Source organism: Mobula birostris, chromosome X (assembly GCF_030028105.1).
Source record: "Mobula birostris isolate sMobBir1 chromosome X, sMobBir1.hap1, whole genome shotgun sequence".
Taxonomy (NCBI): Eukaryota; Metazoa; Chordata; class Chondrichthyes; order Myliobatiformes; family Myliobatidae; genus Mobula; species Mobula birostris.
Window position 1 is genome coordinate 39,063,212 of NC_092402.1, and position 144,179 is coordinate 39,207,390.

General features: G+C 40.8%; 1 protein-coding gene across 4 annotated transcripts; it reads right to left on the bottom strand.

Annotated features, from left to right (window-relative positions):
• Positions 1 to 3,180: 3,180 nt before the first annotated feature.
• Positions 3,181 to 69,931, bottom strand: dhx8 (DEAH (Asp-Glu-Ala-His) box polypeptide 8). 4 transcript variants are annotated; one of them, XM_072249694.1, is made up of 24 exons: positions 69,713 to 69,931; positions 67,764 to 67,849; positions 65,996 to 66,071; positions 65,704 to 65,789; positions 56,216 to 56,263; positions 51,229 to 51,332; positions 47,793 to 48,122; positions 46,563 to 46,707; positions 46,177 to 46,380; positions 45,255 to 45,342; positions 44,391 to 44,488; positions 43,626 to 43,773; positions 40,799 to 40,980; positions 40,014 to 40,208; positions 34,698 to 34,883; positions 33,278 to 33,488; positions 30,177 to 30,358; positions 26,185 to 26,325; positions 25,388 to 25,543; positions 23,789 to 23,926; positions 22,831 to 22,959; positions 22,047 to 22,243; positions 11,893 to 12,072; positions 3,181 to 4,084 (listed from the first exon to the last, which is right to left on the bottom strand). In XM_072249694.1, exons 1-24 carry the CDS (start codon positions 69,819 to 69,821, stop codon positions 3,865 to 3,867), a joined length of 3,639 nt encoding a protein of 1,212 aa, XP_072105795.1. In that variant the 5' UTR covers positions 69,822 to 69,931; the 3' UTR covers positions 3,181 to 3,864. The 4 variants fall into 4 exon arrangements, 3 of the variants coding, with proteins under 3 accessions (XP_072105795.1, XP_072105797.1, XP_072105798.1); XR_011883949.1 differs by lacking the exon at positions 3,181 to 4,084 and adding an exon at positions 20,982 to 21,107 and having other exon boundaries at positions 11,989 to 12,072; XM_072249696.1 differs by lacking the exon at positions 56,216 to 56,263.
• Positions 69,932 to 144,179: the final 74,248 nt, after the last annotated feature.

Sequence of the window (144,179 nt, forward strand, 5' to 3'; positions counted from 1 at the left end):
ATTCTTAACAATTCTATCTAAATAGCCAAAATTCAAACGGAAACAGAAAAACAGTTATCTAATTTATTAATTCTGGTTTCCTGCTCAATCTTGAATTCAAATTGCCCATCCACACAGTTGTGTCCCTTCTTAACTGCACATTTCCCATCTCAGACTCATCCGCCAATCTTGATATTTTGATTCTTTCCTCAAACTTTTAATCACACTTCCCATCCTCCATACCTCTCCCCAAGCTTGCTGACTGGGACTTTGGCATCCCAAACATTTTCTTCTGGATTTGCTTCCTTGCACCTTCTTCCTCCCATTCACTTAGAACTTACTTAAAACTTTTCCTCTTCCACTCTCATCCACCCCTAAAATCCACTGGCAAAGGAACTGAATTTTCTCGAGGATTCAACATTAATGTTTGACTGTTGCAGAATTCCTGTGCATTTTGTTTTTACATAAACATTGTGGTCTCACACTCCCCACAGCAAAAGAGGCAGAAAATATGAAGTTAAAAAAAAAACAGAAAATGCTGGAAAAAGGTAACAAGTCTAACTGCATGTACAGCAAGAAATTGAGATTCGCAGAACAAATATATGTTAAGTTGCAGAGAAGGCGAAAGAATGGAAACAATAAAGAGAATGTCCGTGGTAGGCCAGAGACCAAAGGAGAATGCAGATGCTAGACATCTGAAATAAAACAGACCTTTTTGCAGAATATCTAAACCTTGATGCTCAACTTTTCAAATGGAAATCTGTCCTTATTGTTACTCTCAATTGCTGCTATAATGGATGTGGATGTCTCCAGCAATTTAAGAACTAAAAATGATATTCCAGAACTAATTAGCAACAAGGAATTCACTTCAGTCAAGAAGTGTGAAATAGCTGAAATAACTGTTAAAAATTCATTGCAGTAATTTCATTCTGTAACTCGGGAAGTTTAAGGAATGCAACAAAACCGATTGCTTCAATTACTTGGTCTTTTAGATACTAGAACCAGGTCAGGATGCCACCTCATAAAAAGTGTCTGGTTCCCTGAATTACCCATGTAGTATATTGATCCAGTCACAAAGAACAATTTCCAATCTGAGTTTTGCACAACAGCCAGGGGCTACATTTTGCATGAAAAAAATTAAAGCAAGAGGGAAGAAAAGGTGGCCCACAATTTGCTGACTGTGGCTATGACTCAGGTCTTGCATTTCCCAGGGCTAACTCATTCCTAATCTTTGACAGCAGGTGGCTTTCAGATATTCAAAAATATTTGAAAGCTACTGAAAATAAACAAACGGTTAAAGCTTGTAATATAAAAATAATCCAAGAATAAAAACAAAGTATTTAAATGAAATTAAAATAACTTAAATCTAAAAATACTGACATCACAATCCCTCACTGCCATTTCTCCCTAATAAAATCAATGGTGGTATGCCTCTGCACCAGGCTTATCCATATGCAGAATCTTCAACTTGATTCTCCACCCTAACACCGAGGGAATCCTTGCAGCTACTTGATCCCAGAGTAAACTCTTAAAGTAATTCTGTAAAACGGAGACACAAGAGACTGCAGACATGGGAACCTGGAGCAACAAACTAAACGCTGAAGGAACTCAGTGGGTCAGGCAGCATCTACGGAAGCAAATGGAACATCAATGTTTTGGGTCGAGACCCTTCATTAAAACACATGATCAGATCCAATCCTGATGAAGGGTCTTGATGCAAAACTGGACCTCCAGCATGAAAGAGAGACAAATTTTCTTGATTACATGCAAAGTCAATTCAGATTCAGCAACAAATCCACATTGACTTTACTTCTAAAACTGACTCCAAAAGAAAGAATTTTAGAAACGTAACATGCAATTTATCACGCATTTTAACACATGCGCCACCCAATTATCTCTTGCAAGTGGAAATAGTCAAAAACTGTCGATACTGAAAATCTTCTTCAGAAAGTAAAAGCAAACAGAACCATACGACAAAAGGTGAGTAGCTAGATGGGATATTTCATGGATAGCTCCGAGCACAAGTTATTTTCCCAGTACTCAAGTTAACACCACTGTGAAGCTTCATTATATAAGGTTAATGGTGCCATGTGCAAAGGGATTGGACAGGCTAGATGCAGGAAGATTGTTCCCGATGTTGGGGAAGTCCAGAACGAGGGGCCACAGTTTGAGGATAAAGGGGAAGCCTTTTAGGCCCGAGATTAGGAAAAACTTCTTCACACAGAGAGTGGTGAATCTGTGGAATTCTCTGCCACAGGAAACAGTTGAGGCCAGTTCATTGGCTATATTTAAGAGGGAGTTAGATATGGCCCTTGTGGCTATGGGGATCAGGGGGTACGGAGGGAAGGCTGGGGCGGTGTTCTGAGTTGGATGATCAACCATGATCATAATAAATGGCGGTGCAGGCTCGAAGGGCCGAATGGCCTACTCCTGCACCTATTTTCTATGTTTCTATTTACTTTGACATTCTGACAGTCAATATTCATTACCTGAAACCAAAACTATAACAGTAATTACCATGCAAAAAGAAATGTGCAGATGCATTTCCAGGTAGTAACCACATGTTAGCACACACAGCAATGATGAAGTGGCCCTGTGGTTCCTGCCTGGATGGATGAAGTTATAACATTGTAATTATAATTTTGTAGTTACGTCCGAAAGAACTGTAATAGCATGAAAAATACTGAGGAATGTAAAATATACAGCTGTTCTTATTTCTAACATACACAAATAAAAAATGAACTTTTTTTACATACATGAAATATCAATTTAAATACACCTGATTTGTGAATAAAGCTGGCATGTCTTATAATGTAAAAAATTCCATTGTTTCTCATTCTAGCTGCTGCAATACCTGCACTACAAATCTCCTATCAGGATTAAACGCTACACATAAAATAGAAAATGTCAAATACTGAACCCCAAAATGTTACATTTCTTTCTGAAATTAAATGGAAACAAAAGAAATATCCATATCACTCTAAAACAACAGGAATTCTGCAGATGCTGGAAATTCAAGCAACACACATCAAAGTTGCTGGTGAACACAGCAGGCCAAGCAGCATCTCTAGGAAGAGGTGCAGTCGACGTTTCAGGCCGAGACCCTTCGTCAGGACTAACTGTTAGTCCTGACGAAGGGTCTCGGCCTGAAACGTCGACTGCACCTCTTCCTAGAGATGCTGTTTGGCCTGCTGTGTTCATCAGCAACTTTGATGTGTGTTGCATCCATATCACTCTGTTCACTGGGCAACTCATTAATATCCGGCATTCCACTGATACAATGTCTTTTAAGAAAGTAATGAGAAAAGCAGTGTTTTACAAATAAACACTTATCTATTTCAATCATGTTTAAAACTCTCGAGTCAAACTTGAGTGATTAAAAAAAGTACTGGACCTTCTGTGCAAAGCAAAACTAAAGGAAAAAAGTGGGTTGAGGTTAAAGATAGCTCTGAACTTTGACGAGTCTTAAAACATTAGGTTTTTGAAAAATGTTAAAACATATTCTCTATTCTGTTTTGTGCAAGTGTCCACAGAAGTAACTCTGCTTTTGTAGAAGATAAAGGGGATGCCAAATTGAAAAAAAACATTTATAATTGTATATTATGCAGGCACACATGGTTGCAGCTTTAAACCAAGCTTACATGTGACAGATTGCATCGCTATGACACATGAAGAATAAATCAAGAGATGGAGTATTTCCTTGTATAAAAAGCTTCTATGCGGTTCTTTTTTAAACTTTTAAAAACAAATTATACAGCAAACATTAATTGCTTTAAATACTCCAGGCACCAATTTTCAGTTCCGAGGGTGAAGTACACAGACTCCTTTTCACCCACCCAGTATCAATGCTACCTCTCCATCACCTTCCTCAAGATGACCAGTAGCCTAACGTCGTCTGAATGCTCGAGAAATTCTCCAGGCATTGGGCTCTTCATAGCGGTTGTACAAGGGCTCCAGCCTCTGTTGTTTCTTTTGTTTGCTGAGTTTAGTTGGATCAGATACTTTGAAGAAAGCAGGTGCAAACTCCACCAACCAGCGGGGGTCAATTGTGGTCACTTCCCGCATGTACTCTTTGGTAGTTAACACAAGTTCATGATATACAACCCTGAAAGAAAAAAATATTTTATGTTTTTTACCATTTTCTTTATTTCACCTTCTCACATTCAGGAAAATATTTCAATTTTATCATAGGAGATTATGAACAATGCAAGGAAAGAATCTATATCAACAATGGACTCTGACCAATGAACTTTAACAATGAGTCATTAAGTGTAGGGACAGGAGGGAGAAAGAGATACTGACGTGGTGCTATTGTCTTTGGAATCAGGAGGTCAGCTTAGACTGTTGTGCTCAAAGCTTCTTCCCTCTGTTAACAACAGAGCATTCATGCAAACTATGGCTGATGAACCCTTTCTTGCAACTTAATACAAAGTGGCAATTTTATTAAGAAATGCCACAAAGAACACTGCTATTAAAAAAGGAAATACACAACGGTGCAGTACAAGGGAATTATATTACCACTTTGGCTCAGTGTTTTCACTTAAGACAATGCCAGAAATCCAAGGTTTCCAGTCTCTTCTTTTTGAATCCAATTTAGGCTGCCATATCACTGAAGCATTAAGTGAGTATTGCACTGTTGAGACCTAGTCTTTAAAATGAGTGAATAGGATAAAGCCCAGACAGCTTTCTCATGCCAATATCTAGAGATCTCTTGTTCAAAGAGCAGCAAGGAAGTTCTCACAGTGGTTTACCCCTAACTGATATAATTAAAAAAGACCACCTAGTCAATTACCTTATACTGACAGACATTCTATGCACAACAAGGCCATATTTTGCACTTTAAAAATATTGTAACTGGTTATGCCACATTTTCAGAAGTCCTGGGGTAATGAAATGTGCAATAAAACTGTTTTGTTTTGTACGTACGACATGTCTATGCCTGATCTGAGTTCCAAAACAGGAAAACGACCTGTCATTTTCTGGACAGATCAACTTACTTATTTCTTTCTCCTTCCGATACCTTTTAATTGTTTCATGTAACAAATGTTGAGAGTATGGAATGACTGCCTGACCAGATAGTGGAAAGTGATTCAATTACAGCTTTCAGGTGGGATTGAGATGAATACTTGAAAGAATAAAGTGCAGAGGACCAATTGGATTGATCCTCAAAAAGGCGCAGAGCAAACAAGAACCTCTCTTGTTGCTACATTCCTCCATTTGCTGGGCCAAATACTGTACTGTCAAGGACATAGTGCCATGCTTTTTCAAGTACAATGCTTTCCTACACTAACTTTAATTGACATTGATAAATATTATGAAAACAATTTGATTTGAAGATTATACCAAAATGAACTGTGCAGCTTCGCGCACAATGATTTATTAGTTAGGATCTACCATCACTGGAAAAAGTGGTGGTAGATCCACGGGCGGCAGGGGGGGATCTAAAAAAAAGGACATTATTTTCAGTTCCTAGCTTCACTCCAGACACCAGAACAAGCCCACTAGGAAAGTCTTGAACAAGAACTAACTTATGGAGTAGTACTTGTTCAGGACACTACCTTAAGGCTTGTTCTGGTGCCCAGAGTGAAGCTGGAAACAGGAAATAGATCATTCACATTTTTGAGGTGTTCTTTTGTAAACTGAGGTTTCTTCCTGTGAGGATGCCCACCCAGAATAAGATCTGGGATTAGCAGGATTCTGCCCATACAAGGGACCTCAAACCGATCAGGTGAAAGTTAATTTAAGGATGTGACAAGGAGAAAAAACACTTTTGAAAATGGAACATTGGAAAGTAAACTACAACTTATGTACACAGAAAAAAAACTATACATTATATTGAGTTTGTATCTAGTTTTCAGAAGTCATAAGGCATAAAATGTTTGAGGTTACAGAATAAAGGATTACTTCTTCTTCAAATGAAACAAAGATTTGCAAATAGCCATCTGCACAAGAATATTCATGCTGTGTAGACCAGGCTGCCAAATGCAGCAAATCGATTAAAAAAATGGGGAATGACTCACTTAGCCCAAAGGGCTTACCATACCATAATCCACTATGGAATATGGGCTGACATTATCTGCATGCCAATTAAAAGAAACTTCAGCATTAAAAAATAAATTTTCATGGAATTAGAATTGCATAGAACTACCAGAATATTATAGGTGGATTCTTGCTAATTAGTTCTATTACTATATCCACTTTCCAATTTCTCACAGCATTCTAAAACAAAGCCAATTACATCATTTTTTAGATTAAGTTTTGGATTTACTCTTCTAATTACCTTTCCTGGTAGAGTTCCACCATGAAGAGAGAAAAAAACAGCCAAGAAATTTGAAACTTCCATGATCTCCAACATGTGAGGGGTGCAGTGGAGTGGACTTTGGGGAAGGCTTTTTCGTAAAAAGTATAATCATGGTTTCCAATCAACAATCTCTCCTTCAGTTAGCCATACATCTCATTGTACCTAATGCAGTGTGTGATAGTCACTATCTACTTTAGACAACTAGCCCAACATTTCTAGTGCAGATTTTCTGGTCAACTGAACAACTTCAATACAACTGAAACTTTTTTTTTAAAGACAACTATATTTGGCCTTTTGGTACTTCTACACCACATTTCCATCTATCTCACCTTATAGAGGCATTTAAATCTACCTCTGATCAAGCTTTCAGATTTTCTTGTCCTAATATTTCATGTGGTAAATTTGATTTTTACATAATGCACCTGTGGAGTTCCTTGGAATGAATTAGGAAACAGTGCTGAATTTATGCAAGTAATTGTGACGAAGTAGTTTTAGATGCTGTTACACGATTTTTTTCCCTAGGTTTCTAGTTTATTTTGAGATAGAATTCTCAAAGGCACAATTTCACACTCAGGGTGCATCAGTTTGATTGGTGGGGACTCGCATGTATTACATGCAAACATCATTTTTTTAATTCAAAGAGGTGGGTACAAGTGATGAGTTTACTGCATGCACTTCAATGTTTAGAAACCGTTCTTAAAATCAGAATTGTTAATAAGATGAATATTGCTCTGTGATTCAGCAAACTGGAATTTGGCCAATTGTAGCACAATTCTCAATAAGTTTGAAAGATGACACGAAACTCACAACTAAGCAGTTATTTACATTTTCATCACCTGATTTCATTTCCATTTTAAATTTCCCTTTGGCACCTATTAAAAAAAGTTACCGTAAACTTTCAATTACTGGTGATACTAACACAAACCATGAAATGACCTTGTGGAACAGCTCTCTATCTACCATTTTAAATGAAGTCTTAAGAAGTTTATTTCTGCTCACTATAATGTCACCGATAATATTTCCTTTATTTTACAATGCATCTCCAGTACTTTAACCACAAACAAGAGAAAATCTGCAGATGCTGGAAAACCGAGCAACACACACGCACAAAATGCTGGAGGAACTCAGCAGGCCAGGCAGCATCTAGGAAAAGAGTACAGTCAACGTTTTGACCTGAATCACCAACTGTACTCTTTTCCTAGATGCTGCCTGGCCTGCTGAGTTCCTCCAGCATTTTGTGTGTGTTGTTCCAATACTTTAATATTCTCTGTCTACCTCCACACAAATGATGTAAACTCTAGCTGGTATACAATCCTACTGCAGGCAAAGCTTTCCAATATCTTTTCTTACTAAGCTTTTGGTGAGTTTAGTGAATGTCAGCACATCATTCACAATTAATGGGATGATGGCCAAGCAGATGTTGTTCACAAATGGCACATCTGGCATCTAAACACTACATTCTGCATGTGGACAGCAATCAATTACAGGAATTCATGCCAGTTTTTCCTCTTGTTGGCCCTTGGGCATGGAATTCCACGGCAGTTGAAGTCCCATGTCACTAATACTGCTCAACACCATGAACTTCATGTCATGTATAGCTCTGTATGTTAGATAATACTTTTATTCAGCAAGCTTTCAAGTGACCTTAGGTGTATTTATAAACACCAAAAATATGTAAGCAGTAGGGTAATGTAATCTGTTTACAAACACATACCCTCAATGAACTTTTTACTATAGAACCGCTATAGAAAAACATGTCCAGAATGCTAGCTTAGGAAAGGTTATACCATAAGAGAAATCACACTACTCAATCAGGAATATTCAGAAACACTACAGTAATAACATGACAGCAAACACAAAGATTAAAGTGGATGAAAGGATGTATGAGAAAATTTATCAAGAAACAAAATAGCAAACTAATTTATGAGTAAGTGAAGAGTATTAAAAAAAACAAGATTGGTATGGAAATACTTACAAAAGAAACCTTTGTGCAATAGAAAGCAAAGGTTTGGTGGTAACATGTAAATAAACATTTTGCCTCAGTTACTACTAATTCAGTACAGATTTGGACATACCTAGCAAGGATTGATACTGAAATTTGCTGATGATACAAACCTCAAAAAAAAAATCTGGAAAACAGTTAAGAAGAATGCTAGAAGACTATTTAGTGAAGTATGAAGACTGGAGGCAGATTCAGTTCAATCCAGAAAGGCTGCAGTATATTACAGGGCCAATGATGTGAAACAAATATGAGAAATAAATTTTGCAAAAATACTGATGAGAATATATTTGCTGTGCCAAGTACTGTTCTGAACATATTACTGAAATGGTATTGCAGCCTTCAAAAGATTTATTATGAAAGGCAAAAATTCAAAACCATAACATGCGTGACAGGCTACAGATTTAGATTATGGTTCAAAATGGAGTTCTTCAAGTTAAAGTATGATCTGACACTTTCATGAAAGACATGAATGTGCAAATAGTGAAAATATCTTTGTATATTGATGACATTTCGCAAAGTTTTCAGATGGTATGATACAGGGTAAACTTAGAATTATTCCCATGCTGACCAAGACAGACAGACACACAGACACTTTACCACAAACAGCTGTTCAGCAGTGACCACAACAGGAGTTAAAACGTGCAGAGGTTTTTGCTGGACAAAGTAACACCATACAGACATTACCAAGGTGAGGATGATTGAACAATGACAATGCCATGTTCTTCCTCTACTCAATCTTCCACCCAGAGGAAAACAAGTCAGGCAACAATTTAGTCTCATCTTTCAGTCAATAGCAAATTGTATTTTGCAAAGAGTCAGTGCTTCAGGTGATGCATCAGTTAAGTTTGTTGTTTCATAGTCTCAGTAGTGCAGGTATAATACTGATCCCCAAGTGAGAAATGTGGGAAGTTTACACTTTCCCCTTGTAATTGCAAGGTTTCCCCAATTTCCTCTAACATCCTAAAATAGTGCTGATAGGTTAGTTGGCTAGTAAACTATCATTAGTGTAGGTACAAGTACTGTGCAAAAGGAAGAAAAACTCTCCCTGCCATGCCAACCACTGTCCGAATCTGAGTCATCCGAAAACTTCGAGCCTCTGGTCAGCTCTCCGACACCGAGTACTGAGCGCCATCTTTGCCCGAACAATTCGACCTCAATCTCGGTCGCCAACAGCAGGCAAAGCCGGGGATTTTGAGGCCTACCCTCCGGAAGATTCCCGACCGCGCAGTAACAACAGCAGCCAACTGGCATTTCAGAAATTACTCCAGATGTTCCTCTGTGCTTTCACGTCTGTCTCCATCAAATCAGAATTGTCCACGGCCCCTATTTAACGGATACGATATCATTTTTCACCGGAGGGCTGCGCACTCATGACATGCTGCTCTCTCTCCTTCCGCCTCAAATGACCTCGCCTGGTCGTCTCAGGGCTGGGTGTGTCCGGACCCACACCACACCCCCAACTCCAGGCATTCCTTCTCTGTCACCTTTCTCACGCTCCTCCCACAGCACCTCCCCTTGAATTGAACCTTATATCCTTCACTTACATGAGTAAATATCTTTACATTATGTCTCCGTCTAAATGTGCAATCATAGTAATTTATAATAAATAGAACAGTCAATGTAACATAGAAGTACTCTCAAATCAGCATGATTTAATCAGTCTGATGGCCTGGTGGAAGAAGCTGTTCCGGAGCCTGTTGGTCCTGGCTTTTTTGCTGTGGTACCATTTCCCAAATGGTAGCAGCTGGACTAGATCATGGTTGGGGTGATTCGGGTCCCCAATGATCCTTCGGGCCCTTTACTCACACCTGTCTTTGTAAGTGTCGCAAATCATGCGAAGTTCACATCTACAGATGCGCTGGGCTGTCCACATCACTCTCTGCAGAATCCTGCGATTAAGGGAGGTACAGTTCCCATACCAGGCAGTGATGCAGCCAGTCAGGATGTTCTCACTTGTGCCCCTGTAGAAAGTTCTATGGATTTGGGGGCCCATACCAAACTTCCTCAACTGTCTGAAGTGAAAGAGGCGCTGCTGTACCTTTTTCACCACACAGCTGGTACGCACAGACCACGTGAGGTCCTCGGTGATGTTTATGCTGAGGAACTTAAAGCTGTTCACCCTCTCAATCCCAGATCCATTGATGTCAGTAGGGGTGAGCCCATCTCCATTCCTCCTGTAATCCACAACCAGCTCCTTCGTTTTTGCGACAGGGGAGAGGTTGTTTTCTTGACACCACTGTGTCAGAGAGATGACTTCTTCCCTGTAGGCCACTTCGTTACTGTTGGAGATTAGGCCAATCAACATAGTGTCGTCGGCAAATTTAATTAGCAGATTAGAGCTATGGGTGGCAACACAGTCATGGGTATACAGGGACTAAAGGAGGAGACTTAGTACACAGCCTTGAGGGGATCCTGTGTTGAGAGTCAGAGGGGTGGAGGTGAGATCAGGTCTCTGAGCCTGGACAGAATTATGTTTTTTTTTATAACAATTAGATTATGAAGACACGTAGTCCTCTTTTATTGTCATTTAGTAATGCATGCATTAAGAAATGATACATTATTTCCTCCGGTGTGATATCACAAAAACACAGGACAAACCAAGACTAAAAAAAACTGACAAAACCACATAATTATAACATATAGTTACAACAGTGCACAATACCATAACTTGATGAAGAAGTCTGTGAGCACAGTAAAGTTCAAAGTTTCTCAAATGTCCCACATCTCACGCAGATGGGAGAAAGAAGAACTCGCCCTGCCATGCCGACCACAATCCGACTCTGAGTCATCCGAAAACTTCGAGCTCTGATCAGCTCTCCGACACCGAGTACTGAGCGCCATCTCTGTCTGAGCGATTCGACCTCTTTCTCGGTCACCAAAAGCAGGCAAGGCCGGGGATTTTGAGGCCTACCCTCCGAAAGATTCCCGACCTCGCAGTAACAACAGCAGCGAACGAGCGTTTCAGAAATTTCTCCAGATGTTCCTTTGTGCTTTCACGTCCATTCTCCATCAAATCAGAATTGCCCACGGCCCCTATTTAACAGATACGGCATCATTTTTCACCGGAGAGCTGTGCACGCGTGGCGCACTGCCATCTTCTCCTCCCGCCTAATACAGCACGGAAACAGGCCATCTTGTTGAATGCTGAACTGTAGTCCAAGAACAGCTTTCTCACATAAGCTTCCTTCTTCTCCAGATGCGCAAGGATGGTACGTAGAGCAGTTCCCAACATCCTTCACCATTCCCAGCATCTTTTTCTCCCTTCAGATTTACAAATTTGCTTTCTGCTCCCTATTGACAAATATGGCACTGTGCAAAAGACCATTGAGCATGTAAGGAAGAAGAGGTTAAAAGGAAATAAATGGGGAAAATCAGACTGAAAGGACTACGCTGCAAAGAGGTCACATGAACACAATGGTATGAATGGCCTCCTATGCAGTATTAAGTTTCTGCTAATGAACAAAATTAAGATTTTTCAGAAAATAGATCTCAGGGATTATATTTTTGTTCGCAGTAAACATACTTCAGCAGTAAAATATGAACCAGACTAACCACCCTGGTCACTCCATACAGTGGTTTGTATTGTGATTACCTCATCAACATTACATACCATTCAGGCTGCCTGTTGAAGAGAGCACTGGAAGGGTGAATGTACACCACCTGCTGGTCAATCAACGTACGGTATCCCTCTTGTGGGTCCTTCTTAGCTGCATTGCGGAAGAAGCCACTGCAGATTGCTTTCTGAACTCGTACTGTAGCTTTTCCACACGAAACAACATCCAGTTTATGTCTGTGCAAAAATGCAAGGAAAATTTATAAATTTACAAAATAAGACAATATGTGAAAGAATTTAACAGAAAGTGTGAATTTACTTCAAATATCCTGCCCAGACTTTCACTTATCCCATCATTTTTACAGTACATCTGGGCTGGGGAGGTGGTAGAGAGCATACTTAAACACATGTAAAATAGAGGTGCAAAAGGAGAGAAACATGACAAAGTACTTCACATATTTGGATCCCTTGAAAGTTGGATGCAAAGATAGCTGTTTGGCACAAGTCCTCAACATTTCAACAATCAGCAAGTATCATCGGCTAATATAGGAAATTAGGTGACAGCATCACCAGCCATAATCGAGCATGCACTGAGAGATTATGGCTTCGTACAGGCTAAAGAGGGGAAGGCTGGAAACTCAGAAAGAAACTAAAAATATTCCTCTTCACTTTTAGAATTAGAGGTACATCAACAGAGCAGGCATTGGTGCTAATCTGCCTTGACAAGTAATGCTTCACAAACAATGGGATGATGGAGAAGCCAGAGGATCTAAACTCTGTGGAAGTCAACAAGAGCTTGTAATGCTATGAACAAAGAAATAAACCAGTGCACTGATCACTAGTAGCAGTAATCACTGCATCCTAACATTGGGTGATGACTAACTTTAATTCTACACTCATAACTGAGTATGTTTACACAAGGCCTTTTGATAGCAGGGATTTCATTAGAAGACAGTAATCAAAACTATTATACTGGTAAAAATGATCACAAGATTATTAACTTTTCTGAGCACCTACTATATTAAATTACATTTGTAAAAACACAAAGTAAAGATCCTGGGAATGGAAAGCAGGATAAAACAAATTAATGTTCTTTGAAGAAGCAAAGTGGAAGAGTTGTCATGCTCCAAAAATCTGCAGGATCACTTAGAGTTCAATTATTTGGAGGTGGGGGAGGGGGAAGAAGAGAAGGACAAATAAAATAACCTGTTGACACCACTAAACTAAGTGATGGGGAAATGTAACATAGCCGCAGAAAGAATAATAGTACATTAGAAAGCACATGGTGTAGAGTCACCGTAATGACTAAAAGAACACAAGGCTGCAAGTAAAAAAGTTTTGAAAACCTGACAGTTTGTTGGGAGGAAAGCCACTTATTTAATGTTTTCTAAATAACAAAAGGCTTTGAAATGTTAAAAATTGAAACAATGCAACATAAATATAGAATCATTTCAAAAGGAAGAAAAATCTTTTACACCTATTATCAGAAATGTGCAGAATTAGGTCGAACATCACCGGTATATGCTGTGAAATTTGTTAACTTAATGGCTGCAGTACAATGAAATACATGATAAATAAATCTAGAGAAAAAAAAAGCAGAATTACATTTTATATATATATATATGTCCATTAAATGGTTCAGTTAAAATAAGCAGCACAAAAACACAGAAATAAAAAAGTAGTGAGGTAATTCAATGCCGGTTTAGAATTCAGATGGCAGAGGGGAACAAGCTGTTTCTGAATTGCTGAGTGTGCACTTTCAGACTTCTGTACCTCCTTCCTGACAGCACAGAAATGGGCACTTTCAGCCCACTCCATCCATGTTGTGACGTCCATCTACACTAATCCCATCTGCCTGCATCCCATAGGCCCGTACCCCTTTCCCACCCAAGTAGGTGTCCAAACACCTTTTAAATGTTGTAATTATATCTGCCTCCACCACCTCCTCCGTGAAAAACTTACCCCATAGATCTCCGTTAAGATTCCCCCTGCCCCAATCTTAAAACTTTTTAGTTCTAGATTTCTGTCTTAGAAACAAAAAAATCTCACCATCTATCCCATCTATGCTCTCATTTTATAAACCTCTATATGGTCACTCCTCTGTCTTCTACATTCCAGTAAGAATAAATGGCCATCTCTTCCAGGTAACATCCTAGTGAATCTCTTCTGCACTCTCTCTATTACTACTACAGGTGCACTTTCACTAATCCGACTATCTGTAATCCAGTTCCTTCGATAATCTGCACTGATTTCAAATTTTCCGTGCAACTGTAATTTCAAATTTTCCAGGCCACCGTACCAATCTGCTGTGCATTGTTTTGGTTGCACTAGATCTGTTCATAGGTTGGCGCGCTCTTGTACGCACAGGCAGGCGATTCCTGCTTGTTTTCCTGCATTTATTAATACCATTTGCCTCCTGATAAATTAGATAATCATTTAAGATCATGTTTAGGGACAGAACACATCATCGCCTATCTATATGATGCCATACAAAACAAGTGTCATACAACAATCGATAATACAGATTTCCCCCCGCCATCTGAAGGTAGAGCGTTCCTATGAAATGGTTCGTAAGCTGAAATGTCGTAAAGCGAAGAAGCAATTACCATTTATCTATAAAGGAAAATTTTGTGAGCGTTTGCAGACCCAAAAATAACCTACTAAATCATGCCAAATAACACATAAAACCTAAAATAACAGTAACATATAGTAAAAGCAGGAATAATATGATAAATACACAGCCTATATAAAGTAGAAATACTTTTTCACAAACATTGCCGGCACTGTTCGCCGAAGCGAAAATCTCACGTAAGTGCTCTCGGCAGAAAATCTCACGCAAGCGCTGTTGGCAAAAACACGGCGCAAACACTCTCCAGTAACCTTTAAGCTATGAAGCTGCCAAATCATACCAAATAACACGTAAAAATACACAGCCTATATAAAGTAGAAATAATGTACGTACAGTGTAGTATCACTTACCGGAATTGGTTCAGCGCCGAGCACACTGATGATGGTATGTTAGTCATAGTCATACTTTATTGATCCCGGGGGAAACTGATATTCGTTACAGTTGCACCATAAATAATAAGTAGTAATAAAACCATAAATAGTTAAATAGCAATATGTAAATTATGAAATAAGTCCAGGACCAGCTTATTGGCTCAGGGTGTCTGACCCTCCAAGGGAAGAGTTGTAAAGTTTGATGGCCACAGGCAGAAATGACTTCCTATGACGCTCTGTGTTGCATCTCGGTGGAATGAGTCTCTAGCTGAATGTACTCCTGTGCCCACCCAGTACATTATGTAGTGGATGGGAGACATTGTCCAAAATGGCATGCAACTTAGGCAGCATCCTCTTTGCAGGTTCCGCCCCACACTTAACTGTCGGCCCAGATCAGTGCCGATTGCATCGCCTCTGATCTGGGCCAACATTTATGTGTGGGGCGGCACCTAATTAATTAGCATGTTTATTTCGGCTTTTTTCTTAAAGATGTGCTGGGTGCCTCCCGGCTACCGCTGCATTCTCCACGAATCGGTATCTCTCCGTGGCCCGGGGGTTGGGGTGGTGGGACACTGGGGTGTCATCTCGTCATCTGTTTCCATTAGAGCAGGTGGCTCATCTTCTTCTATGACTACCCGCCTCGATGTCAAAGGTTGAGGTTCGTCGTCTGCTGTGACTGATGTGGAAGGCTTGCTTGACTGCTGAGCCTCGCGCATTTTTCTATCATACAGTTCTTTGTAATCACTCAAACCATCTTGCAAATATCCCCTAAACCTACATACCCTTTCAAAATTAAAGTCGTACTTTATCATTGCAGTGAAAATCTCACGCAGTTGCTTCACGTTCATTTCACTACTGCATTCGGTTTCAATTGTTATCCTTTCCTCTTCCAATTACATCAGCTCTTCATCTATCAGTTCTTGCTCATGGGATGCCAAAACCTCTTCAACATCAACTTTGTCAGCTTCCACAAGCTAAACTCACGTTGTTCTTACTTCGTTCACCACAATCAAAATGCTTAATTATGCCTAGTTTTACGCTAAGTGTAACACCCTTACGAGCTCTTTCAGGCTTTTCCAATACCTCAGAACTCATCTTGCAAACGGCTGCAAGATCATCTTGCACGTGTTAAAGCAATGCCATTCCGAATCCGGGGGAGAGCGGCTGCTCGGGGCGCACGCTGCCTTTTATCGCGCACTGATTTTTTTCGTAACAGTGAAAACACCTTCTGTTAGCGAAAACAGGGTACTAATGTAGGTCTTTCATAACAGTGAGGTTTCATAAAGTGAACGTTCGAAAAGTGGGGGACACCTGTATTAAAAAAGAGTGAGAAAAGGAGTTGGGTACAGAGATAGAGGAGATTATATGGAATGAGGCTTTGGAGTATGTTAACTCCTGTTCCATCAATGCCAGACATTGTTTAATACAGTTTAAAATCCTACATAGACTACATTACTCAAAAGTGAGGATTCATAAAATATTCCCAGAGGTGTCCCCAATGTGTGAGAAATGCAAGTCCTTGGAGGCAAATTTGTTACATAGTTATGCTTTATGTCTCAAGGATACAAGAGTATTGGAGGCAAATATTTGAGGTCCTATCGAAGGTACTAAAGGTTCAGATAATACCAGACCCCATTTTAATAATTTTTGGAACTTCTGGGTGGTCAAATAAATTCCAGGCTACCCAGCAACAACTCCTGACCTATAGCATACTTAATGGAAAGAAACTCATACTGATATTCTGGAAACAGGAGGAAACTCCATCACTCAAACAATGGCTGGCTGCATTAATGGATACTCTGCATCTCGAAAGGATGATACATTATCAAGGACAGTCTCAAGGAATTTGAAAAAATCTGGCAACCATGACTGTTGTATTTAGAAGAGACGGACAGCTGAACTAAGTGTGGGGGGGGGTAGGACCTAAACAGCACGTACGGGAGGGGCGAGGGGAGGGTAGGGCTGGGAAGGGGAAAGGAGACGGGGTGGTAGGGTTTCCTTTGTTTTTTGCTTTTTTACTATACATACATTCATTTGACTTTCATTGTGTTGTTATAAGAAAGAAAAGAAAAAAGAAGCATTATACTTTAGGACATTGTAGGTTATGGTTAAACTGATGTTGCTTCACAATAAAAACATCTGAAAACAAAAAAAATCACTTGTGAGAGGTGCGGCCGTCCGGCACCCGCCAGCGGTGGGGGAGCTGGTGCGCACTGGGTTGGTCCACCTTCTCACCTGCCTGCCGGCAGTCGCGCACTGCCCTCCGGCATCGCCTGGCCAGCTCTCCGTTCTCTTCTGCCTGTGACCTCAGATCAGACATGGTGACCTGCTGCATTTAAGGATATTACTAAGCGGAGGAAAAGAAACTAACGAGGATTCCCTCAGTAACTGCGAGTGCAATGTAGTCTTTCGGGTAACTGCAAGTCTGTGTCTTTGCTATTGCTAAGCTCGCTTGAGTGCTGGTAGTGGGTACGCTTTATTTTTTACCAGTGGGGAGGGGGGATTGTTGCTCGCTGCTGCTTACGTGCGGGAGGGAGGGGAGCGGGGGGGGGGAGGAACTTAGGGGTTCTAACATTTAACTGTCATTCATTCTTTGGGGCACTCCTCTGTTTTCGTAGATGGTTGCAAAGAAAAAACATTTCAAGATGTATATTGTATACATTTCTCTGACATTAAATGAACCTTTGAATCCTTTGATATTTTAAAGGTATGATGAGGCAGTTAGCTATTGCTTAATGTGATCCTTCTGTAATTCGGCATTTTCACTAATCCGGCACTCCTCAGGTCCCAATGGTGCCAGATTAGTGAAGGTCGACCTGTACAACTTTCCTTTCGTGTGACAAGCAGAACTGTACACAATAGTGCAATCTAACTAATGCTTTGTACAAACCCCATTTCCAGAAAAGTTGGGGTATTTTCCAAAATGCAATAAAAACAAAAATATGTTAATTCACATGTACCTTTATTTAACTGACAAAAGTACAAAGAAAAGATTTCCAATAGTTTTACTGACCAACTTAATTGTATTTTGTAAATATACACAAATTTAGAATTTGATGGCTGCAACACACTCAACAAAAGTTGGGACAGAGTTAAAATAAGATTGAAAAGTGCACAGAATATTCAAGTAACACCGGTTTGGAAGACTCCACATTAAGCAGGCTAATTGGTAGCAGATGAGGTATCATGACTGGGTATAAAAGTAGCATCCATCAGAGGCTCAGTCTTTGCAAGCAAGGATGGGTCGTGGCTCACCCCTTTGTGCCAAAATTTGTGAGAGAATTGTTAGTCAGTTCAAAAGGAACATTTCTCAATGCAAGATTGCAGGGAATTTAGGTCTTTCAACATCTACATTACATAATATTGTGAAAAGATTCAGAGAATTCAGAGACATCTCAGTGCATAAAGGGCAAGGTCGGAAACCACTGCTGAATGCTCGTGATCTTCGAGCCCTCAGGCAGCACTGCCTAAGAAACCATCATGCTACTGTGACAATTATAGCCACCTGGGCTCGGGAGTACTTCAGAAAACCATTGTCACTCAACGAAGTCCGTCGCTGCATCCAGAAATGGAACTTGAAACTGTATTTCGCAAGGAGGAAGCCATACATCAACTCTATGCAGAAATGCCGGCGAGTTCTCTGGGCCTGAGCTCATCTCAGATGGACTGAAAGACTGTGGAACCATGTGCTGTGGTCAGATGAGTCTACATTTCAGCTAGTTTTCGGAAAAAACGGGCGTCAAGTTCTCCGTGCCAAAGATGAAAATGACCATCCAGATTGTTATCAGCGAAAGGTGCAAAAGCCAGCATCTGTGATGGTATGGGGGTACATCAGTGCCCACGGCATGGGTGAGTTGCATGTATGTGAAGGTACCATTGACTCTGAGGTGTATATTAGGATTTTAGAGAGACATATGTTGCCATCAAGGCGACGTCTCTTCCCGGGATATTCATGCTTATTTCAGCAGAACAATGCCAGACCACATTCTGCACGGGCTACAACAGCATGGCTTTGTAGACACAGAGTGCATGTGCTTGACTGGCCTGCTGCCAGTCCAGATCTATCTCCTATTGAAAATGTATGGCACATCATGAAGAGGAGAATCAGACAACGGAGACCACGGACTGTTGAGCAGCTGAAGTCTTATACAGGTTTCCCCCGCCATCCGAAGGTAGAGCATTCCTATGAAACAGTTCGCAAGCCGAAATGTCGGTGAAGCGAAGAAGCAGTTACCATTTATTTATATGGGAAAATTTTGTGAGCGTTCGCAGTCCCCAGTCCCCAAAAATAACCGACCAAGTCATGCCAAATAACACATAAAACCTAAAATAACAGTAACATATAGTAAAAGCAGGAATGATATGATAAATACACAGCCTATATAAAGTAGAAATACTTTTCCACAATCATTACTGAACTGTACTCTGTAGCGAAAATCTCACGCAAGCACCGTCGGCAGAAAATCTCACACAAGTGCTGCTGGCAAGAACACTCTCTCCAGTAACCGTTAAGCTATGAAGCTGCCAAATCAGACCAAATAACACGTAAAATTACACAGCCGACATAAAGTAAAAATAATGTATGTACAGTGTAGTATCACTTACCGGAATCAGGACAGCGCCAAGCACACTGATGATGGTGTGTTAGACTGAGTCGGAGTTTGGGTGGTGCAGTGGCCCCACCCTCCAGGCCGCCGAGCGATACATTGCCCTGAAGAACGCAGGAATGCAGCAGTAGCCGGGAGGCACACAACACATATTTAAGAAAAAAGCCGAAATAAACATGCTAATTAATTAGGTGCCGCCCGACACATAATTGTCAGCCCAGATCAGTGCCAATTTCCGATTGCGTCGTCTCTGATCTGGGCCGACAATTACGTGTCGGCGGCACCTAATTAATTAGCATGTTTATTTCAGTTTTTTTCTTAAAGATGTGCTGTGTGCCTCCCGGCCACCGTTGCATTCTCCACGAATCGGTATCTGTCCGTGGCCTGGGTGTTGGGGTGGTGGGACACTGGGGTGTCATCTCGTCGTCTGTTTCCATTAGAGCAGGCAGCTCATCTTCTCCTATGACAGCCCGCCTCGATGTCGAAGGTCGAGGTTCATCGTCTGATGTGGAAGGCTTGCTTGACTGCTGAGCCTCGCGCATTTTTCTATCACACAGTTCTTTGTAAGGACTCAAACCATCCTGCAAGTATCTCCTAAACCGACGTACCCTTTCAAAATTAAAGTCGTACTTTATCATTAGTCATTCGGTTTCGATTGTTATCCTTTTTTCTTCCAATTGCATCAGCTCTTCATCTATCAGTTCTTGGTCATGGGATGCCAAAACCTTTTCAACATCATCTTCGTCAGTTTCCACAAGCCAAACTCACTTAGTTCACCATGATCAAAACGCTTAATTATGTCTAGTTTTACGCTAAGTGTAACACCCTTACAAGCTCTTTTAGGCTTTTCCGATACCATAGAACTCATCTTGCAAACGACTACTCACAGGCATGTGTTTAAGCAATGCCGGCGAGAATACCGTTCCGAATCCAGGGAGAGCGGCTGCTCGGGGCGCGCGCTGCCTTTTATCGCACACTGGTTTTTTTCGCGCGCTGATTTTTTTTTTCGTAACAGTGAAAATACCTTCTGAAAGCGAAAACAGGGTACTAATGTAGGTCTTTCGTAACAGTGAGCTTTCATAATGCGAACGTTCGAAAAGCGGGGGACACCTGTATCAAGCAAGAATGGACAAAATTTCCAATTGCAAATCTACTACAATTAGTATCCTCAGTTCCAAAACGATTAACAAGTGTTATTAAAAGGAAAGGTGATGTAACGCAATGGTAAACATGCCTCTGTTCCAACTTTTGTTGAGCGTGTTGCAGACATCAAATTCTAAATTTGTGTATGTTTACAAAATACAATTAAGTTGGTCAGTAAGACTATTGAAAATCTTTTCTTTGTACTTTTGTCAGTTAAATAAAGGTTCACGTGAATTAACATATCACAGATTTTTGTTTTTATTGCATTTTGGAAAATATCCCAACTTTTCTGGAAATGGGGTTTGTACAACTGCAACATTGTGCCCCAACTCCTATACACAATGCCTTGGCTCATGAAGCATAGCATCCCAAATGCATTTTCACTATCCTACTTACCGGTGTAGCCACTTTTAGGGAACCATGTACTTGCACCCTAAGGTCTCTCAGTACATCAATGCTCCTAATGTCACTGCCTTTTATTCTATATGTTTATCACAACATGGAATGCTTTACTCTTGCACACTGAAAAAGATCATGTTATTTAGATTCAGAGGAGAAATAGATAAAAAGGACTACAGAAATTAAGTTGTTGACAGCACAATTTGATAAATCGTACACTATTATTTTTCATTATTCTATGCTAATTAAAATTGTAATTAAAACATTCAAATAAGACTCTGAAGTTTTACTTGGGTCTATTCTTCATTAAGAGTAACTTATGCAGTTCACGGAACTGTCCCAAGCAGCATTTACTGAACAAGAAATGTTTGCAAGAGACTATCTTAAATCTCTCATAGAACATGCTTATATAGTGCTAGAACATAATAATAAGTTTTTCTCATTTTCTTCTCTTGATAGAACAGAGCATGCTTGCAACCATTAGTTTCTGGCAGAAGCCATCAAGCTGTACTTCAGAAGAATTAAGGCAAATGGTGTACCTTTTTCATAATGAATGCCAGTAAATAAAACCTTTTACAATTTCCATATGTTCCAGATTATTCCCCTGCCTGCTCTTCCTATGTCCACGATTATTCTAATTATTTTTGTGAATTATTGTTATTAGTATACTACGCATGGACTGCATAAATAGCATGAAGTTGTAGGACATAGATTCAAAGAATAAAGTACCTTTAATGCCATGTGTACATAGGAAAGTGCTGCTTGGAAAGCAAACCATTTCCTCCACATAATAGAAAAAACAACAGAACTCTAAGAGAGGCATGTCAAATTGTTTTTGACAGATTTCCTGTAGTTAATGGTAAAATGCCAGAGAGCAATGTTACCTGTTTAGTGCCTATTCTACCAAAGGAAAAACAAAGATTTATCCAGTAAAACTTCATATGATTTGAACTGCCATGTAGTGAAATGTTTATACACACTTTCCAATGACCTTGTATATATTGAGTACTTTGTTTCAATTCACTTTTAAGAAATATGCTGTAAGTACGACATTTCTTTTACCTGTCCATGATGCCCAGCATTTGTTTGCGGATATCTTGGGCTCTGCGAAGGGAACGTGCTTGGATGAAATTTTCATAACACCAGGGATTGGAGAATTTGTTGTTCTTCCAAGAATTATAAACAGCGAGCAAGGTGAGGTGATCTCCTTCTGCCTGGTGGAACTTAGCCTTCTTCTGGTCTGCAAGTGCTTGCTTATCCTAAGTGAGGGAAGACACATGACCAATAATTGAATAAAGGCAAATTGGACTGACAACTACAACTGCTTAAATATTAACACAGAAAAGAAACCCATAAAAAAAAACTGGAAATTTGGAATAAACACAAAGAAACTTTAAATGTACAGGTTGGTTAATGCATACAAAGAGAAAATGATTAATAACTCATTTGTTAATCTTCTTTTGACACAACCCTATTGATCTTGCTATAGCTCAAATATTTTCTCGTAACATTTGACAATGGATATGCAGTGCACATCTATTTTATTTTGACAAGCAGTAAACATTTTCAATTGTAATAGAAGCACTGAGTTTACAAGACCAACAGTCACTTGAGCTACCGTGTTCTTACATTTGCTTTAAGAATTAATAAAACTAAATGCACGCAAACGATGGCAGTCCAGATCCTTTATCTCTAAAATATTTTTTTCCCAGAAATTCACAGCTTGAACGGAAAACAATAGCACCTATAAATTCAAATTTTCACATCTATGTCCAAAAGGACACTTTTGTAATTGACAGCAATTCCACTAGTCCTTTCAATGATCAGTCCAAGTAGATTTGCTTACCTTTGGTCGGTAGAATACATTCTGCACTGACAGCATAGACACAATTGTCAACATCTCTTCACTGCAGCCAAGGTGCACAGACATGATCAGCATTTTACACAGCATGGGCTCCAAAGGAAATTCTGCCATCTAAAAAGAACGACATGGAAAAACTGAACAACTTAATACAGGAATGAAACAGAATTCAACTTCCCTCACAATTTATTACATTGAAAGGTGACTAGGATGCAATACAGCCTGTTACATTTTTTAAAGCAAATTCTTTGTTCGCCAATCATACATTCCATAAAATCTCAAAAGGTGTACGGCATCAAACTCAGTAAATGCCGAGTGCATGCCCCATACATCTAAAAGATGATTTCAGGCTCTGCAAGACAATACCAGTTATTTACAGCATATTTTATGTTATAGATCCTTTTCCTGAAAGACTTCAGCATTCGATCAGGATGAGCTCATAGCTCAGCTCTGTCAATCAATCAAAATAAAATCAATACAAAAACTTAAATCAACAGAAAATTTAATAAGACTGATCACCTTGTCCACCCAGCCAATTTGGCCATTGAAAAATTGTGCAGACACATCTCATCCTGTCCTATGGAAGACAGTTTTATTATCGCAACGACATCAGCAAACACTGCAAGGTTAATAGCTGCATGACTGACCTACATATTGAGTAATAAATGGACCTAAATGAGAAGTGATGAGCTTCACTTCAATCACTTCCTGCTTAGTACTTACATACTGATATTAAAATGAACACACTTCAATCATTAATGTTCACTTTACCTAATAACTTGATATATTTTCCATTACAAAATAAAGTGAAATTTGCAGAATGATTTAAACTCATCCTTATAACAGCAATTGTAATTAAAGGCAAACGCATGTTTTCAGGTCAAATTTTAAAGGGAAAAGCATTTTGTGTTTAGAAAATCAGGAATGTATAAGATCTTCTTACTCTACGCCCAAGCCTTGTCAGCAAGCCTTCATCATCAAGAGCTCCTAATGTATACAGCTGTTCCATGGCTGTGATGAGGGTCTCCATAGGAGGGGCATCCATGAAATCAAACGAAAGGAGGTCATTGATTCCCATAGCCTGAGAAGGAGAGAGGTCTCATTGTGAAAGAGCACAGACCACATGAATAAAACAAATTAAGTCAGTGCGATAAAAGCTTTTATTTATGCCTACATGTTTCAACTTCCACAAATTTTGATTCAAATTATGAAAAGTACTACAAATTTCACTATACACAATTTACCCTTCAAATCATCTGCGTTAGTCCTAATGTTATAAAATGTTACCAGCCACACAAATTTCCTGGAACAATTATTTTTAAATATCAAAACTGAAATCTAACGGTGGTCTTTAACTATTCACAATCCCATCAAACAGCTGTGCATATTTCAAGCTCAGTGTACTGGATACATTAGATATTCATGAAGAACCGAATCTCAACAGGGCAATCAAATTTTATATCCTGATTCCTGACCAGGGCAATGCGTCCCAAGCATGCATGACCAATTGGAATTTGTACACCTGGTGTAGATATTAGACCACAGAACTCTCCTCACTTCCACCATGCTTTTAAATTAAACTGCTGTGCTCAGCAGATTGAAGTCAATACAGAATTAGTAAATAAGGGTAGCACAGTTAATAGAGACATTGCTTCGCAACACTAAAGATGGGGGTTTAATCCTGACTATGGATACTGTCTGTGCCGAGTTTGCATGCCCACCACCCTGCCATCCACGACACTGAGGGTTTAGCTGGGTGCTCCAGTTTCTTCCCACATTCCAAAGACATGCAAATTGGTAGATTAGATTACTGCAAATTTATTATTTTAGCACTTAGTAACAAGGAGGGGTTTAGAGGGCTGTAGGCTCAAACACTGGAAGAAGGACAACACAATTGGCACAGATGAGTTAAGCCAAAGGGCCTGTTTTCTTCATGCTGTAGAATCTTATGACTTGATATCCCCTCGTGCATAGACAGGTGCTAGGAGATGAGAATGTTGGGAGAACAAAAATAATTGGGATTAATGTAAGACAGTGAAAATGGGTAGTTGATGTGGACTTGGTGGGCCAAGAGTCCCGTTTCCATCCTGTCTCTGTTTCTAAGAAGATCAACATGATCAGATATTTTTACACATCTTCAAATGTTTGAAATGCTCCAAGACTCTTCAGATGGAAAGATCTTGTACAGGATTTTAAAATAATGAAATGTTTTGACACTGTGATGAAGTGATAAGGCAAAAACAATTAAAAATGACCTCATCATTGAATGTTTGTTACCAAGGTTAATAGAGGTAAATATCATTGCATCCAGTGAACAATCACTTTCATCAAGAGAAGTCACTGTTTTCGATTTCTGCCATAAAGAGTCACTAGAGACAAGGGCTCCTTTTGTACTGTAACTGTCTTTACTTTTATGACACAAATGCAGTTTTGCTCAGAATTCATTGTCACTAAGAGGTGGAGAAAGAATTCTAATTACTCCTCAATGCATAGAGAACTTAAAAGTGCTTTATGATACAACTGCAATTTATATTTAACTTACCTTAAGTGAAAGTACAGTACTTGCAAGATTAGTTCTTTGAATTTCAGGAACATTTGTGGTCAACATTTCATCCCTATAAGCACGCTCTGTGTACAATCTATAACATTTCCCAGGTCCTGTCCTTCCTGCACGGCCAGCACGCTGCTTAGCTTGAGCCTAAGGACAATGGATAATATTAGAACCTTGGAAATGGAGACAATATATAATCACACAATATTTAAGAATAAGTGAGAAAGTTTAATTTTAAAAATATTTAAATTTTTTTTAATGTTTAAATTAAATTTTTTTTTCTCTGTTCACTATATTTTGCATAATTTTAAAGAGCGTTTATCCAACTGAAAATAAAATCTTTTGAATTTCCCCATTACCTCTCGCTGGTCTGTCACATTATTTTAAAATACTGCAATTTACAGGAGCTACTCGAGCTGAGCTTCAGCCTCCTGGCTCCTACCTGGCTTCTTGAATGTCTTTATGTTCCTAAATCAAAAAAGTATCAAGCTTGGGTATGACACTATCCACTGGGGAAGATAGCAGACAGCGTCTGATAGTATTCAAACTATAACCAGTAAATAAAATTCATCAGGAGAAAGGCTCATTCTAAATTTCAGTAGAGCATAACATTGAATACTAAGCCAGATCTTTGTTTTAAGAAATAATGATCATATGGTCTGCAGGGAACCCTGAAAGGCATTTGATGCATATCAATTTAATGCACAATGTCAGCCTTGCTTCTAACAAAAATTACTAAGTAAATAATATTACCAATAAGTTAAATTTAAAATAGTTGTTTAAATAACCTGTGAAATTGGAGTCACCACTAGCTGGTCAATACCAGTCTTGGAGTTATAAACTTTTTGCTTAACAAAACCAGGGTCCACAACATAGTAGATGCCATCAATGGTCAATGATGTTTCAGCGATGTTAGTGGCAATTACAACCTGTAATTTAAACAAGAAGTTAGTTATGATGGAAAAGATTAAGGAAAGGAAAAAATATATCTGGATGACTAAATTTTTTAAAAAATGGAGCAATAACACGGCTATTTTCATCTCATCTTAATTCACCAGGAGAAAGTAATCACAGGCCCATGAGCCGGTAACCATCAGAGGATCAGAGGTGGAGAGGGTCAGTAACTTTAAATTCCTGTGTGCCACTATCTCAGAGAACCTGTCCTGGACCCATATAAATACTATTGCGAAGAAAGCACGACAGCACCTCTACTTCCTCAGGAATATGCAGAGGTTCAGCATGTCATCGAACACCTTGTCAAACTTCTATAGATGTGTGGTGGAAAGTATGTGAACTGGCTGTATTAAGGTCTGGTATGGAAACACCAATGATTTTGAGCATAAAATCCTACAAAATGTAATGGATTTGGCTCAGTACATCACGGGTAAAACCCTCCAAACCATTGAGTATATCTATATAAAATGTGGCTGTAAAAAAGCAGCATCCATCTTCAAAGATCCTCACCCCCCCAGGCCATCCTCTTTGCTGTTGCCATCAGGTACAAGGTGCAGGTGCCTCAGGACTCGCACCACCAGGTTCAAGAACAGTTGCAACCCCTTAACCATCAGGCTCTTGACCAAAAGGGGATAGCTACACTCATTTAAGGATTGTTATATTGTTATTTCATGCTCATGATTTATTGCTATTTATTTATATTTGCATTTGCACAGTTCATTTACAGTTAACAGTTCCTGATATTTAGTTTTACAGTTACTGTTCTATAGATTTGCTAAGTATGCCCACAGAAAAAGAATCTCAGGGTTGTATGTGATGACATGTATGTACTCTAATAATAAATTTTACTTTGAACTCTGAACCACGGATCTCAATACAGCTGTCAACAATTGCTATTGTTTAAGGTATCTAAAAGCACCTTGTGTATAAAAGTCTAAAATCTGCAGGTGCTGTAGCAGGTCACAATAACAAGAGTAGTTGCTTGAAGTGAGTGTTGATGGTATGATGGAAGGAGAGGAGGTTTGGAAGACTAAAAGTTGAAAGGTTGACTCAGTTACACCAGTTCTGTCTGGAGGAATGGAACAAAATTCCAGCAATTTACTGTGAGAATCTTGTGGAAGGCTCCCAAAACGTTTGGCCCAAGTTAAACAATTTAAATGCAATGCTACCAAATACTAACAAAGTGTATGTAAACTTCTAATCCACTGGGAAGTGATGAAAGAAATAAAAGCTGAAATAAATCATTCTCTCTACTATTATTCTGACATTTCACATTCTTAAAATAAAGTAGTGATCCTAACTGACCTAAGTAAATGTCAGGAATTGTGAAAAACTGAGTTTAAATGTATTTGGCTAAGGTGTATGTAAACTTCTGACTTCAACTGTAACAAACAGAAAACAAGAGTTGGGTCACTTTCAGACTGGCAAGCTGTAACAGCAAATACTGAAGCATTAACTGTTTACAATGACTATTAATAAGATGGATGAAGAGAATTAAATATATTGTCGCTAAATTTGTTAATGATACAAAGATAGGTGCGAAGAAAGCTCTGAGGATACAAAGCAATACAGGTAGTTCGAATGAATGGGTAAAAATGTGTCAGATCAAATATATTGAGAAATCAGAGGTTATCCACTTCTGTTGGAATAATAAAAAAGAGAATGTTGTTCAAGGGTACAGGCATAGCAAATGCTGCTGTACAGAAAGATCTGAATGTCTTTGAACACGAAGCACAGTTACTATAGAGGCTCTGAAGGTAAATGCGGTCATGGAAATTTTGCCATTTATTTCAAGATGGATGGAGCATCAAACTAGGCAGCTATAGTTAAAATCATATAGGGAGTAAGATCTTACCTATAACACTACTACACTAATGATCTCCTTATTTAATGATGGAAGTACTTCCAATGGAAGCAGTTGAGAGAAAACTGCTTTATGTTGAAGAGACTGTCCTACGAGGAATGTCTGAGCATACAAAGCCTATCGCCACAATAGGTCAATGGCAGATGCAATCTCAATGGCTCTCCACACAGCTTTAAACCACCTGGACAACACAAATGCCTATGTCAGGATGCTGTTCATCGATTATAGCTCAAAATTTAATACAATCATTCCCACAATCCTCATTGAGACGTTGCAGAACCTAGGCCCCCTGTACCTCCCTCTGCAATTGGATCCTCGACTTCCTAATCAGAAGACCACAGTCTGTGCGGACTGGTGATAACATATCCTTCTTGCTGACAATCAAAACTGGAGCACCTCAGGAGTGTGTGCTTAGCCCACTGCTCTACTCTCTGTATAGACATGACTGTGTGGCTAGGCATAGCTCAAATACCATCTATAAATTTGCTGACGATACAACCATTGTCGGTAGAATCTCAGCTAGTGACGAGAGGGTGTACAGGAGTGAGGCATGCCAACTTAGTGGAGTGGTGCCGCAGAAACAACCTGGCACTCAACGTCATCAAGATGAAAGAGCTGATTGTGGACTTTAGTAAGGGCAAGACGAAGGAGCACATACCAATCCTCAGAGGGACAGAAGTGGAGAGAGTGAACAGCTCCAAGTTCCAGGGTATCTCTAACCTGGTCCCAACATATCGATGTAGTTATAAAGGCGGCAAGACAGCGGCTATACTTTATTCGGAGTTTGAAGAGAATTGGTATGTCAACAAATACACTCAAAAACTTTTACAGATGTACCACGGAGAGCATTCTGACAGGCTACATCACTGTATAGTATAGAGGGGCTACTGCACAGGACTGAAAGAAGCTACAGAGGGTTGTAAATCTCGTCAGCTCCATCTTGGGTACTAGCCTACAAAGTACCCAGGGCATGCCCCTTTTCTCACTGTTACCATCAGGTAGGAGGTACAGAAGCCTGAAGGCACACACTCAGCAATTCAGGAACAGCTTTTTCCCTTCTGCCATCCGATTCCTAAATGAACATTGAACCTTTGGACACTAACTCACTTTTAAAAAAATATACAGTATTTCTGTTTTTTGCATTTTTTTAAATCTATTCTATATACGTATATTGTAATTTATTTATTTATTATTAATTTTTTTTTTCTCTTCTATATTATATTGCACTGAACTGCTGCTTAAGTTAACAAATATCATATGCTGGTAATAATAAACCTGATTCGGAATCCATATTCAAAAGAATTTAGAAGATTTGGTAAGTGGTCTTATTGAAACATCCAAGATTCGTGTGGACCTGGACAGTATAGATGCTGAGACGACGTCTTATCTCTTGTGGAATTAAAAAACTAGGACCATAGTTTGAGAATGAAGGCTTATTCATTTTAGACAGGCAGGTATTTCCTGTTTCTAAAGGCCATGATTCTTTGGAATTCTCTACTCAGAAAACAATAGAGGCTGAATCACTGAATGTGATCAAGGCTGATTCTTGGAAAATCAGAGAATTAAAGATTGCGAGAAACAGGTGGGAAGGCGAAGTAGTTAAAACCAAGACCATATCAACTTACTGAAAAGCCAGGCTTAATGGCCCATAAGACCATCTCCTACTCGGATTAAGTTTTCTCAAGGGACATTAATTGCTAGTTATTTAGGCAACAAGATAATCAATGAAATTTTACAGATCCAAGTCTCCTTTCAATGACGCATGCTATTCCAAGAAAAGCTATATGTTCAATGTTCAAAGAATTAGCCCTCATTTTTCTGAAGTATGAATGGCCAAATATTCAAGGAGCTCTCATTTAAAATTTTACTCAAAATACATTCCCAACTCAATACAAGATAATCTTAATTTCAATAAAATATAATTATATATTTAGCAATGGAATTGATAGATTGAATTTTTACCTTTCTGCTGCCTGGTGGGGCTGGATCAAAAATTCGAGTTTGCATTTCACTTGGCAAAGCAGAATAGACAGGCAGGATAATCAACTCTGGCACATCAGGACCCATTGATTTCATTCGCTCATACAGAATTTCACATGCAGTGTCAATTTCTTCCTGACCGGTTAGAAAAACCAGGATATCGCCTAACAACAACAACAGCAACAACAACATTTAGAGTACAGACTTTGGAAGTGGATTAAGTGGTACACATTAAGCTTGAATGAAAAAAAAATTAATAGCCTAATTTAATGAGGCTTTTCATTCCAGGACGAGGGAGATGTCCTCCTTTTTTAAAGAACGGGGCTTCCCTTCCTCCACCATCAACTCTGCTCTCAAATGCATCTCCCCCATTTCACGCACATCTGCTCTCACTCCATCCTCCCGCCACCCCACTAGGAATAGGGTTCCCTTTGTCCTCACCTACCACCCCACCAGCCTCCGGGTCCAACATATAATTCTCCGTAATTTCTGCCACCTCCAACGGGATCCCACCACTAAGCACATCTTTCCCTCCCCCTCTCTCTCTGCAAGGATCGCTCCCTACGTGACTCCCTTGTCCATTCGTCCCCCCCAACCCTCCCCACTGATCTCCCTCCTGGCACTTATCCTTGTAAGTGGAACAAGTGCTACACATGCCCTTACACTTCCTCCCTTACCACCATTCAGGGCCCCAGACAGTTCTTCCAGGTGAGGCGACACTTCACCTGTGAGTCGGCTGGGGTGATATACTGCATCCGGTGCTCCCGATCTGGCCTTCTGTATATTGGCGAGACCCGACGCAGACTGGGAGACCGCTTTGCTGAACACCTACGCTCTGTCCGCCAGAGAAAGCATGATCTCCCAGTGGCCACACATTTTAATTCTGCATCCCATTCCCATTCTGAAATGTCTATCCACGGCCTCCTCTACTGTAAAGATGAAGCCACACTCAGGTTGGAGGAACAACATCTTATATTCCGTCTGGGTAGCCTCCAACCTGATGGCATGAACATTGACTTCTCTAACTTCTGCTAATGCCCCACCTCCCCCTCATACCCCATCCGTTATTTATTTTTATACACACATTCTTTCTCTCTCTCTCCTTTTTCTCCCTCTGTCCCTCTGACTATACCCCTTGCCCATCCTCTGGGCTTCCCCCCTCCCCCTTTTCCTTCTCCCTGGACCTCCTGTCCCATGATCCTCTCGTATCCCCTTTGCCAATCACCTGTCCAGCTCTTGGCTCCATCCCTCCCCCTCCTGTCTTCTCCTATCATTTTGGATCTCCCCCCCCTCCCCCTCCCACTTTCAAATCTCTTACTAGCTCTTCCTTCAGTTAGTCCTGACGAAGGGTCTCGGCCTGAAACGTCGACTGTACCTCTTCTTAGAGATGCCGCCTGGCCTGCTGTGTTCACCAGCAACTTTGATGTGTGTTGCTAATAGCCTACAGTTTCATTTATGAAGTCAATACATGTACTTAAGAGAACTGGAGAGAGTGGTCTTAAGAGGCCTGAGGTCACTTTGGTCAGTGGGTTGGAAAGTTGATGGTTTATCAGGTTTTATGTAGAAAAATACTGAAGAAAAAGGTTTGTTTTTTCCAGCCAGCAGAAAGCAAATGAGACTTATTGCTTGTTCAAGGACTCTGCATGCTCATTTACACAGGAACTTGGAGTAATCAGCAATCCAAACCATGTTCCTCTACAAGGGGTTTGGAGCAGCACAGTGGCACAGCAGTTACAGTTTTAACTTGCAGCTCCTGTATCCTGGTCTGAGTTCTGATCTCTGTGGAGTTTACAACCTTTCCCTACGATCATGTGGATTTCACCTGAGTGTTCCAGTTACCATTCACATCCAAAGGATGCACTTGTTAAATAGGTTAATTGGTTAAAGTAAATGAACCATTGTGTAGGTGGCAGTTGAAGGTTGGGTGTTGGAGCCAAGACTGTTGATGAGCATGCAACAGAGAATAAGTCACAAGGAAATAAATGGACATTAGGAAATGACTGGATTACTCCAAGACCAGGCATAGCCTTGATGCTCTCCCTTTTATGCTAAAAGATGTGACCAGGGAAAACATTTCTATCATCCTTAGTAAATCTGACTAAATAATTCTTACTGAAGCATACAAAGCTTAAACCAGAATTGTAAAATGCAACCATTTAATTCACATGTTATGCATGTGTACAAATAACCTGTAGCCAAAAGTCACTTACTTGTGAATAGACAAGTCATAACTTTGCCATTAGCATTTATTACACTACAAAGCAACTTGCATTCACTTGAATGATAACTATCACTATCAGTGGAGATAACAGCATATTGACACTTCTGGGGTAGCAGAAGTTGTAAGCAAACTCCTGATTTCTGCATGTCGCTGTTCAGGTATATTTAAATGAAGTGTACATGCAATTAAATCGTTAGTAACATTGATTGGTCTTCACTGCACACTTTATTTTACTGCTAAATCCAAGCCAACTTCAATTAATTTAGCATGAGATTATAATGGATAAATTGAACTTTTATGCTATTTAAACTTTAAAGATTGTTTAGACTTTAGAAGAACGGACAACACAGATTAGAATCTCCAATGTTAACTGCATAAAACAATGTACACACCAACATCTAAGAGACATTTAGATAGATATATGAACAGGAAAAGAACAGAGGGATGCAAATCTTGCAGTGCCACAGTAGTGTAGCAGTTAGCTCAAAGCTATTATAGCTCAGGGTGTCAGAGTTCAATTCCAATGTCACTTGCAAGGAGTCTGTACATCCTCCCCATGCAATGCTCCGGTTTCCTCCCACAGTCCAAAAGACATACCAGTTAGGAAGTTAATTGACTCATGATTAGGCTAAGGTTAACTCAGGGATTGCTAGGTGGTGCGGCTCGAAGGGATGGAAGGACCTATTCCATGCTGTATCCCAATAAATAAATAATGTGGTGTCACATTGCATTAGTCAGACTGGCAACATGATCCGTGCACACATAGTAGGTCAAAGAGCTACTCCGATGCAGTACCGCTCTCCTTTCAGAAGAACAGCAGGTCAGAATCATAAAAAAAAGTTTAGTAACCAGATCTTAATACCTGGTGGTTCAGTTAGATGAATCTGCATCACTGTAATCAGACTAGCATCAAGATAATCAGTCTCAGGTTCCTTAGTATACAGCACTTCCACTGGGTACGTTCGACCAGGAATAGTGAAGATAGGTGCTTCATAGAAATACTGGGAGAATTTAACAGCATCCAGCGTAGCTGATGTTACAATCAATTTCATATCAGGACGCTTTTTAACAGTCTACAGAAAAGTAAATTCATATAACTTCTGTTAAAATAGAAAAAACAAGTTTTAATTAAACAAACATAACAGATTATTTATTTCTTTATATTACAAAAACATCTGCAGGGCTGGGGAACCTGTGACATGTGCCCATGATGACATTGTTTAAACGCTACCCATAATAGAAGGATACATAACGATCATCTTTACCACCAAATGAAGCAGCCAATGATTTTTTTTAAACTGGAGAGCAGCAAGATGTTTCACAGTAAACATCTCACACCAGCTTAGTGCCAGCTAGAGAGTTGTGAGAACACATGACATTGGATGATATCTTTTGAAATCCTCGCAGATCTGGTGTACTTGCATTTGGATAGTTAATGGCTCGGCCAGTTGGCAATGGCTTGGCTCAGCTTACTTTTTTCTACTGTCGTTTGTGAGTGAACGCTGGATGTTCAGTGATAATAATGGTAAATACCGTATGCAGTTTAGCATCTCCATGAATTCCTATTTTTCAATTTTTTAAAAAAAAAAGATTACTTTTAGGAAAGGTTTTCTAAAATGTTTCATTTCAATTTGCAGCTGTTAAACTGTTACTAATAGTAAAACAATGAATACACATAAATAAGCAACAGGACTCATCCTTTTTCCTTAAAAAGTCTATAATTATTGTTACTAATTCATTAATGAATGATAATTTCTGTTCAAAATTACCATGGTATGGCACACAAGAGAACTTTTTTTTCAAGAAAATTATTGCAAATTTGGACACACTATCAAAAAGGTTCACTACCCTGATCTACAGTACAGAGAGCAACAGGATAAACTGGAAAAGAAATCATTTAATATACAATCTGCAACTCCATCTCAATTTATGTAACTTTGCAATACAAAGTTGACTTATATGGACATTAGATAAGCATAGGTAACTGACTCATTTCAAGGATGCAATTAAATTGAGCTTTAAAGGAGGGTTGTAAAATCAAACATTTTCAGAATTTAAGACATCATCCAAATCTCTCAAGTTAGATTGATTCAGTCCGACCCGTGAGCCAGTCACATCTTAAGTTTTGACTTCTGTGTCAAGTAAGTAAAAATAGTACTAAGGAAGAATATCTTTCACTGACAAGCCAGTTGATGCACTTATGTGTCTGACTTATTTCAGGAGTTTAATATGTAATGTTCACCATTTAAAGGGTTTTCAACCAAGGAAAAAAGACAGTTTACCTTCTTCAGCAGCCCAAACAGAACATCGGTATGTATGGTCCTCTCATGAGCCTCATCCAACATGATGATAGCGTATGGAGACAGGTCAGGATCTATTAGACACTCTCTCAGCAACATACCATCGGTCATGTACTTTATTACCGTTTCTGGACTGGTACAATCTTCAAATCGAATGGTGTAACCAACCTACAACAGTCAATAGAAAGAGTGAAAATGAATGCTCTCTCCCATTTCTACACCACAAGCTATTGTTACTACCTAAAACTTGTAAAGTTTAAAATTACTTAGTGCTGTATGTGAGATATACTTCAATTAAATACTACTACTGCAAACTTAAATTATACAAGGTTTCACTCATGACACAACAGATTGAGAAAACAAACTAAAACCTGGGTGAAGAATGGAAGGAACTGCCACAGTGAGCAAGGTCAAAGCAACTTGAATTGCACCACTTAATGGAGCACACCGGCACACTCAAAACCATTATAATTTTATAGACTGACACTGCATGATCCACTGAAATTGGTTTTCTGTAACTTTGCAATATGGAAGATGCAGGGCACACAAGAACAAGAATTAGTCATCATATTAATCTACTGCATCCAATTTTCCTCTGCTTTAATTAAGGCATGAACTGTACTGCCTCAGTATGTTGGAGCTACACTCATTTCTGATACCCATCTCTTTGACCTGCTCCAGAACCCATAGTGGTTTAGTTAAGTTCTGGTCAATAGTGATTCCCAGGATGCTGACTGTGGGATACTTGGAAATGCTAATGCCATTGACTGTCAGACAAATATGGTTGGACTCTTGGCTGTGGTTATGTTATGCCACTTATTAACAATGCTGATTGTTGTCTAGATCTTGACAAATGAAGGCGCCAACTGCATTTTCAAGGCTGCAGCAAATGCATTTCAACATTGTGCATTCATCACGGACATCCTCATTTCTGACTTCATAAACGTTGGAATGAAGGTCACTGCTGGGGCAGCTGGAAGTGGCTGGGCCAGGACACTGCTTTGAGGAACTTCTGTTGAAAGGCCTCTGGACTGGCACATCTGGCCTTCAACAACCATAACAGTTTTTCTTGATGCTCATGGACCTTTTTACCAGAGCAGCTTGATGCCATACTAAGTCAAGTGATGCCTTGATGCCAAGAGTAAGTTACTCACATCTAACCAATGGGATTCACCTCTTTGGACCAAGGTGATGTTGAGGTCTGGAGCTGAGTGATCCTGATGAAACTCAAACAAAAGATGCACTAAGAGATTATTGGTGAGTAAGTGCCACTATTGTAGAGACTTCTCGTTACCTTAATTGAGAGATGACTGGGAAGTAAATAGCAAGAGTGGATTTCTCCTATTTGTTGAGCACAGAGCATAAATGGCCAATTTTTCATATTGTAAGATGGTACTGCTGTAGCTGTGCTGGAAAGGTTTGGAGGAAGGCACAGCTAATTCTGAAATGTGAGTTATCAGTATTACAACCTGGACATTTTCTGGCCCAAATGCACTCACTGTTATCTAGTATTCTTGGTTGTTTCTTCATATCACATGGTGAGAAGGTTAATTCTGTAATGGTAATGATCTCAGTTGTTAGCCAAAACCCACACAACATTTCAAGGTGAAAATGATGACTAAAATGGTTCAGCCTAGACTGTTATCATTTTATTCTTAGTTTGGAGACACAACAGACTACAGATGCTAGAATTTGGACCAAAAACTATTGAAGGAATTCAGTGAGTCAGCCCTGACACAGGGTCTTGACCTGAACCGTTGCCCATCCCTTTGCCTCCACGGATGCTGCTTGACTCGCTAAATCCCTCCAGCCCTCCTGCTATTGTTAATTCTAAACTCCATATGTGCAAATCAGCTACCACCTCAGCACAACAATCAACCATTTCTCATTGCATGTACAGCAGTCTCAATTGCTATTGAGCTTTTTGCAAAATACGAGACACAGCAGTCACTAGAAAACAAAAATAAATTGAAAGCATTGGGTCAAGCAAAACACAATCAAATGCCCCAAGCTGACAGCAATCAGAGATTACTGCAACTCTGTTGATACACCAATCAGCAGATACTCAAACATATAAAAGTGGTTGGTACTGTTGTTGCTTTATTTGAACATGGAAAACAAAATCAGAGGATATCCACAAGCCCAACAGGGAAGAGATCAGACACATGCTGAAAGAGCCGATGGGAGAGGACTGCAAAGAACAGAGGTCTTTCATGACATAGAAACAACCATTGTTGACCATGTCCTACACCATAGCCTGTCCATGCGTGAGGCTGGTCTAAGGGTGCAGCCTAATGTGCCACATCAATTATCTGGACATTCAGGAATGAGAATCGCTGAGACACAACATTGCAGATTTACACCAGTATGTTACGTAACTAAGTTTTGATATGAATGTAAAAACAGTAGTTTTCCCTCTATAGTGTGCTACGGTAAGTGTCATCAGTGGAAGTATACTTATCTTTTCATAGAACTGAAAGAAGACCTCAGGCTGGTGGATGAGCCAAAGTGTTCAATGCTGGACAAGAGCAATTGTTCAGACGGTGCTAGTGAACGTTACCATATGCTTGCATGAAATACAGACAACTGTAATTGCAGATCACACCATCTTCCCAAATATTCACACCACCAGTATATGACAAATTGATAGGGTGTTGAAAAACCACCACATCAAAATGAAACAGATCTGGAGTGCCCTTTGCTAGAAACAGTGATAGGTTTAAGGAGCCGAGGTATCTGTATGTACAGGTAAGTTGTCAACATCGTACAAGTTTTACAAAGTAGTATAGTGTATTCTGGTTAATTGGGACACATTGGGACCAGTGCATTTTGGCCTAATTAAGCAGCTGGCCAAATTAGCCAAAGTTTCATTGAAAAGGTAAAAAGGTACTAAAAAAGTCAAACTACTGTTGAGTAACAAATTATATATTGAAATGAAATAACAAACAAATTAGAAAACTAGGAATATTACTACAGTACTATAAAACTCTGTATTAGTTCCTCAGTTATCAAAGGAGGAAATCATCCAGTGTACACGGCTGTGTTCTTTTGATTGACTGTAATGAACAAAATCAGCATAGACCTAGTGCAGGTAATAGACTGCCTTCATACAACGCTTTCCACGATTGCATCCTACAAATCTTTATTTTCCATTGTAACATTCAAGATGATTGTCAATACCTTCAAAATTCTTCATAGTTCCTAACTTGGAGTAGTGAAATCGTTTCATTTTTACTCCCAGCTGTTTCTGGCATTCCCAAGCCTGAATGCTTGAAATTGCAGTCAGCAAAACAGTTTGGAATTGTCTTACTGCATATTTCTTGCCAACTATCAGACCAAAATCACTGTTTTCTGAACACAAACTGACGCAACTCACACCATTTAAAAACTACTTGCTCTGAGCACTGTGTCATGTCTAACTGCTACACAACTGCATGTGACTGACACTAGCTAGAAACCGTTTGGCAACAGTCTCCTGTCACAAGTAAATGACATAGTGTCCCAAGTAAACAAAGCGAATCCTGGCTATTTTCTCGATTAGTTTTTGTTCTTAAAGAGTTGTCCCAAAAAAGCAGTTGCCCCCAATTAACCAGAATCCACCATACTGTATTCCTTTTCATACACTCTTCCATGTGTTTCACTTTGTCTTCTCTACTGTATTTACAGAGGATAATAGAGCTGGAGTTCAATGCGATACCACATAAATTCATCTAGGTTGATGAATATGTCTAAGACAAGGAGGTAAGGGAGGAATGTTGTAGGGCAAAGGGCGACAGGCCAGGTACCATGCTAGAGAGGTTCAAACATTATTATGTGTGCAGCCATACCAGACACTAACTTTCTGGCATACATCCTAATGATTGGGTCATATAACAACCCCACATCTTAACACATTCCTTGATGGGCTTTACAGACAAGTCTTAGCATCCAAGGAGGAACAGGACACCAGGGTCAATGGCCCACACTATGTCATCATATGAGATAATGTATCTTTCCACCACTCATCTGCAATGACAGACTGGTTTCAGGCTCACACATGCATGTCCATGGATATCCTTCCACCATACTCCCGATCTTCAACCCTATTGAAGAGTTTTTTCCCTCCTGGAGATTGAAGGTCTATAACAAGCATCCTTATGACCAAATGTTGACGTCATGACTGAGGCTTGTCAGATGATCACCCTGTCAGATTGCCAGGGCTAGATTAGGCATTTCCCCTACTGCATCACTGGGGAGCACATTCTGTGATGTTGATGAAAGCACGTGGTCCAACATTAGGGAAAGAATAGATCAATGGTGACCATTATCTTACTGCATTTCTGTTATCCAGAGATGTATGATCTTTTCCCCCCAAGATGTGAGCAATTTTGTCTTCGACTTTCATGTAATGACAGATAGTAAATGACTAAGATTACAGTGAAAAGTGTATGTACGTTTTCATTCTTGCATCTTATTTTGATGGCCCTTCAATGCTTACCCATGATTGGAGTTCAAGTCATATTTACACTAATGGACTAAATGTCCTATCTCTGGCATCATACACAGTATGCAACAAGAATCACACCGTACGACTGACTACACTGTTCATGTTATGCCTTAATGAGAAGGATGGTCAGTGTTTTGCCAGTAATTATTTGGTGATTGCTTATGTGTTAGTGATGCAATGTTGTGTGCAACTGTTTTATTTGAATTATTCATTTTTACTACAAGTATTTTTTTGTCTTGATTGGCTGAGTGTGTTTTGCAGTGAGAATGAGGAGTTTTGCGGGCTGTGTCGACTGTTTTGATCAGCGTGGTTAAGCAACTGAGAAAAACTTCGATTGTGGATTGCTTCCCTCTGCTGTTCAGCATGCAGACTTGCAGACTCACCTGACTTGCATAATTTTTTTTTGGGTATACCTGGTGCCGTTCCAAACATGCTCTTCAACATTTTCACTGAACCAGGAAAGATCCACAGGTGTGATTGTAATAGTATAGTGATAGATATGCCAAGCCAGATTGTGGAGGATTTTGGTGAAGTTAACTTTTGGTAATTTTTATAGAAATGATAATGTATTATCTTTAAGAAAAACTGTTTTAAGATTTCCAGCGTCTGCAGAATCGTGTGTTTAAAATATATTATTGTTTATACTTTAAAAAATTGTCGATAATGTGAAAAAGGAGACACTATTAGAGCATTAAGTCTGAAAGCAATTTATCTTAGTAACCACAAATGACAACAACTGGCTAACCATTAAAAATGGTAACATCTAGTAACTTATGAAAGTTCAGATTTTAACATAGATGATTTCAGCTTACCTCTTGACCCAAGCAGCAACCATACTCTTCCGACACTCTTTTGGCAACTGACATTGCAGCCACACGTCTTGGTTGTGTGCACCCAATCTTGCCTCGGGTCGTATATCCTGCCTCTGCCAAGTACTGGGTTATCTGCGTGGTCTTACCAGAACCAGTCTCCCCGATCACAATCAGGACTTGATTGTCATGCACAGCCTACAAAAGAGAAAAACATTTCATTACCAAAAACATTGTTTTCCAAAAGGATTTTTATCAGAAAAGGTGCCCCATATAGAAACATCCTGTTGTGTGCCAGGCTTCAAGAGGATAAATCAAGCAATATATTTTGTTTACCAAATAGTATTACAGACAGATAACTAACCAGTTGTACATTGAAAATGTTAAAATTAATATTGTTCTGGCTTTAATCAGACCAAACAATCAGTCTTTCAATTAATAATATGCTCCTAAGTATAACAAGCCCTGGAAAAAAATGTTATTAATTTATTTTTTAATGGATTTAATGGGTCTGCTACTCATATAGGGAGAAGAGCAACATCATCCAGGGATGTAAAGCTGTAGCACCGCCTGGTGGCCTGCAATTACAGCAATTAAAGGCAGTAGAGACAAAAAGGACTGTAGATGCTGGAATCTAGAGCAACAGATTCTTTGGTGCTACAGCAATTACTAAACCTGTTGACAAGGAATTTCTTTTTTAATCAAACATTTCATTGCAATATTTTCACACAATGTAAGATGACATTTGAAAATACATAGATTTATGTGATAGATTGCAAATGTTATACCTGAACCAACTGCTCCTTAAGTCTGTAGATTGGTAGGCTCTCTCTCTGCTCAAGAATTGACAATTGGGTTTTACGTCCGTAAGATGCTTTGTTCCCTCCAAAGGCATGCTTTTTCCACTCAGGTATGTCTTGCGGCATCATTCCTATGCCTCTCATGTTTGCTGCAATCTGTCGGCCATCAACTAGAAATAAAGACCATCATTTTATACCTAGTGCAACTGTGATAATTTACTTCACTCACACATTAAAATGAAATTTTATTTAGAGAAAGGGAAAAGCAAAAGTTTTAGCGAGCAAGGTACTTCTTTTTGCAATAGCAATCAAGAGTTCAAATCCAATCAAATTTCTAAGCATAGATATTCCTCCACAACGGCAGGTGCCATCTCTCTGGCCCTACATTCCTCCTTAGAACACCTGGAGAATGAAGACGCATATGTAAGGCTCCTTTTCATTGACTACAGCTCTGCCTTTAAAACCACCATTCCAAATAAACTGATCCCTAAGCTCCGGAACCTGGGCCTTAGCACTCAGATCTGCAGCTGGATCTTCAACTTCCTCACAGACAGGACCCAGGCTATAAAAATAGGGGACAAGCTCTCCTCTACAATCACTCTGAGCACCGGTGCCCCACAAGGCTATGTACTCAGCTCCCTGCTGTACTCACTGTACACCCATGATCGTGTAGCCAAGTTTCCAGCAAACTCAATATATAAGTTTGCTGATGACACCACAATTGTAGATCGTATTTCGGGTAATGATGAATTTGAGTACAGGGAGGAAATTAAGAACCTGGTGGCATGGTGCAAAGACAATAACCTATCCCTCAATGTCAGCAAGATGAAGGAATTGGTCGTTGACTTCAGAAGGAGTAGCGGACCGCACGACCCCATTTACATTGTTGGTGCGCAAGTGAAACAGGTCAAAAGCTTTAAGTTCCTCGGGGTCAATATCACAAATGACCTGACTTGGCCCAACCAAGCAGAGTCCACTGCCAAGAAGGCTCACCAGCACCTTTACTTCCTGAGAAAGCTACAGAAATTTGGCCTGACCCCTAAAACCCTCACTAATTTTTATAGATACACCGTAGAAAGCATTCTTCTAGGGTGCATCACAACCTGGTATGGAAGTTGTCCTGTCCAAGACCGGAAGAAGCCGCAGAAGATCGTGAACACAGCCCAGCACATCACACAAACCAACCTTCCGTCCTTGGACTCACTTTACACCGCACGCTGTCAGAGCAGTGCTGCCAGGATAATCAAGGACACGACCCACCCAGCCAACACACTTTTCGTCCCTCTTCCCTCCGGGAGAAGGCTCAGGAGCTTGAAGACTCGTACAGACAGATTTGGGAACAGCTTCTTTCCGACGGTGATAAGACTGCTGACCGGATCCTGACCCGGATCTGGGCCGTACCCTCCAAATATCCGGACCTGCTTCTTGGTTTTTTTTGCACCTTACTTTCCCTTTTTTATTTTCTATTTATGATTTATAATTTAAATTTTTAATATTTACTATCGATTTGTACTCCAGGGAGCGCGAAGCGCAGAATCAAATATTGCTGTGATGGTTGTATGCTCTAGTATCATTTGTTTGGCGACAATAAAGTATAAATCGAAAAGTGTACAGCTGGTTTCTAGTCAGGTCACAAAATTGCCATAATATTTGCAATAACTAACCACTTCAGGAAAAGCATAAACAATTTTTGCAAAAGATTTAGGACTGAGGCAATGGAGAGAGGTAGATTATTAATACCAAGTACCAGTGCTTTGTCCTGTGACTTCACCTTTGATAATTTGATAAGTGGCATAAAAGATTCTAATCCCTGCATCAAAAAGCTGACGAGGTGTACAGGAGCGAGTTACATCAGCTGGTTGTCACAACAACAACCTTTCACTCAATATCAGTGAGACCAAGGAATTAATTGTGGACTTCAGGAAGGGGCAGTTGAGGGAATGCACACCAGATCTCATCGAGGGATTAGCAGTGGAAAGGGTGATCATTTCAAATTCTTGGGTGTCAACATCTCTGAAGATTTATTCTGGGCCTAACATATTGATGCAATTATAAAAAAGGCAGGATAGCCACTATACTTCATTAGGAGTTTGAGGAGACTTGGTATGCCACCAATGACTTTTGCAAAGTTCCACAGAAACACCGTGGAGGGCATTCCAACTGGTTGCATTACTGTCTGGTATGGAGGGACCACTGCAAAAGATTGGAAACAGCTGCACAAAGTTGCAAATTCAGCCACTTCCACCATGGGCACTTGCATCAAACATACGTTCAATAGGCGATGACTCAAGAACGTGGCATCCATCATTAAGGACGCCCTTCACCCAAGACATGCCCTCTTTTCATTGTTACCATCAAGGTGGTGGTACAGGAGCCTGAAGTTTCAGGAACAGTTTCTTCCCCTCCATTATCAGGCTCCTGAATGGACATTGAACCCATGAACACTACCTCACTATTTTTTGGGGGGGTTTTTTGCTCTCTTTTTGCACTATTTAATTAAATTACAATAAGTATATATAAAAAATATTTTACGTGTACTGCTACTACAAAACAACAAAGTTCATGGCATACAGTATGCCAGTGATATTAAACCCTATTTTTATTTTGATTCCCACTTTGAGCAGATAAAAGCACAAAAAGAATAAAATCTACAATATTTTAATAATTCTCCCAATAGTAACTTAAGGCCAGAAAACCATTTAAACACTACGTTATTAATTACTGAAATACAGGATCAGCAGAAGTCACAACTTATAATCAATATTTTTCTATCCCCATCCTCAGCGCAAGGAAAATATTTTAGCCATCAGCATACCATCAGGTAGTGGATCAACCCAATGTTTATTGAGTCCCATTGGGATCGAATCCATTTCTGCCTCTCGCTGTGCTTGTTTCATTTCCCGCCTTTCCTTAGCCAAAGCACTCTGCATCATGGCAGCCTGAGACAGAGAGCCATCAGGGTTCTAAATCAAATATAAACCAGCAGGTTAGCAATTAAAGAAAACATTCATAGTACCAAACAAATGTGAATTTCAAAAAACTGAAGAGAATAGAAACCTAAAATAAAAACAAGAAAATGCATGTCAGGTAATATCTTTGGAATGGGAAACAGAGGTAATGTTTCAGGTCAAAGGCCCTTCATCAACAGAACAAACAACTGAGGTTTGAAACTTTTCATACAAATTGTGCCAGAAAATGCATTTCAGGAAATAATCTCACTTTGTCATCATTACCTACACCTCTGAAAAAATTAATTTTACAATCAGGAATACTCGTGAAACTTTGACTCAATTGTTTTTAAATACAGCACTTGTAGTTTCCAAATTCAAATGAGTTCAGAATTTCTTTGCAAATAATGCATTACCTCACAAACAAAATAGCACTTACAGAATTGTCACAATTAAAAGCATAGGAACATTCATGCCTCAATGATAAAAGTGTGGATTAATTTCTAATTTATTACATTAAAAATAAGCAGCAAAATGCTTCAAAAGGAGTGGAAGTTTAAAAACATTTTGCAAATTCTATTTAAAGCATATATGTATAAATGTGAGTTTCTGGATTTAATTGCTCTGCATACCTTTACTATCTTAACAGGACTCATGTCCATGCTCTGCTTGGTATGCCCTCTGAGGAATGGCGGCTCTTCTTCTACAAGCTCTATTTCCAAGTCTTCATCTGAAAAATAGTACAGACAATCACGCAATGTTTCAGAGCTCCCCAAAATAAAAGGCAAGTAGATTTTTAAGATTTGATTTTGAATGTAAATGTTGACATCCTATTGATTAAGTTGCTTCTTCTACACTGATCTATTCAGAAGGATCTTATCGTTACTTGGGAAATCCAGTGTCTAATTCCCATGTTCTTCCTTGTATGTGTCATGATCTACCATAGCACAAAATTGATTGAAACTCAGTTTGTACAAAATGCCTCTTGTACAATGAAGAGCCAAAAGCTTGCTTATAAGTTAAAAGGCAACTTTTAAAAATAAAATCATGAATAAAAAGTTAGAAATGAAACAATGAATTTTACAGGAGTGAGAACACACCAACATAACCATCAGCAACTTTGATTGAGAAAAGGTGCTTTAAATACAGTAAGTCAAAGCACTTAACAGAAACATTTACAAACACAATTGAACATCATGGCATATGAATGTTATTATACACAGATAAATCTTACACAGTATCTTAAAAGGAGGCACAGCACCCCCTTTAAAGCTATTGGAGGTTACGTTGGCTTAAGATTGAGGAGACACAACAGAGACTGTGGGTCAGACAGATCTGATTTAGGGAGAGAATTCCAGAATATAAGACCCAAGCAGCTGAAGGCATAGCTGTAAATTCATTGTGATGAAACCCAAGCACGAAGTAAGCAAAGACGAAAAAGTGATTTAACAATTAATATACATTTTTCATGCTGTAAAGTGAAAAATGGTGCATACCTTCTTCATCATCAACTTTAGGCAGGATACCCGTTTCTTCATCAAAGTCTGGATACTCTTCCTTGGAGATTACATTTGCTGCAATCATCTGAAATATAAGGAGAAAAATATTATAGAAGCAATCTAACCTTCAAATGTAATTGGTCCTTAAAAACACAATGGTTAAACTTTGCTGCTTGCAGCCTATTTCCGAAGAAAACAATGGCATTCTGTCACTCCCAAACTTTAACAGACTCACTCAAATAGATGTGCTTAGTAATAGATCCCAGTGCATCCTTCACTGCTCCACTGCTGGAGTCAAACAATGGAGCCCTATCTTGTTAGCAGTATCCACCACCAATGAGAAATCTACCTCCCAGTTCCTCTCCCAGCCCAACCTGGCACAGAAATGGAGATCCCACTTATAGTGCCTCCTGGCCTGAAAATTCAGTGAAAATAGAAAGTAATTAATTAATTTTTTTTTTTGCATTTAAAAAATTACAGTAATTTTATCTTTTCATAGGTTTCTGAACTTATGATATATTTGAACTTTACAGCTTTCACAGGAGGCAAGAACTTGAGGCCAGCTTTTCTTTTATTGAAGGCTGTGCAGTGTCCCAGAGACAAGGCCTCAGCACTATGCCATTAATGGTTTATTTTCTGCCATGACCTTGCTACATCTCAAGAGTCAGCCACACTCAGCCTCTGCATCCATGTACAACATGTAGAGGTTTCAAGTGGCAATGAGGGTCCTATCCAATTCAGCCCTATGGATCTAATAGGTTAGCATAGTGCTTCCCAATGATAGGAATATACAAATATAGGAACTTTACTGACACTTTATTCAGGTTAATCAATCACCTCGGAAACACCAGCTCAAACTGAGCTTAAAAAAAATGTTATGTCTGCCACTTGATAGGTTAATCTCTGAACAGGGTCCTACCTGCTTAATTTCCCATTTCTCTGGATCGGAGATTTTTGTGAGACGTTTGCGCTCCAATACATCATCCTCTACCTCAGGAGTGTTCACCAATGACAAGTTACTAGGTCTGTCAGGGTTCCTCATGGCAGCTTCCTCATTGCTTTCACCTCCAACATTACGCCGTCGGTTTGGATTTAGATCCTCTCCAGTCTCCTGATCCACATCCTAATGAGCCAGATTAAACCAGAAAATTTAAAAATCAAGGCAGAAATTATATCGTCTTGGACTTCAAACTGAAAGTTAGTCTTTTCAATCCCCTGCCCAACTCTGGCATGGGTCAAACTTAAACCAGTTTTGAACTTTGTTTAAATATTCAAAAATCTTAATTGAAAATTGCAAATAACTACCTTCATACTTAAGCTTGTTTTGGACCCAGTGAATGATAACACTTTAATCTTTACTCTTTGACCTTTGCTAACAACATCAGCAACATTGGCTACACGCCCCTCTCGTCGGAGCTCGGATATGTGCACCAAGCCTTCCCATCGTTTCCTGAAAAGAAAAGTGCAATGAAAAAAAAATTACTGGTAAATTGACCAGAATAACTATACATAATTCTACTTACATGGTGAATGATGTATTTTGAAATAATAATGTAAGCTCTACATTTCTTAAAACAGTTAATACATTGAAACACACCTGAGGAATGGTTGGTATCTGAAACATCCAAGAAAAACACAGATAAAAAAATATAATCAATAGACAGGTTTGCAATTTTCATTTAAGAATTTCCATAAAATCAGTAATAGTATTAAAATTTTAGAGACAAAATCTACACGGAATTATATTACAATATCATATGAATTCAAATCATGCTCCAAGGTACATAGAATCTAGGGCACCATTTCCCAGTAATAATCTTAACAAATGTTTTAATACATGGTAGAAAAATAGGCTTCAATCATTTCCTGTTGCACTTGAGTCAAAGTATGACATACTTTGTTTCCTTCTACCTACAGAATGCAAAGCAATGGTTTCCCCAAGAAACTATCATAAATAAAAATTAATATTGTGCAGACTTGAGCCTTGTAAACTTACAAAATTGGAAGAACACAAAGCTCAGCTCTAAAGACTTAGTTACAAATTTCAATTTCAAAATACTTAAATAATTGTCTATTATTATCCCAAAAATATTTTTCTTCTATAACTTAAATAATCCTTTTGAACAAATGAGGAGACAGCTTGGTTATTATTTTTCAAGGGAAGAACAAGCCTTTTGTTCTAAGCACATCTGGATATCTCCTTTCACCATCCAGAACTTGGAAGCATTGGCTGAGCAGTATACATGGAAGGGAAAACACTCCTCCTTGCAGCAATAACTGTAAGAAACTATTTGACAGAAATTAAAACACTGAAGGAGATTTGGGAATTTTTATTCGCATGCAGGAAGCTGATGCAAAAGGAAATTTATGACACGTGCCTTGAAATGTCATTTACCTAATATCAATATAGTCAAACAGTTCACAGCATATCTGAAGTTCTTAATTTGAACAATTACACTCATATCACTCAAACCCAATTTCTAAAGTGTTCACACTATTGCAATGACTTCTTACACTACCTGCCGCTTACTATACCTTAAACCTTCCAGCTGTACAAAACATCCAAACTGCATGATACTGGTGACTTTGCCGTTGTATATTTCACCAACAGATGGTTCTTCAGGTGGAGGCCTGTCGACGTATCTTTCTTTCCTTTTCTCACAGCTCTTTTCTCTAGTTCTGAAACGTTCCTTATGATCTCGGCTTGGGCTCCGACTCCTGCTTCTGGATCTCCTGCTGAATTTACCTTTGCTTCGGTCTCTTGAGTGTGATCTGGACCTCGACCTGCGATGGCGCTTCCGGTCCCGGTCTCTGTCTCTACTATGACTGCGACTCCTTTTCTTTTTCTTTACTTTTTCATTAGAGCTACAAATGAGAAACAATTCTACTTTTACAAACTTGAAATAAATCATGACAATATTTCACCGGACAAAGAGAACTATTTGAAGAGAATCATGAGAAAGGCAGAAATATATTTGTTCTTTCATATTGCTGACCTGAATATCAACTACAAATCCAGTTTAAGGGTAGCTTATCAGTCTAATTAATGTCCTCTTGGAGTAGGTCTGAGATTACCATCTAATATTTATGATGGTAAACTGTCATTACATTAGCTAGTTTAACCAGTGTTACTGGTCGCATTCTGCTTAATATATCAATTGACAAAGCTGGTGCTGGCAAGACATGGCGACATTTTGCAGGCAGCAAAAAATCTTTAACTATTCTACTAAGTATACTTTCTCTGGACTACGATCACTGCGATCCACAGCCTATGATTTCCCTTTGGGAGTTGTGCTTTTTAAGCCATCTGCACGAGCTGCTGTTTTTGCGTTTTTCCTGAAGGATTCGGCGAACTGAACTCTTCAGATTGCAGGTATGGCCGCAGCAGCCATTGCTGGGTGGACTTTGAGCCAGATTGAAGCAGTGAGGCCCAGGCCTGAGAGCAAAAAACAAACTGATGTTGAGCAGAACTATGCGCCGAGCCAGACAAAGGTGAAGGACGAACTGATGTTCAGATCTCTACTCTGTGAGCCTTTACTCATCTCAGCACTTAAATTGCCCCTTGCAGCAATCGGGCTCCTGCATTGCCTGCAGTGCTGAACTGACTCCATGGTCGTGAAGTCAATTTCAGGGATTCTGCAATTTATGTTGTGTATTATTTGTTTACTTTACATTTTTTTAAATTGTTTACATGATTTTCTCTTTTTTTCGCACACTGGATGCTTGACAGTTTTTGTTGTGTGGGGTATTTCCTGGATTCTACTGTGTTTCTTCATTTTACGGCAGCCTACAAGAAGACATGTCTCAAGGTTGTATACAGCATATATACTTAGATAATAAATGTTCTTTGAACTTTCTGCAGCAAGGGCCCATGGTCCACACATCTAAATAGTTCCAATTTAGAGTTGCCCATACTTACATGGAAATTTATGACACAGGGCTGACATTTGACCCATTGGTTCTGTGCTAGAATGCACTTACGTTTTAAAGTCACCCCAGTAATACCAGAAGATTCCAGATTGATTGCATCAACTGCTCACCAAGAAATTCTATTCCACAATACCAATATTATTCCTTTGCTTGAGAGGAGAAACGTGGATAATCCAGGAAATTTTAGGCCTCATACCAGTGGTTGTAAAGCTATTAAAGATTCTTAGAGATAGGAGTTATTCCCATGTGGAGGAACATGGCCTGTTTAGAGACAGTTAGCATGGCTTCGTGTGGGGCAGGTCACGCCTTATAAACATCACTGAGGCTTTTCTTTGAGATGGTAATGAAGATAATTGATGAGGATAGGGCTGTGGATGTTTATGTGGATCTTAGTAGGGTATTTGACAAGGTCCCACATGATAGGTTGATAAAGAAAATTAAGATTCATGGGATCTAACTGTGACCAGGCAATTTGGATTCAGAATTGACTTGCCCAGAGAAGACAAGAGTATTGTGCTGCAGGGGTGTTATTCTGGGTGAAGGTCTATGACCAGTGGTGTTTTGCAGGGATCCATACTGGGTCCTCTGTAAATGAGATATACAAACATCTTGAACAAAAATGTAGATGGGCCAGAAAGTAAGACAAGAAAATTGGTGGACTTGCAGACATTGAATGTCAAAGGATACAGGATATCGATTAGTTACAGTTAAGGGCAAAGAAACAGCAGATGAAAGATACCCACCATCCTGCCATGCCATCTCTTTGCAGCTTTGAATTTGGGAAGCGTGAGACATTGCACTTTTGAAAATCAAATGCAAGGGGAAAGTACATAGTAAATGGCAGGATACAGCATTGATGTATATTGCTCCCTGAAAATGGTAACACAAAAAGATAGGGTGGTAAAGAGTACATGGCATGCTTGCCCTCTGCAGAATTCCTCGTGCTTGGAGTTCAAGAGTCAGGAAGGCATACTGTAGTCTCATAAAACTTTGGTTAGACCACACTTGCAGTACTGCACGCAATTCTGGTTGCCCCATTACAGGGGACATGGAGGCTTTGGAAAGAGTGCCCAAGGGGTTTAGCAGGATGTTGCCTGGATTAGAAAGTATGAGCTGTAAGGAGAGGTTGAACAAACTTGGGCTGTTTTCTCTGCAGTGAAGGTTGAGGAGAGATCTGATAGAAGTTTATAAAATGATGACAGACACAAACATAAACAGACCAAGTACTAGAGGGCATAGTTTTATAGAATCAGAGGGGGAAAGTTTAAGGGGGAAATGCAAAACATGTTTTCTTTTATTTACACAAATAGGTGCCTAGAATGGGCTGCAGGGACTAGTGGTGGAAGGAGATACAATAGTGGCATTCAAGAGACTTTCAGATAGGCATGTGACTATGCAGGGGCTAGAGGGATATGAATCCTGTGCAGGCAGATGAGATTAGTTTAATTTGGCATCACATTCAACTCAGATATGGTGACTGAAGGGCCTGTCCTGCTCTTTCGAGTTCAATATTTCCAATAACTCATTAAAAGCAAAAACTGTCAAATGGCTGCCAAAGTTAACCTTTTATTGACTTGAACAGTATCCTACCATCAATTTATATACCTTCTGAAATAACGCTTGGACTTTTCTTTATTTTCTTTTTTCTGCCAAGTCTTCCCACCATACACATTTCAATCCTACTTAGATGGCTTAATTTTAAAAGAAAGTTCCAGATATGCTTTGGGTACTCTTTCTCAACAAGTTGCTACTTCTGTCCTGCCTGTCATTGTAGTTATTTTTTCTGTGCAATAGCTATTAACTTTGATTTGAAGGGAGTAAATTTAAAAGAGAAACTTCAATGTGAGAACAGGTTGAACCAGGTGAAAGTTGTGGTGAAGGGAAATTGGCTTGGTTTTGTAAGATAACTCAATACAGATGAGTAAACAGACCTCAGACTTTTTAGTTGGGACCACTTATTACACATCATTTGGTATCTATTCCTAGTCTATTAAAAAAAAGCAGATTATAAAATGTGCTTAATAGGACACTGTAAAAGTACCCGTTTTTGCTACTCTTTTTAATATCATTTTTTGATGGCATCAAGGCTTCAAGTTCCTTCAATGCATCTGCAGCCACTTTCAAATCATCTTCATCCAGTGAAGTCTGCAAAACAAAGAGTAAGTTTAGATTTTTTCAAAAAGACTTTTTAAAAGCTATGCAGCACCTGATTGGGCCTCAAATGCAAAATAATTCAAGATCTCCAATGGGGTACACCCTTCTAAGATTAATATGGAATATTGTGCTGTTTGGACGCAATTAGGTGGGTTGCAATTAAATTGATAGAATATCATGAGATGCACATATTTCAAATGATTTAGTTGATGGCCACTCAAAAAGACAATCACTTGACGTCTACAGTAATAGATCATGAGAGTCCTATCTCAAATCATAGAAAATGAATTTTATTTCACAATATAAATGGTAATTAGTTAAATGTGCCTACAGTGATGCCAAGATAAAAACCTAAAAAAGTCAAAATTATTCAAATGCACTGACCAAAAATAACATCTTTGTAAATCTAATAGTATTGCAATACTATAATATTCATAAACATTACAAATATTCCAACAACTCCTTCAAAATACTTGAGATGTCCACATTGTTGAGTGTGAGAATGAGATCAGTGCACTAAGTAAGGAATTGCAAACTGTTTCAAATCAGAACTCTAATCTGGTGAAAGGGCACCCCGAAAATGTTCATGCCTTTTCTCTTTCAGATATTAATCCCATCCACTTTGAAGCACTGGAGAACAAAGATTTTGCTTCCTGAATATTTTTAGGTGTATCTTATGGGCTGCTGATCATGAAAATACCATGAAATTTCCAAATAATCAGGAAGGAAGAGAAGATGGCAGCGCGACGCAGTGCGCGCGGCCATTCCAAATTGATATCGTATCTGTGAAGTAGGATGCCGTGCACAATCCTGATTTGATGGGGACAGACGTGAAGAAGCACAGAGGAACATCTGGAGAAACTTCTGAAATGCCTGCTTTGCTGCCGCTGCTACTGCGCGATCAAGAATCTCTGGAAACAAAGGCCCCGAATCCTCGGCTTTGCGTATCACCTGTTGCTGGGGCCGGGGTCAAAATGCTCAGCAGAGATGGTGCTCAGTGCATTGGTGTCGGGGAGCTGGACAGGGGCTCGGAGTTTTCGGACGGACTCGGAGTCGGACTGTGGTCGGATGCTTCCGGGATGCTGCATCGGCAAGTTTGCGGCGCTGGAGGTTCACCGTCTGCATGAGATAATGGGACTTTCGAGAGACTCTGTGATTTTACCGTGCCCATGGTCTGTTCTTATCAAATTACAGTATTGCTTTGCACTGTTGTAACTATATGTTATAACTATGTGGTTTTTGTCAGTTTTTCAGTCTTGGTTTGTCATGTGTCTCTGTGATATCATTCTGGAAAAACATTGTATCATTTCTTAATGCATGCATTACTAAATGACAATAAAAGAGGACCGCGTGTCCTCATAATCTAATCTCATGCACCATTTTGCAAAAATTCTGTATTTGTTATTTCAATTCATGATTCAAGTCAATTAAAATGTTGCCCACAATGCAAGCTGAAAAGTTTTCTATCTTGTCCAGGCATGCTTAGGCAGGGCAGATGCTGCATGGCAGGACAGGTTTTAGAAAGGCTACAAAAGCATCACACACACACTATTCTATGCATTGCGTTTGCATATATATTTGCGATCACATTGACGCGCATTGCATATTGTGAGTACTCATTATAATAAAAGAATTGCATTTTCAGTATTTGTGATAGTAAAATGTCTCACCAATGTTGCAACAGCCGCGATACTTTCTGTTATATTTGTGGCAAGTATACACTCAAATCTCAAAGATAAAGCATGACTCCTCTTATTAAGGAAGTCTATGAGCTCTAACTTTGGGTGTAAATTTGGCGACCAAGACAAAGCCTGAGTTCCTCACATTTGTTGCACAACATGTGCTGTCAATCTTAGAGCTTGGCACAGAGGTATTTCGGAAAGCAACACCGTTTGCTGTCCCAATGATATGGTGAGAAAAGAAGGATCATGTGACAGACTGCTACTTCTGTCTGACCAGCGTGCTTGGTTTCTCTGCTAAAAACAAGTGATTCGGACTCTCTTGAAGCACTAGATGGAGTAAGTCGCACTTGACTTTGCTCCGTTCTTTTTTTCATTTATTTACCACCCGTTTAGTATCCACATTGAAGTGTTTACATTATTTTTGTATGCTTGAATTTTGACTTTTAATTCTTGGAAATGGCAACCAGAGGGAAAAAGGCACTAACCGAGAGCGAGGAAGCCGACAATGGAAATGGAGGAGAAGAAGGCGACCCTAAACAGGCACAACTGACTTTCAAAGTTATATCCAAGCTTTTGGATGACAAACTTGATAAATTTGATAAAAGATTTTCTAATCTCGAGATAAAGTTAAATAATATTGAAGATCAACTCGGAGTAATTAAATGTGAGAATGAAAAGCAACAACTAATTTCGGATCTTGATGAAAATGGCAGACAAAGAGACCGCGGATCAAGCTCAATGGAAAAGAAGGTACTCTTGACCACTCAAACACTGGAACGATAATAAGCCAAGATCATTGACCTGGAAAATTGTAGTTGCAGACAGAATCTACGGATTATAGGACTTCGTGAGGATGTTGATAGTGGCGATCCCACTAAGTTTTTTGCTCAATTTTTAATGGAGGTATTCGGTACTGAAGTGTTTTCTAACCGCCCCCCCCCCATACTAGACCGCGCTCATCGCTCGTTAAGGGTTAAACCTCCGAAAGATTTAAAACCCAGAGCAGTTGTTCTACGATTCCACTATGTGCATACTAAGAAGCAGTTAATTCAAGTTGCATGTAGGAAAGGAGTCATTGAGCATGGGGATCTCAAATTTCGTTTGGTGGAAGATTTTAGTCCAAAGAGAGGTCTCTTTTTAAGTCGGTCATGTCGGAATTATACCAAAAGAAGTTACATCCTGCGTTATTATATCCTGCGCGTTTAAGGGTTGTTTTGCCAGATAAATCACGTAAATGGTTTAAATCAGTGACGGAGGCACGTCAATTTCTTGAAGAGCTTGACTAATCTTCAACTGTTTAATAAAGTTACTGCTTTCTCATGTTTGAATGTAGTTGTCTATTAGCTTAAAATTAATGTGTAGATATGCCTTTAAAGTTCAGGAATTCTCATTCTTGGTTGGATTATACCTGTATCTTTTTTGGAGTATAGATGTTTATTATGCTTTTATGTTAAGATTTCTTTTCTCTTATTATTTTATGTAAGTATTTTTAACTTTTCCTTTAATATTTTGACTTGGCAACAGATTGTTTTTTTTGAAATATTAGTAAGATTGTATTTTGTTTCATTTTTCAAGATTTTGCCTTTCAAAATGTCTCGCAATGACTGGGTTCTTTTTTCTCAATGTTTGTTTTGTCCTTTTCTTGGTATTTCTCTCAATGTTTTGTCTGTGGGTGGTTTATTACATTCCTTCCATTTGGAGTTACATCTTCATGAGAGTTGGGGGTAATGTATTTGGGATTAGTTAGCGTACTGGCTGGCTGTGGCCAGTTGTGTTTTTTTTTCGGGCTTGGTGGGTGGGGGATGGTATTCCTCTTAGATTAGTATTTTCCAATTGGGATGTTCTGAAACTGCAAATATGTCTGAAGTGTCGTAGATTCCAGTTCCTCTTTAACCTTTTTCCTCTTCCTGAGTCATGGGTTTCCTGTGCAGTAAGGTTAACCCTTTGCATACCATTTGGCTTATTGTAGTAAATGGATAATGATATTAATTTTGTTTCATGGAATGTAAATGGTTTGAATCATCCGATTAAACAGAAGAAGATTTTTAAATGTCTTTCGTAGACTATCAGATTATCTTTGCTCAGGAGACTCATGTGAGGAGGGTGGGTAATCAGCTTTTTTTAGATTTAGGAAGGAACAACAGTTTCATTCTAACTCACAATCTAAGGTAAAAAGAGAATAGACTCCTCGATTTCATTTGTTCATTATGAAACAATTTCAGACCCAAATGGTAGATTTTTGCTAATTACTGGCTTACTTTAGATTAGATTATGAGGACACGCAGTCCTCTTTTATTGTCATTTAGTAATGCATGCATTAAGAAATGATACAATGTTCCTCCAGAATGATATCACAGAAACACAAGACAAACCAAGACTAAAAAAACTGACAAAAACCACATAATTATAACATATAGTTACAACAGTACAAAGCAATACCAAAAAGTTGTTTTGGGTAATCTTTATGCACCAAATACTGACTATTACCAACTTTATTAAAGAACAGATTGATTTTTTCTTTTCAACTAATTCTACGGATGAAATCTCCAGTGGAATATTGTGGGATACTTTATCGTGGGCAAATTATTTCATATTCTGCTGGATTGAAAAGATGAATTAATAATGAAATATGTACATTGGTTGAAAAGATTAAAGAAACTGATAGAAAGTATTCTGTTGCTTCTAATTTAGAACTCTATAAGAAGAAGGTTGAACTTCAGATGCAACATAATTTGCTACTAACTTCCCCGATTGAAAATCAATTACTTAAAACTAAGAGTCAATTTTATACACATGGTGATAAATCGGGTAAATTATTGGCAGACCAACTGAAAGCTGCTTCAGCTAAACATTTGATTAGTAAAGTTTCTAAACGGGATGGTACCTTGACGGTTGATCATGACGAAATTAATAAATCTTTTCAAAACTTTTATACCTCTCTATATCAATCGGAATTTCCTGAAGAGTCTACCATTATGCATGAATTTTTAAGGAAATTGAACATTCCGAAATTACCACTTAATGAACACTTAGAACTAGATGCATCCATTATGGAAAATGATATTAAGAAAGCAATTTTTGCAATGAATACTACAAAAGCACCAGGCTTGGATGGATTTACAGTAGAATATTATACATCTTTTTCAAATTTACTTTCACTATGGCTATGTAAAATTTTTAAGGATGCCTTACTTGTAGGTAAATTACAATCCTTTTATGAAGCATCCATTTCTTTAATTCCTAAAAAAGATAAAGACCTTACAGATTGTGCATCATATAGACCTTATATCTTTGTTGAATACAGATTCCAAATTTTTTTTCTAAAATAGTAGCATATAGATTGGAAAAGGTACTGCCACAAATTATTTCTGATGATCAGACCAGGATTTATTAAAGATCGCTTTTCGTATTTCAATGTTAGGAGATTAATGAATATTGTATATGCTCCTTCATCTAAAGTCCCAGAATGTGTTATTTCGCTCAACGCCGAGAAGGCGTTTGACAGAGTTAAATGTAAATATTTACTTAATATGCTTGAGAGATTCAACTTTAGCTTAAAATTTATTTCTTGGATTGAATTAATATATCATTTATCTTTGGCCTCCGTAGTTACCAATAATCAGAGATCCCCTTTTTTAGGCTTTTCAGAGGTACTAGACAGGGCTGTCCGTTAAGTCCTTTATTATTTGATATAGCTTTGGAACACTTGGCAATCGCCTTTCGTGATTCACCCAATATATTTGGAATTACTCGTGGGAAGGAGATACATAAGGTATCATTGTATGCAGATGACTTGTTACTATATATCTCGAACCCAGAGAAATCCATCCCTGCAGTTTTATCACTACTAGTTCAGTTTAGTAGTTTTTCTGGTTATAAACTAAATCTTAATAAGAGTGAGCTTTTTCCGTTAAATATGCAAGTTCCAATTTATAGACTATTACCATTTGAATTAATTACTGATTATTTCACTTATTTGGGTGTCAAATTACTAAAAAAATATAAAGATCTATTTAAAGTTAACTTTCTACCCTTAATTGACCATGTTAAACAATTGTTTACTAAATGGTCCCCACTGTCCTTATCATTGATTGGTCAAATTAATGCTATTAAAATGGCTGTTTTACCTAAATTTCTGTATTTATTTCAAATGGTCCCAATTTTTAATCTCTAAATCCTTTTTTGATATTATTGATTCTAAAATTTCTTCATATATATGGCAGAATAAAAATCCTAGATTGAGTAAGAAATATCTACAGAAATCAAAAAAGGACGGTGGTTTAGCATTGCTGAATTTTAGATTTTGTTATTGGGCAATTAATATCTAATATTTAATGTTTTCGACACAAGATTGGGATGAAACTCATTGTCCACGATGGGTGAACCTCGAGGGTGAGTCTGAGCAGGAGTTCTCATTAGCTTCTATTTTAGGAGCTTTGCTCCCCTTTGCATTAACCAAACTGAATAAACAAATAATTAATCCAATAATTAAACATACAATACGAATATGGTTTCAATTTCACAATTTTTTTGGATTGAATGAATTTATTTTATCTAGTCCTATTATATCTAATTTTTTCTTTCAACCTTCTAGAATTGATCAAGTTTTTTCCTTATGGAAAACGAGGGGAATAGCATGCTTTCGTGATTTATCTATGTATAATTGTTTCATGTCGTTTGAACAATTATCTAATAAATATAAGTTGCCTAGTTCACATTTTTTCAGATATCTGCAGATTAGAAGTTTTTTTTGAATGATATTTTACCTAACTTTCCAATATTTCACCCAACTAATATTACAGAAAAAAATTAGGTTTAAATCCCTATCAGAAGCGCTTAATAGCAAGTTTGTATGATTTAATTACGAAAATACATCTAGGTACATCTGATAAAATAAAAAAATGAATGGGAAAGAGAACTTCATGTATCCTTACCTATAGAGAAATGGGAGAAAATTCTTCAACTAGTTAATACTTCCTCAATGTGTGCTAGGCATACACTGATACAATTTAAAATAGTCCATAGGGCTCATATGTCTAAGGATAAATTAGTTCGTTTTTACCGACATATAAATCCTGTGTGTGACAGATGTAACTCTGAGGTGGCCTCTCTGACACATATGTTTTGGTCTTGCCCTCTTTTAGATAAATATTATAAAGATATTTTTGATATTATTTCAACAGTTTTGCATATTAATTTAAAACCTCACCCTATGACTGCAATTTTCGAATTACCAGTGACAGATGTTGGTAATTTATCCTTTCCAGCTTGCTGTTTGATTGCATTTGTTACACTAATAGCTAAAAGATCCATCTTACTTAAATGGAAAGATTCTGATCCTCCTACTACTTTTCAATGGTTTTCTCAAACTATATTATGTTAAAACCTGGAAAAAATAAGGTGTGGTATGGGTGATTCCTCAGTTAAATTTGAAGAAAGCTGGAGACCATTTATTTAACATTTTCATATGATGTAAGCTCTCCCTTTCAGAACCCTTTTTTAAAATAATCTTTTGTTTACCTATGGAGGAGTAGAGTTAATGACAAATAATGTTCTCATCCGAAGGAATAGGACATCCCAGATATGTTTTGTATTTTTTAGTTTAGGGGGTTCTTTATAAAATTCTAAGTAATCTTCAATTACTTAGAGATTGGGAAGCTTGAATTATATATTTTACTCGAATTACGTTTGTATATGTTAACCATTATCAATGTTATACCGATCTCTTTGTATCATTAGTATTGTTATGTATATTAATCTGAAACTTGCCAATCTCCCTACGGTCATGAGACCTGTACCACATAGCAACAGTCTTGCTGTACTGAAGCCACCAGAGACATGGAGTCTAGAGGAGGCAGAAGACGATGCCATGATGCAGAAGCCAGGAATGGAAAATGACACTGATACAGATTTCGAACACTTTATGTCCAGTGAGCCTCATCTGATAACTCAATCTGAGTTAAATGACTTGGCCAGAGATTTGGGTCCGTCAAAGACAAAAGCTGAATTATTGGGTTCAAGACTGCTAGGATGAAATCTGCTGTTGTCAGGCTTATGAACGATTTTATGAAAGCGAGGAACAAGGAAGGTGAAGGATTTTGCTACTTCAGCGGTCCCCAACCACCGGGCCGCAAAGCATGTGCTACCGGGCTGTGAGGAAACGATATGAGTCAGTTGCACCTTTCCTCATTCCCTGTCAGGCACCGTTGAACTTGAACATAGGGTTGTCAAATGTCCCATATTTGCCAGGACATCCCGTATATTGGGCTAAATTGGTTTGTACCACACAGGACTGCCCTTGTCCCATATTTCCCCCGCTAAGGTAGAGCATTCCTATGAAACCTTTCCTGCCGAAATGGCGTGAAGCAAAGAAGTAATTACCATTAATTTATATGGGAAAAAATTTTGAGCGATCCCAGACCCAAAAAATAACCTAACAACTCATACCAAATAACACATAAAACTGAAAATAAATAACACTAACATATAGTAAAAGCATGAATGATATGATAAATACACAGCCTATATAAAGTAGAAATAATGTATGTACAGTATAGTTGAGAAGATGAAGGCAAAACCGATTTGTGGGGGGAAAATCGGCACGTACGCGCATGCGCACACAGGTGCCCATGCAAGGTTTCATGGTCATGGTAGTCTTTCCTGGGGTAAAGTGTCCCGGGATTTGACTGCTACTTTTGTCCCTTATTTGGGAGTGAGAAAGTTAGCAACCCTATCTGTAAAAGGCATGTTAAGGTGAGTTTAACCCTACTTGAACAACCCCTCCCGGCCGGTCCGCAAGAATATCGTCAATATTAAACCGGTCAGCGGTGCAAAAAAGGTTGGGGACCCCTGTGCTATTTGAAACAAATGTTTCCGAGAATAACTGATGCTAAAATTAAGGCAGGCATACAGTAGCATGCAAAAGTTTGGGCACCCTGGTCAAAATTTTTGTTGCTGTGAATAGCTAATAGAAGATGAACTGATCTCCAAAACTCAAAGTTAAAGATGAAACATTCTTTTCAACATTTTAAGCAAGATTAGTGTATTATTTTTGTTTTGTACAATTTTAAAGTGAAAAAAAGGAAAGGAGCACCATGCAAAAGTTTGGGCATCCCAAGAGATTTGAGCTCTGAGATAACTTTTATCAAGGTCTCAGACCTTAATTAGCTTGTTAGGGCTATGGCTTGTTCACAGTCATTGTTAGGAAAGGCCAGGTGATGCAAATTTTAAAGCTTTATAAATACCCTGACTCCTCAAACCTTGTCCCAACAATCAGCAGCCATGGGCTCCTCTAAGCAGCTGCCTAGCACTCTGAAAATTAAAATAAATGATGCCCACAAAGCAGGAGAAGGCTATAAGAAGGTAGCAAAGTGTTTTCAGGTAGATGTTCAGTTCATAATGTAATTAAGAAATGGCAGTTAACAGGAATGGTGGAGGTCAAGTTGAGGTCTGGAAGACCAAGAAAACTTTCTGAGAGACTGCTCGTAGGATTGCTAGAAAGGCAAATCAAAACCCCCGTTTGACTGCAAAAGACCTTCAGGAAGATTTAGCAGACTCTGGAGTCGTGGTGCACTGCTCTACTATGCAGCGACACCTGCACAAATATGACCTTCATGGAAGAGTCATCAGAAGAAAACCTTTTCTGCATCCTCACCACAAAATTCAGCATCAGAAGTTTGCAAAGGAACATCTAAACAAGCCTGATGTATCTTGGAAACAAGTCCTGTGGACTGTTGAATTTAAGATAGAACTTTTTGGCCACAATGAGCAAAGGTATATTTGGAGGAAAAGAGGGTGTGGAATTTCATGAAAAGAACACCTCTTCAACTGTTAAGCACGAGGGTGGATCGATCATGCTTTGGGCTTGTGTTGCAGCCAGTGGCACGGGGAACGTTTCACTGGTAGAGGGAAGAATGAATTCAATTAAATACCAGCAAATTCTGGAAGCAAACATCACACCGTCTGTAAAAAAGCTGAAGATGAAAAGAGGATGGCTTCTACAACAGGATAATGATCCTAAACACACCTCAAAATCCACAATGGACTACCTCAAGAGGCGCAAGCTGAAAGTTTTGCCATGGCCCTCACAGTCCCCCGACCTAAACATCATCAAGAATCTGTGGATAGACCTCAAAAGAGCAGTGCGTGCAAGACATCCCAAGAATCTCACAGAACTAGAAGGCTTTTGCAAGGAAGAATGGGTGAAAATCCCCCAAACAAGAATTGAAAGACTCATAGCTGGCTACAAAAAGCGTTTACAAGCTACGATACTTTGAAAAGGGGGTGTTATTAAGTACCGACCATGCAGGGTGCCCAAACTTTTGCTTTGGGCCCTTTGCCCTTTTTGTTATTTTGAAACTGTAAAAGATGGAAATAAAAAAGTAATCTTGCTTAAAATATTAAAGAAATATGTCATCTTTAACTTTATGCCTTTTGGAAATCAAGTCATCTTTTACTCGCTTAGCTATTCACAGTAACGGAAGTTTTGACTGGGGTGCCCAAACTTTTGCATGCCACTGTATTTGTTGGTCCACAAATCAAACAGGTCATCAATGATAGGCAATTCGAAGAACTTCTTGTGGGACCAGACAAAATCGCATGGAAGGCATTTAGGGATGTCGAAACTTTTCTTGGCAAACACAGAGCACCAAACTATGCACTGATGGTTGACAACATGCTTCAGGCATACAAAACCATGAAGTGCAACATGTCACATAGAAACATAGAAAATAGGTGCAGGAGTAGGCCATTCGGCCCTTCGTGCCTGCACCGCCATTTATTATGATCATGGTTGATCATCCAACTCAGAACCCTGCCCCAGCCTTCCCTCCATACCCCCTGATCCCCGTAGCCACAAGGGCCATATCTAACTCCCTCTTAAGTATAGCCAATGAACTGGCCTCAACTGTTTCCTGTGGCAGAGAATTCCACAGATTCACCACTCTCTGTGTGGAGAAGTTTTTCCTCATCTCGGTCCTAAAAGGCTTCCCCTTTATCCTCAAACTGTGACCCCTTGTTCTGGACTTCCCCAACATCGGGAACAATCTTCCTGCATCTAGCCTGTCCAATCCCTTTAGGATTTTATACGTTTCAATCAGATCCCCCCTCAATCTTCTAAATTCCAACGAGTACAAGCCCAGTTCATCCAGTCTTTCTTCATATGAAAGTCCTGCCATCCCAGGAATCAATCTGGTGAACCTTCTTTGTACTCCCTCTATGGCAAGGATGTCTTTCCTCAGATTAGGGGACCAAAACTGCACACAATACTCCAGGTGTGGTCTCACCAAAGCCTTGTACAACTGCAGTAGTACCTCCCTGCTCCTGTACTCGAATCCTCTCGCTATAAATGCCAGCATACCATTCACCTTTTTCACCGCCTGCTGTACCTGCATGTCCACTTTCAATGACTGGTGTATAATGACACCCAGGTCTCGTTGCACCTCCCCTTTTCCTAATCGGCCACCATTCAGATAATAATCTGTTTTCCTATTTTTGCCACCAAAGTGGATAACTTCACACTTATCCACATTAAATTGCATCTGCCATGAATTTGCCCACTCACCCAACCTATCCAAGTCACTCTGCATCCTCTTAGCATCCTCCTCACAGCTAACACTGCCACCCAGCTTCGTGTCATCCACAAACTTGGAGATGCTGCATTTAATTCCCTCATCCAAGTCATTAATATATATTGTAAACAACTGGGGTCCCAGCACTGAGCCTTGCGGTACCCCACTAGTCACTGCCTGCCATTCTGAAAAGGTCCCATTTATTCCCACTCTTTGCTTCCTGTCTGCTAACCAATTCTCTATCCACATCAATACCTTACCCCCAATACCGTGTGCTTTAAGTTTGCACACTAATCTCCTGTGTGGGACCTTGTCAAAAGCCTTTTGAAAATCCAAATATACCACATCCACTGGTTCTCCCCTATCCACTCTACTAGTTACATCCTCAAAAAATTCTATGAGATTCGTCAGACATGATTTTCCTTTCACAAATCCATGCTGACTTTGTCCGATGCTTTCACCGCTTTCCAAATGTGCTGTTATCACATCTTTGATAACTGACTCCAGCAGTTTCCCCACCACCGACGTTAGGCTAGCTGGTCTATAATTCCCCGGTTTCTCTCTCCCTCCTTTTTTAAAAAGTGGGGTTACATTAGCCACCCTCCAATCCTCAGGAACTAGTCCAGAATCTAACGAGTTTTGAAAAATTATCACTAATGCATCCACTATTTCTTGGGCTACTTCCTTAAGCACTCTGGGATGCAGACCATCTGGCCCTGGGGATTTATCTGCCTTCAATTTACCTAACACCACTTCCCTACTAACATGTATTTCGCTCAGTTCCTTCATCTCACTGGACCCTCTGTCCCCTACTATTTCTGGAAGATTATTCATGTCCTCCTTAGTGAAGACAGAACCAAAGTAATTATTCAATTGGTCTGCCATGTCCTTGCTCCCCATAATCAATTCACCTGTTTCTGTCTGCAGGGGACCTACATTTGTCTTTACCAGTCTTTTCCTTTTTACATATCTATAAAAGCTTTTACAGTCAGTTTTTATGTTCCCTGCCAGTATTCTCTCATAATCTTTTTTCCCCATCCTAATTAAGCCCTTTGTCCTCCTCTGCTGAACTCTGAATTTCTCCCAGTCCTCAGGTGAGCCACTTTCTCTGGCTAATTTGTATGCTTCTTCTTTGGAATTGATACTATCCCTAATTTCTCTTGTCAGCCACGGGTGCACTACCTTCCTTGATTTATTCTTTTGCCAAACTGGGTTGAACAATTGTTGTAGTTCATCCATGCAACCTTTAAATGCTTGCCATTGCATATCCACCGTCAATCCTTTAAGTGTCATTTGCCAGTCTATCTTAGCTAATTCACGTCTCATACCTTCAAAGTTACCCCTCTTTAAGTTCAGAACCTTTGTTTCTGAATTAACTATGTCACTCTCCATCTTAATGAAGAATTCCACCATATTATGGTCACTCTTACCCAAGGGGCCTCTCACGACAAGATTGCTAATTAACCCTTCCTCATTGCTCAAAACCCAGTCCAGAATAGCCTGCTCTCTAGTTGGTTCCTCGACATGTTGGTTCAAAAAACCATCCCGCATACATTCCAAGAAATCCTCTTCCTCAGCACCTTTACTAATTTGGTTCACTCAATCTACATGTAGATTGAAGTCACCCATTATAACTGCTGTTCCTCTATTGCACACATTTCTAATTTCCTGTTTAATACCAAAGTCACTAAAGATTAATTTTCTGCATTCTCATTTAGACTTCTTCCTGCAAATCTTAGCATTGTCAGTGACGAGCATGGTGAAAGGTTTCACCAGGACATCACAAGTAAGGGACAGATGGTATCAGGGCAATTGGAATTCTGGCTGGCTAATTATTGTTGGACAATTAAGCAAGAAGCCTCAGACACTGAATACAAATAAAAATCATCATAACATTAGTTAACTATTGCAAATTGTCAGCACCATCATGCAATTCAATTTATCAATAAAAGTTAATTTCATGTTTCCTCAAATTGCTACGTGATACAAGTAGTCTGAAATTACATTTGGGTTTGGCTTCAAGCAGTCTATCATAACCACAAAGAATTTCTGAGGAAGCACACTTCCATAAAATTTGCTGCCCAGTGATACTTGTTGTTTCCATTTCAATGCAAGATAACAATAAATCTGTCGAACAGTTACCCCCCCCCGCCCGATGAATGTACAAAATCTCAGTTGAAGGCCTAAAAACAGATTCAGCTTTATTTATAACCTGTACATCAAAACATACAGTGAAATGCACTGCTTGCATTAGCAACCAACACGCCCAAGGATGCGCTGGAGCAACCCACAGTGTCACCACACATTCAGCGTCAAGATAGCACGTCCACCATGCAAGGCAAAACCATACAGAACACAAGCGACAAAATAAAAACAGCAAAGCGAGCCCTGTTCCTCCTTCCCACCCACCTACATACCCACGCACGCACACAGTGCTCGAACCAGGACAGGCCATCTCCTTTGGCCTCGGACCTCCAGTGGACTAGGATTCCCAAACACTGGGCCTTCAACTTCCCTGCGGACTCACTGAGATTCACAGACTCAGATCTCTCGCCATCGGGCCTTGATATCCGATTGACCTTCGGGCTTCAATCTATCGTACTGACCCCAGGTCTCACCGATTACAACGAAGGAGGACCCTGAATACTAGATATTGCACGCCGGACTCAACGATTTGCGAACCTAGTGAGTTACTGTTGCTTGTGCCTCCTGCCTGTACAGAACTCTGATTTCAGAACCAGCCGACAACATGCTGACTAGGGGGAACCTCCAGCATTTGTCCTTGCTGATCTGACATCTGACCACAGATGCCCTTTGCCATACATCCACATCACTGGCCTTCGAACACAGTGAGGAGGATGGAACAGAGGGCCAGACTGTCCTCTAGCTCCCCCACATTGCTGTCCCTAGGTTCTACCTGACCCCGTAACTTCTCTCTGAACCCAAAACCATCTCTACAAACCTAAAAGACAACTAAGTCTGAGCCACAACCTCGGCAAAGACGGCACCTTGGTGTCATCTTGCCTGGAAAAGTTAAAGGCATTTAAAGACTGGAAAATATCAACCAAGGAGTTCCCCATTAAGGGGGCTAAAAGTAAATGCAGAACTTACCCGCGTCGATGGATTATCAGGCATACAAAGGGCAGGGAATAGCTCCTTTATTTTTTCTTTTTCTGATTTTTGTTTTGGTAATTCAGCTGCATGAAAATATTAAGAAAAATTGAGAAGGATTTAGATAAACATTAAGAATAAAAATGGAAATAGCACAAAATGAACGGTTTTACAGCGAACAGAGCAGTTGGGATAGGCTGTATGACCTCCATCTGTGTTCTAAAATTTCACAAATCTCTGGAAATCTGTTCTACTGCACATGTACAAAGAGGGAAGGTGCTGTATTTCTTACATTTGCTGGAGGTTGATGGCTTGGATGGAGGTCGCATAGTCTGGATCAAACGTAACAAATTGCTGATGAGCGAATCCTGGAAAGTAACAGAAATTATGAACACAGTTAGTGCAAGCAATTAGAATCCACAATAAAAGTCACTTTTGGGGTTAACACTTAGCAACATGCTACATTTGCAAGAAATCTGCAAATCAGCAAAAGAAATTTGGCTGGAATCTCGAACAGTAAGCTCCAAGAACTCAAAGGGTCAATCAGCATTTGTGGAGCCAAAAGATTCAAGTCAACATTTTGGGTTCAAACCCTGTATCAGGACTGGGAACAGGAAATATTGCCATAATATTGTCATTGGCAGACAGAAACTGGAAGACCATTTCATATCTGGCTTGGATAGCTTACAACCCAGTGGTACGAACACTGAATGCCCTATTTTCAGGTAACCTACATCTCTGGTTCTCTCCTTCCTCACACTCACCTGTTTACTAGATTTTCTTTTCTTTTCCCTTTGTTCACTCTCTCATCCCCTTAACCCACCTGCTTGGACTACCAGCCCTACCTACAACTATATACTGGTAATCTTTCTTCTTCCCTCTCAGCCATGAATCACTAATCTACATCTTTTGCTCCTACAGATGCGAATTGACTCATTCCAGCATTCTGTATTTGCTCTACTTTAATATTTGGCCAACCACTACAACAAAGAAAGGCAGAAATAATGAGCCAACTACTTACTAATCATGATTAGCCGTTTGTCGGTTTTAAAAAAATGAATAGTTCAGTTTCTGAATTCAGAAATTTTGACTTTAAGAGGAGACTGTATTTAACAAAAACATTCCATTTATAAATTGGAACTAGTCTTTCAGTGTGATTTTTTTAACAGATGTTACACCCTTTATTGCATTAGGAAAGGGTCCATAAATTGTTTCAAGCAAGGCAGCTCAATGTTCCTGGATATTGCTGCCCGAGGTGTAACAGAGGAACAGATAAGAGTGGAGGGGGTGCTGTCTTTGTTTGGTCTATGATTTTGTTGATCTTCGGTTGATGGCAATATGCAGCAGAAATAATGAATGAGTTATAAAATACATATTCTGACCACAACTGAATTTCTAATATCAGCATATAGTACATTGCAAATATGTTTCAAAAACTCCACTGTCTTTGCATAATACTATAGTGAATTTTTTCAAAGTAGTAGAAAAATTTATACAAGTACCAAACAAAAATGCTGAAAATACAAACTGGTCAGCAAAATGGTTAACATTTTAGCAAAGACCCTTTATCAATATTTCAAAAAGTAAAATTCTCTTTGTTCTTTCAGATGCTGACTTATCTTTAACATTTTTCTCTAATACTTTGCATTTATACTTCAGACTTGTACCACCTTAGGTTTTACTAATATTTCCTAACAATTTTTATCCGTTATCGATGATGCATTCGTAAACAGAATGTCTATGGTAATGAAAATATCAGAAAGTACATTGATAGCTGATACTTAGCATATAAAGAAAATAAAGAATTTAGAAATACCAATTCTGTTTAAAACTCTACAAAAGCATTCTTTCACTAATGTTTGTATCTTAAAAGTATATTTCAGTGCTGCAGAAAAGGAACAGCAGACTGGTTTTTGGAAGACTTCCGTTGATTCAACACAGTCCAAAAAAAATTACTCCTTTTGTCAGATTATCTTGAGGATCATGGAACATTCTCCATCCTTTTGTGTAAAAGGGATGGGTATATCAGTAAGGAACAAGTCATTCTGTACAGAACTTACTGTAAACTCAGCTCCATTCTTTACCAGTGCTCCTTTGAAAGTATCAAAAGTAATATTCTTCTCAGCAAGACTGATGATAAATTCAGCTGGAAAAAGGAAAACATTATATTGAAAAAGTCAGCATATGACATTGCACAACCCAATGGAAGCAAATCAAACTTAGCCTTATATTTGATAGAAAACCAATGATAATTTTTCTTGATTTTGTTCCTAATATTGAGCCCAATAAAAACAAACACATTCACTAAGTGACAATCACAATGACCAATTAAGTGTTTTCCTCACGGGTAGCTCCTGTTGTATTGTTGGAGCTGTAGATGCCACCAATCAATGACCAGTAAATCAGAATTCAGTGACAAAGATTGACAAGAACATCAGGAACGATTCCCCTATTCTTCACTGAACTACTGTTAAGAAACAACAGCATCCATATGAAGAGCCAGGATGTGACATCTCCACTGGAAAAAACAGCAATTCCAACAGACTAGATTTGTGCTCAAATCTCTATAACCAATAACCTCTTGACAGAGGGGCAGCTTGGAACATCCGGGTTGCAAATTACACTAATTACACATGCAGATTCTGAAATAATCAAGGTGCAGGAAACGTAGACATTTCCAGCCACCAGAGGTTGCACCTGAAGCCATTGTTGACACATTCACCGAAGTGTACAAAAGGATGGGCCTTACACCCAGCATCCACAAGGCAAAGATGTTCTATCAACTTGCCCACACAGTACAACCCTGCCCTTTGACAGTGAAGGTCATTGGTGAAATCCTGAATAATGTGGACTACTTTTTCTATTTCTTGAACTACCTCTCAGTGAAGCCAGACGGCAGTGATGAAATCTGTCATTCCCTTCAATACAACAGAGGAGTTTGGTCCCCTTAGCACAGAGATGAGGAGGAATTTCTTGAGCCAGAGGGTGGTGAATCTATGAAATTCATTGCTACAGATGGTTGTGGAAGCCAAATCACTGGGTATACTTAAGGTGGAAATTGAAAAGTTCTTGATTAGTGAGGGCATCAAAGGTTACAGGAAGAATGGAGTTGAGGGGAGAATATAAATCAGCCATGATCAAATGGTGGAAAAGATTCAATGGGCCACACGGCCTAATTCTGCTCTCATGTCTTATGATTTTATTTGATTTTCTTCAAAATCTCAGATCTGGCACAAAGCTCATGGTCTATCAGATAGCAGCACTGCCTGCCATCCTACACATTTCCAAAACCCGAAGTATATAAAGCAAGTGCTGGAAAAATACAATGAGCACTATGAAAAATCTCAAAATTTACTGGATGATGAACAAACCAACGTAAGTGTCTATTCGCAGGCCAACAACCCCGATACTGAGAGCCAAATGATATTGATATTTACTTTGCAATAAAATGTCATTCTATATCCCCAACACCAGCACTTCTATTCCAAACTCTGTCACAACGTAGACAGAGGAAAAAGGATGTGTTCAAAGCATCCTAATGGAAACTCTTGGAAATTGCAGGCCCAGCAATAAGAGAAACATTTTTTTTAAATTGCATATGCTAGAATTTTGAAATAAAAAAAACCAAAAAGCTGGAAATACTCAGTTGGTCAGGCAGCATCAATAAACAGACAAGACCGAAACATTGACCTGAAACTACTCCACTGCAAAGTCTCAAGGTATGCTGAAGTTTTCCTCCAAGTCCTGAAACAGAGTTTAAATCGCAATATCAGCAACGCCTCTCAACCCACCCAACCAACAAATGTTGCTCGGCCCCGAGTTCCTCCTCCAGATTCCGGCATCCACAGTCTCTTGTGTTTTTCCTGCAACGCGGACTCTGCGCATATTCTACCTGACCTATTGAGTATTGCTAGCATTTTCTGGTGTCAGTCCCTGCTCAGGGCGAAGAAGGGGTCGTGAAGCAAATGCTACAAGCCCCGTGTGCCATCCCAGTCCAGGCCATCCTTACCCAGGTCCTTGTCGTTGATGCCCAGGTGGTTGTCTAGCTCAGTACAGACCTTGGAGACCAGTGACAGGTATTCCAGCTTACTCAGTTCCTCCAACGCCACCTCCGCCATCTTCCAGGCCTTTCCCAGTATTTGCTCGTCCGAGAAAAACCTCACAAACTTCCTGTACGAGAAATCGAATCAAGCTCTCTTCACCAAATCGCCATCTTCTCGCAGACACGCTCAACTCTCACCTTTCACCTTTCACCTCGTGACGCAGCGCCGGATGCTCGGCTCGCACTCGGTTCTGTCCGGAGATCCTCGGGTGGAAAGTACAGCTCCGTCACCGCAAGGGGCCGCAGCGGAGCAGCGTGGCTAAGTTAAATATTGATTACGACAAGGACCTGGGTAAAGAACGGCATTGATTTGTTTCCTCGGAGCTAGCAGCACCTTCCCCACCGTTAAAACAAAAACATGTTTTCTGGACTACCATGTTCAAAATTCGTAGGTAGGACATAACCAGGGTTTGTACAGGTGCTTGCAAAGCTTTAAATATAAGAATTACTAGGCGACGGGGTGACCCGTTCGGGCACCCTTTGAGAGAAGGGTAGTGCAGTCTGATGTGGCCAGAATGAACATTAAATTTTCCTGAATGCTATTGCTATCGCTTTGATTTGTAAATTAAAGAAGAAAAATTCAACTTATTAAAGAAGAAAGACGCATAGCAATTCAAATATGTGACCAGAATGAACATTAAGTATCCATGAAGTAAATTTGAAGGAATCGGGCTTGCTGAGTCAGGTCTGGAATTAAATGTCCGATGTAATGATGGATTTGGCCTTGAATATCACAGAAAGATTCCATCGATTCCCAGTTGGAATGACTTCTTTGGCACCAAAGGATGTCATTTGGAAGAGGCAATTGTATTGTCTGATGTTCTTCCTGAACTCGTTTGCAATAGGTTCATCATTGCTGTACAAATTGAGGAGTTCATTAGGTAAAGGCTGCAAATTGCCTATCCTGACCTTTCCCTTCATACAGCAGAAGTGTGCATTTTCTCCAGTGAATAGGAAGGCACGACAGGGCAAACTCTGGTCATCGAACCAACATCAGCAGAAATGTGACGGCATGGGAGTCGTGCATTTTGCCTTGCTCTTTCTCTGTCGAGGTATTGTTGTCAAAATTGGCCATTGTCGTCTTCAGCAACTCTCGCAATAATTACTCTGTGCCGCATATTCTCCAGTTGATCTTTCCTTTTCTCCTCTGCCTCTTCCTCTCGCCTCCTTCTCTGCCTGTTTTTGTCATTCTGGAGACATGCAGCCCTTTCATCCTTTGTCTCTTCATCTCTTCTACCATTTGTTCTTCCTCTCTGATCCTGGAGTCGTGCGGCCCTGGCCTGATCGTATTCCTGCTGTCTCCTCCGTCTGTGCCTATTGTTGTCATTTTGGAGACGTGCATGCCTCTCCTCCTCTGTCTCGTCTTCTCTCATCTTTTTTGTCCTGACTCTTTGATCCTGGAGTCGTGCAGCCCTGGCCTCATCCGATTGTTATTCTCTCCCCCTCCTTGCCGCTTCCCGACGACGTTTGGCATCATCTCTTCACCGTAATGTCCGCCTTCTCTTTCCACGCGGCATAATTAGGTTATCCATATATTTTTACCCTAATGCTTGATGGAAGATAGGAAGCAGTAACACCAAAGCCTCTAAGCTGCTGAGGTTGGCCGTGCGCAGGCGTTGGGCTGTGGCGTCGCGGTCTCCATGTGAGGTGGAAGCGGCTCTGTGGGAATCGTGAGGCGCTGCTGAGACTGCCCGTGTGCATGCATCGGGCTGTGGCGTCGCCGTCTCCATGTAAGGTGGAGCCGGCTCTGTGGGCATCGTGAGGTGCTGCTGAGGCTGGCCGTGTGCATGCATCGGGCTGTGGCGTCGCCGTCTCCATGTAAGGTGGAGCCGGCTCTGTGGGCATCGTGAGGGGCTGCTGAGGTTGGCTGTGTGCATGCGTCGGGCTGTGGCGTCCCGATTGCCATGATGGCCGATCAGGTCTCAGGTGAAAGGCAGCCTGTTGATTTTTGGCAAATGAGCAATTTTATACGAATATATAAGCCTGAACTTTACCTGCATTCTGTAAGTTAGCGCATTTTTATTCGATTTAGCCGAAGTGCCGCTCTAATGCACCGTTTGCGCTAATTGGAGGTCACAAACAGACAGACAGAGCATGAGAGTTTTAGTAGTCTATAGATGAGAACCATAAAGCCAGTATGACCCATTGATTCTGTGTCTCAAGCTCACTTTCCTGGCTAATCACCACTTTCTCTGACAATCACTTCCCCCCCACCTCTTCAAGGTACAAAATAAGTTTTATACAGAAGTAAACTTTTGAATCATAAATACTAACAGGAAAATGGATATTTATGAATATCCACAAGAGAAATTAGACAGATTTTTAAGATTAATAGTATCAGAATCAGGTTTATTATCACTGTCATGTGACGTGAAATTTGTTAACTTAGCAGCAGTAGTTCAATGCAATACATAATCTAGCAGAAACAGAGAGAAAATAATAATTTTAAATAAAATAAAACAATAATAAATAAGTAAATCAATTATGTATATTGAATAGATTTTTTAAAATGTGCAAAAACAGAAATACTGTATAGAGGTAGTGTCCAAAGTTTCAATGTCCATTTAGGAATCGGATGGCAGAGGGGAAGAAGCTGTTCCTGAATCGCTGAGAGCGTATCTCCTACCTGATGGTAACAGTGAGAAAAGGGCGTGCCCTGGGTGCTGGTGGTCCTTAATAATGGACACTACCTTTCTGAGACACCGCTCCCTAAAGATGTCCTGGGTACTTTGTAGGCTAGTGCCCAAGATGGAGCTGACTAGATTTACAACCCTCTGCAGCTTCTTTCAGTCCTGTGCAGTAGCCCCTCCATACCAGATAGTGATGCAGCCTGTCAGAATGCTCTCCATGATACAACTATAGAAGTTTTTAAGTGTATTTGTTGACATGCTAAATCTCTTCAAACTCCTAATAAAGTATAGCTGCTGTCTTGCCTTCTTTATAACTGTATCAATATGTTGGGACCAGGTTAGATCCTCAGAGATCTTGACACCGAAGAGCTTGAAGCTGCTCACTCTCTCCACTTCTGATCCCTCTATGAGGATTGGTATGTGTTTCTTCGTCTTACCCTTCCTGAAGTCCACAGTCAGCTCTTTCATCTTACTGATGTTGAGTGCCAGGTTGTTGCTGCAACAGCACTCCACTAGTAGGTACATCTCACTCCTGTACGCCCTCTCGTCACCTTGTAAGATTCTACCAACAATGGTTGTATCATCAGCAAATTTGTAGATGGTATTTGAACTATTCCCAGTCACACAGTCATGTGTATACAGGGAGTAGAGCAGTGGGCTAAGCACACACCTCTGAGGTGCGCCAGTGTTGATCGTCAGTGAGGAGGATATGTTATCACCAATCCGCACAGACTGTGGTCTTCCGGTTAGGAATTCGAGGATCCAGTTGCAGAGGGAGGTACAGAGGCCCAGGTTCTGCAACTTCTCAATCAGGATTGTGGGAATGATGGTATTAAATGCTGAGCTATAGTCGATGAACAGCATCCTGACATAGGTGCTTGTGTTGTCCAGGTGGTCTAAAGCCGTGTGGAGAGCCATTGAGATTGCATCTGCCATTGACCTATTGTGACGATAGGCAAGTTGCAATGGGTCCAGGTCCTTGCTGAGGCAGGAATTCATTCTAGTCATAACCAATCTCTCAAAGCATTTCATCACTGTCGATGTGAGTGCTACCGGGCGATAGTCATTAAGGCAGCCCACATTATTCTTCTTAGGCACTGGTATAATTGTTGTCTATTTGAAGCAAGTGGGAACTTCTGCCCATAGCAGTGAGAGGTTGAAAATGTAACCTGAAAATGTCCCACTAGTTGGCTGGCACAGGTTTTCAGAGCCTTACCAGGTACTCCATCGGGACCTTCCACCTTGCGAGGGTTCACTTTCTTTAAAGACAGTCTAACATCAGCCTCTGAGACAGAGATCACAGGGTCATCAGGTGCAGCAGGGATCTTCACAGCTGTAGTTGTGTTCTCCCTTTCAAAGTGTGCATAGAAGGCGCTGAGTTCATCTGCTAGTGAATCATCGCTGCCATTCATACTATTGGGTTTTGTTTTGTAGGAAGTAATGTCTTGCAAACCCTGCCAGAGTTGCTGTGCATCTGATACCATCTCATTCAAAATTGTCTCTTCACCCTTGAAATAGTCCTCCACAAATCATATCTGGTTTTCTGGTACAGGTCTGGGTTGCCAGACTTGAATGCCACAGATCTAGCCGTCAGCAGCCGATCTACCTCCTGGTTCATCCACAGCTTTTGGTTTGGGAATGTACATTAAGTCTTTGTAAGCACACACTCATCCACACAGGTTTTAATGAATTCGGTAACAACTGCAGCATACTCATCCAGATTCGAAGATGACTCCCTGAATACATCCAGTCCACCGATTCAAACAGTCCTGTAGGCGGTCCTGTGCTTCCCTTGTCCAGACTATCTTGGTCCTCACTACTGGTGCTGCATGAGAACATTTTACTCTCTTTTACAAGTAGTGAAGAAAAAGATTTTACATTTTTCACAAGTAACACTGGAAAGAATTGTGACTCGTCAACTATCATTTATTTATTATGTCCCTTATTTTTCTAAGGGTACTCTTAATTATTTTCTGCACCTCAGGTGTTGTTTAAATGACTTAATGTACAGACAGATATAATACTTTACCATTAAGGTTTATTTGAGTTTTTGTATTACACACTGTCAAAATGTGAGAAATTGAGCAGCAAGAAATGTATCCTAAAATGCAGAAAAAAAGTCAATCAAAAAATGCCTAAATTGCCATGAACTCAAATTTCATCATTTAATCTGAAATTAATCCAAATCTTTGTCTGAGAATTTTAAACTTTGGTACGGACATCTTGAAATCATCATAGTCTATAATTGCAAATGTGTAATCATTGATTCAAGATTGTTTAATGTCATTTCCAGTACACAAGTGTCAGTCAGTCAGTCAGCGGGTGCCGTCCCGAATCCAGGGTTGGCGGCTATGCATCTCCATCTTCTCCGATCTTGCGACAGCACCGAGTACAGCCTCTCCTCCAGTTTGTTCTCGCTGGCTGCCTTGGCACCACCCGCCGCTGCCCCCGCCAAACTCGAGCCCGAGGCCATGTCAGCCTCCAGCCACGGCCGCTTCTTCGAGCTCGGCCCTTCCTTAGGCGGAGGCCTTGGGCAGGTCCAGGCACACGGTGCAGCGCCCAAGTTCATCATGTCTCTTCTAACGAGGTGCATAGCATAACGATTCGTAGATACGTGGTGAGGCTTTAATCTCTTCCACGGAAGATGGCCGTTGGCTCACAAGGAGCTCATCCACCCTTTGTCAGGTCTTGTTTTTTTCAGTCCTGCTGGGTGTCCTCACACCCCCCTCACCAGACTAAGTCCAGTGGGGGAGCCGGCCCAAGTCACTGACCACTCGACCACGGCCCCCGGCCAAGCGTCAGGCGCCCACCCCCCACCGAATCTCTGCGAGCGCCCGGCACCCAACCGAAAACCATGGTCGAGCTGGCTTCACATCTTCACCCTTCAAAAAATTGAAGAGCTGGCTTGTTACATACACCTGTGTAAAGGAGATCAAAATAATTGTTAATCCAGATCTGATGCATTGCAGCACAAAAAAAAACACAATAAGGTAAAGAATACAATAATAAAAACACAATGAATATAAATACATTACATAGTTCATCTTCATAGATTGATTATATGTATATAATGTGACTAGGCATAGCAGTGTCTGTACATAAGGTGACTGACAGAAAATGATAGTGGTGGTTGGAGGTGTGCTGGGATGGGTTAGTGGGTGGAGGTGTTGGTCATCCTCACTGCTTGGGGAAAGAAACTGTTTATGAGTCTGGTGATCCTGGCGTCGATGCTACGTAGCCTCCTTCCTGAAGGGAGTCAGCCTCGACAGGCAGGCCATGATGTTTGCATTCCCAACACTTGCATTTTGAAACAGACACTCTATCGTGAGCTCTGTCATGGGGGGAGTTATCAAGTAGATGGAGTAAATGATTCAGGATATGCTCAAAAGCTTCGTTGAAATAGAACATACTGTGAACTTCTTGTTCACAACTGCTTAAAGTGAAGAATAAGTCTCTGGGATGATATTGAGATAATTGAGGCCATGGATCAGAAGCCACACATAATAAGAAGAAGCACCCCCTCACACAAGTTACCTACTAACTTACCTTGCCATTCACCTCCAGCCTCGTCTGGAAAAACGGTGGTTTCTCATCAGCCACTTTAAAACCTGCAAAACTAGAGTAGAACCAAGTCACCTATGATCCCGAGGCACTGCCTAAGAGGAAGCCTTTGTGTAAAGCCCTTTGGAAATGTCATTGATCAAAATGAAAGATGACAAAGATTATCACTGTCTTTAAACTCATGTTTAATTTTTCTGATCGGAAATCAGAATACAGGGAAACTGTACTCAATAAACACTATGTGGGAAATAGAGCAAATAAAGCTATAACCAATCATTATAGAGCTGAACAGAATGTGAAAGGGAAAACCCACATGGAAAAACTAAGAATTGAGCGCATTATGTTCATAGATTCAATACACAAATGGCATGAGATTGGCATTGGCCTAAGGCTTGAAGGGGTTATACTAAGCCAATTTAAAATACCAAACAACAAACATCAATAACTCAGCATTAAACATACATATAAAATTGTAATCAAGCTAAAATCACTACTGAGCTCTTCACACTATTAGATGTGCACATTAATCAATATGAGTAAATGCCTTTTAAAAATGCCAGCTTATCTCTCCTAAGTATTTTGGAGAATATGATAAAATATGAAATTATTAGTTTGACTGTTAAACAAATACAGTATGTGTTACAACAAGAAGGTACAATCCTTCGTACATAACCTCTTAAGTATAAAAATGCTAAAATTTGCATGTACCCCACTGCCATCAAGTGCAATTTTACAGAACTAGTCAAATTACGCTAGTTATTTGTGGATCAGAAGCATTTGTTAAAGCTAAGAAGACTCAATAATTAATTAACTGTGAAACCTCCTGAGATGTTTCCTCTATTATGCTGATAGTAAACATTAATTCATACTCAATTTTAAATTGGCAACATTTAAAGTATACTCTAAATTCCATTAACCCGGAGGTTCCCAACCTTTTTTAATGCTATGGACCAATACCATTAAGCAAGGGATCTGTGGATCTCAAGTTGGGAACCTCTGGATTAAGCAAATATCTTCCCACCTAATAAATCTGTATCATCAAAGATGAACAAATATCATGCTCAAAAGGAAATGATTTGCCTGCAAGCAGCTATTCATGAAAAGAACAACACTAAGAGAAATAGCTAAGTTCTTGATTGGAGTAGGCTCAGAGCATTCAGTTCAGCAGACAAACACAATTTCATTTAGACACTGGTTATACCATATAATCCACTACATACAGCATTGACTCCCAAATATAGGTCGTGGGCTGTAAAACAGTTTGTGATAAACTGACGTCATGAAAGCTACCATAAAAATGCTGACCTTCATATCAAGTTCCACCATTGCCAGCTGTGGGAATTAAAGCTCACTTTTCTTTTGACCTCCAGGCAATAATGGAGCCTATTCAGCAGCCAAATGGGTCAGAGGACACGTGAGACTTATATCAAAGTTTTGGAATCAGGTGCCAAAACTGAAATGGAAAAGCAAAAATAGCTGCAGATGGTGGAAAACTGAAGTGAAAACAGAAAATGCCTGAAATTCTCAGGGCAGCATTTGTGGAAACAGAAACTTCATTAATTTTAAACTTTGACAAATGGTATTAAACTGTAAACAACAGAACCTGAATTTGACCAGTTGAAACCAGAATGCTGGTTGAAACCAACCTCGCACACACAGACAGCTAAAGTTATGAGAGAATTAAATTCACTTAAAGTAACATTTAACTCTAAGTCTAGAGCAGGGGTTCCCAACCAGGGGGATCCTCAGTTAATACTAAGGCTCCATGGCATAAAAAAAGGTTGGGAACCCTGGTCTAGAGGAATAGCAGAAGCACATGTAGAGGACTGCTGCCAAATCTGAGCACTTTTAATTGGAAACTTCCCTTGCAATGAATATTGTGTTGATCAAATGAGGGATGTTATTGCTGAAAAATTCATAATAGGCTTTTAAAATCTATAAACCAGAAGGAGCTTTAATTCTCTCTGCCCAGGCAATGATGGACTTGCAACAACTCACATGAAAGGTCAATGTAGATACTGCAATGTTGAAAAAAAATGAAAATATGCATAAGCCTGTACATTGGCAGCAAGTTACTTCCCACACTCACTTCATCACTAATATGTCATCCAGCATGCAACCAATTAACACAGACCAGTTACTTTCATTAAGCTCATATTTTTACAACTCTTCCATGGTACAGAGGTTTCCCCAAAGCATCTTCCTTCTCCATGATAAATATGTCAGCCTTTTGGGATATTATAATACCACATAGCCCACATAGTGCCAGTGGCAAGCTTTTCCAAATGGTTACCATTGGATTTAGAACATAGAACATAGACATAGAATAGTACAGCACATTACAGCCCCTTTGGCCCACAATGTTGTGCCGACTCTCAAACCCTGCCTCCCATATAACCCCCCACCTTAAATTCCTCCATATACCTGTCTAGTAGTCTCTTAAACTTCACGAGTGTATCTGCCTCCACCACTGACTCAGGCAGTGCATTCCACGCACCAACCACTCTCTGAGTTAAAAAACCTTCCTCTAATATCCCCCTTGAACTTCCCACCCCTTACCTTAAAGCCATGTTCTCTTGTATTGAGCAGTGGTGCCCTGGGGAAGAGGCACTGGCTATCCACTCTATCTATTCCTCTTATTATCTTGTACACCTCTATCATGTCTCCTCTCATCCTCCTTCTCTCCAAAGAGTAAAGCCCTAGCTCCCTTAATCTCTGATCATAATGCATACTCTCTAAACCAGGCAGCATCCTGGTAAATCTCCTCTGTACCCTTTCCAATGCTTCCACATCCTTCCTATAGTGAGGCGACCAGAACTGGACACAGTACTCCAAGTGTGGCCTAACCAGGGTTTTATAGAGCTGCATCATTACATTGCGACTCTTAAACTCTATTCCTCGACTTATGAAAGCTAACACCCCATAAGCTTTCTTAACTACCCTATCTACCTGTGAGGCAACTTTCAGGGATCTGTGGACATGTACCCCCAGATCCCTGTGCTCCTCCACACTACCAAGTATCCTGCCATTTACTTTGTACTCTGCCTTGGAGTTTGTCCCTCCAAAGTGTACCACCTCACACTTCTCCGGGTTGAACTCCATCTGCCACTTCTCAGCCCACTTCTGCATCCTGTCTTTCTGCAATCTTCGACAATCCTCTACACTATCTACAACACCACCAACCTTTGTGTCATCTGCAAACATGCCAACCCACCCTTCTACCCCCACATCCAGGTCATTAATAAAAATCATGAAAAGTAGAGGTCCCAGAACAGATCCTTGTGGGACACCACTAGTCACAATCCTTCAATCTGAATGTACTCCCTCCACCACCACCCTCTGCCTTCTGCAGACAAGCCAATTCTGAATCCACCTGGTCAAACTTCCCTGGATCCCATGCCTTCTAACTTTCTGTGTAAGCCTACCGTGTGGAACCTTGTCAGATGCCTTACTAAAATCCATATAGATCACATCCACTGCACTACCCTCATCTATATGCCTGGTCACCTCCTCAAAGAACTCTATCAGGCTTGTTAGACACGATCTGCCCTTCACAAAGCTATGCTGACTGCCCCTGATCAGACCATGATTCTCTAAATGCCTATAGATCCTATCTCTAAGAATCTTTTCCAACAGCTTTCCCACCACAGACGTAAGACTCACTGGTCTATAATTACCCGGACTATCCCTACTATCTTTTTTGAACAAGGGGACAACATTCGCCTCCCTCCAATCCTCTGGTACCATTCCCGTGGACAACGAGGACATAAAGATCCCAGCCAGAGGCTCAGCAATCTCTTCCCTCGCCTCATGAAGCAGCCTGGGGAATATTCCGTCAGGCCCCGGGGACTTATCCTTCCTAATGTATTTTAACAACTCTAACACCTCCTCTCCCTTAATATCAACATGCTCCAGAGCATCAACCTCACTCATATTGTCCTCACCATCATCAAGTTCCCTCTCATTGGTGAATACCAAAGAGAAGTATTCATTGAGGACCTCACTCACTTCCACAGCCTCCAGGCACATCTTCCCACCTTTATCTCTAATCAGTCCTACCTTCACTCCTGTCATCCTTTTGTTCTTCACATAATTGAAGAATGCCTTGGGGTTTTCCTTTACCTTACTCGCCAAGGCCTTCTCATGCCCCCTTCTTGCTCTTCTCAGCCCCTTCTTAAGCTCCTTTCTTGCTTCCCTATATTCCTCAATAGACCCATCTGATCCTTGCTTCCTAAACCTCATGTATGCTGCCTTCTTCCACCTGACTAGATTTTCCACCTCACTTGTCACCCATGGTTCCTTCACCCTACCATTCTTTATCTTCCTCACCGGGACAAATTTATCCCTTACATCCCGCAAGAGATCTCTAAACATCGACCACATGTCCATAGTACATTTCCCTGCAAAAACATCATCCCAATTCACACCCGCAAGTTCTAGCCTTATAGCCTCATAATTTGCCTTTCCCCAATTAAAAATTTTCCTGTCCTCTCTGATTCTATCCTTTTCCATGATAATGCTAAAGGCCAGGGAGCGGTGGTCACTGTCCCCCAGATGCTCACCCACTGAGAGATCTGTGACCTGACCCGGTTCACTACCTAGTACTAGATCTAGGATGGCATTCCCCCTCTTGGCTCCTCTTGTCAAATGCCATTGGAAATAAGCGATTTAATGTAGGCCCTTGTTAATTCTCATGAGTCTGTAAATACTGCTCTCATTTTACCCGGTCTGGTGGTCAGCTGCTCCAGCAAGAGTTCAAATGATTGAAATCTCTGCAGGTTACTAAGTTGGTCGTAAATCGTAATGGAAAGAAATTGTGCATGTCTCACTTGAGTGCCTGAGCACATTCTTAATGAATTGTACTATTTTAAAATCTAACTTTGCTTGTTGTGTATGGCACACATTGGCATGTTAGATGAGTTTGTCTACTTCATGGAATAATTTATTAGTATTGACGTATTAATTAGGTATTCTGTTTGGTATTAGTCTGCATGAGGGTAAGGTATTATTTGCACTTACAGCTGGGTCTATGGCATTTACTCTGTGCACCTATTCCTTTGACTGGAACAGCCTGAACTGGGGGCATGTTTCTCCAGCCCTTTCTGAGCCTATGTTACTGATATCAATTACAAAACGAATGAAATTAAAATATATGCAAACATTACGTAGGTCATTAAAGGAGAAAATCAGGACATTAGTAATTAGTAGTGGCCACACATTTTAATTCCACATCCCATTCCCATTCTGATATGTCTATCCACGGCCTCCTCGACTGTAAAGATGAAGCCACACTCAGGTTGGAGGAACAACACCTTATATTCCGTCTGGGTAGCCTCCAACCTGATGGCAGGAACATTGACTTCCCAAACTTCCGCTAATGCCCCACCTCCCCCTCGTACCCCATCCATTATTTATATACACACATTCTTTCTCTCTCTCTCTCCCTCTGACTATACCCCTTGCCCATCCTCTGGGTTCCCCCCCCCCCGCCTTGTCTTTCTCCCCGGGCCTCCTGTCCCATGATCCTGTCATATCCCTTTTGCCAATCACCTGTCCAGCTCTTGGCTCCATCCCTCCCCCTCCTGTCTTCTCCTATCATTTTGGATCCCCCCCTCCCCCTCCCACTTTCAAATCTCTTACTAGCTCTTCCTTCAGTTAGTCCTGACGAAGGGTCTCGGCCTGAAACGTCGACTGCACCTCTTCCTAGAGATGCTGCCTGGCCTGCTGCGTTCACCAGCAACTTTGATGTGTGTTGCTTGAATTTCCAACATCTGCAGATTTCGTCGTGTTTGCATTAGTTCATTTTCTCTGCCTTTGTGATACATTAATTGTGCAATCTTTGTTTTGACATGCTTTTCACTTAATGGTAAATGGGTGCAAAATCAATAAATAAAATGACAGATTCAAATATCAATACACAGATTTAATTAAGATCTGTATAATTTCACACAATGATAGGTTCTAACTTTTTCTCAAAAAGTTTGTCCATCTCTGGCAAATGGCATCACTGCATTTCCATTAACAAATTTGAAGTGTGTGTATTCAAGGAGAATGAGTTGGAGAATGCATTATTATGCTGCTACTGAGCCGATGCAAAACAGATATGGACTAACCTGAAAAGTGACAGGCATGTCTGAGATCTCACAAGACCAGACAATGATGAAGTTTTACATTTCCTGAAAAAAGTTATCCTATGTACTTTTAAAAACAGTAAATGCCAGAAACACTCAGAAGGTCAGACAAGAACTTCAGGCGAGGCGAGAGTTACCGGTAAGACAAGGCAGGGCTTCAGGCGAGGAAACAGAAGGCAGAGGAAGGGATACAAGGAGTAAGGACAAGAAGAATCCAGCAGCCACACCCTGGTCTCTGAAGGTATTTATCCAGCCAGCCCCAACGAGCATCAGCTGCCTCAATTAGAGCTCAACAAGAACAGAAACAGGGTAGACAGGAAAACCTGGAGCAAGGGTCGATGGACCGGACCATGAACCGAAATACGGACTTCACGGACCGGACCATGACAGGAGGGGGAGGGGATGAAGTAAAGAGCTGGGAAGTTGATTGGTGAAAGAGACAGAAAGCCATAGAAGAAAGAAAAAGGGGGGGAGGAGCACCAGAGGGAGGTGATGGATAGGAAAGGAGATAAGGTGAGAGGGAGAAAATGGGATGGGAGATGAGGAAGGGGAGGTGGGGGGGGGGGTATTACCGGAAGTCTGAGAAATCGATATTCATGCCATCAGGTTGGAGGCTACCCAAACAGAATATAAGGTGTTGTTCCTCCAACTCAAGTGTAGTTTCATCACAACAGTGGAGGAGGCCATGGATGGACATATGGGAATGAGAATGGGAAATAGAATTAAAATGGGTGGCCACTGGGAGATCCCACTTGTTCTGACAGATGGAGCGTAGCTGCTTGGCAAAGTGGTCTGTCTCTCCCATCTTGGTCACATCTTTCTGCGGTAAAGCTCTCAGAGATTTCTGTGCTTCTCTAATTCTAAACTTCTAAACTTAGGAATTGCAACTCCTTCCTTCCCTAAACCTTTCAATCTTTCTGTTGCTTTCTGCCCTTATGATTTCTTATGCCCTAATCCTTATGCTATATGGCAAAGTATAAAAGTTTGTGCAATAAACATTTTCCTGTGGTTAAGAGCTCTTGTAACTGAAGGCAGTGTTGTGAGTTCTGATTATGTTTTAGTCACCCATCACTGGTTTGAGATCAGTGGCTGTAGTTTTGGTGAGTAACATTCCCCAGTTAGAATTCATCTCACAAATTCAATACCCTTATCATGCAGTGAAGCAAGATTAATATAATCTATTGATGTATGATTACAACAGTGCTGGCAACAGCCATGCAATCCATTATCATATCATCCTCCCTAGGACCTAACATCGGAAATTACTTCAAAAGGTAAGAAAACTGCAGACACTGGAAATCTGAAATAAAGCTGAAAATACTCAGCAAGTCAGTCAGTATCTAAGGAGATGGAAACAGAGATATTGTTTCAAGTCAATGATCATTTGATGACTTAAGAGATTACTTGTTACAAGAGATTATATTTCTGTCCCATTTGTCTGTAATAGGGTTCACATTTTGAAGATAGCACCAATGAAAATTGTGTTTTCAAAGGCTCAACTTTAAATTAACTTGTCATATGAACGTGTCAGTTCATCTGACAATTATCTTTTGCAGCATTATAAAAGCCTCACTTGGTCCCAGGACTGGGTTAGGGTGGGCTTTTGCAGCAAAGCAATAAATTTTGTTACTTTTTAGTCTTGATGTGAGACTTCTGGCACAGTACCACTTTTCTATTAATTCCTTATTCACCTTGCATCAGCTCAGCAATGACACAAGATGCAGCTGGTTCAAATTGTCTGCACACATTTCAAACTTGCCAACTTCCTCTGCTTAGGATTGAGGGAGATCTGCTTCCATTCCAGTTTTGTGAGTCCTGTTGTGGCAGATGAGACCAATAAAGGAACTCCAGACTCCCCCTCAGAAAGGCCAGGAGGTGACTGTTTAATGGGTGTGTGGGTGATGAGGTGGTCCACTCCTTCTAACACTAATGCATGACCTTGAGGTCTTCTCTACCATCTCAAGTGGTTCATCTCTTCTTTGAAGAGTCATGGTTGTATGTTCCAAGAAAAATGGTGGAGATGTTACACTGTATTCAGGGAAGCTTTGAGTATAACTTTGAATCTTTTTCTCTGTCCACCTGATAATTTCCCTGAATAAGAGTTTGGAATGGAGTGTCAGGAATCTAGTCAGCATAGCTTGATTTAAGCCATCGTTATTCAGAGATGAAGAGTGTGATTATGCTGCAATTTAATCAGAAATTGATTACAGCCTGGATTTTTAAAATCATAGTTAAATATTTTTACAATTAAAATCCTCCATAGTGATATGTGTATCAGTATTACAATGGAATAAAGGGAATTACGGAAGCATGAGAGAGGAGCTTGCCCAGGTGCTTTGGAGGAGGATACTGGCGGGATGATGGCAGAGCAAAGGTGGCTGAAGTTTCTGGGAATAGTTCACAGGGTGCAGGATACATACGTCCAGAGAAGAAGTTGTTCTCAAACGTCAGGGGTAGGCAACTGTGGCTGACAAAGGAAGTTAAAGTCTGCATAAAAGCCTAGGAAAGGGCATATAAGGTAGCAAAAGTGAGTGGGAAGTTGGATGATTGGGAAGTTTTTAAAACCAACAAAAGGCAACTGAAAAGCTATAAGAAGGGAAAAAATGAAACATGAGAGCAAACTAGCCAATAATATAAAGCAGGATATTAAAAGATTTTTCTGTTATATAAAGAGTAAAAGAGAGGTGAGAGTTGATATTGGAACACTGGACAATGATGATGTTGAGGTAGTAATGGGGGACAAAGAAATAGCAGATTAACCTAATGGGTACTTTGCATCTGTCTTCTCTGTGGAAGACACCAGCAGTGCGCCAGAGGTCCGTGAGTGTCAGGGAGCAGGGGTGAGTGCCATTGCTATTACAAAGGAAAAAAGTTCCAGGCAAACTGAAAGGTCTGAAGTGGATAAGTCACCTGGACCAGATGGACTACATCCCAGGATCCTGAGAGAGGTGCTGAAGAGATAATGGATACATTGCCCATGATCTTTCAATAATCAGTGTGGATAGTCAGAGGCATTTTCCCAGGGCTGAAATGGCTAACATGAGAGGGCACAGTTTTAAGGTGCTTGGAAGTAGGTACAGAGGAGATGTCAGGAGTAAGTTTTTTATGGAAAGAGTGGTAAGTGCATGGAATGGGCTGCCGGCGACTGTGGTGGAGGCGGATACAATAGGGTTCCTGGATAGGTACATGGAGCTTAGAAAAATAGAGGGCTATGGGTAACCCCAAGTAATTTCAAAAGTAAGTACATGTTCGACACAGCATTGTGGGCCAAAGGGCCTGTATTGTGCTGTAGGTTTTCTATGTTTCTCATCACTTGATTCTGACATGGTCCCGGAGGATGGGAAAATTGCAAATATCACTCCACTCTTTAAGAAGAGAGGAAGGCAAAAGAAAGGAAATTATAGGCCAGTTAGCCGAACCTCAGTGGTTGGGAAAATGTTGCAGTCTTATTAAGGAAGAAGTTTCAGGGTACTTGGAGACTAATGAGAACATATGTCAAACTCAGCACGGTTTCTATGAAGGGAAATCTTGCTTGACAAATCTGTTAGAGTTCTTTGAGTAAGTAACAAGCAAGGTGGACAAAGGAGAGGTAGTGGATATCATTTACTGATTTTCAGAAGGCATTTGATAAGGCGCCACACATGAGTCTACTTAACAAGATAAAATTCTATGGCGTTATAGGAAAGATACTGGCATGGATAGACGAATGGCTGACAGGCAGGAGGCAGCAAGTGAGAATAAAGTGGGGGGGGTTCTGGTTGGCTGCCAGTGACTAGTGGTGTTCCTCAGGGGTCAGTATTGAGACCACTGCTTATGGTCTTATGGTCTTATATTCATCAGATATGAACAACTTGGCCTGCTAATGTGACTCACTGAGTGTGATTCAAATCTCTTACCATCTGGAAGAGGGCACTGATGTTAGTTTACTTATCCTTCCAGTAAATTTGGAAGTTTTGAAGAACGGCATTTTTCTAGTGTCTTGAAATGCATGTCATAGGTAATCCAGGCCTTAGAAGCATATACTGCTGCCAGATAGACCATGCATTTTATGCTAGGCCTGAGACCTTGATGTTCCTCAGTTGACAAAAGGCAGTGCTAGTGCATTGGTATGATGTAGTGAATTTCTTCATCAATATCCAGTTTTGGTGAATGGTGGTTCATCAGAAACAGGAAGTGGTCAACATTTCAGGTGTCTTGTCGTGAGCCTTTATTATCAGAACATACTATGGTCCAGCAGGGCCAGGTTGGTTATAACCCTTATTTTGCAAATGTTTGGTGTAAAGCTTCAGTGAACGTGTTAACAATGTCTTGGAGCACTTGCCTTGGGGCATCAAAGGATGCGGCAAGAAGGCAGGTGTACGGGGTTGAGCGGGATCCGGGATCAGCCATGATGGAATGGCAGAGCAGGCTGGATGGGCTGAATGGCCTAATTCTGCTCCGGTGTCTTATGGTCATGCAAACATAATCATCAGCTGCCTACTGAGGCTTGATTATTGAGGTTTGGGTGTTCCTGCGTCTGAAGGGTAATTGCCTTGTATTGAACAGTTCACCATCAGTATTGAAGATTAACTCTAGCCCCATGGGAAGTTTATTGCACATCATAAGACCATAAGACCGTAAGATATAGGAGCAGAAGTAGGCCATTCGGCCCATTGAGTCTGCTCCGCCATTCAGTCATGGGCTGATCCAATTCTTCCATTCATCCCCACTCCCCTGCCTTCTCCCCGTACCCTTTGATGCCCTGGCTAATCAAGAACCTATCTATCTCTGCCTTAAATACACCCAATACCTCGGCCTCCACAGCTGCTCGTAGCAACAAATTCCACAGATTTGCCACCCTCTGACTAAAGTAATTTCTCTGCATCTCTGTTCTAAATGGACGTCCTTCAATCCTGAAGTCGTGCCCTCTTGTCCTAGACTCCCCTACCATGGAAAATAACTTTGCCATATCTAATCTGTTCAGGCCTTTTAACATTCAGAATGTTTCTGAGATTCCCCCTCATTCTCCTGAACCCCAGGGAATGCAGCCCAAGAGCTGCCAAATGTTCCTCTTACGGTAACCCGTTCATTCTTGGAATCATTCTCGTGAATCTTTACTGAACCCTCTCCAGTGTCAGTACATCCTTTCTAAAATAAGGAGCCCAAAATTACACTCCAAGTGTGGTCTCATGAGTGCCTTATAGAGCCTCAACATCACATCCCTGCTCTTATATTTGATACCTCTAGAAATGAATGCCAACATTGCATTCACCTTCTTCACCACTGACCCAACCTGGAGGTTAACCTTTAGGGAATCTTGCACAAGGACTCCCAAGTCCCTTTGTGTCTCCACATTTTGAATTCTCTCCCCATCTAAATAATAGACTGCCTGTTTATTTCTTCCCCCAAAGTGCATGACCATACACTTTCCAACATTGTATTTCATTTGCCACTTCTTTGCTCATTCCCCTAAACTATCTAAGTCTCTCTGAGACTCTGTTTCCTCAACACTACCCGCTCCTCCCCTTATCTCTGTATCATCGGCAAATTTAGCCACAAATCCATTAATTCCACAGTCCAAACCATTGACATACATTGTAAAAAGCAGCGGTCCCAATACAGACCCCTGTGGAACTCCATTGGTAACCAGCAGCCAGCCAGAATAGGATCCCTTTATTCCCACTTTGATTTCTGCCGATCAGTCAGTGCTCCACCAATGCTAGTAACTTCCCTATAATTCCATGGGACCTTATCTTGCTAAGCAGCCTTACGTGTGGCACCTTGTCAAAGGCCTTCTGAAAATCCAAATACACCTCTACGAGATTACAGAAGAAAGACTATAAAAAATGAAGGGTCTCAGCCTGAGATGTCAACACATTTAATTCATTTTCATAGGTGCTGCCTGACCTGCTGAGATCCTCCAGCGTTTTATGTGTGCTACTCTGGAATCCAGCATCTACAAAATGTATTAGGACAATGATACAGCCTTGCTTAACACAATCTTCACTCAGATTGATTCTATTGCAGATCAATTGATCAGTATGGTGTCTCGCATGGCATCATAGGTCACACATAAGAGCAAGATGAATTTTTGTGGAAACAGTAATTTGAAAAGGGTGTTCCACCATCCCTCCCATCTGATGGAATCAAAGGCTTTAGTCGGGTGGAAGAAGGCCAGGAACAGTGCTGCAACTGTTTTCTTGGCCTTTGAAGCTGATGCTGTTGGTCTATGCAGTGCAGGACCAGCTTCAACAGTGTTTAATCTGTTGGCTAAAACCATTCCTTACCCACGGTGACAATTTATGTAAAATCTTCAATGTACAGAATTACCTTGAGGTAGCAAAGTAGACAACAGTAATCATTTAAGTCCAGGGACAAAGTCTGGAGCTTTCTAAAGAAAAAGAGGGACGGAGAATAAAGTGCACTTCTTGAAAAACATGGCTAGTGATTCAACTGTCCTGAAACTACCTGCCCTGGCAGATAGTTTTGAGGAAGTAGAGCGGCTACAGGAGGACTTAGACAGATTATGAGAATAGACAAAGAAGAGGCAGTTGGAATACTGTACAGTGTTGGGAAGTGTATGGTCATGCACTGTGGTAGAAGAAGTGAAAGGGTTAACTATTTTCTAAATGGAGAGAAGATACAAAAATCTGAGGCGCAATGGGACTTGGAGGTCCTTGTGCACGATTCCCAAAAGGTTAAGTTGAAGGTTGAGTATGTGGTGAGGAAGGCAAATGCAACACTAGTATTCATTTCAAGTGGACTTGAATATAAAAGCAAGGATATAATGTTGAGACTTTATAAAGCACTGGTGAGGCCTCACTTGGAGTATTGTGAGCAGTTCTGGGCCCCTTATCTTAGAAAGAATGTGCTGACACAGGAGAGGGTTCAAAGGAAGTTCATGAAAATAATTCCAGGACTGAACTGCTTGTCATATGAAGAGCATTTGCTGGCTCTGGGCCATCAAATTAGAATTCAGAAGAGGAGTGACCTAATTGAAACCTATTGAATGGTGAAAGGTCTTGATACAGTGGATGTGGAGAGGATGTTTCCTAAGGTAGGAGAGTCCAGGGCCAGAGGACTCAGCCTTAGAATGGAGATGAGGAGGAATTCCTTTAGCCAGAGAATGGTGAATCTGTGGAATTCTTTGCCATGTGCAGCTGTATAAGCCAAGTTTGTGTGTATATTTAAGGCAGAGGTTGATAGATTCTTGATTGGTAAAGGCAAGAAGTGATACAGGGAGAAGGCCGGAGGTTGGGATGAAAGGAATAATGGATCAGCCATGATGAAATAACAGAGCAAACTTGATGGGCCAAATAGCCTAATTCTGCTCCTATAACTTATGGTCTTATGGTTTGATGGAAACTAATTCTGGGCATGCAGTGAATAGTGGATAGTGTGGAGGGCTGTCAGAGGTTACAGCAGGACATTGAAAAGATGCAAAACTGGGCTGAGAAGTGGCAGACGGAGTTCAACCAAGATAAGTGTAAGGTGGTTCATTTTGGTAGGTCAAATATGATGGCAGAATATAGCATTAATGATAAGACTCTTGGCAGTGTGGAGGATCAGATGGATCTTGGGGTCCGAGTCTATAGACACTCAAAGCTGCTGCATTGGTTGACTCTGTGGTTAAGGCGTACGGTACATTGGCCTTCATCAACCGTGGAATTGAGTTTAAGAGCCGAGAGGTAATGCTGTAGCTATATAGGACCCTGGTCAGATCCCACTTGGAGTACTGTGGTCAATTTTGGTCGCCTCACTACAGGAAGGACGTGGAAACCATAGGAAGGGTGCAGAGGAGATGTTGCCTGGATTGGGGAGGATGCCTTATGAGAATAGGCTGAGTAAACTCGGCCTTTTCTCCTTAGAGCGACGGAGGATGAGAGGTGACCTGACAGAGGTGTACAAGATAATGAGAGGCATTGATCATGTGGATAGTCAGAGGCTTTTTCCCAGGGCTGAAATGGTTAGCACGAGAGGGCACAACTTCAAGATGTTTGGAAGTAGGTACAGAGGAGATGTCAGGGGTAAGTTTTTTACGCAGAGAGTGGTGAGTGCATGGAATGGGCTGCTAGCAGCGGCGGCGGAGGGGGAAACAATAGGGTCTTTTAAGAGACTCCTGGATAGGTACATGGAGCTTAGAAAAATAGAGGGCTATGGGTAAGCCTAGGTAGTTCTCAGGTAAGGACATGTTTGGCACAGCTTTGTGGGCAGAAGGGCCTATATTTTGCTGTAGGTTTTTTATGTTTCTATGTTTCTATGAAAAAATGGTGGCATCAGACTTATTTAAGTGTTTGTTAATTCTAACGAAATTCTATTTAATCAAAACAAATTGAAAGATGATGAACTATATCCAGTGCCAAAAATATTCTGATGGAAGATCATTGATCTGAAAAAATTAACACTGTTTCTCCCTCTGCTGATGTGCCTGACCTATTTCCAAAATCTTCGACTTCGTATTTCCAGCACATGCAGTATTTTTGCCTTTCTGTCAAAAATGTACTCGTCACTTCAGTCACCATCACTAATCAAGTAAAAGTACGACTTGTCACATACCAAGCAGCAACGTCCTTTCAGATGTTCTCATCTGAAACACTCAAACCTTACACAAGAAAGCAAGCAGTTTATTAAGGCCAATAATTGCCATGAAAGAGAAGACAACATGCTTCAAAGATGACACACACAATCAAATCTGGGGCTTGTTGTCATGTTTTTGACATGTATTTAATAGATGAGCTTTAGCCATGCTAGCATGCTGTACTTAGTGTTAGTAAGTTTGGAGAATAGTACATTAACCTAGTAAGCCACTGAGCATGTCAGTGAGGATGATAAATAGTAACAATTTACTGTAATAATTTTTGCTTTAGAAAAATAACCCTGTACATGTCCCCTGTTGATTAATGAGGTCCCATCAGCTGTCAGGTCATTTAAACTTGCCTTGGGAAAAGGTCCCAGCTGCCAAGATATAGTATGCGGGAGTTATGCCTCTACAACTGAAACAGACCGAAAAAATTAGAGCCACACCATCTGGGAATACTTAGCCTTGCAAGAGAAATGGTTTTGAACAACATAGGCTCATCCATTTATTGATGAATAGGTCCTATTTTCCATTTTTAATTGAGTCTTTTCACTGCAGTTGGCCCTTTATGCACAATCATCTTTTATTCTGTAATATCATGTCATGTATGATTCAAATGGAGCCAGTTAAAAGGGCAATCTCCCAACTGCATTTTCCTGTCTCTAAATTAGGATGTGGAGTGCAAAGGGAAAATTCAATCACTACATCATTCTTTACCGATTTTTTAAGAGTAGGGATTAATATATGCTACTGACCTCTATCTTTTGAACTTAGCCTTAGTTTCTGTCCCCATGTCAATCAGGGACCATGGGGCAAAAGACAGAGGTCAATGCTGAAGGTGTATAAATCATAAGATACTGTTATAGAGCTTTCTGTAAAAGGTTAAGTATCTTTTCTGAAACTAAATCAATCAAAAATAAATCAAAATAAATTTATGATTGAATTGTAGCATAGTCACACTCTTCATCGTTAGTTGATGACTGCTTAAATAACGGTCCACCGACAGTCCCTTCTCTAAGTCATTCTTTTCTTAGATTGCCAAACCATGTTGTTCTTCAGTGTATTTGGCTTTCATTCTACAGAGCTCAGGCCCCAAGTTTGGCATCATTTCTGAGCCAGCTTTTCACATATACTGTACCTTTTTCTACTCTTTTCAACCTTCAGGATGTCTTGTATTGTAGAACTTTGCTATCTTTCCCAGTCTCTAAACAAATACAAAATTAACATCTGGTTCAAGCAGTATTTATCTTCTCCTCTCCATTTTACAATCATTTCTTAAAATGTTCCATAAGCTCTCACAGCAGTGTTAACAAATTTTGATGCCAAGTTGCATGAAGATAAACTTAGGGCAGTTGACCAAAAGCTTGCTCAAAAAGTCAGGTGTTAAGTTCAATCTTAAAGGAGCCGATGTGAGTCAAGGGGAGCCGATGTGGGTCAAGCGGCGCCGAGGTGACAGACAAGTGGGACTGCATGCAAGTTAGGGCACAGGCTGCAAAAACTTCATCCTCATGGAGTGTGTAAAGTGGCCGGTTGGCAATAGAGTTTCAGAGTAGTCAGGTCCAGAGGAACAAAAAGCAAGAACGGGAAATTTGGCAATGTAAGGGAAGTATGAGCTAAATATATGTAAAATGTTTCACAACAAATTATTGTAGCACATTCTGGGGTTGTCTGAAAATTAATCTCTCTTGTCTGGTTGGGTAGCCATGACGGGAAAGGAAATGTCGATGATTCAGGTCAAAACCCAACTTGATGAAGGGTTTCAGCCTGAAATGTTGACAATTCCTTCCTCTTCACAGATCCCACTCAACTCACTAGGTTCCTCCAGCAGTTTGTTTCTTGCCCCAGACTCCAGATTGTTGATGTTTGAGATCAAATCCCTACTGCAAGAGTTAAAGCAGGGTTTTGACCCGAAACGTCAACATTCCCTTCCCTTAACAAATGTTGCTCGACCCACTGTTGGTTCCTCCAGCAGACTGGTGTTTTTTTTGTTCCAGATTCCAGCATCAGCAGTTTTTTCTATCTTTAAACTACCTCATTCTGCAGGTTAAGACAAAGATATTTATCTGTTAAACTGGTATAAAGCTATTATGCCAAGAAATTTGGAATAAACTAGCTCTTTTAAGGGATATTTCTTTCCCTGTGATTTTTCCTCCCATCTGTTAATGCAGATAATCTCTGTGTTTCAGTTGTCCATATCTTATTTCCCCAGATGAGAAAGCAGATTATTAACTCAATCAGAGGCTCTTCACATGAGCTTCCCAGAAATAGTTCTGCATGGAACGTGCTTCATTCCTTCCAAACTGCCAACTCTCAATATCTGGGGAATCAGAGGCACAGGCCAGTGATATGAGGTTGTGGGGAATTTTCACTTGTGACATTTTTTTCAAAGAATGAGGCCTCAGAGTTTTCATGAATACTTTGGCACGTCAATAAATTCAGTGTTTCTTTGCCTGAAGGTTTGTAGCTCTTGTGGGAACCAAGAAAATTATAGAAAAAATGCAAAGCAGAGAAAATATTAATGTGGCTTCAAATGCTATTTAATGCCTTTTAATGGAGTTAGTGATATCCCAGCTGTTGACTCCTCCATTCTCATTCATCATCTTTTATCAACATCAGCGGTAGAATCTTTTGGGATATTTGGATGTTTTTGGCACTTAGTGATAATACATGAATTCCACGATCACATTGATAGCTTATGTTTCATTTTATTAAAGGAATACTGTTTTAAATAACCCTGGAGACTGTCACTATTTACACAATTATAAGCTTACATTGCCATGCCCTGTGTATTTCTGGTTTTCACCTGCCTTTGATCAAAGGACTTGGTTCATTCTTTTATTAAATGTTTTAAAATTGTCTTATCTTACTTCAGTCTTTCATTTTTCAGCTGAGGTTAAATTAATGCCCATCTGCTTCCCCTAAACTCTTATTTGAAGGAAGTTCTCCTGGCTAATCCTTCATTCCACAGCCAAAATTACTAAGAAATCCAAATATCAGGGATAGCTTGTCACTGGATGTGCCTGAAGAAGCACAGGTACCCAGCCACTTTAAAGATTAGCTTGATTTGTCACATGTACATTGAGACATCAAACATACAGTGAACTGCGTTGTTTGTGTCAAATCAAGTTAACGAATATGCAGGGCAGCCCACAAGTCTCGCCACACTTCCAGCGCCGACATAGCACGTCCACAATTTGCTAGCCCTAACCGTGTGTCCTTGGAATGTGGGAAGAAATCGTAGCACCCGGAGGAAACCCACGCCAATAACCAATTCCTTTCAGACAGTGCCATGAACTGAACTCAGATTGGTGATCACTAGTGCTGTAAGGTGATGCATTAAGTGCTACATTACTGTGCCGTATAATGGCAAAGAGTTATCAATCCACTGAGCACAGTATCAGGGGACACCAGCAGGTACAACCCCAGGCCCCTCCATTTTGATGAGCTGCATTTAATGCTTGGAAACAATGTTGGAACTTCTTGAGGTGTAGATTTCTGGATGAAACAGCAGAGGGCAATCATAGAATGAGCAGTGAGCAGGGTGACTGCCCATGCTAATAATGCTGAACCAGTTATTTACTTCAGCAGGTCGTCAGTGACTTTGAAGCAAAAATAATAGCAAATATGATGAGTTAATATACAGAGACAATTATTATAGATAGACAGTTTGTGAATTGACCTTCATGTTAGTCAGATACTTTTGTATTAAAGTCCTGCTACAAAGTATATACTCCTGAAAATGTTCAAATTGATATTTTACTGTATTTACAGAAACAATAGAGAGCAGTAGGTGCATGCAAAAACTCGTCATTCATATCATAACACCATTCTACTTTGTACCTGAGCTTGTTCATCAATGGCTGCTGATGGCTTTGAGCATGTAATCTGAGTTACAAATTAAAATGTGTGACGGGCTATCAGAATATAACACCTTGAACTTCCATTGGAACACACTTGACTAATGATGGGTTAATTTACATATGCTGGACTGTATGTCCACCATTTGAGGCCTAGCCACGGTCACCAGTATGGTCTAAGAGTATCCACTGTAGAATGGTTCCATTAGGACAAAGGGACACTTGATGACTGGCCAGCTTGTTGAATTGATCGATGGAACATGAGTGGCTCTCCACACTTCGCTTCAGGTAACCTTGTCCAAACCATGGGTCACATGAAGCCCCCAGACTCTGCAAATTCAGTTCTCCAGTACAGCTCCAGATAGATCTTCTTATTCATGTTATTTCCTTCTTCTAAATGTGTAGTCCTGGAATTTTGGAGAGAAAATTTCTTATGATTGTTCTCTTGGTAAATCCTATATCAGAAATTTTACACCTATTAGTATCAGCAACATGAGCTATGTGATAATCAATGGAGAGCACTATTCCAAACCTATACAGGTCTGTGCCCAGAATGAATTAAAAAATAACAGACATTCCTGTCTGAGAAAATCATTGAATGCATAACCCATATCTCCCGTACACTTTCAAGTAAATGACCTCTCCCCTGTAGTAAGGTTCTCTGGCATATGTGGATTCTACATCTCCATAGCTCAGTGGTATGGTGATGAGTTTCCACGCATCAGATCACCAAAAAGAAACAGATAGATTATTGGATTTAAGAACGGGGCTTGAGGAAGTCATATCAATTAAAAAATAATGAGGAACATGGTATGAAACTAGCTGGGTTTGTAACCAGGGGTCTTGACTATTAATCCAGACATATGAGGTCAAATCTGGCCAAGGCAACTCAGGAATTCAACGAATTAAATTCATCTAGAATAAAAAGCTAATGACAGTGACCATGAAAGTTCAAAATTGTCATAAAAATTATATGGTTCATTGATCTTCTTCACTGAAGTCTGCCACCTATGCCCAGGCTAGTCCAGATGTGACTCCAGACCCAGAGCCGTGCAATTGACCCTTGATTCCCCTTTGAGATGCTTGCAACACTTAAGTTCAGGGGCATTTAGGGATGGTCACTACATTACCTGAACAAATGGATTTAAACATAAATTCTGTCTCAATATAATCAGAAAATACAACACTGAGAAGAAACATAATAATGTTTATTTTTTTTATTATAGTGACAATTGGATATGTCTATTGTTCATGTTTTAAGAAGAAAGCAACTTTCTTTGATGAGATTTAATGTATCTTAGTTTTTTTCCTGTCCCCATCAATCAAGTCATAGATCTTTCCATTAAGGTGATAATATCTTCATATGGAATGGTGAAATTCTTTTTCCAAAGTGCAATGTTAGAAATAACACCAAAACAAGTTATTATAAAATCTATGAATCTTATTTTACTTCTAAAAATAACACATAATTGTTTTGGGATTTCCTTGTCAGTGAACAAGGATTGCAAAGCTCCTTGCACAGAACTGTTTTAAAAAATTGCAAAATGATATTAATCTTACTCAGACTGGGGCTTTTACGCCATATTTAATTCCACTTATAGATCTACAAAGGAACTGTATGCTTTGATAAGCAAAGTCTGAGACTTCAGGTCATTTCCGCTTATTTTCCCAAAAGCTGATTCATTAAAACTACTTAAATGTAAGAGTTATATTTTATTGCAGATTTAATGCTTGAGGCAGATTTAGTTTGTTTTTTAAACGTTCCTTCAAATCATCATGCTTTATAAAATAATTGCCTATGTCTTTAATTTTCATTGTTGTTTTGCAAACACTTCAGTTTGGACTTTATTTATGGGGAGAGAGTGGAAAGGCAGGACCTCTTTTTCCTGGAGTGAAGGAAACTGTGAGGAGATCTAATGGAAGTGTAGAGAGTCAAGGTCGTTTTTCCATGGCAAAGGTATCAAAGGAAGAGAGCATAGATTTAAGATGAGAGTTAGGATTTTAAAAGTGTATGTGAGAGGTAAGTTTTTTTTTGTTTGTTTTTTGTTTTTTTTACACAGAGAGCAGTTGATATCTGGAACATGCTGCCAGAAGAAATGGTAGAATCAGCTACAATTACTACATACAAGAGGCATTTAGATAGATATTTAAATAAGCAAGTCATCAAAGGATGTGATCCTAATGCAAATAGAATTAGTGCAGATGAGCAAAAGGGTGGCATGGATGTGGTCAGCAGAAAGGCCCACTTCTGTGTTGTATAACTGACTCTATGCCTCCATAAGTATGACTAAAATGCAAAGGCATTTTCATTGAGAAGCAAGAGTGACCACTCTTTATATTCATGTAATAATACCTTTGCCAGGATTGCAAAATAGATTTTATAAGATTTGTTTAAATAGAAATAGAAAATAGCAAAAATATCTTGAAGTAACAATAGTTTTTTTTAAATTGTACACACGATGTGTCAGGATCAAGAGTTAATGCCCAGCTCTCGTTTCTCTTGGGTAAATTAGTCACTTTCTGAATCATTGTAGTTTAAGTAGTAAGTCGTAGTGCAAATAAATTTGATACACTGCATAGTTTGATTATTATCGGCCATTTCCTAGCTGCAGGGGTTGGATTTGAATTTATTCCTCTGAATAACTTTGCATTTTTAATCTGGTCATATAACTATCATATTTCTAAAAACATAATTGTCGAGTTCAGGTGACCTGTATGGACATTTGGACATTTATCCATTGTTACAAACATGTGCTGAAAAGGACATGGTTACTTACTCAAGTCTCCTTAAAAAAATTCATGACATCAGGAAAAATAAGTATTAAAAGAAATGCTGTGGCAATTTTGCAATCCAATCCATTTGCTGAAATGTGACATTTGGTTCCCATCAAGATCTGTATGTATTATCGCAGTGCTGACAACTAGGAAGAGATACAAACGTGCATGGAAATCTGTAATCACAAAGGAAAATCGGGCTGATACGTCTGCATATGATTTGAACATAAAAAAATGAACCATCCAGGGACGATTAGTGTAATAGTAAGATTATATTGGGAGCCTGTTATTCCCATCTAGTCATAGAAACATAGAACACTACAGCACAGACACAGGCCTTTTGGCCCATCTAGTCCATGCCAAACTATTAATCTGCCTAGTCCTATCAACCTGCACCTGAACCATATCCCGCCATATCCCTCCTTTCTATCTACCTGTCCAAATTTCTCTTAAATGTTAAAATCCTCCACTTCCGCTGATAGTCCATTCCACACTCTCACTACTCTCTGAGTGAAGAGGTTCCCTCTCATGTTCCCCTTAAACATGTCACCTTTCACCCTTAATCCATGATTTCTAGTCTCACCCAACCTCAGTGGAAAAAGCCTGCTTGCATTTATCTTATCTATACCCCTCAGGATTTTGTATACGTCTATCAAATCTCTCCTCATTCTCCTACGCTCCAGGGAATAAAGTTCTAACCTATTTAACCTTTCACTATAACTCAGGTCCTCAAGTCCCAGCAACATCCTCGTAAATTTTCTCTGCACTCTTTCAATTTTATTGACATCATTTCTGTAGGTAGGTGGTCAAAATTGCATTAGGCCTTGCCAACATCTTATACAACTTCAACATAACATCCCAACTCCTGTACTCAATTCATTGATTTATGCAGGCCAATAGACCAAAGGCTTTGTTTATGACCCTACCTGTGATGCCACTTTCAAGGAATTATGGATCTGTATTCCCAGAACCCTCTGTTCTACTGCACTCATAGAAACATAGAAACATAGAAAACCTACAGCACAATACAGGCCCTTCGGCCCACAAAGCTGTGCCGAACAAATCCTTACCTTAGAACTACCTAGGGTTACCCATAGCCCTCTATTATTCTAAGCTCCATGTACCTATCCAGGAGTCTCTTAAAAAAACTCCATCGTTTCCGCCTCCGCCACCGCCACCGCCACCGGCAGCCAATTCCACGCACTCACCACTCTCTGCGTAAAAAAACTTACCCGACATCTCCTCTCAACCTACTTCCAAGCACCTTAAAACTGTGCCCTCTCGTACTAGCCATTTCAGTCCTGGGAAAAAGCCTCTGACTATCCACACGATCAATGCCTCTCATTATCTTGTACACCTCTATCAGGTCACCTCTCATCCTCCGTCGCTCCAAGGAGAAAAGGCCGAGTTCATTCAACCTATTCCCATAAGGCGTGCTCCCCAATCCAGGCAACATCCTTGTAAATCTCCTCTGCACCCTTTCTATGGTTTCCACATCCTTCCTGTAGTGAGGTGAACAGAACTGAGCACAGTACTCCAAGTGGGGTCTGACCAGGGTCCTATGTAGCTGCAAATTACCACTTGGCTCTTAAACGCCATCCCATGGTTGATGAAGGCCAATGCACCATATGCCTTCTTAACCCGAACATCGAAAGGCCTAGAAAGAGTGGATGTGGAGAGGACATTTCCTGTAGTGGGGGAATCTCGGACCAGAGGGCACAGTCTCAGAATAGGGGAAGTTTCATTTAGAACGGAGATGTGGAGGAATTTCTTTAGCCAGAGGGAGGTGAATCTGTAGAATTCGTTGCCACGGGGTGGCTGTGGAGGCCTAGTCACTGGGTGTTTTTAAAGTGGAGGTTAATGGATTTTTGATAAGTCAGGGTGTGAGTGGTTACAGGTAGTAGGTAGGAGAGTAGGGTTGAGAGGGAAATGGATCAGCCATTATGAAATGGTGGAGCAGACTTGATGGACCAAATGGCCTGATTCTGCTCCTAGATCGTATGGTTTTATGGTCTAACCACAGAGTCAACCTGCGCAGCAGCTTTGAGTGTCCTATGGACTCGGACCCCAAGATCTCTCTGATCCTTCACACTGCCAAGAGCCTTACCATTAATACTATATTCTGCCATCATATTTGACCAACCAAAATGAACCACCTCACACTTATCTGGGTTGAACTCCATCTGCCACTCCTCAGCCCTGCTTTGCATCCTATCAATGTCCTGCTGCAACCTCTGACAGCCTTCCACACTATCCACAACACCCCCAACCTTTGTGTCATCAGCAAATTTACTAACCCGTCCCTCCACCTCCTCATCCAGGTCATTTATAAAAATCACAAAGAGTAAGGGTCCCAGAACAGATCCCTGAGGCACACCACTGGTCACTGACTTCCGTCTATATGACCTGTCTATAAGTTAGTCCTGACGAAGGGTCTCGGCCTGAAACGTCGACTGCACCTCTTCCTACAGATGCTGCCTGGCCTGCTGCGTTCACCAGCAACTTTGATGTGTGTGACCTGTCTATAACCACTCTTTGCCTTCTGTGGGCAAGCCAGTTCTGGATCCACAAAGCAATGTCCCCTTGGATCCCATGCCTCCTTACTTTCTCAATAAGTGTTGCATGGAGTACCTTATCAAATGCCTTGCTGAAATCCATATACACTACATCTACTGTTCTTCCTTCATCAATGTGTTTAGTCATATCCTCAAAAAATTCAATCAGGCTCATAAGGCACGACCTGTCTTTGAGAAAGCCATGCTGACTGTTCCTAATTAAATTATGCCTCTCCAAGTGTTCATAAATCCTGCCTCTCAGGATCTTCTCCATCAACTTACCAACCACTGAAGTAAGACTCACTGATCTATAATTTCCTGAGCTATCTCTACTCACTTTCTTAAATAAAGAAACAACATCCGCAACCTTCCAATCCTCCAGAACCTCTCCCATCCTCATTGATGATGCAAAGATCATTACCAGAGGCTCAGCAATCTCCTCCCTCGCTTCCCACAGTAGCCTGGGGTACATCCTGTCTGGTCCCAGTGACTTATCCAACTTGATGCTTTCCAAAAGCTCCAGCACATCCTTTTCCTTAATGTCTACATGCTCAAGCTCTTCAGTCCGCTGTAAGTCATCCCTACAATTGCCAAGATCCTTTTCCATAGTGAATACTGAAGCAAAGTTTTTATTAAGTACCTCTGCTCTCTCCTCCGGTTCCATATGCACTTTTCCACTGTCACACTTCATTGGTCCTATTCTCTCACATCTTATTCTCTTGCTCTTCACATACTGTACTTGTAGAATGTCTTGGGATTTTCCTTAATCCTGTCCACCAAGGCCTTCTCATGGCCCCTTCTGGCTCTCCTAATTTCATTCTTAAACTCCTTCCTGCTAGCCTTATAATCTTCTAGATCTCTATCATTACCTAGTTTTTTGAACTTTTCGTAAGCTCTTCTTTTCTTCTTGACGAGAGTTACAACAGCATTTGTACACCATGGTTTCTGTACCCTACCATCCTTTCCATCTCATTGGAACGTACCTATGCAGAAACTGTCCCCTGAACATTTGCCACATTTCTTCCGTACGTTTCCCTGAGAACATCTGTTTCCAATTTATGCTTCCAAGTTCCTGCCTGATGGCCTCATATTTCCACTTACTCCAATTAAACATTTCCCTAACTTTTCTGTTCCTATCCCTCTCCAATGCTATGGTAAAGGAGATAGAATTGTGATCACTATCTCCAAAATGCTCTCCCACTGAGAGACCTGACACCTGACCAGGTTCATTTCCCAATACCAGATCAAGTACAGCCTCTCCTCTTGTAGACTTATCTACATATTGTGTCAAGAAACCTTCCTGAACACACCTAACAAACTCTAGCCCATCTAAACCCCTTACTCTAGGGAGCTGCCAATCAATATTTGGGAAATTAAAATCTCCCACCACAACAACCCTACTATTATTACTCCTTTCCAGAATCTGTCTCCCTATCTGCTCCTCAATGTCCCTGTTACTATTGGGTGGTCTATAAAAAACACCCAGTAGAGTTATTGACCCCTTCCTATTCCTAACTTCCACCCACAGAGACTCCGTAGACAACCCCTCCATGACTTTCTCCTTTTCTGCAGCCGTGACACTATCTCTGATCAGCAGTGCCACGCCAACTCCTCTTTTGCCTCCCTCCCTGTCTTTTCTGAAACATCTAAAGCCTGGCACTTGAAGTAGCCATTCCTGCCCCTGCACCATCCAAGTCTCTGTAATGGCCACAACATCATAGCTCCAAGTACTGATCCATGCTCTAAGCTCATCCGCTTTGTTCATGATGCTTCTTGCATTAAAATAGACACATCTCAAACCATCGGTCTGAGTGTGTCCCTTCTCTATCACCTGCCTATCCTCCCTCTCGTACCATCTCCAAGCTTTCTCTATTTGTGAGCCAACCTCCCTTTCTTCCATCACTTCAGTTCAGTTCCCACCCCGCAGCAATTCTAGTTTAAACTCTCCCCAATAGCCTTAGCAAACCTCCCCTCGGATTCAAGTGCAACCCATCCTTTTTGTACAGGTCACACCTGCCCCAAAAGAGGTCCCAATGATCCAGAAATCTGAATTCCTGCCCCCTGCCCCAATCCCTCAGCCACACATTTATCCTCCTCCTCATTCTATTCCTATACTCACTGTCACGTGGCACACGCAATAATCCCAAGATGACTACCTTTGAGGTCCTGCTTCTCAATTTCCTTCCTAACTCCCTGTAGTCTGTTTTCAGGACCTCCTCCCTTTTCCTACCTATGTCGTTAGTACCAATATGTACCACGACCTCTGGCTGTTCTCCTTCTCATTTCAAGATATGGTGAGCGCAATCAGAAACATCCCAGACCCTGGCACCTGGGGGGCAAACTACCATCCGTGTTTCTCTCCTGCGTCCACAGAATCGCCTGTCTGACCCCCTAACTATAGAGTCCCCTATTACTGCTGTCTTCCTCTTCCTTTCCTTACCCTTCTGAGCCACAGGGCCAGACTCTGTACCAGAGGCGTGACCACTGTTGCTTCCCCCAGATAGGCCATCCCCCCCAACAGTACTCAAGCAGGGAACTTATTGTTAAGGGGTACAGCCACTGGGGTACTCTCTAGTATCTGACTCTTGCCCTTCCCTCTCCTGACTGTTACCCACCTCTATGTCTCCCGTGGCCCCCGGGTGACTACCTGCCTAGAGTTCCTCTCTATCACCTCCTCACTCTCCCTGACCAGACGAAGGTCATCGAGCTGCATCTCCAGTTCCCTAACCCGGTCCCTAAGGAGCTGCAGCTTGACACACCTGGTGCAGATGTGGCCGTCCGGGAGGCTGGGAGTCTCCAGGACCTCCCATACCTGACACTGAGCACAGAAAACCGGCCTCACACACATACTTTCTGTCTGTATTCTAAATAGATAACCTACCTCGCGTTGACTCGTTATCACTGAAGCTCCATTGAGCCAAAGCCTTCCTACTCTATGCCGGCGTCTGCTGTATAAATCTGTCTTCTTTTTAAACTCTTCTCGCTGTTCTCACTGGCTGGCCTCCATGTGCTTGCGCAGTCATGCCCCATTCAAACCGCTGAAGAAATAACTCCTTAATGCCCTACCCCTCACTGTGTAAGTCTTACTCTGGTTTGTCCTTCCAAAGTGCAACACCTCACACTAGTCTACCTCGAATTCCATCTGCCATTTTTCACCCCATTTTTCCAGCTGGTCCAGATCCCACTGCAAGCTTTGATAGTCTTCCTCGCTGTCCACGACACCCTCAATCATGGTGTCATCTACAAATTTGCTGATACAGTTTACTACATTATCATCCAGTTTGTTGATACAGATGACGAAAAACAACAGACGCAGTACAATCCCTGTGGTACACCATTAGTCACAGGCCTCCAGTCAGAGAGACAATCTCTTTGCCAACCTACTGCAAGGTTTGCTCCTTTATTTTTGTGTTTCTTCATTGAAGGTCATAAGTTTCATCTTTATCTCCTATTTAGTTTGGTAAAGGCAACAATTCTTGTATCATTTCTGATTACATCACTTGCTTTGGAATGAAAACTGTGCAAATGTCAAAAGTACTATGGGGAATCGTGCCTGGTAGTGTTTGGGTCAATTTTTAAACAGCTGTGAAATAACCAGAAATGATCACTTTTGCAAATTAAGGGGTACAAAGTGGCTCATGTGTTGGTTACACCCATCACCCCTACTGACAGTATCTCGCCAGAGTCTACTGACCTGGGCCGAAAGTTGATTGGCCCCGTGGCTTCCGCTTTCACCAGATGACTTTATAGGTCTTCCAGGTGAAGATCTTTCCTCTCCCAAGCTAAGGTCTTTGGAGCTTCTCTTGGTGTTTCTGTAGCTTTGGGTTTTTATGGGATGGGGTTGTTAGCTCCATGCCCAAGCCTCCTTCTTTCACAGCTGGGCTTGGAACCATCCATGGTGGAAGTGACTTATGTGTGCATCTATAAAAATGGATACTAAGGTGTCCTTATGTCTAGTTATAGAACTTCAGTCTAGGGAATCAAATGCGGAATGTTCCAATCAGGTTAGACCTTATACATGAAATAATTCATCTGAATCTAATTTCTATATGATTTAGAGGTCCTAGCTTCATACCAAGAATGCCCTTCATGTCCACATCTCAGATCTCAACCATTTTTATGGATTTTTTGAAGGATGAGGTTCAGAGTAAAATAATACAAATGAATATGTTTCCAGCATTAATAGCTCGGTAAAAACTATTGGGAAAGTTTAAAAATACATTCTGAGTGTCACAGTGCTGAAGTTCCATTTTAACCCAATGGAGTGCACCAGATTTTATAGGTCAATTTAGGCCTGCAGGTATATGAAAGACACTGATGGCTTTGAAAGCCAGGTCTATTGAGCTCTCCTACTGATGTGACTGTATGAAGTAATAGGAGTGACATTTTAACTAGCTGGAATAATGAGGTCATCCTGTATCAGTAGTTTATAAAATTTTTCATGCTGTGACTCTCTGAAACCATTGACACTATCCCAGGCACCCTTTGGCCTGAAAAATCATGTAATCTATCTAAAGGAAAGTCGTGCTATCATTGGAGACAATCGCTGAAATGAAAGACATTGATGTGATGAAGCAGAATATAAAATCTGGTGCTTCAGAAATGGGTGATAACAGCACAAAAGGAAGTTGATCAATAAAGACAGGAACCATACAGAAGAACACAATAGCTTGAGAGGAGTATCTGTGATCAAAAATTGGAAGGTGCGACATCAACACAGTTCAAGTTGTGGAAAGGTTTCAGTTTTACAGAAAATGCACTGTCCTTTTGTGTGATGATTGTGATGCACCACACACTGTAAAATGGATCTGAAAGAAGTTCAAGTAGTTCAAAGTAAAGTTATTATCAAAGAACGTATAAATATGTTACCGTATACTACACTGAGATTCATTTTCTTGCAGGCATTTACAGGAAAAAACAATAGTATTTACAAAAAGCTGTGTCTTTTACCAGCCAGAATTCAGGCCAAAGGGCCTGTACTGTGCTGTAACGTCCTATGTTCTATACATAAGCAGACAAAGACTGACAATCAACTAATGTGCAAAAGAAGACAAACTGTGCAAATAAAAAAATAATAATACTGAGAACAGGAGTTAGAAAGAGTCCTTGAAAGTAAGTCTGTATATTGTTGAACCAGTTCAGAGTAGTGGTGAATGAAGTTATCCACATTGGCTCAGGAGCCTGATGGTTGAAGGGTAATAACTGTTCCTGACCCTGGTGGTGTGGGACCTAAGGATTCTGTACCTCCTGCCAATGGTAGTAGTGAGAAGAGGGCACGGCTCATATGGTGGAAGTATTCAATGATGGATGCTGATTTCTTGTGGCAGTGATCCATGTAAATGTATTCAGTAGTGGGGAGGTCTAGCAGCTGAAAAGTATGTATACATGAGACACTGTGGGTTATAATCAGTAGCAGAAGTGTACTATCCCACAGTCTGTACCTTACAGCAGGTCAAACCTTTCCCTCCGCCACTGCCATAAAGCCAGGTGACCAATTCTGTTTTGCCAGAAGTAACAACAATCATCCTGCAAAGTGACATACCCACCTGGTGAAGCTGCAATACATGCATATGAAATGGTGGAAGTAACCTGCTTTGTAGACAATAGACAATAGGTGCAGGAGTAGGCCATTTGGCCCTTCGAGCCAGCACCACCATTCACTGTGATCATGGCTGATCATCCACAATCAATATCCAGTTCCTGCCTTATCCCCATAACCTTTGATTCCATTATCTTTAAGAGCTCTATCCATCTCTGTCTTGAAAGCATCCGGAGACTTGGCCTCCACAGCCTTCTGGGGCAGAGCATTCCATACGTCCACCTCTCTCTGGGTGAAAAAGTTTTTCCTCAACTCCTTTCTAAATGGCCCACCCCTTATTCTTAAACTGTGGCCTCTGGTTCTGGACTCATCCATCAGCGGGAACATGCTTCCTGCCTCCAGTGTGTCCAATCCCTTAATAATCTTATATGTTTCAGTAAGATCCCCTCTCAGCCTTCTAAATTCCAGAGTATACAAGCCCAGTCGCTTCAATCTTTCGACATATGACATTCCCGCCATCCCGGGAATTAACCTTGTGAACCTACGCTGCACTCCCTCAATAGCAAGAATGTCCTTCCTCAAATTTGGAGACCAAAACTGCACACAGTACTCCAGGTGTGGTCTCACCAGGACCCTGTACAGCTGCAGAAGGACCTCTTTGCTCTTATACTCAATTCCCCTTGTTATGAAGGCCAGCATGCCATTAGCTTTCTTCACTGCCTGCTGTACTTGCATGCTTGCTTTCAGTGACTGATGTACAAGAACACCTAGATCTCATTGTAGACAGAACCAAATGGGTCATAACCAAAAGCTAAGGTCAAAACGCAACCCTATACCAGCTCCAGCTTTAAAAGGGGATAAAAAGCCAAGCAATTAATGAGATAAGGTTCAAGGGCTTTCACATCCTCAACAGTGGCAGGAAACAGTGGTTGGTGGATTTCTGTTGTGAAGTAACTAACTACAGTCCATCAAGAAAATGATGGTTCTACACAAGATCAATGCAGCTGGTTTCACTTCCCAGGACTCTTCCCACAGCAGATATATTCTGTTCAAGTTTCTTTTTCAAGCCACTATTGAACTTGCTCCCACCTGACATACACAAAATGCACGAACCTGAGTGGACACAATTTCAAATTGCTACAAGGTTGGCTATGAATTTGATATAGAACCCAGGGTTAGCAGACATTACTCAGGACCCATTCCCTAAGAAAAAAATTATCCAATTCCTGCATCAAAGAACAAACTGTGTCCCTGAGCATCAGCTGGTTGCTTGTCCATGTGAAGAAATAAGGACAAGACTAACTCTATCCTTCTCAAACACTTGTACAAAACTAACAGCAATTCAAACTGGGAGCAGCTGATCTTACTCCCTAATCCAAAGACATAGCAGCATCCTTACAGAGATTAATTCATTCTGCAAAGACCAGGGATTGAACCCAGAAACCTTATGAGCTATATGACTCATATGGAACATAGAAATCTATGGCACATTACAGGCCCTTCGGCCCACAATGTTGTGCCGACCATGCAACCTACTCTAGAAACTGGCTAGAATTTGCCTAGCATATAGCCCTCTATAATCACTAACTAATCATATGAGGGATATTTTAATCTCCTAAATAAATTATGTGCATTGACATTTAACTTTTGCCTTCAAAACCCTTTTAGAAGCTGATCAAGCAGACAGATACCCATACCAACTAAGAGTATGTCAACTTGATGAATCAGGATAGAAAATCCCAATCACCTTTTGGCCGGAGATACTGACAGTGTGCTGTTTGATTCCTTGAAATCAAAAGGAAAATTATTTTTAAAATATTTAGAAACAGCTACAATGAACCAGTTTTTTTGTTTAAATGATGGAATTTTTTTCTGTTACTTTGCCTTCAAATATTAAATTATAAACCACTCACCTGTATCTACCTTTTGACAGGGTCATCTATTTATTCTAGACATGGCAACTGCACTGATGGAGGATCAGATACAAAGTGCATCTGGACTTTTAGATCAGTACCTCAGTTGCTCGATTGGGCATGGCGGATAGTAGCAGCTGACAAGTCGTATGCTTATCCATGACTTTTGTACTTCAGTGTACATAGATGAGGAAGAGAATTGAGCTGGTCAACAAGGAGGACTGGCTGAGAGTTCTCTATGGAACTAACTGTCTAAGATGAGCCTGATCAGGCCCAAAATCTTTCCTACTTCACAATAGTGATATGTAATATCACTGGCTGCAAAGTACTTTTCATTATCTGATGTCATGAAAGATCCTGTACGAATAGAAACCGTACTTTTATGTCCCACTGTTGCCATTACATTAATAGGGCTGTAAGAAATACCACTGAGCTCAAATTTTAACAGATGAAGCAGGCATTTTAATGCTACCCTCAGATATAGCTCACTTGAAATTGGAGCAACAGGGATAATTGTTGATAGCATGATAATTTTAAAAGTTCAATCATCTCCTTCAGTATCCCCCACTTGAAGAAAAACAATCTCAATTTATGGCCTCTCTTCACATCTGAACTGCTCGCTCCCAGGCAATATCTTCTCAAGTGCAATCATGTTCTTCCTAAAGTGTAACAGTACCCATGGGCTAACCAGTGTTCTTTTTATAAGTTGTACCATATCTTCTTGCTCTTACATTCTTTGTCCCAACTAATGAAGAAAAGTAACTCATATGCTTTCTTAACCAACTTCTCTACCTTTGTTGCCATTTTGAAGAATCTTTGGACAAGCGCAGGTTTCCTCTGTCCCTGAGGCTCTGTCAGTCATTATGTATGTCCTAGATTTATTAGTCCTCCCCAAAAGTATCATTTCACATTTATCAGGATTAACTTCCATCTACCATTACTCTACCCATCTTACCAACTCATAAGTATCATTCTGTACCTTGAGGCTATTCTCACTATTGCCAACACCACTAATTTCTCCGTCACCCGCACGTATTAATCACACCTCCTAAATTCACATCCATATTGTTATTGTATATAATAAGTAGTAAAGATCTCAGCAACAACCCTTGTGGACCACACATACAGGCTTCCAAATCCAAAAGCAACACTTTGGCTCCATCTGTGTAATATGAAAACCAATAGCATGTTTTCACAGATGATCACTGTTCCTTCTAAGCTGCGTGAGTGTGCAGCCGCGCAATAACTGAAACGTTCCTGCGCACAGTCTTTGTTGCCGCGCAGCTGGAATTTTCTTTTATACAATGCTAATATAAAGTGGTGCACAACTTTCAGGCTGTGTAAAAATTTCCTGCTCAGAGCAATGGTTGGTCCATGCAGCTGTAAAAAAAAATTAGAGGCAACATTGCAAATAATGATGAGGGCAAGAAGTAACAAGCCAAGAACAGTTTACTAAGGACAGCAGAGATAACAGTGTGGCACATTACTAGTGTTTTATCAGCTAAGAAAGGGTACATGATAATGGAACCAGGCTTAAAAACTGCAGTCACATCCAAGTGGGTGCTGTTGGAATGGTGCTGAAGATTGGACGATAAAAGTTCAAAGTAAATTTATTATTGAAGTATGTGTATGTCACCATATACTACCTTGAGATTCATTTTCTTACAGATATTTACAGTAGAAAGGAGAAATACAATAGAACCAATGAAAAACAGCACAACGATAACCATGACAAACATCACAAAATGACAAGGACAAATGGATTACTCCCGCCAAAATCACATAGGATGTCACAATGAAAGAAATGGAGAATTCAAGCAAGTGTTGTAGTTTCCCAGGCATGGACTTGGGAGAAGAAAGGTGAGCTGGGATCAAGGCGAGGGCCAGGGTGCAGTTAAAGATGAGACTGACAGGACATTGGGTTTTTAATGGCAGATTTGACGGAGAGGGGTCAGTAGTTTAGGAGAGATACCGTAATGTTGTTGCTTCACATTGCCAACATAGACTTGACTTCCTTAGTCCCTTAAGGTAAGTATTTCAACTGAACCGTATTCCTCCTGTTACAGTTTTTACAATGTTGCACATACAGCCCAGTGCTTGACTCTGAATTCTTTTCTGTTTCTTTGTCCATGTTTACTTCTTGCATTTCGGTGCCATCTGTGAAATAAGCACTCATCTCAGTTTCTTTATCGTTTGTCTTCGATCTGCCACCATTTATTCCAGTTACAGATTATTTCCACACTCTCTACAAGTCATTATGTGTGGGAGAGCATGTGATCTGCAAAAGCACTCCTTGATTCTGAGTAGCAATTTGGCTGCTATTTGTGCAGTCTTGGACGGCAGCTCAGACTTTATTGATAAGATTCACTGTTCATTTAGTAACACAGTGTCATGCAAATCATTGACAAGAAACATTATAGTTGTGTGATATACACAAAATGCTGGAGGGACTCAGCAGGTTAGGCAGCATCTACGAGATAAACACAGTTGATGTTTCGGGCTGAGACCTTTCTTCAGGACTCGGCCCAAAATGTCGACTGTTTGTTCATTTCCGTAGATGTTGCCTGACCTGCTCAGTTCCTCCAGCATTTTGTGTGTGTTGCTCTGGACAGCCAGCATCTTCAGACTTTCTTGTGTTTATGGTTGTGTGGCCCTATATTTAGCTTCCTTTTTCATGATAAGTTTTAGGTGATGTAGTTAGACTATAAAGGGGATATAAAGATGGAATTAAAATTTTAAGAAAATAATTCACATTAGGGACTTTGAGGTCAAACATCTCCTCAGTTATCTGCTTTTTAAATGCAAGGACTTTCTATTTACTGTTTGGTGCTAATAAAAAAATTGGGCAAAGCACAAGTCCCATCTGGAGTGTCTGCTTTTGTGTGATCCCGGATCCAACAAGGTTTTATTGGCATCACGGAACCTCATTAGAGCCTTGCACAGATCACGAGATTGGAAAGAAGGCACTGTGCACGGGATTTATACCATGCAGAATTTTGTAAGGTGCCATTTTATGGGCCAGAGGAGACAGGGGAGACTAATTTAAGTCAAAAAAAAGTAATTAAACTAAGGCCCCATACATAATTTCACACAACCTTTTGCAAAATTTCATCCCAATTGTGTAGTGAGGAATTAAATCTTGAATCGATTTCTTGGCCTGTGCATGTATTCATTTTTGCTGAAGCTTTGAGTCTGCGAACAAGACTTTGCTGCAATCTGTCTTAATTAATGCTGCATGATAAATTGCTTTGTGTATTCCCACCATGTTGGCACAAACTTGATGAAAAAGATATTTTATTGATGGTCCAAACTGACAACACTTCAGGCTGTTTTTGTCTGTTCATCAATACTCAAAAGCTGGCTTCTTGAGACTGCACTATGCTAACCTGGATGTGCGATATCAGATCTGTCTTTCCCTCTGTCACTTCACAGCTAAAAATGTGACAAAGCTATGGCCTGCGGTGCAGGCTCATTTACAGGCAACTCTTCCTATGGCTCTAGAGGTCACAATAACACAATATTTTGTGAAACAGGATCCACCTAAATCATTACATGGGATAGTCACAAATTGAGAAAGTATGCAGTTTCATTACTGTACAAAGCTACAGACTGATGCCCTTTTTAACAGTTTGCCTGCAGAAAGGTGGTATTATTTCAAAGGAACGCAGAATATGAACTATGAAGCTTCCTAAGAATTCTTTTACCATGCTAGATAACCCAAATAGATGAGAAACAATTTGCTTCCAATGTTCTTTTTCCAACCAATCCATTGAGTTTGGTGAACACAAGATTCATCCATTTCATCCTGTTAATTTTGTGTCATTAATTTTGTTTGCTATGTTTCTTATGATCTTATTAAGATAATTGCAGCTAGTTCTGTTCATCACTGTAATATATATGCACCAAAACACACAAAATGTTGGAAGAACTCAGCAGGCCAGGCAGCATCAATGGAAAAGAGTACAGTCGATGTTTGCTCCAGCATTTTGTGTGTGTTGCTTGGATTTCCAGCATCTGCAGATTTTCGCTTGCTTGTGAATATATGTATATACCTGTAGGTTTCTAGTCTACTGTGAAGAGATACTAGGATATGCAGAATTCCTGAATGTATGTTTGAGAATGTATCTCAGGTGCTACACATACAAAGAACAATACACGTACAATACACATATTGTCCATTTTATCTGCCAAGAGAGTTTTCCGTATCATCTTGTTTGTGGTGTGCGTTCCACCTCTGGCCAACGTCAGACAGGCACTGGAGGAGCTGAGCTTCCTGATCAATGGTCACGAAACAGTGTACCCTGATGCCTTCCCTATCATTGCAGTGGATTTCAGCCAGGCCAGCTTGAAGAAGTCTCTGAACAATTACCACCAACATATCACCTGTGGAAGTAGAGGAACCGACACACTTGATCACCATCCCACACCCACACTTTGTAAAATCCAATCACCTGGCTATATTTCTACTCCTGGTGTATAGGCAGAGACTGAAGACTGCAGCACCAGTGGTGAGGACCAAGAAGATATGGTTAAGGGAGGCAAATAAGAGCTTTCAATAATGCTTCGAGTTGGTAGACTGGACAATATTCAGGGATTTATCTTTGAATCTGAATGAATATGCCACAGTTGTCACAGACTTAATCAAGACCTGTGTGGATGAGTGTGTGCCTTTGAGAACATACTGGACATACCTAAACTAAAAGCCATTGTTGAACCAGGAAATTCGTAGTCTCCTGAGGGCTAGATCTATGGCATTCAAGAGTGGTGATCCTGAACTATACAAGGAGTCCAGGTATGACCCACAGAAGGCTATTTTAAGAACAAGAAAACTATCCTGATTGAAGTTAGAGGCAGAATTGGATGCACATCAACTCTGGCAGTGTTTACAAGCCATTACTTCCTACAAGATGAATCCTAACATCATGAATGGCAGTGATGCTGCACTCCAGATGAGCTCAACACCTTTTATGCACACTTTGAAAGGGAGAATAAAACTATGCCTGTGCGGATTCCTGCAGCATCTGCTGACCCTGTGATCTCTGCGTTAGAGGCCGACGTCAGAACATCTTTCAAGAAGGTGAAACCTCGCAAGGTGTCAGGCCCTGATGGTACATAGGGTCGGGCATTGAAAACCTGTGCCTACCAATTGACAGGAGTGTTCAAGGACGTCTTCAATCTCTTACTGCTGCAGTCCGAGGCTCCCACTTGCTTCAAAAGGGTGACAATCATACCAATGCCCAAGAAGAGCAGGGTGAGCGGCCTGAACAATTACCATCCAGTGGCTCTCACATCTACTGCGATGAAGTGCTTTGAGAGGTTGGTCACGGTCAGAATCAACTCCTGCCTAAGCAAGGACCTGGACCGACTGCAATTTGCCTATTGCCACAATAGGTGTACAGTGCTGCAATCTCGCTGGCTCTCCACTGGGCCTTGCATCACCTGGACAACAGCAATACCTATATCAGTTGCTGTTTATTGATTATAGCTCGGCATTCAACACAATCATACCTTTGGTCCTAATCAAAAAACTCAAGGAATCTCTTGGGGCACTAGATGGAGTAAGTCACATTTTGGCTTCACTCAGTTCATTTTTCAATCTTTTTACCACTCTTTTACTATCTATATTAAAGTGTTTATAACAATTTTAAATGCTTGAACTCTGATTTTTACTCACTGGAAATGAGTACCAGAGGGAAAAAGGCATTAGCCGAAGGCAAGGAAGCCGGTGATGGAAATGGAAGGAGAGAAGGTGACTCTCAACAGCCTAAGTCTCAACTCACTTTGGAGGCTATGTCGAAGCTCCTGGATGATAAATTCAATACAAGATTTTCTAATTTGGAAGTATTGTTAAAGGAGATCGAAAGTAGACTGGGAGCACTTAAGCAGGAGTTTGAAAAACAACAATGGCAAATTTCCGAACTCGATGAAGCTGGTGGACAGAGAGACCGCAAGCTAGATTAACTTCGACCACTCAAACACTGGAACAGTATAAAGTTAAGATTATCGACCTGGAAAATTGCAGTAATAGACAGAATTTGCGAATAATAGGACTCCGTGAAGACGTTGAGAGTGGTGACCTTACTAAATTTTTTTCTCAATTTTTAATGGACGTGTTCGGCTCTGAAGTTTTTTCTACTTCCCCTATACTTGATCACGCCCACAGGGCTTTAAGAGCAAAACCCTCTAAAGAACTGAAACCTCGGCATGTCATACTCCGATTCCACTATGTGCATAGCAAGGAGCATTTAATTTGAATTGCCCTTCAGAAAGGGGTTATTGAATATCGAGACCTCAAGTTTCGTTTGGTCGAAGATTACAGTCCTGAGGTAATGCAAGAAAGATCGCTTTTTAAACTGGTGATGTCCGAGCTCTATCAAAGAAAGTTCCAACCAGCTCTGCTATTTCCAGCTCGCCTAAGGTTTGTTCTGCCTGATAAATCACGTAAATGGTTTAAATCCGCGGACGAAGCTCATCAGTTCCTTGAGGTTCAACGTTCGATCTTAGCTGTCTAATAAATTTACATTCTTTTCATGCCTGTACTCATTTGGTTTATAAGTTAATAACCAGTTCATAGATTTGGACTTTTAAAGTTTGAAAAATTTTGCCCTTGGTTTGATAATGCTCGTACTTTGTTTTGGAGTATGGATATTTATCATGTTTTTATATCAAAGTTCCTTTTTATTTCTCCCTTTATTATTTTATTTTATTATTTTCAATTGTTTGTTTTTGAAAATAATTAAGAATCTGATTTGGTGATTGATTTTTTTTTCTTGAAATATTAATAAGATTGTATTCTGTTTCATTTTCCAAGATCTTGCCTTTCAAAATGTTTTGCAAACGGCTGTTTTTTTAACATCTGTTTGGTGTTTTTTTTTATGGCATTCTCTTCTCAATGTTTTGTCTGTGGATGGTGTTTTGAATTCTTTTCAATTTTGGAGACTTGCCTACAAGAGGAATGGGGGTAAGGAAGTGTCTAGATAGCTTTCTGGCTGTCTACTGGCCAGTTTTCGGGCTTTTGTGGGTGGGAGGGTGGAACTATTTTTAGTTTAGTTTTTTCTATCTAGGCTGATCTGAAACTACAATTATGTCTGAATTGTCGTGACTTCCGGTTCCTCTTTAAACTTTTTTCCCTCTTCCTGATTCATGAGTTTCCTATGCAGTAAGGTTAACTCTTTACACACCATATGGTTTATTCAAGTACAATGGATAATATTCTTAACTTTGTTTCATGGAATACGAATGGTTTGAATCATCTGATTAAACGGAAGAAGATTTTTAACATTTTTCATAGATTGAATGCTCAGATTATCTTTGCCCAGGAAACTCATGTAAGGAAGGAGGATAATCAGCGTTTTTTTTAGGTTTTGGAGAGGATAACAATTATACTCCAATTCACAGGATAACGTGACAGGTCTCTATTTTTATAGGTTCATCGATTTCATTTGTTCACTACGAAACAATTTCAGGCCCAAGTGGTAGATTTCTGTTAATTACTGGTTTACTTTATAACCAAAAAGTTGTTATGGTTAATATCTATGCACCAAATACTGATTATCCTGAATTCTTTAAGCATTTATTTGCATTTCTTCCTAATTTAAATGAGTATACATTGATAATGGGTGGAGATTATAACTGTTGTTTGAATCCCTCGATGGACAGGTCTGCGCCCAATCAGGTACTTCCAAACAAATCTGCTATTTTTATTCATTCTTTTTCAGTTGATTCCAGAATTTTTAGAAGTTTGGAGGTTTTTATCTCCTAATGATAAAGAGTTCTCATTCTTTTCTCATGTATATCATAATTACTCTAGAATTGATTACTTCTTTATTGACTCTCGATTGGTCTCATCTGTTACTGCCTATGAGTATGATGCAATTGCCGTCTCTGATCGTGCGCCCCTGAAACTATCAATCAAATTAACTGATGTAACTTCCAGTGCTAAACAAAGGTGGTTCAATTCTACTCTGCTTCAGGACTTAAATTTTGTTAACTTTATTAAAGAACAGATTGCCTTTTTCTTCTCAACTAATTTTACAGAAGATATTTCCAGTGGGATATTATGGGATGCCTTTAAAGTATATATCTGTGGGCACATTATTGCATATTCTGCTGGATTGGAGAAACGAATTAAAAATGAAATATGTACATTGGTTGATAAGATTAAAGAAATCAATAAAAAATTGTTAAGGATATGGCCTGAACACTAGGTTGAAGGGCCTCTGCTGGTAGCTCTGGATCATGACAGTCTTTAATTTCTGTTTTCTTTCACCTGGCCATGTGGGTTCTGGCCCAGCCCCTTTCCTTTTTGGACTTCCTCCAATTACCTGCTTGTCTCCTCATTTGCACCCACCTGTTTCTAATTTTCACTCATTACCCCGTCCATTTAAACCCTGCCTTGACTAGCATTCTCAGCCAGTTTGTCCCAGTTCTGACCTGTGTCATTCTAGCCTGTCATTATGACTTCTGCCAACTGATTTTGCCTGATTCTATGTTTTGGATTTTGCCCGTTCTTGGACCTGATTTTTGCCTGTGCTCTCTGGATTGTCTGCCCTCGCCTGACCACCTTTCCTGGTTAAGACCTCTGCCTACCATTTTGGATCCGTGCCTGCCTTCTGTTTTTGAAAGACTGTTGCCTTTGTGCTCCTTAATAAATCCTGGTGAAAAAGTATTCATTGGTCTGCACTTGAGTCCCACTGTAACCCGACAGAACGAACTAGCCAAGATGGACTCAATGGACCCCAACCAGGTACATGAGGCCCTCTCCCGACAGGGCATGTTGTTAGGGAGACATGAAACGCAGTTCGCCTCTATCAACCAGTCAATGGAAGCCTTCTCCGCCACTCTGACCAGCATAGCCTCCCAGCTACAGCAGATTCAGCTGGCGCTGAGCTCTAACCCGCCTTCTCTTACTGCGCCATCAGCCCCACAGACTCCAACCCAACCAGCCCGAGAGCCCCTTTTACCTCCACCAGAACTTTACAATGGTGAACTAGGCATCTGCAGATCCTTCCTGTCTCAATGCTCACTGATTTTTGAGCTGCAGCCCACTACCTTTCCCACTGATCGATCCCGTATTGTTTATGTTATCACGCTGCTGTCAGGAAGAGCAAGAGAGTGGGGTACGGCTGTGTGGGACAGCAGAGTCCCTTTTTGCCACATGTTTAAGGACCTTTGTGAGGAGATGAGAAGAGTCTTTGACCGTTCCCAGCAGGGGCGAGAGGCAGCAAGGGAGATGTTGCGAGTTCGTCAGGGTAACCGTTCTGTTTCGGACTACGCCATTCAGTTCCGCACACTAGCCGCCACTACCAACTGGAATTCGGCGGCCCAATCTGACATGTTCCTTTATGGGCTTAGCGAAGAGGTTAAGGATGAACTAGCCACCCGCCGACCTGCCTGCTGGCTTCCAAGAGCTGGTCGATTTGGCCATTAAGAATGACAGCCGCATAAAACAGCGTCAGCAGGAGCGTGATGTCCGGGGGTCACGAAGAACCACCAGGGGGCGTCTGACCTCTTCCCAGCCAGCACCCAGATCCCCTTCCCCGAGTCCTCAGTCACCCCCATCCAGCCCAGCGGAGCTCACGTAGATTGATCGTACCCGTCTGTCTCCTTCGGAAAGAAGGAGGAGAGTCAGTACCAACTCCTGTCTGTATTGTGGTCAGGCTGGTCACTATGTATCTACCTGTCCCGTAAAAGCCAACGCTCGCTCATAAAGAGGGGACTACGGGCGAACAGAACTTTCTTCCCCCAGTTCCCCGTCACTCGAACCCTGCTACCTGCTTTTATATTGGCTGAAGGGAGGAGACGCACCGTTTCAGTTTTTATCGACTCTGGGGCTGAGGAAAACTTTATCAGTTCCAGTTTTGTGGCCAATCTCGGGATGCCACTCTCCCGTCTGAAGCAACCCCTGGAGGCCAGAGGCTTAACCGGAGTGAAACTTGCCGTGGTTACCCACTCTACAGCTCCGGTGAGTCTCCTCATTTCTGGCAATCACCAGGAGAGCATTGTTTTCCATGTAATAGATTCCCCCAAAGCTGACGTTGTGTTAGGACACCCACGGCTAGCTCAGCACGGTCCACACATTGATTGGTCTAACAACAGAGTGTTAAACTGGAGTCCTTTCTGCCTAAATCATTGTCTGCGTGTTGCTCATGCTACTCAAAGTCCGGTTCCTCTGCCTACAGAGGAGTTTGCCGATCTGTCCTCTGTACTCCCTGAATATCTGGACCTAAAGTTGGTATTCAGCAAGACTCGGGCCACCATCCTACCCCCACATCGCCCCTATGACTGCGCTATAGATCTCCTCCCGGGAACCTCGCCACCTAGGGGCCGTCTGTATTCCCTGTCTCCACCTGAAAGGGAAGCAATGGACGAGTATATCCAGGAGGCCTTAGATGCAGGAATTATCCATCCCTCTTCCTCCCCAGCAGGCGCAGGGTTCTTCTTTGTAGCCAAGAAGGACGGGTCCCTGCGTCCTTGCGTGGACTATAGAGGTCTTAATGAGGTCACTGTTAAGAGCCGCTATCCTCTTCCTCTTACGTCATCTGCATTTGAATTGCTCCAGGGTGCTTCTATCTTCTCCAAGCTCGACCTCCGCAACGCTTACCATCTGGTTCACAGAAGAGAGGGGGATGAGTGGAAGACCGCGTTCAATACGCCATCTGGGCATTACGGATATTTGGTAATGCCTTTCGGACTTTCTAATGGTCCTGCTGTGTTCCAGTCCCTGGTGAATGGCATCCTCAGAGACATGCTGAATCAATTTGTATTTGTGTACTTAGATGACAGTCTGATATTTTCTATGTCCCTCTCTGAACACATCCAGCACGTCGGTTGGGTGGTCCAATGACTCCTGGAGAATCAGTTATTTGTGAAGGCGGAAAAGTGTGAATTTCACTGGAGTTCAACTTCGTTTCTGGGATATGTGATCAGCGCTGGAGGAATCCAGATGGACCCTCAGAAGATCAAGGCGGTAGAGGAGTGGTCACAACCCGCCTCTCGACGAGATGTCCAACGTCTTCTTGGGTTTGCCAACTTCTATCGCCGATTCATTCGAAATTTCAGCATCCTGGCTGCCCCGCTGACTGCTCTAACCTCCTCCAAGTCGAAGTTCGCCTGGAATCCAGCGGCTGAGAAAGCCTTTTCTGATCTAAAGACTCGTTTCACCACAGCACCTATCCTCCTTCAGCCCGCTCCTACAAGGCAGTTTATTGTAGAGACTGACGCCTCTGATATAGGAGTAGGAGCTGTACTGTCACGGCGTTCAGCAGAGGACAACAAGCTGCACCCGAGCGCCTTTTTCCCCACAGATTTTCACCCGCAGAACGTAACTATGACATCGGCAGTCGAGAGTTATTGGCTGTTAAACTTGCTCTTGAGGAATGGCGGCATTGGCTTCAGGGAACGAGTACTCCCTTTCTAGTCTGGACAGATCACAAGAACCTGGAATATATCCGTTCAGCCAAACGCCTCAACTCCCGCCAGGCTCAGTGGTCCCTGTTTTTTGCCCGTTTTAGATTGAACCTGGCCTTCCGTCCTGGCTCTAAGAACGGCAAGCCTGATGCACTCTCCAGGCAGTTTCCAACAACCGACGAGGCGCCCGAGGTTACGACCATTCTCCCCAAGCAATGTCTGGTCGCAGCAGCACAGTGGGAGATTGAATCTGTGCTCCAGTCTGCCCAGCAGGGTGAGTCTGTTCCCAGTGCCTGTCCTGCTAATCTGTTGTATGTTCCCCAGTCTGTCTGCTCCCAGGTTCTCCAGTGGGGACACACCTCCAGACTGGCATACCACCCTGGCATCAGATGCACGACAGCTTTCATCAGTTGAGGATTTTGGTGGCCATCCCTGAGGAAGGATGTTGAGAGCTTCATTTCTGCCTGCCCAGTCTGAGCACAGAACAAGACCAACTGGTCTCCTGCAACCCCTGCCTGTTCCTAGAAGACCCTGGTCACACAATGCACTGGACTTTGTCACCGGACTCCCTCCGTCCGACAGTAACACTACCGTTCTTACCATAGTGGATCATTTTCCCAAATCAGTCCACTGAGTTCCCCTTCCCAAGCTGCCCTCTGCCAAGGAGACTGCCAACCTGGTGATTCAGCATGTTTTCTGTATTCACGGTCTCCCCATTGAAGTGGTATCTGATAGAAGTTCGTAATTTACCTCCCACTTTTGAAGGGCCTTCTGCAAACTACTTGGGATCAGGGTTAACCTCTCATCTAGGTTTCATCCACAGAGTAATGGCCAGACCGAGCGGGCTAATCAGCAGATGGAGGTGATGCTCCGTTGTGTGACGTCTCAGGAATCTTCCTCTTGGAGTCAGCAACTTCCCTGGGTCGAGTACGCCATTAATATCAGGTTTATCACCATTCCGGTGCTGTCTTGGCTATCAATCCCCCTTATTCGCGACTCAGGAGGAGGAAGTGAGCGTTCCCTCAGCCGAAGCATTTGCCCAGAGGTGTTCACGGACCTGGAGACGAGCCCGAAAGGCACTGCTTCAATCTACAGCCAGAATGAAGCAGCAAGCAGACCATCACCGCATCAAGGACCCCCGTTACCGCCAGGGTCAGAAGGTGTGGTTATCTTCGCGTGACATCCCCTTGAAGGTGGATTCCTGCAAGCTGGCACCACGCTACATTGGACCTTTCCCCATCACCAAGGTGATCAGCCCTTCGGCGGTACATCTAAAACTAACCCCCAACCCTTCGCAGAATCCATCCTACATTCCATGTTTCAAGGATTAAGCCCTTTGTCTGCAGCCCCCTCTGTCCCACCCCCAAGCCCCCTCCCCCTCCCCGTCTCATCGACGGCTCAGAGACCTTCACTGTGCGCCGATTACTGGACGTTCGACGCAGAGGTCGTGGACTGCAATACCTGGTTGATTGGGAGGGCTATGGGCCCAAAGAGTGGTGCTGGGTTCCCACTCGAGATATCCTGGATCCCTCTCTCATTAAGGACTTTCATAGGAGCCATCCCATACCAGCAAGAAGGGTGTCTGGAGACGCCCATGGGGGGGGGGTGGGGAGGTACTGTTAAGGATCTGGCCTGAACACTGGGTCGAAGGGCCTCTGCTGGTAGCTCTGGATCACGACAGTCTTTAATTTCTGTTTTCTTTCACCTGGCCATGTGGGTTCTGGCCCGGCCCCTTTCTTTTTTGGACTTCCTCCAATTACCTGCTTGTCTCCTCATTTGCACCCCCCTGTTTCTAATTTTCACTCATTACCCTGTCCACTTAAACCCTGCCTTGACTAGCATTCTCTGCCAGTTTGTCGCAGTTCTGACCTGTGTCGTTCTAGCCTGTCATTGCGACTTCTGCCAACCGATTTTGCGTTTTGGATTTTGCCCGTTCTTGGACCTGATTTTTGCCTGTGCTCTCTGGATTGTCTGCCCTCGCCTGACCACCTTTCCTGGTTAAGACCTCTGCCCGCCATTTCGGATTCGTGCCTGCCATCTGTTTTTGAAAGACTGTTGCCTTTGTGCTCCCTAATAAATGCTGGTGAAAAAGTATTCATTGGTCTGCACTTGAGTCCCACTGTAACCCGACAAAAATATTCTGCTGCTCCTAATTTGGAGCTTTACAAAAAGAGAGTTGAACTTCAGATGCAACACAGTTTGTTATTAACATCCCCAATTGAAAATCAATTACTTAAAACTAAGAGTCAATTTTATATACATGGTGTTAAATCGGGTAAGTTACTGGCCAATCAATTGAAAACTGCTTTGATTTAAAGTCAGATTATTAAAGTTCGTAAATGGGATGGTACTTTGACGGTTGACCGCGATAAACTTAATAAATCTTTTCAAGAATTCTATACCTCTTTATACCAATCAGAATTTCCTGATGATTCTACCATAATGCATGAATTCTTAAGAAAATTGAATATTCGGAAATTGCCACTTAATGAATGTTTAACATTAGATGCACCCATTACGGAAGAAGAAATAAAGAAAGCAATTTCCTCAATGAATTCTGGTAAAGCACCCGGCCTGGATGGGTACACAGTAGAATTTTTAAAATCTTTTTCAAGTCTACTTTCTCCTTGGTTATGTAGAATTTTTAAGGATGCCTTATTTGTAGGTAAATTACCACAATCTTTTTATGAAACATCTATTTCTATAATTCCTAAAAAAGATAAAGACCCCACTGAATGTGCATCATATAGACCTTTATCCTTGTTAAATGTAGACTCCAAACTTTTTTCCAAAATATTAGCAATTAGATTGGAAAATGTATTGCCACAAATTGTTTCTGATGACCAGACAGGATTTGTTAAAAATCGTTGTTCATATTTTAATATTAGGAGGTTGATGAACATTGTATATACTCCTTCATCTAAAACTCCAGAATGTGTTATTTTGCTTGATGCCAAGAAAGCACTTGATAGAGTTGAATGGGGATATTTATTTAACATCCTTGAGAAATTCAATTTTAGCCCAAATTTCATATCTTGGATTAAATTGATATATCATATAACTTTGTCTTCTGTACTTACTAATAATCAGAGATCCCCCTTTTCTCAGTTTTTTCGAGGTACTGGACAGGGCTGTCCTTTAAGCCCTTCACTATTTGATATTGCCCTGGAGCCCTTGGCAATCGCTCTTAGTGATTCACCCAATATATTTGGCATTATTCGTGGGAATGAAACGCATAAGGTATCATTATATGCAGATGACCTGTTACTATATATCTCTAATCCAGAGAAATCCATCCCTGCAGTAATATTACTACTTGCTCAGTTTAGTAGTTTTTCTGATTATAAATGGAATCTTAATAAGAGTGAGCTTTTCCCATTAAATATGCAAGTTCCAATTTATAGACCATCACCATTTAGACTGGTTAATGATTATTTTACTTATTTGGGTGTTAAAATTACTAAGAAGCATAAGGATCTATTTAAAGTTATTTTTTTTACCCCTAATTGATCATGTTAAACAACTGCTTACTAAATGGTCCCCATTGTCCCTATCATTGATTGGTCGAATCAATGCTATTAAAATGATTATTTTACCTAAATTTCTGTATCTATTTCAGGTGGAACTAATCTTTATCTCTAAATCCTTTTTTGATATTATTGATTCTAAAATTCCTTCATATATATGGCAGAATAAAAATCCTAGATTAAGTAAGAAATATTTAGAGAAATAAAAAAGGACATAACATCACTTGAGAGACCCGTTGTGACAAAATGGGAGCTGATGTATCCTTCCACTTCAACAAAATGGCCCTCCTAAATTAGAAGTTGAACCTTTGAACCTTTATTTGATTTTGAGAAAAGATGGGGCTCATTTGCTCGTTATTATCATTTGAGCTAATTGATAGAATTTTTCCACAATCTATTTGTAAATTTTTTAGTCTATTTTCTTTTCTTGCTGGTGGTTTGATGTTTATTTTAAGAAGCTTTTTGTATGACGCATGACTCCAGGGTTGTACACCTAATGGGTTCTTTTTTTTTTCTCATTTTTCTGCTTAGTAGGGTTTTTTTTTGTTATCACAAATTTTTTTTCATAGACATAGAAACATAGAAAATAGGTGCAGGAGTAGGCCATTCGGCCCTTCGAGTTGCACCGCTATTCAGTATGATCCTGGCTGATCATCCAACTCAGAACCCTGTACCAGCCTTCCCTCCATACCCCCTGATCCCCGTAGCCACAAGGGCCATATCTAACTCCCTCTTAAATATAGTCAATGAACTGGCCTCAACTGTTTCCTGTGGCAGAGAATTCCACAGATTCACCACTCTCTGTGTGAAGAAGTTTTTCCTAATCTCGGTCCTAAAAGGCTTCCCCTCTATCCTCAAACTGTGGCCCCACGTTCTGGACTTCCCCAACATCGGGAACAATCTTCCTGCATCTAGCCTGTCCAATCCCTTTAGGATCTTATACGTTTCAATCAGATCCCCCCTCAATCTTCTAAATTCCAGAGAGTATAACCCTAGTCGATCCAGTCTTTCATCATATGAAAGTCCTGCCGTCCCAGGAATCAATCTGGTGAACCTTCTTTGTACTCCCTCTATGGCAAGAATGTCCTTCCTCAGATTAGGGGACCAAAACTGCACACAATACTCCAGGTGTGGTCTCACCAAGGCCTTGTACAACTGCAGTAGTACCTTCCTGCTCCTGTACTCGAATCCTCTTGCTATGAATGCCAGCATACCATTCGCCTTTTTCACCGCCTGCTGTACCTGCATGCCCACTTTCAATGACTGGTGTATAATGACACCCAGGTCTCGTTGCACCTCCCCTTTTCCTAATTGGCCACCATTCAGATAATAATCTGTTTTCCTGTTCTTGCCACCAAAGTGGATAACCTCACATTTATCCACATTAAATTGCATCTGCCACGAATTTGCCCACTCACCTAACCTATCCAAGTCACCCTGCATCCTCTTAGCATCCTCCTCACAGCTAACACTGCCGCCTAGCTTCGTGTCATCCGCAAACTTGGAGATGCTGCATTTAATTCCCTCATCTAAGTCATTAATATATATTGTAAACAACTGGGGTCCCAGCAGTGAGCCTTGCGGTACCCCACCCGTCACTGCCTGGCATTCTGAAAAGGTCCCGTTTATTCGCACTCTTTGCTTCCTGTCTGCCAACCAATTCTCTATCCACATCAATACCTTACCCCCAATACCGTGTGCTTTAAGTTTGCACACTAATCTCCTGTGTGGGACCTTGTCAAAAGCCTTTTGAAAATCCAAATATACCACATCCACTGGTTCTCCCCTATCCACTCTACTAGTTACATCCTCAAAAAATTCTATGAGATTCGTCAGACATGATTTTCCTTTCACAAATCCATGCTGACTTTGTCCGATGATTTCACCGCTTTCCAAATGTGCTGTTATCACATCTTTGATAACTGACTCTAGCATTTTCCCCACCACCGACGTTAGGCTAACCGGTCTATAATTCCCCGGTTTCTCTCTCCCTCTTTTTTTAAAAAGCAGGGTTACATTAGCCACCCTCCAATCCTCAGGAACTAGTCCAGAATCTAAAGAGTTTTGAAAAATTATCACTAATGCATCCACTATTTCTTGGGCTACTTCCTTAAGCACTCTGGGATGCAGACCATCTGGCCCTGGGGATTTATCTGCCTTTAATCCCTTCAATTTACCTAACACCACTTCCCTACTAACATGTATTTCCCTCAGTTCCTCCATCTCACTAGACCCTCGGTCCCCTGCTATTTCCGGAAGATTATTTATGTCCTCCTTAGTGAAGACAGAACCAAAGTAGTTATTCAATTGGTCTACCATGTCCTTGTTCCCCATAATCAATTCACCTGTTTCTGTCTGTAGGGGACCTACATTTGTCTTAACCAATCTTTTTCTTTTCACCTATCTATAAAAGCTTTTACAGTCAGTTTTTATGTTCCCTGTCAGTTTTCTCTCATAATCTTTTTTCCCTTTCCTTATTAAGCCCTTTGTCCTCCTCTGCTGGACTCTGAATTTCTCCCAGTCCTCAGGTGAACCGCTTTTTCTGGCTAATTTGTATGCTTCTTCTTTGGAATTGATACTATCCCTAATTTCCCTTGTCAGCCACGGGTGCACTACCTTCCCTGATTTATTCTTTTGCCAAACTGGGATGAACAATTGTTGTAGTTCATCCTTGTGATCTTTAAATGCTTGCCATTGCATATCCACCATCAACCCTTTAAGTATCATTTGCCAGTCTATCTTAACTAATTCACGTCTCATACCTTCAAAGTTACCCTTCTTTAAGTTCAGTACCTTTGTTTCTGAATTAACTATGTCACTGTCCATCTTAATGAAGAATTCCACCATATTATGATCACTCTTACCCAAGGGGCCTCTCACGACAAGATTGCTAATTAACCCTTCCTCATTGCTCAATACCCAGTCTAGAATAGCCTGCTCTCTAGTTGGTTCCTCGACATGTTGGTTCAAAAAACCATCCCGCATACATTCCAAGAAATCTTCTTCCTCAGCACCCTTACCGATTTGGTTCACCCAATCTATATGTAGATCGAAGTCACCCTTTATAACTGCTGTTCCTTTATTGCACGCATTTCTAATTTCCTGTTTAATGCCATCCCCAACCTCACTACTACTGTTAGGTGGCCTGTACACAACTCCCACCAGCATCTTCTGCCCCTTAGTGTTACGCAGCTCTACCCATATCGATTCCACATCTTCCCGGCTTATGTCCTTCCTTTCTATTGTGTTAATCTCTTCTTTAACCAGCAATGCCACCCCACCTCCTTTTCTTTCATGTCTATCCTTCCTGAATATTGAATATCCCTGAACGTTGAGCTCCCATCCTTGGTCACCCTGGAGCCATGTCTCTGTGATCCCAACTATATCGTATTCATTAATAACAATCTGCACTTTTAATTCATCCACCTTGTTACAAATGCTCCTTGCATTGACGCACAAAGCCTTCAGGCTTGCTTTTACAACACTCCTAGCCCTTATACAATTATGTTGAAAAGTGGCCCTTTTTGATTTTTGCCCTGGATTTGCTGGCCTGCCACTTTTACTTTTCACCTTACTACTTTTTGCTTCTACCCTTATTTTACACCCCTCTGTCTCTCTGCACTTGTTCCCATTCCCCTGTTGTGAACTAACATCCTCCCTCCTAGTCTCTTTAATTTGATTCCCACCCCCCAACCATTCTAGTTTAAAGTCACCTCAGTAGCCCTCGCAAATCTCCCCGCCAGGATATTGGTCCCCCTAGGATTCAAGTGTAACCCGTCCTTTTTGTACGGGTCACGCCTGCGCCAAAAGAGGTCCCAATGATCCAAAAACTTGAATCCCTGCCCCCTGCTCCAATCCCTCAGCCACGCATCTATCCTCCACCTCATCGCATTCCTACTCTTACTGTCGCGTAGCACAGGCAGTAATCCCGAGATTATTACCTTTGTAGTCCTTTCTTTCAACTCCCTTCCTAGCTCTCTATATTTTCCTTTCAGGACCTCTTCCCTTTTCCTACCTATGTCATTGGTACCTATATGTACCACGACCTCTGGCTCCTCACCCTCCCACGTCAGGATATCTTGGACATGATCAGAAACATCCCGGACCCCGGCACCAGGGAGGCAAACTACCATCCGGGTCTCTGGACTGCGTCCACAGAATCTCCTATCTGACCCCCTTACTATCGAGTCCCCTATCACAACTGCCCTCCTCTTCCTTGCCCTACCCTTCTGAGCTACAGGGCCGGACTCTGTGCCAGAGGCACGGTCACTGTCGCTTCTCCCGGGTAAGCTGTCCCCCCCCAACAGTACTCAAACAGGAGTACTTATTGTCAAGGGGCACAGCCACAGGAGTACTCTCTAGTACCTGACCCTTCCCCTTCTCCTTCCTAACCATGACCCACTTGTCTGCCTCCCGTGGCTCCGGTGTGACCACCTGCCTGTAACTCCTCTCTATCAACTCCTCACTCTCCCTGACCAGACGAAGGTCATCGAGCTGCAGCTCCAGTTCCCTAACGCGATCCCTTAGGAGCTGCATCTCGGCACACCTGGTGCAGATGTGGACGTCCGGGAGGCTGAGGGACTCCAGGACCTCCCACATCCAGCACCGAGAACAACAAGCTGCCCTCACACTCATACTGCCCCTCTCCTCAAATAACAGCAAAAAATGAATACCAAACTTTCCTCGCCTCTCCCGTTTCCGCTTAAGCCCGTTGAGCCGAAGCCCTTAAGCCTTCACTATGCTGCAGGCTCCCTCCGCAGCCCGCAAACTACACTGCCCGCTGTATAAGGTTCTGTTCCTTTTAAATCTTCCGCGCTTCACTGCCCGACATCACACGCCTGCGCAGTCCCGCCTCTCTGAACGCCTTTCAATCTTTAAGATAATGTCTTTTTTGAGACATTGTAAGTGTTGTTACTTCAATGTACTCATGTTTTTTTTTGTATAATATAACAATAAAAAGATTTGAAAAGAAAGAAATCAAAAAAGGATGGCAGTTTGGCATTGCCGAACTTTAGATTCTATTATTGGACAATTAATATTCGATATCTAACGTTCTGGACACAAGATTTGGATGAAATTCAATGTCCACGATGGGTGAACCTCGAGTGTGAGTCTGTACAGGGGTTCTATTTTAGGGGCTCTGCTTCCCTTTGCACTTACTAAACTGAGTAAACAAATGATTAATCCAATAATTAAACATACAATACGAATATGGTTTCAATTTCGTAAATTTTTTAGATTGAATAAATTTATCCTATCAAGTCCTATTATATCCAATTTTTTCTTTCAACCATCCAGAACAGATCAAGCTTTTCTTTAATGTAAAACGAAGGGAATAATATGTTTTCGTGATTTATTCATGGATAATTGTCCCATGTCCTTTGAACAGCTGTCTAATAAATATAATTTGCCTAGATCACATTTTTTCAGATATTTACAGATTAGAAATTTTTTGAAGGTTATTTAACCTACTTTTCCGATATCACATCAAACCGAAATTACAGAAAATATTTTAGGTTTAATCCCCTCTCAGAAGAGTTTAATAGTAATTGTTTATGATTTAATTATGAAAATACGTTTCGGTATGTCTGATAAAATTAAGAATGAATGGGAAAGAGAACTTCAGGTATCTTTACCCATGGAGAAATGGGAGAAAATTCTCCAACTAGTTAACACTTCTTCAATGTGTGCTAGGCGCACTTTGATACAATTTGAGGTGGTTCATAGGGCCCATATGTGTAAGGATAAGTTAGCTCGTTTTTATGGTTATATAAATCCTGTCTGTGACAGCTGTAATTCTGAGGCAGCTTCCTTGACACACGTGTTCTGGTCTTGCCCTCTTTTGGAAAAATATTGGAAAGACATTTTTGATATTATTTCAGTAGTTTTGCCTATTGATTTACAACCTCATCCTACTACTGCAATTTTTGGATTAGCAATGATAGACTTTAGTCATTTATTCCCTTCAGCTTATCGTTTGATTGCATTTGTTACATTAATAACCAGAAAATCCATTTTATTTAAATGGAAAGATTCTAATCCCCCTACTACATTTCAATGGTTTTCCCAAACTATAACATGTTTAAACTTGGAAAAAATTAGGAGTGCTACAACTGATCCTTCGTTTAAATTTGAAGAAACTTGGAGGCCATTTATTCAACATTTTCATATGATGTAAGCTGACCTTTTCCGAATCCTTTTCAATAACTTTTTGTTTGTGTATAGAGGAGCGGAGTTAATGACAAATAATGATTTTAACTGATGAAATATGGCAGCCCAGCCTTTGTTTTGTTCTGTTTCTTTTAGTGTAGGGGATAAAAACCTTTTTTTTGAATTTTTTATTAAGCGATTGGGAGGTTTAAATTAAATATGTTACTCGGAGACTGTGTCTGTATACGTTAACCGTTATTAATGTAATCCTGATCTCTTTGTATCATTATCATCATTATATTTATCAATTTGAAACTCAATAAAAAAGATTGAAAAAGAAAGAAAGAAAAAGCTCAAAATGCTGTGCCTCTGTAATTCTCTCTGCAACTGGATCCTTGACTTCCTCATCGGGAGACCACAGTCAGTGTGGATCAGAAATAATATCACTTCCTCACTGACTATCAATACGTATACACCTCGGATGCATGCTTAGCCCACTGCTCTACTCTCTCTACACCCATGACTATGTGGTTAGGCACAGCTGAAACACCATCCATAAATTTGTCGATGACACAACTATTCTTGGCAGAATTTCAGATGGTGACAAGGAGGGATATAGGAGATAACAGGTTGAGTGGTGTTGGAACAACAACCTTGCACTCAATGTCAGTAAGAACAAGGAATTGATTGTAGACTTCATGAAAGGTAAGTCGAGAGAAGACACACCAGGTCATTGAGGGATCAGCAGTGGAAAGGATGAGCAGTTTTGAGTTCATGGGTGTCAACATCTCTGAAGGTCTATCCTGGCCCAAACATATTGATGCAATTACAAAGGAGACACAGCAGTGGCTATACTTCATGAGGAGTTTGAGGAGATTTGGTATGTCACTAAACACTTGCAAATCTCTATAGATGTACAGTGGAGAGCATTCTAACTGGTCACATCACCACCTGGCATGAAGGGGCCACTGCACAGGATTGGAAAAAGCCGCAGGAAGTTGCAAACTGAGCCATCTCCATCATAGGCACTAGCCTTCCCAGCATTGAGGACACCTTCAAAAGGCAATGACTCAGAAAGGCCGCATCCATCATCAAGGGCCCACATCACCCTGGTCATGCCCTCTTATTATTGCTACCAAAAAGGAGGATGTACGGGAGCCTGAAGGCACACACTAAACATTTCAGGAACAGCTTCTTCCTCTCCTCCATCAGATTTCTGAATGGACATTGAACCCATGTACACTACCTCACTATTTTTTAGATCTCTTTTTACACTTCTTATTTTATTTAATTTTTAATATATATTTCTTTAATGTAATTTATAGTTTTCTTCTTATTATGTATTACAATGTACTGCCACTGCAAAACAAAAAAATTTATGACATCTACCAGTGATATTAAACCTGATTCTGATTTCTGATGGTCATATGTCACAAAGTGTCATCATGCCCATTTACACGTACTAAATGCTTGTCCCTTTGAAAGAGAAGATTGAAAGGAATTCAAATGAATTGACAAATTAAACCAATTAACTGAGTTTCAAATTGATGTCATAACTGTACCAATGTTACTTGTGTTGATCTGGGAGCTCAACAGAAACTGTTATTGTAGTATCCGTCTCTGTACTTCTCTCTTACTCCCTTTGAGTTATGTTAAGCATAAGCTATTCCTGTCTTCTTCTAACAATTGCTTGGGCAGAGGAAGTGAAGATAAGAAGAGTGTTGATAATGGAATTATAGATGATAGGTTTTTAAAGAGGAAAGTTAAAGAGACATTGAGGCTTCATCCAGGATGTCACTGGAGTATATTGGTATTGTTTATTTTAAGAACAATGGTTGTCCTAACAACTGGATTAGAGGAATTCAATCTGTTTGGCAATCCTGGTTTAATAATACATTGTTGTTGATGACTAATACTTAGTCAAGGCGAGTTTAACAATGGAAAGGCCAACTCTTGATTAAAACTGTTTTACTCAAGATTTAATCAAGATTACACCAAAATTTTATCTATCCCTTTCTCGCAGTGGTCTATGTGGGCAAACAAGAATGGCCTTGTATGCCATTCCATGATGATGTTCTAGTTGGCTATAATCTTGTCAAACTGTCCATCTGCGGGCTAGGTCTTCGAGATTCCTATTTTGTCAACCAGAGAGACTGCACTTATACTAATGGCCAATAATCTAAGTGATGTTTCTTTTATAATTCTGCATCATCATCATCATCATCATGCTTTGAGAGCAACTGCTCTGGAACCTCATTTGATGCAGCCCAGGTTTGTGTCTGTAATGAAGAGACTTTATATTCTTATCCAAACGTGAGTCCAAATCAGTCTAGCCACTCAGAGTATATTCATAAATTTGGTTTAATACTAGATTCTTTCACATCAATTTCCCCATGTTCATTACTGTTATCCATTTCAAGCTAGAGGAACTCAGCAAGTCAAACAGGATCTGTGGGAGGGATGAAGGAATTGTAGACATTTCAGATTGAAATCCCGCATTACATTCTAATGCAGTATTTTGACCAAAAACATAGACATTTCCTCACCCCCATCCCCTCCGCAGACACCTCTCAACCTGCTGAGTTTCTCCAGGAGATTGCTCTTTGCTCCAGCTTTCAGTATCAGCAGTCTCTTGTGTCTCCATTCTGTACTCCATGTAAGGTGTATATTGACGAAGGGTCCTGACGAAGGGTCTCGGCCCGAAACATCGACTGTACCTCTTCCTAGGGATGCTGCCTGGCCTGCTGCATTCACCAGCAACTTTGATGTAGGTGTTCTCTATGTTTCTATCAGGATCTTTGCATTGTATTCTTGATTATTGTAATATGGCTTCAATATTTGATATTGAATATAATACTCATATTTGTTCAGGACGTTGGCTCATTGCTGCATTCTTGAGGATGCTTTTGCAATCTTGGTTTCAAACTTAGCTAACTACGGTTTGTGGCTGGTGGCCAATGTAAATGCTCTGCCTAACAGAAATGAGGAACAAGTGTAATCCTAAATGTGATTATCAATGTCTTGTATCCTATCTGAGTTCATTCATTTTATTCTTTGTTCGTGTGCAGCACAGCAGTGCAGTGGGCTTTTCATGGACCTTGTCTGTAATAGATCACAAGATCACAAGATCACAAGACAAAGGAGCAGAAGTAGGCCATTCGGCCCATCGAGTCTGCTCCGCAGCTCCCCTATGAGCTAAACTATTCACCCATCTAGTTCCAATTTCTGGCTTTTTCCCCATATCCCTTGATACCCTGACTAATTAGATATCTTAATTCTAATAAGATTTAAAAGTGACATGGTGTTTGGTGATGGCCCAATTGCAGAGACAGAGACTCAGCATCAGAATGAGCAGTTCACTGAGGTTTAATAAGAATAAAAAATAATACACGCTAGGCCAACAGGGCGCTAACTAAAACTTTCAGACTAAAATCCAACGTCATCACTGCAGGTCAGACAAAGTAATTTAATACTAAGCTAATACTGTTCCTTTTCAACGTCAATCTAAATTGTAATCTTTCCTGGAATATAGGCTAAGGAAGCAGGGAGCGTTGCTGTTGTTATGCCTTGGGCAAGATTCAACAAGACTGAAATGGAGAAAGGGAGTTAAATACAACCACAATGAAACAGTAATTGGCTGGAACATGCATACTCACAAGCGTAATTGCCGACCCTGTTCAGCTGCCCACGTGCAAGAGCGCCCAGACTCCTCGCAGCTCCTGAGGCGCTAGAGACCTGTGCCCGCTGGAAGTCCCACTTGAGACACTTGCCCAGGATGTTATGGGCTGAAACCCAAAACCGTTCCTCAGGGCTATACCCCTCCTAATCCACGAGAAGCTGGACCCTGCCCCACACCCAGTGAGATGCCAGGAGGCACTGCACATAATGGACCAAGCAGGAGGAGGGGTGGGGGTGCGCTTGTAGCATTGGACCAACTGTTCAGCAGCAGGAAATCCAACGTCAATCTCTTGGTCAGGAAAGAGTGATGGCTGGTATTCCTTCTGGCATTCGAAGGAGGACATGCCAGTGGAGGATGACCAGAGGTTATTGTGGGTAGTCTCTGCCCAAACCATTTGAGAGCTCCAAGTCATTGGGTTGGAAGGGACAAGGAAGCACAGGGTTGCCTCCAGCTCCTGATTCAGCCTCTCAATCTGACTGTTAGATTGGGGTGGAAACCTGCCGAGAAGCTGGCTGTGGCTCCCAAAAGAGAACAGAAAGCCTTCCATAAACAGGAAGGCTTTATCATAATTACCAAGATTCCCAATCTCACTGGATTGGGTTGAGATCCCATTTTGCATTATTCCCATTTTAACTTACAGGTATTTTAACTTCAAAAATGATCTTTATTCATGAGCAATGTATAAAGAAATACAAAAATTGGGCATAGCTTTCTGTACATTCATCTGGTTACCCAGTCTATACAGTACATTCAGAGTGTTATGGTACATGCCCCAGTGCACGACACTTTCTTACTTCTGCGGATGAGTGTCAACTCAAGTCCTACTACTTCTCTGCACTTTGAAGTCATTGTGGCTGATTGTGAGTTCATAGACTCATCCTACCACCTTACTACCACGTAGTGCAATGTTTTTGATTACTTCATTTTTTCAGACAGCTTCAATACTTTTCCATTCTGCCTCATATCTAGCGTTACGTATTTGCTACTGTGATTCCAGGCCCATGACTGAGGTAATTTGCAGAGTGTGTAGAGTAACAAGTGGGTATCACAGAGAGTTTAAAAGGCGTGGTTGGTTCACTTAAGGTTCTCAGACTACATACAGACATAATCAAATATGCCCTAGGCCTGGACTGATGACACAGATATTTACAGTTATGACATGAAAGGATTTTTTTTACCCATCCATTTTATGTGTATATTTATCTTCTTCTTCCCTTCATTCTAATTCCATTTTTTTTTAAATTAATTTTTTATGAATTTCTACATTACAACAAAAAAAACACCAACAAAAAGGAGATTTATACAGTGCAAGACCAACGTGTCTGGTGTACAATTCATAACAGTAAAGAAAAAGCTCCCAAAATAAAATCATATAAAGTTAGTTTCCTCCCCATCCACCCACTACGCAACTCCATGCCAACCATTACAATATAAAGAAAAGTTAATCAGAGCTTCTGTCACCACAGAGCTGTGAATATAAAAAAAAAGTGTATTGCCTACTACCTAAACTATAATATATTTCACATCATAAAAAAACTGTAAAAGTTAGCCAGAAAAGAAAGCTGGGTGTAAGGGATTAAAGTACTGAATGAAAAAGGAAGATAAACCTTTAATCTAAAGAGGAGTTATGAAAATATTCAAGAAAGGGTCCCCACACCTTATGGAACCTTATGTCCGAATTAAGAAGTGAATAATGAATCTTTTCAAGGTCTAAGCAGGACATAATGTCTCTAAGCCATTGAGCATGAGTGGGTGGGGCAACATCCCTCCACCTAAGAAGAACTAAACGTCCAGCCAAAAGAGAGGCAAAAGACAATATCTGACGTGTAGTCAAACTCAAATGTGTGTCAACTTCACCCAAAATGCCAAAAAGAGCGATCAAAGGGTTAGGTTCTAAGTGGCAATTAAGGATATGGGATAAAGTTAAAAAGATATCTCTCCAAAATTTCTCCAAACTAGGACAAGCCCAATACATATGGATAAGAGAAGCCTCGCCCATTATATGCTTGTCACAAAAGGGACTAATATCAGAATAGAACCGCAATAATTTACTTTTAGACATATGAGCCCTGTGTACAACCTTGAACTGCAAAAGGCAGTGGCGAGCACATAAAGAGGTTGAGTTAACTGACTTAAGAATTGAATCCCAAACCTCGTCGGAAAGAGAAATATTTAAACCATGCTCCCAGGCAGTTCTAATTTTATCGAAGGGGGCATGCCTCATGGTCGCTAACTTATCACGAATAGTAGATATTAAACTTTTACCCAATGGGTTTATACAAAGAAACAAGTCCATAACATTTTTTCCAGGCATCTCAGGAAAATTTGGTATTAAAGGGTTAATAAAATGTCTAATTTGAAGATACCTAAAGAAATGAGTATTAGGTAGGTTAAACTTTGCAGACAGTTGTTCAAAAGATGCAAAGCAATTGTCGATGAAAAGATCTTCAAAACACCTGATGCCCTTTCTGTACCAATCATGAAATGTTAAGTCTTGCACAGAAGGTCGGAAAAGATGATAATGAAAGATAGGACTAGAGAGGGAGAAACCATGAAGACCATAATGTTTTCTGAACTGAGCCCATATTCTCAGAGTATGTCTAATGAGAGGATTAACAATTAGTTTAGGCAAATGACAAGGAAGTGCGGATCCAAGAAGTGTGGTAATGGAGAAATCCTTATGAGAGTTCAACTCTATTGCCACTCATTTTGGGCAGTCAGACTGATTATGAAAGAAAGACCAAAAAGTAAGGCAACATATATTGCCTGCCCCTTAATAAAAACGAAAATTGGGCAAGGCCATACTACCTTCCCTTTTAGGTTTTTGAAGGTGAAATTTATTAAGTCTGGGACGTTTACCCTTCCATAGATAGGACGAAATAATAGAATCTAATGAATCAAAAAAAGCTTTAGAAATAAAAATTGGTAAAGATCAGAATAAGTATAAAAATTTAGGAAGGATATACATCTTAACAATATTAATTCGACCTACCAGAGAAATGGACAGGGGTGACCAGTGTGCCAAAAGATTTAAAAGATTAGTAAAATTTTCTCGAAAAAGATGCTTTAAGTTCCTTGTTTCAGTAATACCGAGGTAAGTGAATTGATTATGTACTGCTTTAAAAGGGAGGTTATGAAATTCTAATATTTGTGCTTCTCTGTTAATTGGGAAGAGTTTGCACTTGTGTAAATTAAGTTTCTATCCGGAAAGCTGGCTAAATTTATTAAGAAGTGAAAACATTGGGGGTAAGGAGGTAGTTGGATTTGATATAAAAAGTAAAAGATCATCAGCATAAGGAGAAACTTTATGCTCAACACACCCCCCCCCCAAATCCCCATCAATTCAGCACAGCTACGAAACACAATCGCCAATGGCTCTATGGCCAGATCAGAAAGTAAGGGACTTAAAGGGCACCCTTGTCAGGTGCCACGTTTAAGGTTAAAAGGTTGGGATTGCTGAGAGTTGGTCAAAACAGAAGCAGTGGGAAATTCTATTTAAATGCTCTTCATAATTTTCACTTTTAAGGAAGGATTAGAGAGACGCTCCCTGGGTTACAAATGGCCTGGTTTACAGAAATAGAACTTTACGCAAATTCTCCCTTACATTTTTAAAGGGGTTTCCAAGCTAGTAATAATACTACTAAAATGCTTCATGATATTCATTATGGACTAGATGCTACATATATTGCATTAATTTAATTATCAGTAGTGTTAGTGTGATTATTCAATGAAGTGAAAGAATTAGAACAATTCTTTGTAGAGCAATACAATATTGGTTACTATGGACAACAGACATTTCTGACTTATGGGGAAATCATCTTGCAGGCGATTCTTAGGAACAGAACCCTTACATAACCCAGGGATTCTATGTACTCCAAAAGCCCGCAATGTGAGGCATTTCTTGTCTGTGGATAAACCTTCAGAGCTGTTGTAGGGATCACAACAATTTATGATCACTGGTACAACAGGCAATGACTCTGTCCATGATTGAAGACCAAAACAAATCTCTCTCTGGAGGCTGGGGCTGCACATTAAAACATTGTCTTGTCACCTCGGGGCCTGTATTCATATCCTAACCAAATTAATGCTCTGAAAATCTCCTCTCTTCCCCGTGGGCTGTAACGACCCAAGCCAAATGAGTTTGGGAAAACCGAAATCAGCGGGTGGGTGGAAGTTCATATTATAAAACTGCATATCATTTCACACTAAATTGACAGTCACTAAATTGAGGTCATGATGATATGCTGTTGTGGGAAATAGAAATGTCACACTAACCGCAGATTCAAGTACAGTACTCTTTCAAAGCTGATATCTGTAAAGATTTGTTGGAGCAGTACAGTGAGGGGATTCACCTTACTGAACTGGGCCCATATTTGATCTGTGGTGCTCAGATGCTGATCACAGTGAGTACAAAGCAATCTAGTTTTACTGCCAATGAAATTTTATGATTACAAAATTCCCTCAAGGAAAACATCTTTATTGTATTTATTTCTTGATGCAGTTTCAATGTGCCTTTCAGAGAGAGAATTATACCATCATTTTAAAACTGAAGTGAAAACACGCAGAAATATTGCAAAAATCAGCAAGAATAATATTTCGTTGTGGCTTCACTTACTTCCTAAGAGGCTGCAGTGAGAGAGAGAAAGAGAGAGAGAGAGAGAGAGAGAGAGAGAGAGAGTGCTTGAATCTTCATCAGGTCAAGAGTTTACCATAGAGAAAATTTGCTTTAATCCCAAGCAAGTGGAAAGTTTACAGGACAATGACTCTACAAGCCATAGCCCATGCATGAAGTCTGCAAGTTTAAGCCCTTATCAAGTGTTTACTTAAGCTGCCCCTGGGAAAGGGGCTCCTCTCTGCGGCTCACTGACAAGAAAAGCACAAAGGTAGCCTGTTCCTCTCTCAGTTACTTGAGTCTTGAATGGGCGACAAAAACAAAGTGACTTCTGCATCTGCCTGATTGATAACTATAAAATCTGAATAGTCATAGAAACATAGAAAACCTACAGCACAATACAGGCCCTTCGGCCCACAAAGTTGTGCTGAACATGTCTCTACCTTAGAAATTACTAGGGTTACCCATACTCCTCTATTTTTCGAAGCTCCATGTACCTATCCAAAAATCTCTTAAAAAGACCCAGTCGTATCCGCATCCACCACCGTTGCCGGCAGCCCATTCCATGCACTCACCACTCTCTACATAAAAAACTTACCCCTGACATCTCCTCTGTACCTGCTTGTGCCCTCTTGTGGCAGCCATTTCAGCCCTGGGAAAAAGCCTCTGACTATCCACACGATCAATGTCTCTCATCATTTTATACATCTCTATCAGGTCACCTCTCATCCTCAGTCGCCGAGTTCACACAACCTGTTTTCATAAGGCATGCTCCCCAATCCAGGCAACATCCTTGTAAATCTCCTGTAAATCCTTTCTGTGGTTTCCACGTCCTTCCTGTAGTGAGGTGACCAGAACTGAGCACAAGTGGGGTCTGACTAGGGTCCTATATAGTTGCAACGTTACCTCTCGACTCTTAAACTCAATCCCACGATTGATGAAGGCCAATACACCGTATGCTTTCTTAATCACAGAGTCAACCTGCGCAGCTGCTTTGAATGTCCTACGGACTTGGACCCCAAGATCCCTCTGATCCTCCACACTGCCAAGAGTCTTACCATTAATACTATATTCTGCCATCAGATTTTGCATCCTATCAATGTCCCACTGTAACCTCTGACAGCCCTCCACACTATCCACACCCCAACCTTTGTGTCATCAGCAAATTTACTAACCCACCCCTCCACTTCCTCATCCAGGTCATTTATAAAAATCACGAAGGGTAAGGGTCCCAGAACAGATCCCTGAGGCACACAACTGGTCACTGACTTCCATGCAAAATATGACCTGTCTATAACCGCTCTTTGTCTTCTGTGGGCAAGCCAGTTCTGGATCCACAAAGCAATGTCCCCTTGGATCCCATGCCTCCTCACTTTCTCAATAAGCCTTGCATGGGGTACCTTATCAAATGCCTTGCTGAAATCTATATACACTACATATACTGCTCTACCCTCATCAATGTGTTCAGTCACATCCTCAAAAAATTCAATCAGGCTCGTAAGGCATAACCTGCCCCTGACAAAGCCATGCTGACTATTCCTAATCATATTATACCTCTTCAAATGTTCACAAATCCTGCCTCTCAGGATCTTCTCCATCAACTTACCAAACACTGAAGTAAGATTCACTGGTCTATAACCTCCTGGGCTATCTCTACTCCCTTTCTTGAATAAGGAACAACATCTGCAACCCTCCAATCCTCCTGAACCTCTCCCGTCCCCATTGATGATGCAAGGATCATCGCCAGAGGCTCAGCAATCTCCTCCCTCACCTCCAACAGTAGCCTGGGGTACATCTCATCCGGTCCCGGCAACTTATCCAACCTGATGCTTTCCAAAAGCTCCAGCACATCCTCTTTCTTAATATCCACATGCTCAAGCTTTTCAGTCTGCTGCAAGTCATCACTACAATCACCAAGATCCTTCTCCATAGTGAATACTGAAGTAAAGTATTCATTAAGTACCTCTGCTATTTCCTCTGGTTCCATACACACTTTCCCACTGTCACACTTGATAGGTCCTATTCTTTCACGTCTTATCCTCTTGCTCTTCACGTACTTGTAGAATGCCTTGAGGTCTTCCTTAATCCTGCCCGCCAAGGCCTTCTCATGGCCCTTACTGGCTCTCATAATTTCCTTCTTAAGCTCCTTCTTGTTAGCCTTCTAGATCTCTAACATTACCTAGCTCTTTGAACCTTTCGTAAGCTTTTCTTTACTTCATGACTAGATTTACTACAGCTTTTGTACACCACGGTTCCTGTACCCTACCATAACTTCCCTGTCTCATTGGAATGTACCTATGCAGAACTCCACACAAATATCCCCTGAACATTTGCCACATTTCTTCCGTACCTTTCCCTGAGAGCATCTGTTCCCAATTTAAGCTTCCAAGTTCCTGCCTGATAGCCTCATAATTCCCTTTTTTGAGAATTGTCACTGTCAATCCCTTTAAAGTTCACTGATTAGGTTGCTCATGACAGAGAACAACCTAGCAAAGCATGCACTGGATAAGATTCACCCACCTGAACCCAAGTTTCATTTTGAAGGCCCCACAACTTTCATAAGACCCAATCTACATAACATGAAGAGCTTCAACACTGTTTCAGACTGATATACTGACTGACTATAAGTCACTCAAGCTAACGTGATGTGTGGTGCACTTGCCATAAGTGGAATATGTGTTGCTGTTCCTTTACTTTGAATTTGGCTTCAGCCTTGCAGTGAAGAAAGCCAAGAAAAGACAGGGTGTGTGGAATTAGGGAGGGGAATTTAAACAGCTAGCTCCAGGTGGCCATGGCAAAGTGGATGCTTAGCGTGTGCCATTTTATCCCCCTCCATACCAATCTCTTATCCTCTGCCTCCTTTGCTGCCATGATGAGGTGAAACACAAATTGGAGGCACACCTCACATACCACCTGAGAAGTGGAATCTCCAATTTCAGGTAACTTGCTGCCCCACTCCCTACCCTTCCTATCTCCTTGTGATCTACCCAGGTTCTCCTACACACACCCAACCACATTCCCATCCCACCATCCTATCACCAAGGTTCTTTCTCCTTCCCCACTTATCTCATCTGTCCATCATTCACACACATCTCCCACTGTTCCCATCTGCCCACACTACCTCCCTCATTTGGTCCGATGCTCTAAGTTCCTTTTCTCTCAGATTCCATCATCTATGGCTCTTTGCTGCCTCCACCTCTCACCGCCCAGTCTCTGGGGTGATTTTCACTTTTCATTCCTCCATCTCCCAACCTCCCTCATCACCTGTATCCACTTATCACTTTCCAGCTCTATCCTGACCCCTTCACCTCACTGCTTTATAATGGCTATCTCCCCAATGTGTACCATATAGAAATGAAGATAAAAATGCCAAGTGTAGTCTCTCATCCAAATACTACACTTCTACTCATTGCAAAGAATTTGCTTTTGAAATGGTGTGTCAGTCACTTACTCTTTGTTTCACAGACCACTTCAGAACACTTGTGACAGTTTTCTGAGATGCAAAGTACAGTGGTAACTGTTCATGCAGAAAATGAGCCACTTTGATGGTGGATTTAACAAACTACCACTGCAACTTAACCAATTTGATTTCCACCATGGTAAAACAAATCTGTTAAATTTCCTCTGCTATTACTATCATGAAAGTGTAATTTTGTCTTATGCACAATTCAAACAGCAAAGCATAAAATCACCTTTTACCATGAAATTTGCAAAAAAAAAAGATTTTGGAAACTAAAGCTCAAACACCTAAGGAGAGTGTCTGGATATTTCAGAATCAGGTTTATTATCACTGGAACGGGTTGTGAAATTTGTTAACTTAGCAGTAGCAATACAATGTAATACGTGATAATATAGAAAGAGAAAAAGTAATTACAGCAAATATATATATGTATATTAAATAGTTAGATAGAGTTCATGGGTTCAAAGTTCATTCAGAAATCAGATGGCAAAGGGGAAGAAGCTGTTCCTGAATCACTGAGTGTGTGCCTTCAGGCTTCTGTACCTCCTACCTGATGGTAACAGTGAGAAAAGGGCATGCCCTGGGTGATGGGGGTCCTTAATAATGAGCACCACCTTTCAGAGGTACTGCTCCTTGAAGATGCCTTGGATACTACAGAGGCTAGTATCCAAGGTGGAGCTGACTAATTTTACAACTTCCTGTAGATTCTTTCAGTCCTGTGCAATAGCCACACCCCACCCCTACCCCACCCCCATACCAGGCAGTGATGCAGCCAGTCAGAATGCTCTCCATGAAACCTATAGACATTTTCGAGTTTATTTGTTGACATGCCAAATCCCTTCAAACTCTTGATGAAATATAGCCGGTTTCTTGCCTTCTTTATAGCTGCATTTATACGTTAGGACCAGGTTAGATCCTCAGAGATCTTGACCCCCAGGAACTTGCTCACTCTCTCCATTTCTGATCCCTCTATAAGGACTGGTTCATGTCCCATCATCTTACCCTTTCTGAAGTCCTCAATCAGCTCTTTCGTCTTACTGATGATGAGTTCAAGCCTGTTGGTGTGACACCACTCAGCTAACTGGTATATCTCACTCCTGTATGCCTTCTCATCCCCATCTGAGGTTCTACCAACAATGGCTGTATCATCAGCAAATTTAGAGATGGCATTTGAGCTATACTTAGCAGACAATAAACTTCCTGGTTCATCCATGCCTTTTGGTTTGAGAATGTACACACTCATCCAGACAGGTTTTAATGAAGTCGGTAGCAACTGTGGCATACTCATCCAGATTTGAAGATGAATCCCTGAAGACAGTCCAGTCCACCGATTCAAAGCAGTCCTGTAGGCACTCCTGTGCTTCCCTTGTCCATACCTTCTTGGTCTTCACGACTGGTGCTGCAGTCTTCAGTTTCTGTCTATGCTCAGGGAATAGAAGTACATCCAGTTGATCAGACTTTCTGAAGTGTGGGCGTGGAATAGCACGGTAGGCATTCTTGAAGGTGGCGTAACAATGGTCCAGTGTGTTGTTTCCTCTGGTATTCCAAATAATTTGTTGATGGTAATTATTTAGTGACTTTTACAAACTGGCCTAGTTAAAGTCCCGCAAAGTGATGGTGAAGTTGTCAGCATGTGCTGTTTTGTGCATGTTGATCCCATTGCTCAGATCATCTACAGCCTGCTTGGCATTGGCCTAAGGTGGAATGTATATCGCTACCAAAATGATTGGTAATACATCAAAACTCTGATAATTCAGCATCCAATTGTACACAAATTCTAATGATCGAGTATGTGCCTCGCCCATTAGTCCAGTTTGTGAGCAAAGGTCCAGAGTGCAAGCAAACTGTTGGGATCTGGTGTGCAATCGTACGCAGAATTAGGGTCTAGAATGCGAAGGATAAGAATTCCTTCCCCCTTGCTTCATGATCCACTCTTTGTGTGATCTACTCTCTCCTCTGAGACCCCTACTCTCCACCAAAAGATTTTCTCTCACCCTCTGAGATCCTTCGCAATCCTCTTTCCTCTTGTGGTCTTACAGTATACGTAGTTCCTCTGTTCTCTGAGATCCCCAACACCATTGCCCCATATTTCTTTTTCTCCCTGTGTCTCCATTCAGTTGAATCTTATCTTTTTTACCGTAACATGTAAAATATGAAATTGAAGTCTGTTTGGGTATTAGTAAGAGTAATATCCAATAGTTGGGAAAATTTGCCAGTCTAGTACCACTAATGTCCCTCGGGTGATGGATTGTCAGAGTGCTGGGATTATGAATGACCTGAAGATTTGTGACTAGAACTCCTCCGATCAGCTAACAAAATGTTGCCTCCAATGGAAAAATAAAGGAAATATTTCATTTAGGCAGCTGTGATGAAAGGTTTTCTCAGTTTTACTGCAGTTGTGTGACAGTCAAATATTCTGTTTGCTAGTCAGTGACATGGGGGAAGCAGAAGGTTACTGAAACACACGACCTCTGACTCAGACTGAAAGAGTAACCACAGTGATAGAGGCTTTCAACAGAATAACAGAAAAGAAGTAATTAGCAATAAAAATAGAATCCATTTAGAGTGGGCCTAGACAATAAAAAACGATTCTGATTATTTCCAAATGTATTTGTTGTCATGGAAATTATAGTGAAGGAGTGAGCTCAGCTGTTATATGCCGCATCTAAAACTCAAGTGCATGAGCACATAATGTGGAAATCACGTTACAAAACCGTCAAGTCACTTGAATGTCAAGATCACCTGCACCTACTTCATGGCCTCGCTGGGGTTAGCGTAAAATACTTCACTGTAACACTGAGGCCAAATGTCAGATTTATAATTTTATATGTGTTTGGGAGATGTTAGTTTAATTTCTACATTCAATCCTGCATACTTTGAGGAAATAGGCTGCTGTGTTTGCAACATTACAATGGTGGTTGCTGGTTGAAAGCAACTTCATTGGAAATAATTAGAGGGGTTTTCTTTACTGTCAAAACCCTCTCTAGATAGATTCTATTTTTAATTACTAATTACCTCCTTTTCATTTTGCTGCTGAAAGCTACAATCTTTGTTTATTCTCTCAGTATTAAGGCATGAGTTAAAAGCTAACCTTCTGATTTCCCTTTGTTACTGTGTTCTTTTGACTGGCACACAAAGCACACGTTTGGCTGCCTAGTAATTCATTTGCTGCATGTATGGAGTATGAAACAGTTTTGCACACTGCACCATACCATTTGAACATAGTGCAGCAGATCATGACCCTTGTGCAACTGCAAAAGCTTGTTTTATTTTTGAGCAAGACCATGTGAGGAAAAATAAGTGCTGAATGCCATTTTTCCTGACAAATTTGATGCAGCTGGCAATTACACACCCAGCATAAAAGTTGGAGATTCAGTCCTTCAAAGGACACACATCCCATTAACCCAACAGTAGCAACAGGCAGTAACAAGTCTGGAGGGAGAGGCAGAAAGAAGGCACGTGGGAGACTCTGAAGTCAGCTGGAAAAGGTTCTATGGTCTGATGAAACCAAAATTGAGCTTTTTGGCCATCAGACTAAAGGCTATATTGGGCATTAGCCAAAGATGGCACATCATCAAAACCATGCCATCCCTACCATGAAATATGGTGCATCATGCTGTGGGGATGCTTCACTGCGGCAGGCCTTGGAAGGCTTGTGAAGGCAGAGGGTAAAATGAATGCAGCAAAATGTGGGGAAATCCGGGAGGAAAACCTGATGCATTCTGCAAGAGAACTGCGACTTGGGAGAAGATTTGTTTTCCAGCAAGACAATGACCCCAAGCATAAAACCAAAGCTGCACAGGAATGGCTTGAAAACAACAAAGTTAATGTCCTGGAGTGGCCAAGTCAAAGTCCAGACCTCAATCCAATTGAGAATTTGTGGCTGGACTTGAAAAGCGGTGTTCACTCATGATTCCCATGCAATCTAGCAGAGCGTGAGCAGTTTTGTAAAGAAAAATAGGGAAACATTGCAGTGTCCAGATGTGCAAAGCTGATAGAGACCTACCCTCACAGACTCA

What these genes read in the sequence shown, in the direction of transcription:
- dhx8 (XM_072249694.1), bottom strand. Translation starts at nt 69,821, where the DNA reads ATGGCGGAGGTGGCGTTGGAGGAACTGAGTAAGCTGGAATACCTGTCA. An exon ending in TGGTGACTCCAATTTCACAG is followed by an intron (nt 25,544 to 26,184) that starts GTTATTTAAACA and finishes CATTGTCCTTAG; the next exon opens with GCTCAAGCTAAGCAGCGTGC. An exon ending in GTACTGTACTTTCACTTAAG is followed by an intron (nt 23,927 to 25,387) that starts GTAAGTTAAATA and finishes TCTCCTTCTCAG; the next exon opens with GCTATGGGAATCAATGACCT.